General features: G+C 54.7%; 1 protein-coding gene across 2 annotated transcripts; it reads left to right on the top strand.

The window, feature by feature from the left end:
- Positions 1-59,057: 59,057 nt before the first annotated feature.
- On the top strand, positions 59,058-116,250 carry TMEM132E (transmembrane protein 132E). Of its 2 annotated transcripts, XM_045569619.1 has the most exons (10): positions 60,214-60,606; positions 103,318-103,775; positions 104,046-104,248; positions 105,717-105,863; positions 106,175-106,367; positions 107,166-107,309; positions 109,698-109,903; positions 111,785-112,073; positions 113,045-113,236; positions 114,143-116,250. In XM_045569619.1, the coding sequence occupies exons 1-10, from the start codon at positions 60,540-60,542 to the stop codon at positions 115,196-115,198; spliced, it is 2,955 nt and encodes a 984-aa protein (XP_045425575.1). In that variant the 5' UTR covers positions 60,214-60,539; the 3' UTR covers positions 115,199-116,250. The 2 variants fall into 2 exon arrangements, with proteins under 2 accessions (XP_045425574.1, XP_045425575.1); XM_045569618.1 differs by having other exon boundaries at positions 59,058-60,606; positions 103,318-104,248.
- Positions 116,251-141,841: the final 25,591 nt, after the last annotated feature.

The following is a 141,841-nucleotide window of genomic DNA, read 5'->3' on the forward strand; positions in this document are numbered from 1 at the left end:
GAGATGACTCAGGGCACATGACCCCCCTGTCCATCCGGGGCTCCTTCCACAGTCCCCGCCCGAGTCCTCGTGGTCCACGCCTCACAGGCCTGCCCCCCTCCCCTCAGCTTCGTGCTCACTGGGCCGGATAACTCAGGTACAGGCCAGGGTGGAGTTGTCACCAGGGTCCTCCAGAAAGCGTCCCAAGGGCACGCCTCGGCCCCAGCCGCTCCTGCGATGCAGGACCTACTGGGGTGATGAGTCCCGGCGGATAACCTTGACCACCACCCTTGCTCCCAGATGACGGCTCTCCATTGCCCAGCAGGTAAGAGCGAAGCCGCTTTCCAAGGAACCAACCTGCTTGCTAAGCTCACGCCCGTCTCCGGCATCTCCCCTCCACTGTCCCACCCCTCTGTGCTCACGCTGTCCCTGCTCCTCAAAGGCCTTCTCCGCCATCTCGTCCTGTTGAAATCCTCCCATCCTCCCAAGTGCTCTGGCGTCAGGAAGGTCGGGGCCCGAATCCCAGCCCTGGGCTCACTATCAGCGTTCCCTGCACTTGGCCATGGACCTCCCGGGCTTCAGCGTCTGCACCTGTAAAATGGGGACGGATGAAGGTTCGAGGTGAGGCTTCAAACAGCCCTTCTCAAACTCCAGCGTGCCACGTGAGCGATCCCCTGGGGAACTCGCTGTCCAGCAGACTCTGGTTCGTAGGTCTCAGGCGGGCCTGAGTGTCTGCATGTCTCACAACGCCCGTGTGCTGCTGGTGGTGCTGGCGCAGCTGGAGGAACACGAGTTTCAGACCCGTCACCTTACGCTTAGCAAACGTGTCAGCTCCCCGGGGCCGGGGCACTGGCAGGGGGCAGCTAGGGGAGTGTGGGGCCCAGGAGGTCCCTGGGGGCTCCAAGGCTCCAGGGAAATCATGCTGCTTGAGGCTTCTCCCTTCTCCCCAGCCTGGCAGCTTTTTAAAAATGTGATAGTACCTTATTAAGGGGCGCAATCCCACAACCCCAGCCTTTTTATATCATACAAACCAGGTTGCCAAGAACCTCAAAGATGGCTTCAAAGGGACCTCCTCCCTTATAAACGTTAGCTTTGAGAGTAAAGGAGGCAGAACAGAGGGTCCCTAAAGGACAACCCCAGGGAAAGGGGGGAAGGGCAGGGCTCCCCGCTTCGCCTTGGCATTGGGGAAGGTGAGTTGAGGCATCACAGACCTGCTGGTCATCCCTGGGGCTCGGCCCCTGGGCCTCTGCTCACTCTTTGAGACTGGATGCCCCGAACGTGGGCTGAGCCTGTCCCTACCTGCCGTGGGGCCCAAGAGAGGGGTCCCAAAATCCAGGACTGCCTCTGGGTCCCAGCCACTGACCCCCAGTGTGACCTGGGCCCAGGCGCCTCCCCTCTGGGGGCCCAGGAACACCTGAGGGGGATTCGGTGGCTTCTGACCTGCTCTGAGCCGTCACCGAGTCGTAGAGAGGAGGCCGGGGAGGGGCACGTGCACGCAGGGCTGGAGTGAGGGTGTGGGGACAGAGAGCCCAGACATCCGAAAAGGACCACTTGGAAACTTCCAAGTCAAATCGCCTGGTAAGGAAACGGCACACAGCACCATAACAATTAAAGTAACCTACTATGAAATGCCATCCTGTTTTCTTTGTGTTATTCCCAAGCCACCCCCTCCCGCAAGCCAACCTAAGTCACGAACATCAGCAGCGCAGGCAAGAGCACAGGGGAAAGGGGTGCGTGTCCTCTTCTCAGCACCAACACGGGCTAGTGGACCCCACCGGTCTCCACCAAAGCCAGGCGGGCCTGGCGGGACACCAGGTGGCCAGAGAACCAGGGCACTAGCGCCCTCTGTTGGGTGAAGCTGGACACGGCTTAGCCCAGGAGACAGCCCCAGAGATGGGGTCTGGGCCAGGCAGGGGAGGGTGGGGTTCAGCCTCTTAGAAGGTTCTAAACCAAGTCAGCTGCCCATCCCATGCCCTGAAATCACAGGCACCTCCAGAAAGGGACGCAGGTCTCAGGTGCCACCGGCCGAGTAGAGAAGAACCAAAAAGACCCGGTTCCAATTCTGCCCTATCTCTCACCAGCTGGAAAATGGAGCGAGCTGCTGGAACTTTCTGAACCTCAGTTATTTTATTCCATCTGTAAAAGGGGGATAATTCCACTTGACTCATAGGCGTGTTGGGAGGATTAAATGAGGTCATCCGTGTCCGCTATCCTCGGTGCCACCAAGAAGTCCAGGCCCCTGGAACAGAGCCTGGCACTCTGGCAGGAGGCTGCCTGCCCCTGTCACTCTGCCGTACCTCCCTGCACTCACACCCTACCTCCTCCCGCCCGCTCTGCCTGGAGCACGAGGCCCCAACCACAATGACAAGGACAGTAATAAACATTGTCCAACTCTGTAGCCACACTGTCTGATTTAGGCTTCACAGTAGTCCCGATCCACGTGCATCTGGTGAGCAAACAGAGAGGCTGAGACACCACCAGGTCACACAGCAGCGAGCCAGGGCTGGGCCTGCTCTGAAGCTCGTGTTTGCAGCTGTGTCCCTGCACTTCCTCTGCTATTGTGGAAAACCAGGGCTCCTAACGCTCGTCTCAGCTCTGCCACTAGTAACCCATGTGACTTGGGCAAGCTACTCCCCTCCCAGGCCTCACTTTCCCCATCGATCCCGAGGGAGGTGGACAAGATGATGACTAGGGGCCCTTCTGGCTCTGACATTCTCTGATTCTAGTGAGTGGATGGGGAGCAGCAAGGACAGGGTGACACGCAGCAAGGGGCAGTTTGGTTCTCCCCCCAGAAGGTGAGCGGTGGCAGGCAGGCCAGGGGATACCCACCCAGCATCCCAGTGACTGCTCCTAATGGCAGGCTTATGCCTTGGCACTCCTGTCTGTGTGTGCTTGGCCACCACTGCCCGACAGGGACAAGTCCCCACCTAACCCCACATAACTGCAGCGAGACGGGAATCTCTGATCTGGCTTTGGATGTAAATTTCTCAAACGCATGTTCTCTCTCTTTGTCTTCCCACTTGCTGTGGCTCCCTGGGGCTTCTGTGATCAAAGTGCCTTTCAGTGAGTCTCCCAGGGCTGGCAGGGCCTTGTAGGAGGGGAGAAGACGGTGTGACAGACTCCAGCTGCGCAGAGAGGACTCACGGGGAGACCCCCAAGACACTGCCTGCTGGCTCGGCCCGAGGACAACACCTCCCCTGGGGAAGGCCACAGGTGCGGTCTCAGCCGGAGAAGGTGCCAGCAGGAGGCAACGATGCCAGGTGGGGAAAGGGGTGCAGGGTCCCGACCTTTAGAAATGAAGACCATCGTTCCGCCCCTGCCAGCCGGTGTTGACCAGTGTGGTCCCGAAGGAGCATCCCGGGCTGGCCCGGCGTGAGAGGCAGAAGGAGGATGGCTCTACCCTGCCCCTGCGGTTACCAAACCTCTCTGAGCCCCAGTTCTCATTAATGAGATCAAGACAGTCGTCCTGGCTACCTGCCAGGTTTGCTGTGACGATGATAAAGTACACAAAAAGCACTTCACAGTGTCTGGTGCACAGGAAGGGCTCACAGAAGAGCCACCCCCATCCTGGCTTCCCCAGCCTTCGTGTCCCCACAGTGAGGCTCCAGCTCCTAATCTCTAAAAGGCAGTAATGTTGTCCACCTCTTAGGGTTGATATAAAAATTAAATAGTGAGTGTATGCACGTGACCCTCAAAAGGCGGAGCTCCCTTCCTCCCCTCCTGAGTCTCGGCTCCTGCATCTGCAGGGGGTGCCTCCAGCCTGCCCTGCTCTGAATGCTCAGGGCAGGAACTTGTCTGTGCGTTGCTAGAAACAGCACTCAGAACAAGACGTGGCATGTATGCGCGTGCTGAATGAATGAGTGCATGGAGACCCATTGTACAGATGGGAACATCTAGGCATGGGATCTGGAGTTCTGGAGCTCTACGTTTGGTCCATTGCAGGATTTACTGTTGGGAGCGGACAGCACCGCAGGGGCAGCTGATGCTTGGTAATGTCTGGCCACTCAAAGCTGCCACTGCTGGGCCTCCAGCTGACCTCCCGGGAGCTGGGTGGGAGAGAGCTGGCAGCGCGAGCCTTCTGCCTCCGAGCATTATTATTGCACAGGGACCAAGGGGGTCGAGGCCTTGCTCTCGCAGCTAAGTGGTTGTGGGTCAGACGCGCAGGAGGGTAGAGGGCCAAGGGAGAGGGCTGTAGATCTCCCGCCTCGTGCATGGTGGCTGCCACGGTGGTGCTCGGGCTCGTGGGGAGGGCCCATCCCGGCAGATAAGCAGGCCCATATATCCCCGTCAGAGCCTCCCGCTCAAGCCCAGCCCCATAAATCCCAGCACGGAGGGAGCACGCGGACGAGCCAGCCACTCCCCGGCAAGCCTCTTTCCTCCCGGGGCCCAGCCGCTCTGCACTCGGTGCTCTGCAGGCACCGGAGCCCGGGCAGGAAGCGTAATCCGCAGTTCTGCCTCGGATCCATCACCAACCCCAGGGGAGGAGCCTCCCTCCCGCTCCGCTCCACGCAGGCTGAGACAACTGCCTGTTTCTCACCTCCCTCCGAAGCCAGGAGTTTAATTCTCCCTGGGGACCAGGACTCTCTTGCTTCCTGGAATGCTGCTGCGGCTGCCTGCCTGTGTCCACCCGCTGGGTCAACCCTCCTCAGCCCGGCTGCTGCGGAGGAGAGGCAGCAGGTTCTGGCACTGCACAGAGGGAGGGCGGGGGAAGGGGAAGAAAGGGGGGCCCAGCCAGGAAGGGGTGGGCAGGGCTGGGGGCCCAGAGCCCCAGGCTCCTCAGCCAGCAGGCGGCTTGTGCTTGGATTTTCCCATCTGTACAATGGGTCCCCATGCATGCATTCATCCACTCCACGAGTATTTCCGAGTCAGGTCTTGCTCTGGGTGCTGTATCTAGCAGTCCCTGAGCAAGCGTGCACCCTGGTGAAGGACAACAGCAGCGTCAAGGTAAACACATAGAGAAGCTGGATTTTTTCTGGTAATAACATCTATGAAGAAAATTGAAAGGATGTTGGAGGAGAGGGTGGCTGGGGTGAGGACCCCACATAAGCCAGGGCTCCAGGGCAAGTCAGAGGAGGTGGCATTTGAGCTATGGTCGCAGGGCAGAGAGGATCGGCCGAGTCAGGAGGTGAAGGACAAGCGTTCCAGGCAGAGGTGGGAAACAGCTCAGCAGACTCAGGCAGGAAGGGAGCCAGGGTCACCAGAATGTCTAGGAAATTAGGTTATCGAGGGAGGCAGGGACAGATCACGCAGGGCCCCATCGACCCCAGGCTGCGAAAAGGAATGCGGATGCCACTTGCAATGGGAGGCCATTGGAGGGTTCTGAGCCGGGGACACGATCTGATTTAAACCTGACACTGCTCCCCGTGTCTGCTTTGTAGAGAACAATTCGAAGCAGACACAGGGGCAGCCCTAGGTGAGGAAGGAAGCCGCATCGTAGGTATGAATCGTTGACCCAGATGAGCTTAGAAAGGAGCCAGGTAGACTGTAGCGTGAAAAGGGCAGATTCAAGGAAGACAGGCCAAGGAGCCAGTGCCACTCCAACTGTGCCAGGCCAACCTTCTTGTGTTTAGTTTACCATTCAGCAGACATTTATCTAGTATCTTCTGTCTACCAGGCAGTGGGGAATCAGACAAGAGGAAGATGTTATCTCTGTCCTCAAGGAGGTCTCGGGCTCATGGGAGAGACAGACACAGACTGCAAATGGTTGCCCTACCCAGAGAGATCAGGGAGGGCTTCCCAGGGGAGGTGACTTCCAGCATTTACAGGAAGAGAGGAGGTCAGGACAGACTGGACATATAGTTAGATCCAAGGCCTAGACTCCAGCCCACCCTACCAGTTACTTTCAGTCACCAGCCCACGTGGAGAGGAACGGAGGCCTCCCCCACCCCATAGCCGGCACCGACATCCAGATAGATTCCAGTCCCTGGTTCTTGAGTTTTCCAGCTGAGGCCTCAGAAATCGCAGAGCAGAGCAAAGTCCCCCACTCTGTGCCCTGACCCAGCTCCTGAGGCACAAATCTGGGAGCATGAAGCATGGTCCTTTTACACCACTCTGTTGGGGGTAGCGTGCTAACACAGGCAGCGTAACTGGCACAGCCCCCCACTGTCTGCCCCTGTCATGAAGTCCAGGTTCTTCAGACTGACTTACCAGGCACTCCGCGGCCTGGCCCTGCCTGCCACCCGGGTTCCCGTCTTCCCTCTTCTCCTCTCACGGCCTTTGCTTCTGCCAGATCGAAATGCCTCAAAGCATTCCAGAATTCAATCCAGAATTCGTTCAGAATTCAATCTGGAATTCATTCAGAATTTGAATTCTGACACATGCCAGGCTGCACACTTCAGATGGGCTCTCTCTTTTACCCAGCACATGCCTTCCTGCCCAGCAGGCCTGGCCACTCCACCTCCAGTCTTTCCTGTCACTGAGCGCCCTTCTCCTGTGAGCCTAGGACATCCTCTACCCCCAACACAGCCACTGTCACTTACTCCATGGCCATTGCCTGTCCTCATGGCTGTCCCCCTCCCTCAACTAGGAGCTCTGTAAGGGCAACTACATTGTCCCTTTCATTATTTAGCTCCCAGCACTATGCCTGGTATGTAATTATTAGAGAAATGCACAATTGAATGTAAGAATGAGCTCCCCCTCACCGGGAGCAACCAAGCACACACCAGGCACTTCCTGAGCCCCTCCTATGTGCCAGGCACTGCAGAGAGCGCCTTCCCATCTCTCTTTCATAGTAAGGCTGGTGGGCGCTGTCAGTGCGGGAAGAAGCCAGTGCCAGGGCAGTCAAGAGGACAGCTATCATCCAGGGAGACTTCCTGGAGGGGGTGGCCTTGGAGCTGGGCCTTGAAGGATGGGCAGGATTCCAACAGGTGGACACAGAGGGAACAAGTGCAGGCAAGGGAAACAAAGGGAACTGCCTGGATAAAGCCTAAGGCAGCGCCACACAACGTGCCAATCCATGGGCCACACTTGGGGTGCCCCGGTCTCAGTGGAGAAGACTGGGACCTAGAAATGGCTCAGCGCCAGGGCATCTGGATAGAGGAGAAGTTCACTTCACAAGGGAGAAGCCAAGCTGTGTGCCAGCAGGCAGGCCCCGAGAGAACGCAAATGGCAGCTGTTTGGAGCTGGGGGCGGGGAGAAGGGTTAGGGCAGGAGCCAGACAGAGATGCTCTACCCAGAGGCCACAGGCCCCATGCAAGATACGGCTGCCCTCTGTGTGCCCGGCACACAGCACCCAGCTCCTCCGTCTCTCCAGGCTGGGGCAGTGGCTCCTGACCTTTCTGCAGTAACAACCACTTTAAGACTGTCAGCACAGTGGACCCTCTGTTTGAAACCTTTCCATGGGCACATGGGCTGCCACGATGACCTATAATTTCACAAGCCTATAGACCTGTGCTCACCCCAGCCCCCGGTAAAGAGTCCCGGTCTGACGCGCCTTGGACCATGTGTGGGAGTCCCAGTGACTAGAATCAGGTGGGGTGATGACAAGCCACCTAAAGAAAGGCCTGAAGGCATGAGGGGGCTGGGCACACCAAGAGGGAACTGAGTCTAAGGCAGGGCGGAAGCTGGGAGGCAGGGGGAGGGGGTAACTAGCAACCTGTGGGCTGCAGGGTTAAAGCCTTGGGGAGGCCAGGCGGCTGGTGGGCAGAGCCAGGCCCGGGGAGGGCAGGGGGACTCGGTCCTGCCGGGCAAGGGGAGGCCCAGGGAGAGCTCTGGGCACCAGGCAGAGGAGACCCCAGGTGTCTCAGCCTCAGTTTCCAGGTTGCGAAATGAGCAGATGCTCCTCCGGCCCGGCTTCCTCCCCAGGGGATCCCAGTGAGGAGGACTGCGCCAAAGCCCACCGGGCGCCTGGATTAATGCCAGGATTGTGCTCATTCTAAGGCGTCGTCTACACTGACGGAAGCGGCTGGGAGAAGCACCAGCCTTCCGGGGAGAGAGATAACAGACCACTGATAACGCCGGCAGAGGAGCATGGAGGGCGTCTGCAGGGCTGTCACCAGGATGGCAGGGCAGAGAGCAGGCTAACCGGGAGGGGGCATGTGCCAGGCTGCTCCTGGGGCCTCCCGCAGGGCCTCTGAGCTCCTAGTAAGCCTTCCTCCGGAGAGGCCTGGGGCATGGGAAAAGCTAGGGAGAAGCTGAGACCAGGAGATTGTTGGAGCATTTGCATGAGGCCCTGGGGGGGCGGGGGAGACTGCCCACCCCAGCCCCACCCCCAATTCCACGTCTTGCTTGCTCTACGGCCCACCAGGCCCTCACTGGGCACCCACGTGTTGCTCCCAGGGCACGTGGCTCTCTGCCTCCCTCAGACCTGGAGCACAGATCTAAGGTCTCCATGCCGTGGTGCCTGGTCCACAGATGAAGAAACTGAGGCACAGAGAGATCAAAGAATCTATCTCATTCCAGAGCTCAGTTCTTAGCTACTGTGTTATTCTGAGGCCCGGAATGGATGACTGGGGCCAGAAGAGAGAAACTGGAATATTCCGACCTAAGGGGAAGTCCCTCCCGACAGGGAGAGGCGGCCCTCTGGCTAGGCTTGGAATGGGGGCTGCAGCCAGTGTGGGGGTGCAGGGGCATCGCAGGCAGCAGACTGTGCAGCGAAGCTAGGCTGAGGGTAGACGAGAGGCTAGTGACCATTCATAACAGCTGCCATGGATTGACATTGACTTATAGAAAGTGTCCCACTGAATCCACACACAAGTCCCCTCAGCTTCCCGAGTAGCTGGGACTACAGGCACACACCACAACCCTTGGCTAATTTTTCTATCTTCAGTAGAGATGGGATCTCCCTCTTGCTCAGGCTGGTCTTGAACTCCGGAGCTCAAGCGATCCTCCTGCCTCAGCCTCCCAAAGTGCTAGTCATTCCTTTTCTGACAGGCACTCAGAAAGGTTAAGTGACTTGCTTCTGATCACACAGCTGGGACTGAGACGTGGCAAGCCAAGATTTGAACAAAGCTCTACCTCCCCACTCCTGCTTTGCCTCTGTCTACTCTCCCTCTCAAAGCACCTACTCACCTTCCTGCCCAGATCTAGGTGGATGGGATGTAGGTACATGGCAAACCACAGGAGGGTCTGATTCCTGCCCCCATGGGGGAGGACAGCAGGTGGCAGTGCCTCTGAGACCTTAGCGAACAAACCCACACGCCTCAGGAAAGTCCCCTCCAAGCAGGGGCTGGAGAGCAGGGAAGCCCCTGCCTTTGGCCCTGGAACTGCCTGCTCCGACCGCCAGTCAGTCATCAAACATCACCGCGTCTCTGGCCTCTCCGTGCCTGGGAATGCCCGGCAGCATCTGCTTTGGTTCATGTATTAGTTTTTTGATCTGATAAGAGAGGTTTGTCTCCCAGCCACCTACTAGAGAGGGGCACATCCTGCATCCAGAAGCTGGGGGGGGACAAATGCTGCTCAAAAATCAGCATTCTTCAAATGAGGCTCAGGGGCACAGGGCAGAGCTCGTCCCCTGGCTCTGAGCTGGGTGGCAGGTGCGTGAGCTCCGCGTGGGGCGGCTGACGTCACTCAGCTTCCTCTCCACACTCCCTGCTGCCCCATGGGTGAGCAGTCCCCCGGCTCTGCCCCCTCTCACCGGGGCCCACCGCCCCTTCTGGGGACCTTGGCATCTCTGGCGGCACACTGGCCACGCTGCCTCCATCTCACCCCCCCACACCAGCATCCCTCATTCATACACCTGTTACTGGGCCCACAACACCTACTATGTGCCAGGACCTACTATGTGGCAGCACCGGTGCTAGGCCCTGCCTACCGGAGTGAAAGACACAGTTCCTGCCTTCTAGGAGCTCATGGTGTAGCGGAGGGAGGGTGCCGTGAGGCCCCACAGACTTGGGATGAATGTTTCAGAAAGGCGTGGTGACGCTTAGGGGGAGGAAAGCCCGTGCTGTGGGAGGAAAGGGAGGGGCCACCACTGCAGCAGGAGAGATTCAAGTCCAATCTCGAAGGATGAGTAAGAGTGAGCTGCCTGGCCTTTCCCCTACCCAACAAGGCCCAGCTTAAAAAGCCCTCCTTCATCCTCTTGTCCCAAATCAGTCCCAGTTTGCCCTGTGTTTTCTCCATGTCCCCACAGCACGTGCCTCCACTCTTAATAGAACTCAGTAAATGGTGCCTGCAAGGCCCTTGCCCACAGCCATGCAGACCATGCAGTGCACTGCTCAGGGCCTCCGTTCCCAGCATGGTGGGTGAGAATAGCACCCCCTAAAGTTTTATAGTCCACGGCCCGCACAACTGTACATGGCCACCCTATGGCCATAGGTGATTTTTTTTTCTCAGCATCAGCCCCACCAGCTTTCCCCACAGTGGGATATCAGATTAGTTAGTCCTCACCTTTCTCCACTCTGCTGCCCACCCACCACTCTGCTCTTTCCGGACTGCCTCACAGGCCCCTCTACTTCCTTCACACCTGGCCTCAGCTTTCACTGGTTTCTGCCAACATGGCTAACCACGTTTACACTGATGACTGCCATAGTCCTGCTCCATCTGTGTGCTCAGGATCCTCCTTTGAGTATGATTTTAAGAAATACATTGACTCATGAAATTACGGAGTGTCGGCATGTGTGCGTGGACTGTCAATGGAACAGGGAAGTGGCGTCGTTGATCATCCACTGCGTGCCAGCCAGGAGCGCCGTGCGAGCTGCTTCACGTATCTAGACAAAAACTACTTTAAGGAGGAAAAACAAGAAAATTAGTTCAGCTTCCATGTTGAGGATCAAGTGGACGGGAACCGAGCCTGGAGGCGTTTGTTGAATGCACACTTTGAATACATATGTGACAAAATGTTTCATGTTCCACTCCCTCCCTACAACCCCCTCTGTAAGTGTCGTGTCCTTTGGTCTATTATGAGCGTGTATATGCGCGCGGACCGGGGCAGAGAAACCTGGGTTTGAGCCTGTCTTCCCCATAGTGGGACTGGAGCCTGTCATTTGTCCTCTCTGGGCCCCAACATCCTCCTCCATGCTGTAAAGGTAACACTAGTAGGACCTCGAAGGCTCACAGGATTTACTGGGCTTCCCCACGCTGTGTCCAGCAGGGTGCCCGTCCCATATGAAGCGATACGGGTTAGCTGCTCTCACAATTGCCATCACTACTGAGACCCCAGCTTCTTCCCTTGTTGGAGTTTGCACATCAGCTCGACCTACATTGAGGGAGGAAGATGAAGATGCCGGAGCTGCACCAGCCCCATCCCGTGCCCGTCTCCTGGGATCCCAGCAACCTGGCGAGTGGGAGTCGGGGCCGGCCCTGTGTGAGGTGTCCCGGAAGCACTGACTGGGACCCTGGCTCTGCGGAGTCCACTTCCCAGCACCAGGCGGGGGGAAATACACCAGGAGGGTGCACACGGCTCCCAGAAGGGCGCTGAGAGACCGAACGGTTCGAAACCATCAAGTGGAAGTCCCTATGTAAATACAATTCCCTAATGGATTCATGGCAGCAAGGGAGATGTCGTTCAACTGACTATTTAACAAAGCTGTTTAAAGAGGGAGATAGCAGGGATCATGTTTTATGTATTAGCTGTGAAAAATTCTCTTTAAGATTTGTCTCAGTCATCGTAACGCAGGAGTTCCGATAAAGCACCAGGCCTGATGATGTATGTTTTACCAGGACATGCACCTCCTCCGGCCTTCGCTGGCTTCGCCCCACCCCCACCCCCTTCCCCGATCCCGTCCTCAAGAGATACATTTGTCCTCCCCATCCCCAAAATGTTCTAAGGCAAACAGAACATTTGTTTTTCATGCGTGTGTTAATAATTCAAGCTTCACACCAAGTTTTCAAACCAGATTGGCATCCTAGGCCGATGTAGAAACGTCTGGGTCAAATATACTTTAAAGAAAAATTTCTTTAATTAGTTCCTTTTGAACACTACACAAAGGCCTAGCTTGATAGCAAGGCGATTTATTGCCATCTTGACATTGCTTCTGTGTTTATCAGTTAAATGGTTCTGTTGCGTTGGAAATAGGACATCTCACAAGGACCTTGCAGGCCTGTGTGCTTGTTATTCTGCTCCTTGCCTGCTTCCTCGGAGGCTCTGGGCATTGTTCTCTCCGGTTTGAAGGTGGAGGGGGTTGGGGGCCAGAGGTGAGCCTGGCCTGGAGATCAAAGTAGTTTGGCCAAGTTCAAGGAACAAAGGGAAACCAGAGGGAGAGTCAGAACTAAAATCTCCCTTTGCAATCCTGACAAGTCGCCTTATCACCCCAGGCTGAGTTTTCTCATCTCTGAAATGGGCACAATGATGATGTCTCCTTGATGGGGTGGTTGCGAGGATTAAATGAGATAATGAATATCACACGCCCAGCACGCAGTAAGTGCTCAATAAACTGTAGCAATTATGATAATGATAATCATTATTAGTCTCTTCTCAGGATGTTTCCTCTCTCCATTCCTGAGGTCTTGGCATTAAAACCCTCTCCAAAGCCTTCCTCGTGATGCAGAGGAAACCTGACTTCCCTCTTAAAGGAAAAGACAAGGTTCCGACAATTTGTCATCCAGCCCAGCTCAACTATTCATGTGCACACAAATCTCCTGAAGATCTTGCTAAATGCACATTCTGAATCAGTAGGTCTGGGTGGGGCCTGAGATTCTGCATTTCTAACAGACTCCCACGTGATGTGATACGGCTGGGCCAGGGACCACACTCTGAGTAGCAAGGGGCTAGCCACAGGGCAGCCATTTATTCCTAGGTAGGGGGCTGGTGCAGGGGAGAGGAGGGAGGTATTGGTCTTTTTTCTTCCTCCCTTTCTCCCTCCCTCCCTTTCTCTCTCTCTGTCTTCCCCCACTCTGTAGGACGAAATGCTTCACTTTCACAGCATCAGCCCAAAGAATGGAGAGCTGAGAAATGACCTAAGCCAGGACAATTCAGTCATTCAGTCACTCAGTCGGGCCCTCCTTCCTTACACGTCGACAAGCAGGGCCTGCGTTCATGTTCTGCGCCTGACACTGCACCCAGAAAGAAAGCCAAAGAAGCAAGATTCCCTCCGAGAACCAAAACCCAGCAAGAGAGCCTGGGTGCCTGCAGGACTCTGGGGCAGAGCTTTGTGTAGCCATCTTTCGGAAACTTGGGACCAGTAAGGAGATCAAAGCCACTGGAAATGTCAGAGTGGATGTTGTTTCCATAGCCACTGACCAAGAGGTCAGGGGGTGCAGGCTGCTTCCAGGAACCGTGAGAGGCCAGGGCAGGAGAGGGGTCACAGCAACACTGACCCAGACAGCGCTGTCTGGGAGGAGAAGGGCGCACTCGGGACAGGCAGGCCACGGGCCCAATCCCTGCTCCCCACGTCCTCCCCGACCAGATACCGAGAGCACCTCCCTCCCAGGGACGCGGGGAGGGCAGAGCATGATCCTGGCGCGTCCCTCTCCGGGGTCTGTGAGCTCCCTTCCCCATCCATCTGAGGGAGCCGGGGATTTAGTCTGCAAGTGACAGGTTGAGCAGCACTGAATCATGGGGGCTGGCTCTTTTGTTTATTTCCCATGGCAAGCCTGCCTACTCAATAATTCAATTCAACGAGCCCTGCGTAAGCCCTACCTCGTTCTAAGGCCCATGCAGGGCACTGGGTAGGGGGAAGGATAGAAAAATAAAGATTCTGTTCCTGCTCTCAAGGAACTTCCTGTCTCCCCAGCACGGAAGCTAGGTGCCCAGAGAGCCCTGCTCCCCAGAGGGTAACTGTCATGTAACAGCTGTCACAAGGGCATGGAATCAGTGAGGACCAAAACTCAGTTCTGTTTGCTCTGCAACCGGGTTAACACTTCCCAAATGTTTATTAAGGAAGAAAACAAAAAGATGCTGCGTGGTGTCCGATGAAAAGGCTAAGGCATCAGAGACGGCTGAGCACGGCCTCTGAAATACAGCCGTCACCGTTCGCCGAGTCCCCACTGCGTCTGTGCACACACGTAACTCCCATGACAGGTGCATTGAGATCGATGCTGTAATTATGACACCCAAATAGCCCAGATTTTTTGGTGACCATCACAATTTCACATATTTCATCCTGTTGTCTCCTTGGGTACCTGAGCGCCTGCCAGATGAGACGTGCTGACGTGGGGCTGGGAAACTCGGTGGCCACAATGATAAAGGACAGTGACGCACTCCATGGCTGGCTCATTTTGGAGCACCGAGCAGAGCACGGCATAATCAACTGCTTTCCTGTCTCTCCCGACTCTGGGCTGGGTTCTCCAGGAAGGCAGGGCCTGTGTCTTTTATTAGCGGAAATTCTGTGTGTCCAGGGACTGGTAGGTAGATTGATTTTCAAATTAAAAAACAACTAAATAACAAAAGGCTCATTGCATCTTGCATTGGCAAATGGCTGAATAAAAGGAGAAAGGTAAAAAGGAAGGGGAGGAAGAGGGAAGGAAAGAGAATGGAGGAGAAACAGATCCCTCCCACCTGGATAGAACTGCTCTGAGAAGGAGGGCGTGCTGTGTCTATTTACTATGAGGCTAATGAAGCGACTTATTCCGGCAAGTTCACAAGCCTCTGCCTTTCTCCTCTGCCCCAAGGCTCCCTGCAGTTAAAGATGAAAGTGATCATGATAGTGACGCTGTTTCGTATGAGTCCAGAGGCACCTGGGGCTCTCAAGCCCCACTCAAGGGGGGCCGGCCTGAGAGCTAGGGTCCCGGCTGCAAACCCAGCGCTGCACCCTGCACGATGCTAAGCAAGTCATAACCCACTCCTCCTTTCCGAGCCTCAGTTTTCCCATCTGTAAAATGAGCAGTAGAACTGCGATCCGTGGGTTTCCAGCTCTGCTCCCTGCGGTTGTAAAGGAGTCACTGCAGTGGACGGAAAGGGGGAGGCCCAGGCAGGTGGAGGCCCGGCCCCGCCCACCACTATCAGAACAGCTTGGCTTGGTCTATATATAGACGGGGCCTCTGCACAAACCTTTGAAGAAAACGTTTTGAGGTTAAAAATAAATTGAGAATTACTGGATTGGATGCCTTTCAGCTTTGACATTCTACTTCCCATCCTTGAATCTATTTCTCGAATGCCTACTGCAAGGCTGGCACCATGCTGGCCCCGAGGGATGACTGGTGAGCAAGGTCCCGTCCCACCCCTCAAGACTCACAGTCTCTGAGTGGGGACCATGCAGCCATTCAGGGTGCCACCACCCTTCAAAGCAGCAGCCGGTACGTAGTTAGAGACAGGAACCAGCTCCTGAGGGCCCTCACTCGACTCCAGGCAAGATGGTATCCAGACCATTTCTACACTGGAAATGACACACAGGACATGAAGAGGATGAGCTTAGGGATGAGAAGGTGGAAATGCCCTGACCACTGTCCCTGGGGCAGGGGATCCAGCCCCACAGGCATGAGGACATGAGGACCTCAGGTGCTCACCACCACACAGGTGCCTCACCTGAGCTCTTTATTAAGTCTTCATGATCCTGCAACCTGAGCATTCTTATCCCCCTTGTACAGATGAGAAAAATTGAGGCTCAGAAGCGTGAAGTAACTTGCTCTACACCCCTGCTTTCCACCCTCTAAGTCAAAGCTCTCTGCAGCCTGCACTAAAGACCATCTGGTGTCTCTTGCGCCTTGCTGTGGGGTGTAAAGGGAAGGGCCATTTGTCTGGGGTGAGACTAGAGTGTCACCAAAGGGTCAGCATCCCCATAAGGCCCACGGTAGAAATCAGAAAGGGACCCTTTGAGAAGAGGTCCTGGTCAGCTTCCCCCTTGATGCTCTCTCCTTCCTACACCAACTTTGGAAGTATGAAGTCTTGTACCCAGACACATGGCACTTCTTACAGCACAGGGACGGGTGCGGGGGTGTCGCTCCACAGATCACTAGGGTAATCGGGCCGGCGGGCTGAGGCCAACCTCCTTTGTCCATGGCCCAGACAGAATCCCCCCCAAAAAGGGCGATTTTCAAGGGCAGTGCACTGATCCTCTGTCATGCCAGTCCCTAGAAAGGGTTAAACATTAGGAGTGAAACAGACACGAGTTCCAGCTCTGGCTCCTCCACTAATTCCCATTTGATCTTGAGAAAATTATTGATCCCTCTCTGAATCTTGGCTTCTTCCTCTATAAAATAGAAATAGTAATATATTACAGGGTTATGTCTGCTTTTTTAGAATTAGTGCATGATTTCTAATTTAATCTTTGTTTTCTTCTGTCTCATAATGCTCATAGTTTAAGGGTCAAATCATCATTCAAGACTTTTGAGGCTGGATGTGGTGGGTCACAGCATAATCCCAGCACTTTGCCAGGCTGAGGTGGGAGGACTGCTTGAGGCCAGAAGTTTGAGACCAGCCTGGGCAACATAGCAAGACCCCATCTCTACAAAAATAAAAAACTTAGCTAGGCCTGGTGGTGCACACCTGTATTCCCAGCTACTGGGGAGGCTGAGGCAGGAGGCTGGCTTGAGCCCAGGAGTTTGAGGCTGCAGTGAGCTATGATCCTGCCACTGCACTCTATACTGGGTGACAGAGTGAGACCCTGTCTCAAATAAATAAACAATAAAAATAAAAAGACTTGAAAGTCATCTGCCCCATTCCTACCTTCCATCTCTCACCTCTCTAAGACAAACACTTGCAACTTTAACAGCTTCATTGAGATATAATTCACATACCATACAATTCACCCACTTAATGTGTACAATTCAATGGCTTTTAGTATATCTGCAGAGCTGTGCATTCATCACCACCATCAATTTCAGAACATTTTCATTACTGCCCTAAAAACTTCACCCCCGCCTGCAGCCATCCACTCCCAGTGTCTCCGTCCCCTCCCCCACCCCGCCCCTGGCAACCGCTAATCCACTTTCTGTCTCTGTAGACTTGCCTGCTCTGGACTTGCCCATAAATGGAATCATAGCATATGGGGTCTTTTGCAACTGGCTTCTTTCACTTCAAATAATGTTTCCAAGGTTCACACATGTTGTAGCATGGACTGGTACTTCATTTCTTTTCTTGCCACTTTGTAGCTATTCAGCACCACGTTTTATTTGTCCCCTTATCAGTTGATGGATATTTGGGTTACTTCCGCTTTTGGGCTTTTAGGGTTAGGGTTAGGGTTAGGGTTAGGGTTAGGGTTAGGGTCATCACTAACGATGCCGTATGAACAATTGTATACAAGTCTTTGTGTGGACAGACGTCTTCATTTCTCTTGGGTGTATACCTAGGAGAAGACATGCTGGCTCATACAGTAACCCTGTGGTCAACCAGCCGAGGAGCTGTCACACTGTTTTCCAAAGCATCTGCACCGTTTCATGTCCCCACCAGCAGTGAATGAGACACAGGGTTGTTCTGACGAGGTTTCGCTGGGGTGATGTTTATAAAGTACCTAGTATGGTGCTTGGCAAGTATTCAGAAAAAGAGTGGTCCCCTCTCCCTTTGCTTTCTTAATATACCAGTGTCCTTAACACTTCTAACTCTTCCTGACGCTTAACCTAAACCCATCTGCCGATCTTATTCTGAATCCGGGGCAGAGTTCCTCTCTCCAGTTTACCCCGCATTTGCGCAGTGAAGGTTTCTTTAACCAAATTGACCCCATGCACCAAGGGGGCCACTCTAGGAGCCTCAGACAGCACCTCACTTGCTCGTCTTGCCAACGTGGTTGGGAGGCCAACCCTCGACTTCGCTGCACTCTACACCTACCGCTCATACTCCTGGCATCTTGTACACCCGCACTGGCCAGGAGCACTTGGAAGCTCACGTCCAAATCAGGATTACCCTGATTTCCTGGCACTAGGGTTCCAACTCGGAGTCCGGGACCTGTAGACAAGACCCGCTGAACAAAGCTAGAACGGAATTCCAGGCATAGAATTCCAGCCCTGACTATTTAAGGCTCCCTCCAACGCAATAGGAGGCTGTAAAATGCTCTAAGATAAAAAGCACATGAAAGATGCAAGAAATCGATACACACAAGAGAACCGTGGCGTGGGAAATTCACTCTCAGGCAGCCTCTTCTCGACTTTGGACCCCGACACCTTTAGCTGGTTGCCCTCTGTAGCTTACCCCAAGTCTCTCAGAATACCTCCTTTGTAGTAGCTGGGTTTATTACGGTTGAAAGTTATAAAAACCCAACTTGAGAAAGCTGAAGCTAAAAGGGGACCTGTTTGGCTCATTTAATAGAGAAGTCTGGGTGGGGGAGGAGGTGACATCTGCAATGAGATCGCTGTGCAGGCGCCTCTCTCTCACGTCACTGTCTCTGGCCCTTTCCTAGGCTTCTCCATGGGGTCCGGTAGGTACGACAGGAGGGGCAGGGTGTGTGCCATGCCCCAGATATTTCTAGGCTTAAATAAATCCAGCTTAGCAATCTCAGATGACAGGGAGAGCGTTTTCTGCTCAAGTGTCTATACATAAGACCCCAGGGGTAGACTCTTGACAGGTGGAGCTTGGGCCATAAGCCCACCCTGAGTTTCGAGTGGGGTCATAAGCCCTGGGATTGGCAGTTTCACCAATACCATATGGAATGGGGAGGGGAAGTTCTCCAACAATGGGGAGCTGTTTCCCCAACAAGAGGATCTTGAATAAACAGACACAACAGGGCTCCTTAATGTGGCTTTTCAACCTTCCCAGCAAGCACCACAGAGCTCCCAGTGCCCAGCTCATGTGGCCTGTAGGTCTCCTTATAATACCATATCCCATTTATTGAATGCCCAGGACCTGCCAGGCACACCCCACGGGTTTTCCCTAATCGCCACGATAGTGCTCCAAGATGGCTATTCACACTCCATTCTACAGACAAAGAACCTGAGGCTCAGAGAGGCCAAGGCAGCCGCCCAAAATCACAAAGCTAGAAAGTGGCTGAGCTGAGATTCAAACCCTAAATCCAAATCGTATGTTCTCTGTCCTCGTACCCTCCCTCCTTGGTGGAAACTCTGCAGCGAGCCGGCGTCCTGCCAGCTGCCTGCGCAGGTATGTTCGTTTAGCTTTCTGACAGTGATGAAGGCTTTTGAGGGAGGCTCCTCTGCCTCTCTCATCCCCATCATCCCTGGGCAGGCTGTCTCCCACCAGAGGGAGATGGGACATTCATTACAAGGCTAACAAGCTTGTATGTCTGTCATTCAGTCACAGCACCCGAGTAGGCTTTGCAGACTCACGCAGAGGGACTGTCTCCTGCCAAGCGGGGACGGCAGGAGATGTTCCAATATGGCCAGGCATTGCCTGGGTGCCACAGCAGCCCCACTCCAGCAGGGCCATCTCATCCTGGGTGTCTCTGGCAACTATGACCATGTCCTCAGACTTCATGCTGACAAAATGACAGCCTCGGAGGCAAGGGACTTTATTTCCAAGTCTCAACAGACAACAGAGCAAGTGGGTCCTGGAGCCAGACTGCCTGGGTTGGAATCCTAACTCTACCGCTTACTAGCTGCATGACCTGGGGCAAGTTCTTTCACACTCTCTGTGCCTCAGTTTCCTCATCTGTAATATTACCACCAAGTTATTGTCATGACGGAAGAGCAGAGTAATACTTGTAAAGTGCTTTAAACAGCACTCCATAAACGCCAGGCATGACCATTCCAGTGACTCTGTATACCCTTGACCAAAGGGACAAGGAGGAAGGGGAGGGGTGGCAGCTCCCCGTACTCCAGGGGAGAATGACTGGATCTACCTCCTCACAGGGGCAGCTGGGACATCTGAGCCACACCCAGCTCCAGCTCCAAGTTTCTCTATGCCTCTGGATACTTCACTTCACCCCGAAGAGCTTCAGGTCTCTTATGTGCAAATCAAAGGTAATAACACCTGCCCTTCCTCCGGGCTACGGCAGCGATGGCTACATGTGGACTCTGAACGCTGACCACGATCCGTGACCTTGGTAGGATTGCTGGGAGAGCACACGCGTGACGAGGGTGAGCAGCATCTTGGGGGGCCCTAGGGAGGTGGGAAAGTTAAGACCAGGCTCTGGGCATAGGTATCTGTGGGGGTGGCTATCATTATCATCCCTGTCATCACCATCATCATCTTCATCATCATCATCATCATCATCATCATCATCATCACATTGTTACGAAATGCTTGATTGCACACAGTAACTGATGGGGCCGTTTGAAAATCATTATGTGGTCCCTGCCCTTGCCTGCGGGTAATTATCCTCTACATCAGTGGTTCTCAGCTAGGGGTAATTTTGCCCCCCAAGGGACTTTGGCAGTGTCTAGAGACACTTTGGGGTTGTCACAACATGAGGGGGTTGTTACAACTGGTAATAGAAGCCACGGATGCTGTTAAGCACTCCGCAATGCACAGCATAGCCCCATAGCAAAGAATTACCCAGCTCAAAATGCCAGTAGTGCTGAGGTTGGCAAACCTGCCGTGCACTCTTAAAATTTAAAGCGTGACCGAGGTGCAGCATCACCTGTGCGCTTGTTTCTCAGGCCTATCGAATGAGAATCTATATGCATAATACAGCTGGAAAGGCAGGGTCTAAAAGAGACACATGCATAGAAAATACATGGCCACCAAACGGAACTATTAACCATGTAGACCAAATGCAGGGCATTTGGGGATGGGGAGAACAGACGACAGACTACCCATGGGTGATGGAAGGCTGGATGGGTTGGTGGAACACTAACACATGCCAAGCACCATGGTGAGTACTTCACATAGATCATCTCATTTATCTCCAAAACAAGCCCAGGCAATACGTATAACTTCTCAGTCTTACTGATACTTACATGGTAAAGACTATGTCAACCACGGTTTTCCTATCTAGACATACGTAAAACTTTCCAGAATCTACCTACTGCCATGTAACTAGATTACATAAAAAAAATTTCCTAGTATGCTTGCACGTAAAACCTTATTTAGAGTTGTCGTGTGATAATAACTTTTAGTTTCTCACTCAAGTGGAGGCATATTTTTTTATATGTGCAAAGAATGCAATTTTCTCCTTTGTTTTCTCTTAAAAGATCAATAAACATCTTGTTTGCCTTTAACAAAAGTTGTGTAAATTCTCTATAATCAGCATTTAGTTCCTTTTATTAAGAAGCTGTGTCTAAGGTTGACAATAACATTTAGTAACGCTGGGTCTTTATGACCCAAAAACTCAATGGCTGCGGCACAGGGATGTAATAAAAACATTTACTATTTATTAGACACCTGGTGTTTGTGGTCGGCTCTACACCAGCACCTCTAATCCACCACACTTGCCCTGTTCATCATTCCTTATTCCTGAGTTTCAGAAGAAGAAGCTAAGGCATAGACTTGGTCAAGATTGGACGTGGTGGGACCTATCTGGCCCCGAAGCCCAGGCTCTCTGCCTGCCCCCACCCTGCCCCTCAGTTGGAGTGGTCCTCAGCACTTCCTGGAATGCTCAAGGTTGTTGCTCTGCCCAACTACCCCAATTCCACCCCGGAGACCTGTTTGCCCAGGTCTCCTCCCCTCCATCAGCAGGACTCTCTTTCCTTCCACCCCCCAGTTACCCCAGGGCTTGAGAGATGTGGCACAAGGACTTCAGTGCTAAAGGCAGATGATTGTTGACCTGGATCAGGGTCCACTGACTTCTTCTGTAAAGGGTAAGATGGTAGATATTCTAGGCTTTGCAAGATAATACGGTCTCCATCACACTCACTCAACTCTGCGATTGTAGCACCAAAGCAGCCAATAGGTAAACAAATGAGTAGGGCTGTGTGCCAATAAAACTTTATTGACAAAAACAGGTGGCAGGCCAGATTTGGCCCCCAGGCTGTAGTTTCCAACCCCTGACCTATATGATCTCTAGGGTTTCTTCATGCCCTGGTGTTCTGTGCCTTATGTGTGGGAGAAAGTCCCAGACTGGAGATTGAATAACGATAGTCTAAGGCCACATCCAGCCCACCGATAGGTTTTGTTCAGCCCAGAGTGCGGTTTTTTAATGATGTTTTAAAACGTATTTGAAGGCAGAGACTAGGATATTGAACCTGCATGTCACACTCCCCAGCTTCAGTAACTCTCACCGTTTTGTCAATCCCATCTCAGCCATCCCCTGGCACACATCTTTCTGTTTCCGAAATATTTTTAAGCAAATCTAGACATCACATTTTCTCACCCATAAATACTTCAGTATGTCTCTCTAGCAGATAAAGACTTTTTAAAAACATAACCACAAAACCATTATCGCCCTAACAAAATGAAGAATAATTCCTGATTAGCATCTAGTATGTCGTGCATATTTAAATTTCCCTAATTGTCTCAAAAATGTCTTTTTACAGGTAGTTTGTTTGAATTGGTCTCCAAATAAGGTCTACACATTGTATTCACACAGAGCTTTTAAATTTTTGAATTAGTTGTCAACATGTGAAAATCAGGATTTCACATAAACATCGGGTTTTCAGCTTGTCATGAAAAAACACTGGGAGACCTGGCAACTTTGCAACCTCATTCCACGGCAGCAGTAGCACTGGGAAGCCAGCACAGATTTTAGATGGTGGCTTGTGTTTTCCCGTCCCCACCGTGGCCCCCACACTGTCACCCATCCAGCGGTCCCGAAGGCATCAGAGTGCGCCCTTCCTACTTTTGACATGCCCATCTCTCCCTCCCTCCTCGCACACAGTCACTTGGGCCATTCTCTGGCCCACCTTTCCCTCCACCGACCCCAAGGCTGCCCTTTTATCATTCTTTTTCCTCCTTCAGAGCAAACTTCCAGCGTCTACCTGATGCCAGGAGGAATCGTGTAGTGCGGGTGGGCAGAGAAGAAAGATTTGCCCAGAGTGATCAGCCAGCCCTCCAGCCCCTCGGGGTGGCTGCCTACAGGGCACTAGGAAAGCTCTCCAGGGCCCCAGCACCCTCCTGAGCTGGTTCAGTGGGTGCCTGAAGCTCACAGAGCACAGAGCCCTCGCTCCTTGGGTAGAAAGAGAACAAGCCTGCTTCAAATGCACTGTGTGACCTTCAAGAATCACTCTCCCTCTCTGGACCCCAGATGCCCCTTCTATACAATGAGAGAGTTAGTGGGGGGAAAGCTTGGGGAAGAGAATCGTTCAAGTTGAGTTACCAGGTGAGATATGAACAATCCGTAGCTGACCTTGTGATGCCGGGATTCTAGTGGTCATTCATGGCCTCTTCCCCCCTTCACCAGGTTGGCCAGGGGGGAGGGGACCTGGTATAGATCAAGAGCAAAGCCAGGAGAGGTGCCACCTCCAGGGCTGAGCAGGAGGAGGAAACAGCACACACCCCTCTTTCCCTCTCCACCTTCTCAGCCCCCCCTTCTCACTGGGGCGCACATTGGTTCTTGATTCTCTTCCCTTCTGGGTATTGATGGGTGCTGTCTGGCCATGCCTCAACATGGCACATGTAGGACATCCACTAGGGCAGAAGGGAGGCTAAGGCTGGATCCGAGCCTGTGTGGCTGTGTGTGGGTGTGTCTGCGTAGGACAGGGACAGGACGGTGGCGGTGGCGGTAGACTCAGAGTCTGAAAAGCATAACTCAGGTAGCGCCCACCCTGGGGTGTTCAGCCATGCAGAGGAGTCCAGCTGCAGGGAAACCAGGTGGCAGTCCCAGCCCAGTGGGGGAGTCAAGCACATCAACAAACAATTATAAGATAATGTGATAAATGCTAGAATAAAAGCCTGTTTCAGGCACCTTGGGAGCACAGAGGAAATGATCCATTTATTTACCCAGTTATACGTGCCCACCACCTTATTCCAAAAAGGATTTCAAGAGGCCAGCAAAGCCCAGTACAGAAAACCAAGTGAAAATTAAGTAAATGAGGAAAGGGATATGGTGTAGGAAAAAAAAAAAAAATGAAACCAAGGGCAAAGTTAATACCCAAAATATCTGCCAAGAGTTCTTATGCTTTTGCCAGAACTGAGCCACAAATTTGCCTCTGAGCTTCCTAGCAGTTGGCGCAAAAGGAGAAACCCTTGGAGTTGTAAAACTCACAGTGTTCCTGAAAATAAAGCTTGGAAATATCCCTGGAGATGCACAAGCAATCCAGAAGCTGGGACCAAAGAGAGAATTTCCTCTCCAGGGAGTTCTAAACAAGAGCCCCTAAAACTTGGGGAGGAGAATATGGGGACTCTCTGTACTGTATTTGCAACTTTCCTGTAAATCTGAAATTATTCCAAAATTAAATGCTTATGTGAAAAAGAAAACAGGTAGAGCCCAATTGTTGCTCCAAGCATTCCCTCCACACTGCAAGCTGCTCAGACACAGATTGGTGCCATTCACATGTGTGACTCCAGGGGGCGCCATTCACACAGACACGGCACCTGCACACAGTAGGTTCTCTATACGGTAAGCACCAGCTGATAGAACTCTTGGGTGGTCAAAATGGGCATTTGGGGGCATCTAGAAAGGACTGTCTATAATATATAAAGGATGTGGACCCTGAACCGAGGGAGTACCCAACAGGTAATCCCAGATGTTTAGGGGCATCTTAAGCTACCTTGATAGGCATCAACAATTTGACATTTTTGTCTATGTCTGTTGGTGTCTGTAAATGTCGTGTCCTTGGGTAGTGACAAAGTCACAGAATAGAATTTAGAGTAGGATTTGCAGAACCATGACAAAGTTTGGGCGAACCATTTTGAATAAGCAATTAGACTTCAACTGGCTCTTTTTTTCTTTTTCAAAACTATTAACTTTAAAGTGACACAATAATTTTTTTTTTTTCAGTAAGAGGATAGCTGCTCATCACCAGAACATTATCCAGGACATCTGACCTTAATCCCACAGGGAAAACAAGGCAACAGGCAAGAAATGGCAGGCATAGGAAAGATGTTATGCCAAATTCTGAATTTTGTCACATATGGACGTTGTCACATATCTGCCTTCTTTGAGTCAGATTGAAAATCCCTAGTTGATCTCCAGAGCAATACAACAAACCACAGCCTAAATCTGGGCCTGGGCCTCACAATAAATCACAGGACTCTTAACTGAAACATGAGTCTTTATATGAAAATATAATCATTTTGTAAAAATGCTGTGGTGCACTGTTTAGCTATGTCTTTGTAACAGGGATACATCTCCCTGAGATTTCCATTCCCAGCCACTCTCTCCCTCAGAAAAGACCCTGGGTGGTAGGATAAATGAACAATGGTCTCTGTCACTGCCATGCAGTCAATACAACAGTTAGTTTCCCAGGGCAGGAGCAGCCGGCTCTGCCTGCAGAGATCAAGGAAGCCTTCCCAGAGGAGGTGGCTTTGAGCTGAGCCAAGGATAAGTAGGAGGTTTCCAGTCCAATAAGGGAGAAGCTGGGGAAAGGATGGACTTCCAGGTAGTTGGGCAGGCAGGGGTTTGGCGCAGGGGATGCTGAAGATGTTGGTGGTTCCTCTAGCTCAGCCGGCACTGACTTCCTGCTTTAACCTCAAGTGGGGGAACTAGAGGGGGCATCTAAGATGGAGCTAACAGTGGACTTTGGTTGGGAAAGGTGGACATGGGGGTTCCAGGACACACACACCCCTGCTCTCTGTGTGGAAGGGGATGCTGGAAGCCTTTGCCAGGTGAGTGATAAACAAAGAGCCCCAGCTAGCCTGCTCACCAAACCTCCTAATTATGCCAGCCTTGAGCCAAAAATCCCATCACCCATCCTAACCCACCAGGAGGGTGGAGGTCAGAGGTTCGCAGCTGTCTACCTGGGTTTTCCAACCACAGGGCCGAATGGGTCATTTCTTGTATCAGGCATTTCCCCAGAAAGGGCTGGAAGGCCTGTCCAACACAGGAGAGGTCAGAACAGGGCCAGTGACAAAGCCAGAGCCTGTGGTCTCCGAGCAGCTGCTCGGGAACACTGCGGGCTTCCGCCCTCACGTCCTCCTGACCTTGCGCTGGTGGCATCCGTCCCGGCACTGTCAGGGACAGCGGGTCATGGGAAGATTCAAAGGCCAGGAGAGTGGTGCTCAGACTTTTGTGCACGTCAGAACCCAGGGAGTTTGCTGACAACGTGAACACCAGGACGGATTAGGGCATTTGTGTGGTTAGCACGCTCCCCGGGGGGCTCTGAGGGACGCCAGAGTTTGGGTCCATGGACCAGGACATTCTGAGATGGGATAAAAGAGTGGACATCTGTTTGGTGGGTGTTTATTATTGTCATTCTACTATTAATATTGTTGAAGAATTGAATTTTATAGCAAATATTTGTGACAGTCAAGTAATTGAATGATAATAAGTACCAATAATGATAATATCCTATGACTTGCACCTACTGTGTACCAGGTTCATTACATGCATTAAAACATATCCTCTACTTGGTGAGGCTGTAGTGGGAGGTTGAGGAGCTCGAGGTCAGCCTGGACAATATAGTGAGACCCTGCCTCAAAAAAAAATATATATATATATATTTCCTTACATAAGTAAAATGCCATCTATGCAGATAATGGAATATTATTCAGCCGTAAAAATCCAGGAAATTCTAACACATGCTTCAACATGGATGAACCTTGAAGACATTATGCTAAGTGAAATCAGCCAATCATAAAGGACAAACACTGTATGCTTCTACTAAGATGAGGTACCTAGAATAGTCAAATTCATACCAACAGAAAGTACAATGGCGGTTACCAAGGCTGGGGGAGGGGGAGCAAGGAGTTACTGTTTAACGGGGACAGAGTTTCAATTTGGGAAGGTGAAAAAGTTCTGGAGATGGATGGTGGTGATGGTTGCACAACCATGTGAATATACTTAATGCCACTGAACTGCACACTTAAAAATGGTTAAGATGGTAAATTTTATGTTGTGTATATTTAACTATAATTTTTAAAATTCTTTCAATAAAGCTAGGCTAGGAAATGAACCATGAACTTCAGGGTCAGGCAGGTCTGGGCATGAATCCCAGCTGTCTCAGTGATCTTTGGCAAGTACAACTCGACCTCTCTGAACTTCCACTTTCTCTTCTGTGATAAGAGGAGGGGCAAGAACAAATATGTCTTGGAGTGTATGGGATGACAGTCATTTTACAATCATCATCTTAGCTAACTGTCCCCCAGCCACGTGAGGTGGTGGGTAATCATTAGCCTCATTTTGCTAAACAGAAGGTTGAGCCTCAGAGAGGTTGTGTGATGTGTCTAAGGTCACACAGCCCGGAAGTGGAAGTGCCAGGACTCAAAATATAAATATAACTGTGAGTATAAAACCCGCCTCTGTATCCCACACGCTATGATTCTCCAGATACCTACTGAGGCACACGCAGAATCTCACCTTGGATTTGAAGACTTGGAGGGGCACAGACCCAAATGCCCGACGAAGGGACTACTCTTCAGGTTCTGATATAAAATGTATTGTTTTTGAGGCCATTACCTAGCATCTCTCGGTTTATGGGCCTCTTTTATATTTACAAGTCCTATGAATGTGCAACTGAAATAGACCAAAAAATGTGCCTCTAGAATCGTACGTGCTCGGAAATCAAAGCAGGATGCACTGGTGAAGGGGGAAGTTGTTCCAAAAGCTGAAGTCTAAATTATGGGACTCAAGTTGAAATCTCAGTTCTCGGAGTAAAGTTCAAAATACACAGAGAACCAGACAAGATAGCAGGTATCGTTGCCAAAAGAAGGGAATGGAACTTCAGCAGGAGAAAAACAAACCCAGTGGAGTCCTCAGATGCTAAATATCTGGAGTTTCCATGCTGCCTCCCATCAGGGGTACCACGCAGAGCCCCCTGATTCCAGGGGACACCATTGACATGTACTGCCCAATAATACGAACAGCACCCCAGTAAGCCATGCGGTGTGCCAGCCCTCTCTGCCTCTGTGTCAGGAGGATTTCTAAGACCAGACATGGTGGGGAGTCAAGGAGGATGGTGAACAAAGATGTGGGAAATGTCCCAACTTTCTTAGCACTTGGAGCGCAGATTATAAAAGGTGGAAGGAACATAACCACCATGTATGAAGCACCCTCTCTATGCCTCCGCCATGCTAGGACTTCACTTGTTTGGTCTCATTTAAGCCTCAGCATCTCCCATTTTAATGATAAGAAGCCCAGAGAGGTTCAGTAACTTGGCCACAGTCACACAGCCGGTTTTGGTGGTGCCCCAACTGAAACCCAGATTGGTGACTGCACACCTGCCCTTCTTTGTCCAGCTGCAGCAGAGATGACTCTGAACCAATCTGGACATGGATGGACCCAGGCCAAACCAGGCCGAAAGAGCCACTGAGGGCTGCTGGGAAAAGGAGATTAAACCTCAGAAAGGCTTTGGGGCTAAGCAGAGGAAGGCAGAGACCCAGTTCCTCCAAGCCTTGAGCACTGGGAGGACAGAGTTGAGGGGTGACTGTCGATTAGCATTGGTGAAAACTAGCCGCTGCCCACTTCCCTGAGTCTCTGTCCTGCAGGTCTCACTGAGGGACGGCCAGACTGTCCCCTGGGTCCTGCACACCCTGAGATGGCTCTGCTGGGGCACTGGGGGACACTGGGGGTGTGAACTGCAAAGCTGTCCCAGGCACTTGGGTCCAGAGGGAGCCAATGAACTCAGCGCTGGACAGGACGGGAAAGGGACTGAATTCTAGTCTCTCTTGGCCCCTTTGGGCCTGACGTCACCTCCTCTCTCAGAGACTCAGTTTCTTACAGCCATACAGGACAAGGAGGTTGACTTAGATGAAATGTCTAAGCTTTTTCTGTCTCAAATATCCTTCAGTCAGATGAGCTAGCGTGGCACCTCCTCCAGGGTGGTGGCCTTGCTATGCAGGCTGGCTTGGTCGGGGTGGCTCAGATGTGTCCCGTCTCCTCCCCACTCACATGCTCCGGGGCTCAGGCCTCATGGGGAGAAGGACAGCAGGAAGGGAGCAGAATTGGCACCTCCTCCCTTCCCAGCACCTCCCTACCTTGCTGAATTTTTAAAAGTGCCTTTATTCAGAATTCATCAAAGATTCATCAGCCTTGGGATTGGCCCAAGTGTTTGCCTGAGGAGCCAAGTGGGGTGGGGGGGACCAAGGGAGGGAGCCAAGAGGCCACAGGCTGTGAGGCCTCTCGCACTGCACTGTCGCTGCTGCCGGGGGCTCCCCCCAGGCCCGTCTGCCCACCCCTGCACCCCTGGGTGGAGAGGGGCCCGGGGCCAGGGCAGTGGCTTGCCTGGGGAAGCTTGAGCCCACCCCGGAGGCCTCCCATCAGCAGTCTGGGCCTTACCTTCCCCAGAGTGGGAGTCAGAGCCCACCTGTCTGCCCTGCAGGGCGGTCGGGGAGATCAGTGAGGAGCGGGTGGTGCCCCACACTCTCTAAAGTGAGTGTTGAAAGCTATGCAGAGGGGGCTGGGCGGCAGCACAGCTGACTGTAAAGCAGGGCATTCAGGGTGTGGGGACAGTGCAGCAGCTCCAGCCTGGGCAGATGCAGGGGGCAGAGGGAGGTCGCCCGGCCAACAGCTCTGTCCCAGGTTTGCAGCAGTTCCTCCCTCCTCTGCCCTGTGCCCTTAGCTGCTGCAGAAGATTCTGTTTAGGAAAAAAGGGCACTGTTCATTTTTAAGAGTTTGCAAATCATTGAACAGTCCACCCCTCCATTTTGCAGAAGAGGAAACAGGCCCTGCATAGAGAGGCGACTCGCCCTAGGCCATTCGGCCGTCAGTGGCAGAGCTGGGACGGGAGCCAGGGCGTCCAGCTCCCAGGACAGCAGCCTTGCGGACGCCTGGTCCCCCAGACCACAGTCAGCTTGCCTGACCACAGGAGGACACTCTCCAAGTCAGCATGACCAGGTTGGGTGGGTGAGTGGACCTTTGTCGGACGCCCATGATGGAATGTTCTAGATTGTGTATGTATGCCTTGTAGGTGCCTCTGGCTGGAGTTTTTCTGTGAAACAAAGTCCCTCCAGCCCCCGTGCATACTTGGGTTTCAGCCCTCAGAGCACTGGGTCGTCTGGTCCAACTCTCTGGTTTTCAGATGGGGAAATTAAAGCCCAAAGAGTCATGAGTCAGACTGGTGCTAGGCCTCCAGGTGCCGGTTAGCATTCTTTCTGCCACGTCAGGGGTCAGGGCTCCGGGCCCCTCCCCTGGGCCTCTGCCCTGCTTCAGAAGTGCCCTCGGGGCTGGGTGGTGGCTCTAGCACTCTGGGAGGCCAAGGCAGGAGGATCTCCTGAGGTCAGGAGTTCAAGACCAGCCGGAGCAAGGGCAAGACCCTGCCTCTACTAAAAACAGAAAAATTAGCCAGGCATGGTGGCACGCAACTTTAGTCCCTGCTACTCAGGGGGCTGAGGCAGAAGGATCACTTGAGCCCAGGAGTTGGAGACTGCACTGAGCTATGACGATGACACCACTTCACTCCACCCAGGGGGACAGAGCTAGCTTCTGTCTCAAAAAGACGTGCCCTCAGCCCCTCCTCCCCTGGGAGGAGTGACAAGGCTGGGAAGGAGGGTGGACCCTCTCTGGGGGTATCAGAGAGGCTTGGCCCATTCTCAGCACCAGAACACCCACTGAGGACCAAGCCGACACAATAAACCGTGATAATCATGTTTTTAATAATCGCCTGGAGTTTGTTTAACATACAATCATGGCCGGCAATAAATTCAAATTAAAAGCCCAACCGGGAGGCCTAAGTTAAGCTGCCTGGTTGGAAATAGAACAGCCAGAGGATGCAGGAGGGAGAAAAAGAGGAAGAGTGGGGCCAGGAGAAGGGGAACAATCCTCTTTGAGGCGAGGATGCCCTCAAGAGGGGCAGAGAGGTGGCCTCAAGGAAGCAAGCAGGTGCCGGCCCGGCCCCAGCTCCAACCCCAACCCTAGCACAGAGCTTGCTTTCCTAACCCAGAAAGGCTTTCTCAATAGTTTGAGCAGAGAAAATTCCTAAATTCCAAAACCTCAGAGCTGTGAAAGAGACAGTATTTATTCCCTGCCTGTGGGCATGCAAGGCCACAAGGGCGGGGCCCCTCCTGTCACATGCAGTTCTGTTCCCCAGCCCCTGGCCTCTAGCAGGCAATCAGCAAATGTCTACCCAATGGACACATGCGTGAAAGAATGAACACAAATGAATGCTTCCACCCATTCATTTGGGTTTTCCTTTTCCTATCGAATATTTATTGAGCACCTATAGTATTCGGGGAAACAGAGGTGAACAAGAGTCCTGCTATCTCGGAGCTCACTGCCAGGGGACAGATAAAGAGATAGATGATTCCAGCCCCTGCGGTCTGGGCTGCCCAAAGGGGCTTGGCCAGGCCAGGGGTGAAGGTCAGGATGAACAAAGTGTTCCAGGAGCAGTTTTCTTAAAGGGGAATTAAGTGTTAACCAGCCTGGCAGGAGCCTGGACCCCGGGTGCAGTGGGTGATGCTGACCAGAGAACAGTGTTCCAGACAAGAGGAACAGCATGTGCGAGGCGGGAGTGAGAGAGGATGTGGCGGCTGAAGAACTGAGAAGAGTCCAGCGAGGCCAGGGAGCAGAACTGGGGCTGGAAGAGGAGGAGGGAGGGAGGGAGGGAGGTGGACAGCTGGCAGGGCCGGATCACAGAGGGCTGTGTGAGCCATGCTGAAGAGTTTGGACTTTATCCCGAGGGCAAAGGAACTTACGGGAGGATGACATGACCAGAATTACAGTTCAGAGAGATCACTCAGGCTGCGACGTGGAGAACAGATTGGAGGTGAGGGCGCCTGGGGCCAGGCAGGACAGTCAGGAGGCTGCGCGGTGACCCAGGGGGGAAAGCCAGGGACGGCCAGCAGGGGCCAGAGGGTCTGGTGAGTGAGTGTGGGAGTGAGGCAGGGAGGGTGTCCAGTGGCTCCCAGAATCTCAGGCAAGTGGGCCATGGCTGATGGCCGTGCCACCAAGGACAGCAACAGAGATGCTGGGTCGGCCCCAAAGCCTCTCAGGTGGCACTTGCCCCGGTGCCTAATGCCTCCCAGGGAGGACACGGTCCCGCAGGTCCAGCCTAGTGCAGGCATGCTCATGTGCCTCCTCTGCTAGGGTCCGCTGTGAATCCTGCAGCGGCCAAGCTGCACTGGGCCTTAGAGAAACATCGAGATCAACCCTTCGTTTGACAATCTTGGAAACTGAAGCCCGAGAAGGGTGGAGACTCACCCAAAATCACCCAGTGAGTGACTGGCAGAGCTGGTCACAGAGCTCGGGTGTCCTGACCGGGAGCAGAGACATCCCAGAGACTGCGTGTTCCAGATGTCCTGGGGCAGCGCCAAGCCCAGACGTGCCACTGCCTGTTCTCTTTGCCACGCTTGGTCTTGTGGGACCTGTGTCCCCACCGTGGGGTCAGAAAATACCCAAGTGCAGAGCTCTAAGCCCATATCATCCTTTAGACTCTAACCAGGGGGGAAGGAAAGAGACCGGGGCGTCAGGAGATCTGGTTGGAGCCCTGCCCCTCCTGCTTGCCCATGCTGGGCAACTTCTTGACCCTCTCTGAGCCTCAGTTTCCCCATTTGGAACAAGGGAATCAAATGGATTAAATAAGAACGTACACGTGAAAGGCTTTGTGAACTGTGAAGCCCTGTGGATGGAATGATGGTTTCTTATTTTCATTGTTACTCCTTTAACAAATATTTGGCCTGTGCCTGCTGCATACCCGACATGCCTCAAAACACCACCACCGGGGAGGCAGAGATGGCTGAGACAGCGGCTGCCCGTGGGAACTGTCTGGCTGTCCCCTGGAGCTGGGCTCTGGGTGAGCCAGGACAGAGCTGGGTGCTGGCACATGTCAGCAGGTGGTCCTTCCTGCCAGGGTCCCTCCCCCTACTGCCTTGTGTCTCACTCACACTGTCTCCTCCACCCAGAGTTCCCACCAGAAGGGGACTGCTCTCAGGCTACCCAATAGTCATTCAACAAACCTTTCGTGTACGCCAGGTGCTGTGATAAGTGTTGGGGTCCCTGCCCTCTGGGAACTTACACTCTGACAGAACTGGAGGCACACGGGCCCCACCTGTAAACAGCTCCTGGCACAGCCCTGTTCTAAACCCTCCCATCAGACACCGGCCTTTGTCTCAGGGTCCTGTCCACTACAGTGACCTTGTGTCCCAGCGCTGCCCCTCACTCATGCCACTCCAGCCACTTGTTCTTTGAATTTGCCAACAGTGGTCCCACCACAAGGCCTTTGCACTTGCCACACCTGCCTGGAATATTCCTCCCCAAATACCCACACAGTTCACTCCCTTGCTTCATTCAAGTCTGCACAAATGTCCCCTCCTCAGGGGCATCCCTCGCCACCCTCGCTAAAAGAACAACCCCAATCTCTCTCCATCCTCCCGTTCTGCTGTGTATTTCTTCAAAGCACTTACTGTGACCTCTCTTTTAGATTATTTAGATTAGATTACATTTGTGTTTGTTTATTTGTTTACCATCTGTTTCTCTCAATGCAATATAAGCTGCATGAGGTCAGGGATTTGGTTTTGCTCACTGCTCCCACTCAGTAACTACAACAGAGGTCAATAAAGATGGATTGATTGATTGAATGAATGAATGAACACACTAAGTCAGTACTTGTGGCCTTTGTCCCATGAGAGGGGCACCGACTGCATCTCCCTGACTCTAAAATGCGCTTTTCAAAAATGTTTGCCCGTTTCTGAAATGTAGATACATACATCTGAAGCTTGGTTTCTTTTCCCCCAAAAGCTATTATTAAATCGATGGTGCATCTCACAATCGATGGCTTCTTACAATTGAGGAAATGCACAAGGACTCAGAGAGGGCAGAGATTCATCCTCCCCGAGGAGACTTGGGGGAAACTTCCCCAGGCAGACAATATTTCACAGAGCTTTAAGGAATGAGTGAGCATTTTCTGCAACGAGACGGTGGAAAGAGCGTTCCAGGCAGGGGAAGTAGCAGGTGCAAAGGCACAGGGGTCTGGAGCAGTAGCTGTCTGTTGTCCATAGTATGGAAAGGCCGGAGTGGAAGGCGTTGAGGGTAGGGACCAAAGATGACACAAGAGACCATTTAGAAAGGGCCTTTCCTGCTCCTCCGAGGGATGTGGGCTTTTTCTGGAGGCAGATGGAGGCCATGAAGGGGTGTGAGTCCCTCCCCCTCTGCTCTCACATTGACCCCATATCAGACCACACAGAAAAGCATCCTCATAGACTTAGCAGAAGAGGATAAGTCCTAAATCCAAACATCAAAATGGAAAATGGATGTTTTCCTCCTTTCTCTTAATTATTCAGGTTATTTGCCACTAGACCCTGCTGCCACTGGGCTTTCAAAAGCTGAGCCAACAGGGCACAGAACTTCCCCTGGCATCCCCTAGGAAGCCTGGTGAGTGGTAGCAGAGTCCCACTCGGGGTGGATTTCCCTCCTGTTCTGGAAAGGGCAGGCAGAAGAAAGCAGAGGCCCCAGCTCGGTCTTGACAATACCAGGTGCCAGGCACTGTGCCAAGCACATCGCACCCATTATCTTCTCTCCCTGCAAGGTGGGTAATACTATTGTTCCCATTTCACAGGTGAGGAAACTGAGGCTACCATTCCAGCTCCTGCAATTGCCTGGCCCATAATAGATACTTTATAAATATTTGGTTTTTCCACAAACGTGAATTGAGCCCCTCTCGTGTGCAAGGCCTTCCGCCAGGGCCTGCTCCCAAATGCTCGTGCTGGTCCTTCCGCATGGAATCCTCCATCCCCTCCACTGCCTGGAAAACTCCACAGATGCTTCAAGATGCTGCTCAGACGCCAGCTCTCCTGTAAGGCTTTGTCTGACCTCCCTGAGCAGGACCCAATACTCTGTTCTTGGCTTCCCTCTCCCCGCAGTATGGCATGAGGGGTTCACCTCTCAGCCTCCCCTTCTTATAGGGCAGACGCTGAGCCTAGTGTACAACCTGGCACACAGTAGGTCTTCAAAACACATTGGATACATGTGTGAATGAACAGATGAACAACCGAGTGATCAACAAGGATGCTGCCCTACAGGAGAGCAGAGTCAAAAGGGAGGAGGCGAGCCAAGCTGAAGTGGGGGTCTAGGAAGGCCAGCTTCGCTTCAGCCAAGCTCTGGAGTGTTCTGGGCTTCCTCCAAACAGGGGCAAAGGAAGGATGAGGGAGGCTTTGAAATGGGCCACAAAGGACTTCCAAAGGGGGAGACAGGGGGATGGGAATGGCCAGGCCACGTTGCCTGGCCAGCAGCCACCCCTGGGGAGGCACGGGGCAGGGGAGGGGGGCTCATTTTAACAAGTGGAGCCCAACATTCATGCACCAGCAGAACAGAAGTAATCTTTGGGCTTTCAGTTAATTTGTTGTTGTCATGCACCCATCTTGCTGTCAGCAATTGAAGTGGGCTTTGCCCATTGGCTCCTAGCACCCAGGGAGGCAGGCAGTTTCCCAGCCCTCTGCCTTAACAAGAAGGGAGCGGGCAGACACATATGTGTCCAGAATTGGGGGTTGTTAACTTGCCAACACACACTAGCTCAGGGGTATGTGTAGCCCTGTGGACATGCACAGTGAAACTTAAACACAGGATATCTTGAACCCAGAGATTCAAGTCCAAGACATTTAAGTGTGAATCCCACCAACATCTGCACATGTGGTTGGAAAACTCAGTGGTTCCTGTATTCGTAAGAAGGCCAAGCTGAAAAGAGCCTCAGAGACCAATTCGATCCAGGCCCCTCTTTTGACAAAGAAAGGGGAAAGACCAGAGCAGAACATCAACTTTCCTGAGGACACACAGCACCTCGATCCCGGAGCCAGATCTCCCCATGGCCAGTCTTGGGGGCCTCCTCAAATGCAAGCAGGAGTATCAGTGCGGGGCCCGGCACCTCAGAGCCAGAGCTCCCAGAGTTTCCCAGGGTCTGTCTTCTTGTTCATTTTCTGCTCCACCAACCCATCTCCTAAACAGAAACCTAATTATGGCATCACAGCTCAGCTCACAACAGTTATCCTCCCGCCATGCGTGCATCACTTTACAGTTTACAAAGTGCTGTCCCTCATTAACTCTCCATCTCCAAGGTAGGCAGAGCTGGTATTACTTTAATCCCCATTTTCCAGATAAGGAAGCCAAGGTTCAGAGACGGTAAGGGATTTGCCCAAGCTCACAGCTTGAAAAGATAAGGCCAAGATTCAAAGCTAGGCCTCCCAAATCCAAATCCCAGTTTCCCCCAAAGCCACTCTGTGGTTGCTGGGTGCAGAAACCAAGGTTTATTCTCCTAGAATTGCATTTAGAAACACGAACACGAAGAAGCGCACACGTACACCCATGGCCCCAACACATGTGCCTGAACAAACAAGCAAGGAGGGGACGCGTCCGTGGCGGATAGCCTCCCCTACTAACGCACTCCCTCCCCAGCCCAGCCAAGCCGGGCCCCAATCTGCTGACACTCTGGGCACTTAATAAGCAAAAACATCAAGTCACTCAATCAATAAGCTCAGCTGTCAACAACAAGCGAGGGCTGAGCACTCCTAAGAGCTAATAATGCTTTGAGCTATAAACATGGCCATTAGCTGGGCTTCCGCCCTGCCAGGCAGGCTCTGTCACTATGCGCTGGGGCACCTGCAGCCGGGGGCCACAGCACTTCACGGTCGGTTGAACCCACTAGCCTGCCCAGGCTGGGCTCCTGCTGCCACCTCCCCGCCCTGACATCCTCAGGTACACCTGCCCAGGACACAGGAAGAGGCTGCCAGGCTGAGGAGCTCCAAGTGGATCCTTCCAGAATATGTGGAATCCCCAAGGGTTACCCCCTCCAGGACCCCTGACTTTGAAACCTGTCCTGTCTCTACACCCACACAGAGCCAGCCTCAAGAGCTGCCAGTGGCTGATGTTACACACCCAGCCCCGGAGGAGACCCTACTCAGAGAGGATGCCAGACTGTCTGGGCTTGAGTTCAGCTTGGCCACTTACCAGCTGTGGGACCTTGAGCGAGTTACTCAGCTTCTCTGTGCTCCAGCTGCCGTATCTGTAAAATGTGAATAACAACCACTTCCCAAGGTGACCATGAGGCTACTAAAGTAATCGTGTGTCCCTAGCAGAGTGCCCAGCACATAGAGGATGTCTGAGAAATAACACAGAGGAAAGGGACCCACAGAGCCACCTGTGTGGGTGGCAGAAGCCAGCGTGGTTGAAAGGGGGAAGGAACATGAGCCAAGTGAACTCTATCTCCATCCTCCTGACTCCCGTATCTTGATGCCAAACACGGTCAGGCAGCAAGCACAGTCTGCCCATTTCCACTGGTTTCCTCCAGATGATCTCTAACTTTAAAAATTCTGTCCATCCTGGGCAGGTGGGGGAGGGGAGGGATTAGCAGGCCTGGATGGCCCAGGAAGACAGTGGCCGGCCAGGGTGCCAGCCCCGGATTAGGGTGAACACTGCGGCCGCGTCACCGATCCTAAATCCGGGCACTAGATTACACTACTGGCCTCTCCTCTTAAATGAATCCCAGCCCCAGCAGGGAGCTGCAACATCTGAAGGTTGTCCTTAATTAGTTGTTCCAGCATAGAAAATCAGGGCGCATGTACTCCCCCAACTTCCCAGAGGAAAATAATGTGCCTTCCTAGTAAGTAGAATTATTTGAAAGTGGTGTCAAAACAAAAGGCATTTTTTTCCTCTCTGAAATCTCTCAGCATTTCTGACATTCCAGTGGCTTCGTCTATCTGCCTGCCTTCCTGTTTCCATCTCTGTCTCTGTCCCTCTCCTCTGTGTCTCTCTTTATCTCTTTGTGTCCTTGTCTGTCTCTTTCTGATCCTCTTTGTCTCTATCTTTCTGTCTCTCTTTTATCTCTAAGAGGCAGCATGTGTGTGCGTGCACACATGTGCGTGGATCTAATTTCTCCCATGACTATCTCTTTTCACCTAGTTCAGAATTCCTGAAAACTTTCGGATAAGAGTTAGCACCCATGTGCCAAGCAAGGTTAACGGGAAAGTGCCAGCTAGGTATGATGGTTCAGAACCATGGACAGAGTTTGGGGGCTGGGACCTCCGCCAGCTGCTCATGGGGTCACGGAAGAGGGAGGGGGGCAGGAGGAAGAATCTGGGGAGAAGCTCCTGGAACTGCCAGGGTGGGAGGGTAGAAGCCTGGATGGGTGTGAAAGGGCGGAGAGGAGAGCAGAGTGAGGGACCCATGCAAGGAAGCTGGAGTGAGCGTGAAGGGGTGAGGCTGGGCTCAGGCGTACCTGAGTGTAAAAGGGAAGGGAGCGAAATGCGAATGCTCGTGAGTGTGTAAGGGAGCTGAGTGGGTGTGAAGGCGAGTACGAGGGATGTGCAAAGGGGTGCGACCCAGAATAGAGCTGGGTTGACTCCAGGCTGCCCAGCGTCTCCCTCCGCACTGACTCCTGGGAGGCAGAGCAAGTCCCAGGGCAGTGGAGGCTGCCAAGCTAAGCCCCAGGGAGCAGCAGCAGAGCCGAGTGCCCCACTTGGGGCTCTGCCTGTGGAGGGAAGGCAGGGAAAGGAAGCAGGCCATTCCACCAGGCTGGCGGGTAAATATTTAAAGGGCTGTTTCCACGTGTATAAAAACTTAGTGCATCTGCTAGGCAGTGTTTGCAGAGGCTGGGAGGGGAGAGCTGGACCCGGGCCAGCCGAGAAGCCTGTTTAAACCCTCTAGCTCGTGGCTCCCCAGCCCACACTGCGCCGGCCTTCTGGCTCTCAGAGACACGCAGGGCACTCTGCCCACTGGCACACATGCCCGCACACGGCAACACTCTGTAAATGGGGACATAACTACACACACACACACACACACACACACACACACGGGCACAGCTCATTGGTTTCCACATGGATGCACGTGTGAACACGCAGCCACAGCACACACGTACACACGACACACTCACATCCAGACAAATGCAGATAGCACATGCATGCCAGCTCACACACACACACACACACACACGCACACACTGGCACACACCAGCCACACTGTATCACACATCACAGCCAGACCACATAGCTGACATATCATTGCAAATACATCCACAGTGGCCCACATATCTCACATGGTAACTCACACACTCGGCTCACACGGTATCACACCCACAAATGTACATATAACTCAAACACACAGAGACCAATAAACACAGATTAAGAAACATTATAGGGGAGCCAGCACATACACAGAAAGTATACAAAATCTCACACAGGGATCTTGCGTGAGATCAAACACAGTCATGCACCACATAATGATGTTTTGGTCAAAGATGGAACACATATACGATGGTGGCCCCGTAGGATTATAATAGAGCTGAAAAATTCCTATTGCCTAGTGATGTCATAGATGTCCTAATGTCATAGCACAATGCTTACTTGAGTGCGATGCTGGTGTAAACAAACCTACTGCGCTGCCAGGCATACAAAAGTATAGCACATGCAACTGCATACAATACGTGATACTTGATGATGATAATGAATGACAATGTTATGGCTTATGTATTTACTATACTGTACTTTTTAGTGTGTATTCCTGCTGATTTACAAAAAGAAAGCTTTCCTATAAAACAGTATGCAATGTTACGCCTGCGGTAGCCTCATACATCTCGTGTTTATTGTGTCTCTTGATTGCATCACTTTCTCTTGTGCTTGATTTAATCTGGGGTTGTTTTGTTCAGCATGGCCTCTAAGTGTACAAAATCCACAGCTAATATTGCCAGTAAGAGGCCATGTCGAGTGATTGACCTGGAAACAAAATTAGAAGTGATTAAGGACCACGAATGTGGAAAATCAGTGATGGTTATTGCAGACCAGGCAAGCAGGTCCCATTGCACCAGAACTACAGTCCTAAAAAACAGCAGCCCCCAACCTGTTTGGCACCAGGGACCAGTTTCATGGAAGACAATTTTTCCATGGACTGGGGGTTGGGGTGGGGGATGGTTTCGGGATGATTCAAGCTCATCGCATTTATTGTGCAGTCAAACCTCTCTGCTAATGATAATCTGTATTTGCAGCCGCTCCCCAGCGCTAGCATCACCGCCTCAGCTCCACCCCAGATCCTCAGGCATCAGATTCTCATAGGAAGCACAGGACCTAGATCCCTCCCATGCACAGTTTACAGTAGGGTTCGCGCTCCTATGAGAATCTAACGCCCCGGCTGATCTGACGGGAGGCGGAGCTCAGATAGTGATGCGAGCCATGGGGAGTGGCTGTAAGTAGAGATGAAGCTTGGCTTGCCCACTGCTCACCTCCTGCTGTGCGGCCCAGTTCCTAGCAGGCCACAGACCAGTACCCGTGCACGGCCTGGGGGTCAGGGACCGCAGCTGAAGAACAAAACCAAAGTGATGGAAGCTGTTAAGGGATCTGCTTTGTTGAAGGCAACAAGACTAACAAAAATTTGAGAAGGGTCTCTATCAGATATGGAGGAACTTCCAGTGACCTGAATCGGAGACCAGAGGCAGAAGCCACCCCTCTTGGCACCGTGATGATCATGGCCAAACCAAAAAGTTTGTCTGCAATGTTGAAATAAAATGCTGGACCCAAATAAGATGTTGCATTTACTGCTAGCTCTGGGTGGTTGAAACTGTTTGAGACTCGTTATCTCTCATATACTGTGAAAGTGAGAGATGAGTCAGAGTCCTGATGTGAAAGCACCTGAGGAAATTTTTGGAAACTCTAGATAAGCTGAGTGTGGAGGGAAATTACTTGCCAGAGTAAATCTTCAACGTGGATGAAACCTCCCTCTCCTGGAAACAGATGCCTGAAAGGACTTTCATGCGTAAGGAGGCCAAGTCAATACCCAGCTTCAAAGCTTTTAAGGATAAGGTGACAGTCTTGCTTGGGAGCAACGCTGCAGGCTACAAATTGAAACCCTTTGTGATCTGGCACAGTGAGAGCCCCAGGGCCTTCCAGCATACCAATATGCACACACTGCCAGTGTACTACAAGAGCAATAAGCAGCCCTGGATGACACAGCTCCTCTTCCAAGAAGCCCTCCTGAATGGCTATGGCAGCAAAAATGGAGAAGTACCGCGTGGAGAATAACATACCTTTCAAGATTCTGCTTATTGTTGATAATGCTCCTGCACATCTGCCTTTTATTGGCGATCTTCATCCCAATATCAAAGTGGTGTTTCTTTCTCCAAGCACCACCTCTTTGATCTAACCCATGGATCAAGGATTGATAGCTTGTTTGAAGGCCGCCTATCTGAAGAGGACCTTTGCCCAAGCTATTGTGCAACTGAGGAAGACACAGGTGCAATTCTGGATGTATCACAATGTCGTTGACTACATCAAGAACACTGCATGAGCTTGGGGATGATGTCACCAAGGAGTGTAGAGTGTATAAATGGCATCTGGAAGAAGACACTCAAGAGGTTCATCCATGACTTCAAAGGATTTGCCAAGGATAAGGAGATTGCAAAAAATCAACAAGGCTGTGGCTGAGATGGCAAACGACTTTAACCTGGGTGTGGGTGAGGATGACATTGAGGAGCTCCTAGAGGTGGTTCCTGAGGAACTGACTAATGAGGAATTGCTGGAACTGAAACAAGAACACACAGCTGAACAAGAGGCAAGAGAAAAGGAAAGTGCAGGAGGAAAAAAAGAAAAACCTCAAGGAAATTCACAGTGAAGGGTTTAGCAGAAGCTTTTGCAAACCTCAACCAGCTCCTTAAGAAGTGTTAAAGCATGGATCTCAACACCAAAAGGTTTTAATTGACAGAGAGAAATGCTCATGGTGCTTTACCTGCTTACAAGCAAATCTATGATGAAAAACAAACAAACCAAGCAAACCATCATGAACATTCTGGAAACAGTAAGATCTCCTCAAGAATAGCCTCAAGGAGGCGTTCCAGAAGAAGGCACTGTTGTCACGGGAGATGATAGCTCCATGCGTGTTACTGCCCCTGAAGACCTTCCAGTGGGACAAGATGTGGAGGTGGAAGACAGCGATACTGATGATCCTGACCCTGTGTAGGCCTAGGCTAATGTGTGTGTTTGTGTCTTTGTTTTCAACAACAACAAGAAAGAAATGAAAATTTAAAAAATTGAAAAACACTTATAGAACAGGGATATAAAGAAAGAAAATATTTTTGTACAGCTGAACATTATGTTTGTGTTTTAAACTGTGTTATTACAAAAGAGTTCAAAAGTTTAAAAAATTAAAAAGTTTGTAAGATAAAAAAAAGTCACAATGAGCCAAGGTTAATTTATTATTGAAGAAAGAAAAACTTTTTATAAATTTAGTGTAGCCTAAGTGTACAGTGTTTATAAAGTCTACAGCAGTGCACAGTAACGTCCTAGGCCTTCACAGTCGTTCACCACTTACTGACCAATCAGAGCAACTTCCAGTCCTGCAAGTTCCATTCATGGTAAGTGCCCTATACAGCTATACTGTTTTTTATCTTTTGTGCCGTATTTTTTATTGTATCTTTTCTATGGTTAGATACACAAATGCTTACCACTGTGTTCCAGTTGCCCACAGTACTCTGCACAATAACATGCTGTACTAGTTTGTAGCTTAGGAGCAATAGGCTACTCCATACAGCCTAGGTGTATAGTGGTCTATACCATCTAGTTTTGTGTAAGGATACTCCATGTGTGCACAACAATGAAATCACCTAACAATGCATTTCTCAGAACAGATCCCCATCATTCATGAAGCAGCACATGACTGCATACTCTTTAAATAGCATGTCACTCACACACATTCATACATGTGCACACACAGACATTTAACACCCGTGGACCCACATAGCTCACACATCATCACACAGTTTATTCATCAAAGACCTCAGATGCATCTTGCAGCGCTGCACGCTACCTTGCACGTGCAACTCACCACTACCTGGGAGGCTTCAGACTCCCTATGAGATGTATAGGGTAGTGGTTAAGAGACTCACTCTGAAGTCAGCTGGCCCAGCTCTGCTATTTACCAGCTGATCTTGAAGGGGATCATAAGAATTATAATGAACTTAGAACGGTACCAAGCACGTGGTAGGCACTCAATAAACTCTATCTATAATTATCACACAGTTTCAAATGTTTACTGTTCCCATTTCACAGGCAAGGAAATCGAGGCCCAGAAAGTGGAAGTGACTTAACCAGAGTGATAAGAATGATGATAAAGATGGCGGTGGTAGAAATAATGATGACGATGGTTATGATGGTGATGATGGTGGTGATGATGGTTATGATGGTGATGATGGTGGTGATGATGGTTATGGTGATGACAGTGACAGTGGTGATGAGGATGACAGGATGATCATTATGATGGTCATGATGGTGATGGCAATGACATATAACAGCAGATGCCTATTTAGCACTTAGAAGAGCCCAGCATTGTTCTAAGTGGTTTCATACGTATTATCTCATTTAATCCCCATAACCACCATATGAGACAGACATTATGATTATCTCCACTTTATAGTTAAGGAAACCAAGGCACGTAAATGTTAAGTCACTTGCCCCAAGCTGCATAGTGGGTAAGGGCGAAGAAGAGGGTCGGCCTCCAGTGTCATTGCAGGTTACAAGGGCACTGCCCTGCCACCTTGCTCCCCCTTTTCTCCAGCCACCCACACAGGAACTCCAGCACCCTTGAGGGATATTGGGGTTTCTCCCTGTGACTCTCACTCTACCTGTCTGCAGGGGCATTTCTCACTGACTCTGTCAAGCCCTCATCTCTGGTTTGCGTTCTTTTCTAGGAACCCAGGCCTTACCTTTAGTTCAAGGTATGGGGAACTCAAAAGAAATAGATCCAAGAACACTAGATTCCATTCCCAGCCCTGTGAGTCAAAGAACCAGAAGGCCCTGGCCAAGTCCCTTAACTTCTCTGATTTCCACTCTGCCGATCTGTGAAATGGGAATGACTGTGTCTCCCTCAAAGGAGTCGTTTCTAAGACTGGGCATCTTCACGAGCATGAATGCCCTTTGTAAACTGGGAAACTGTCTACAGATATTGACAGCAGTATCAGGGAGCTGGGAAGCTCACAGAAACTCCGGCTCTCAGTTGCTGTGCTCAGAGCAGCACCTGATCTCTGTTTGGCTTTGTTGGAAACTCCACAAACCCTGGGGTCCTTCTGAAGAAAGTGCTCAGGGAGAGATGGTCCTGGGGCCAGCAGGGACAGAGCCTTAAAAGCAAATAGGCCTACATGACTTTTTCTAGCAATGAAGAAAAGTTACATCTCAGGGTGGGCTCTGTTACACTGCAGCAACAAATAAGCCCCCAGATCCCAGGGGCTGAAAAACACATTATTTCTTGCTCACATTAAAATTCCATCACCAGTCAGCAGAGGGCTCTGTTCAAGGTCATCACTGGACCCCAGACTGATGGAGCAGCCAACATCATGCATGTTGCCAGTCACTCTGGAGGGTCTTATTTTGACAATTAAGTGCTTGGCCTGGAAGTGACACATGCACATTCTGCTCACAAAGTGACGAGTCAAAACTAACACAAAACCCCACGCAAGGGGACCAGGTAGAGCAATCCTACCATGTGGGGACAGCTGGAAATTATTGGATAGCAGCACTAATGATGACCACAGGAGGAAAGAGACAGCAGCTATGACCCAACACCAGGCAAGCACAGTTCCCTGCAGCCAGAACTGCTGGGGTGGACCAAGTGTGCCCAGTCCTGTGAAAATTCCCTCCCAAGGCAATATTTTGGGGAGTGCATGGACTATGGAGTCCTACAGGTCTGGATGTGGAAGCTCACTTTGCAACAATGCTGTGTAACTGTGGGACAGTTGTATCCTCTCTGAGCCTCAGTTTCCTCATCTGTAAAACAGGGTAAATTCCCTACCAAAAAGGATGTTGGGGAGATAGCACCTATATCATGCCTACCACCATGCCTGGCACATAAAGGGTACCCCGGAAATGGTGGCCATTATTCTCAAGGGCTCAGGCATAAAAAGACCCACTCTCCACCTGGCCCCAGCCTCGGAGCCTGGCCTCAATCTTTCCCACCCCGATCTGCCCCTTCTGTCATCGGGTTTCTGCAGTCCTGTCAGGCCTTGTAGTGAGGCTGGTACATCCCTTGCTGGGGTTCCCACCCACATAGAAGGAGAGAGGGGATGCTGGCTACCTGGCAGTTGTATGACCCAAAGAAAACCTCAGTGCCTTGTCTGCATGCTCATTATGAGGAAAACAGTCACCCACAGGAACCTTGGGACTGGAGGGCAAGAAAGAGATGATCCAAGTAGCACAGATACCCTCATCCTGAGCGCCTCCCTCCGCCCAAACCTCTGGCTGCCTCTGGCCCCAGAATGACTGGTGGGCAGCCCCCAGCTCAGGTGGGTGGAGAAAAAGTGGGAAGGGGGACCCTGTCCTCCCCAAGCCCATCCTTCCTCAGCCTCCTCATCTTCTCTCTCTATTCTTTCTCCCAAGCATGTGTCTACACCCCCATAGCTCCAACTACCACCCTTAAGTAGGCGGCTCCCAAATCTCTCTCTGGCCCAAACTTCTCTCCCTCTCTCTCCAGGTTCACATGCCCCTTGTGCCCTGGGCACCTCCATGTCCAAGTTCACAGACACCCCAAGTTCAGCCTGTCCAAACCTAACTCACCTTCTCTCCCAGCCCACCCCAACTTGCTCTTCCTCCCACATTCCCTATGTCAATGCATGAATGTTTGAAGACACTCTTTTGTTCAACACAACTTTAATGCCCACTCCACGGCAGGCCCTGTGTCAGGCGCTGGGGATACTGGCAGGAAGGAAGTGGTCTCAGCCCTTGGCAAGGTCTCAGTCTATAGGGAAAGACAGATGAGAACCAAGTGGGTTAATTGCAGGGGCACTTTCGGAAGAAGAGGGAGTGATCTACTCTGCAGATGAGGCAGGGGGCAGTCAGGAAAACTTCCCAGAGGAGGCAACCTGAAGGATGCATGTCCTGGGAACAGGTGGGAGGCAGCATTCCAGGCAAGGGGAACAGCAAGTGCAAAGTAGTTCAAGCTCAACAGCACAGAGCATTTGTAGAGCGCAGTCCTCTGTGCCTCGAGCATCAGTGCAAAACCAGAGGAAAGGAGTGAGCGGGAGAAACTAGGTGTAAAACTAAGCAGGGGCCAAGTGAGTGTCATTTTGCTTGGTCCTAAGAACAGACTCCCTCTACTAAAGGGGGTGTGTTGGCAGGAAGACATGAGCCAGGTTTTCTCACCAGGGAGTGAGGGATCTCTGGGGAATCCCCCAGCACAGTCCAGGTTCAATAAAACCTTCCAGAAGTGGCAGGCCCTTTCTTTTACCCTACAGATTATGCCTCCTCTAAACTGGTGCCGGCCATGACCCGTTAAGTCCCTGACTTCCTCATTTTCCTGGACTCTTCCATGAACTCTATTCCTTCTGGAGTCCTGGCTCACCTGCTCCCGAGTTGAGTCCACCCGAGGTCCGGCCAGCTGCAGATTAGCGGCTGCCCCTGCAGTGGGGGGTGGGCACAGATGAGACCGACGGGGGGTGGTGAGTGGCCTCGCTACCTCCAGGTCTGGTGCTGTGGCACATCCACGGGGCCTTCATTCTGAGGGCAATGGGAGGCCATAGCGGGGCTCTAAAGAAGGAAGTGATAAAGCTAAATTTGTGAATTGAGCAGACGATGGGAAGACGCGCTAAGTGCTTGGCAGTGTGGGCCAGAACGTTCACGGGGCAGGCAGCCCTGGCCCTTCTGCCCATAAATCAGAGGCCCTGGTCACAGAGTGCACTACCGAGGACTGGTCACTAAAGAAAGTCATTTCCCAGACTCGCAGGAGGCGGAGCTCACCGTTCCCACCTCTTCATGTAGATAAGGAGCAGGAGTCTTGCTCAAGGTCATTGTGCGAGTGCCTGAGCTCAGCTTGAGCCCAATCTCCAGCCCAGTGTGGCAGAGCCTCTGTGGCTGAGAGCTGATAAGGGACCCTTACAGGAGGGAAGAAGTTATTTCCGACTCTCTGCAAGGAGTGGGGAGCCCCCTCCACAGCCTCCTTATGAATGCAGCCTCAACCTGTAACCCCACTTCCTCCCCATTCCGTTTCTCCGGATTTTCTATGTCAAGGCCAGAGCAGCCAGATCGGCAGCCTTGCCACTGTGAGGGCCAGGCACAGGGAGGTAGGGTCCCTAACATCCTTCCTAGTGTCCGAACATAAACGTTCTGCAGCCCACAATTCAAACACGCAGATGTGCATGTACACACACACACACACACACACAGAGGAGCTGCCAGTTCAGCCAAAGCCCTTCAGAAACACCTGGAGGCTGCACTGGCTGTCCATGTTTTAGCCAGTTCTCCCTCTAGAACTCCTGCTGGGGGTCCCGAGCAGAGACCACCACACAGATCGGTTGTCCTTTGGTCCTACTCAAAGGCTTCCTTTTCCTCTCTGGGCACTTTGCCTCTTAAATCTCCTGTCTGACATGTCCTCTGTCCCTTTGCTGCCTTCTCTCTCTATTTCCCCCTGTATCTCCCTGGATCTTAATGAGTCTTTCGTCTAGGTCTTCCTAGGTCTCTCTGGGTCTCTGCCTTGCTCTACGTGTGTCTATGTCTCTGTCTCTTGGTCTTTTTATATCTTTTTCTCTGTTTCTATGACTCCTTTTCTGTGGTACCCCATCACAGACCAGCAGGGGAGAAAGGGCCCTTAGACTTCATCAAGGCCCAAACCTGTGCTTCTGGAAATGAGGGAATCGGAGCCCAGCAAGGAGAAGAGACTTGCCGTGAGCATATGACTAGTCTCGTCCTCCTGCAGCTAAAGCCTCTCTTGTTTTACCAAAGCCAGAGTCTTCCTTGCCAGTTTGTGCTGATGCCGAGTAGAAAAAGGAAGGGCAGGATAGGGAGGGCAACGTGATTCTACAGCATCTAGATGCAGCGGGGAGAGCTTTGGACTGGTAGAGGAGAGCTCAGTGCTGATAACAGTTTGTCTGTGAACGTGCTGTTTACCCTCAGGCATGTCACTTGCTTTCTCTGAGCCTCAGTTGCCTCTTCTGTGAAATGAGGATAACTAGAGCCACCCTGCCTGCTTCACAAGCTTATGATTAATTTCCTATTAGAGGAGGGATGTGGACGTGCTTTGGAATAAATTGTAAAGCATCCAACAGGAATGGAGGCCAGGACAAGGATGACGACCGATGACTTGTAATGATGATACTGGTGACGATAACGATGACAGTGATGGTGGTGATGGTGATAGCAGTGATGATGGTGGGATGATGATGATGGTGATGATGGTGATGATGGTGATGATGGTGGTGATGTTGGTGATGTTGGTGATGTTGGTGATGATGGTGATGATGGTGGTGATGGTGGTGATGGTGGTGATGGTGGTGATGATGGTGATGATGTTGGTGATGTTGGTGATGTTGGTGATGTTGGTGATGATGGTGATGATGGTGGTGATGTTGGTGATGTTGGTGATGTTGGTGATGATGGTGATGATGGTGGTGATGGTGATGATGGTGGTAATGTTGGCGATGCTGGTGGTGATGGTAGTGATGACGGTGATGCTGGTGACAATGGTGATGGTGGTGGTGAGAGCTGAGTTGAGGGTGACAGTAGTGTTGATGGGGATCATGTTCACAATAACAAAATGCAGTGCCCTGGATCCAGCTTTCTGTGACTGACGTGTATAACAGTGAGTGTGCTTCAGGGACAGCAACACCCCCCCACCTCATCCCCAGGAACTCCTCCCCACCCCACACCAGCCCAGGCCTCCCGTCCCACCTTCCCCTTCAGGTCAGCCCAAACCTCAGGTCCAGGCTGCAGACCCGTCAGCCTCCCCATCTCTGGAGACTATGAGAAGAGTTTCCTGCCATGCATAGATGGGGGGTCAGTGGTTTCTAAACTCTGCCAGCACCCCGCCAGTCCTCAGCAGGCTGGAGCCAGAGGAAGGAGGGTGTAGGATGGGCAGTGTTCTCTCTGTGCCATGGGGCAACCACGCCCTCTCCCCACAGCCCTCTCCTTAGCACAGGGAAAGGATCAGGACCAGTGAGGCGATCAAAAGGGATTAAGAGCAGCAGGGAAACGGAGCTGTCAGGCAGAACTGAATGCTGGAGCTTGGAGCCCCAGTACCCTCGACCCAGTAATGTCTCCCATCCATAGTGCCTCAGTTTCCCCTTTGTAGGATGCATAGGCTCTGACAGCTGCAGAAGCCTATTGGGCGTCCTCACTGCAGGAGGGGACAGGTGTTGGCAGTGTCCCATGGCCCTGGCCTCCCCAGGGTCACTCCCAGACTCCCCCGCGCCTCCACCCCCTGCAGTGGCTGCATCTTTGACAAGCACCGCTCAGGAATCAATCACTCCTGGCAGAGCCAGGCCCCGGCCCCTGACACTCCAATTAAACACTTCATTCTGACCTTGGTTGCATCATCTCGGCTTGGAATAACGTCATCTATCTTCCCCGGACGGACGGAGCCCATGGGCCAGGCAGGGGGAACGGGCAGCCACCCGTCGCCAGAGCCGGCCTCATCACCACAGGGACACATTTCAATCAAGAGGAACTGCGGCAGCAGCACTCTCAGGGAGGAAAGCCGTCAGCCTTCCCAGGGACAAGCATTCATCTCTGCAGGAGGAGAGAAACAGCCTTGGTCCCCGCCAAGGGGAGCCCCGTGTTTATCCCGCTGCCCTCGCCATGAGTCTGCTGTCTGCAGTCAGCCAGGGGTGGGAAAAGGGACCGAGGGCAGGGCGGATGGCACCTGGTTAGAGGTGGGGGACAGCTCCCAGCAAGGAGCAACCTTGCCTGATGGGGGACACCCAGCCCCCCCTGAGGCCACCCCCACTCAGAGGGGAGAGAGCACCTGCCCTGAAGCTTCTTGCAGACTGATGGGGGACAGCCTTGTCTGGGGGAAGTCCCAGGCTGAGCAGGAGTCCTGCCCTTGGGACCACCCTTTCTGATGGGGAGACACAGCCCTGCCTTGTAGAAAGCCGAGCCTGAGAGACACAAGGGAAGACACAGCCCCTCCCTGACTGCAGAGACACAGCACTCACCTTGGGATGCTCCATCCGACGAGGGGACATCATGACATCCCCCCACACCCCCACCATGGAGGCCTGGGGAAGCTGAGCCCCTCAATATGGGGCTTCCTGGAGGAACATTTGTGGTCTTTGGCATCAAGCAGACCTGACCTGAGTTCCAATTCCAACGCCATGCTCTCCTTCCTGTGGGTCCTTGAACTAGTGACTCAGCCTCTCTGAGCCCCCTTTCTTTACCTGGTAACCGGGACCAGACTTGAGGAGGAAGTGAGGACACGTATGTGGGCCACTGAGAGTATCTGGCACATGGAGGCCCTCCGTGGGGGGCAGCGGACTCTGGGCGAGTCCAACTCACAGGACAGAGAAAAGAAGCAGCCCACGTCCCTCAGGGTAGTGACCAAGTCAGCATCAGGGACCCGGAGTGGGACCCCTACTGGCCACACCCCTCCTTGGGCCACCAGACGATGACACCGGGGCCAGGTGCCCAGAAAGCATATTACAGATGACCTGGGGACCTAGATTGTGGGTGTAGGGAGCAGGACTCATCCCCAAAGCAACTCCAGTTGGAAAATTAGAATTTATCATCCCAGAAGCAACAGAAGAGGTTCCCTGAACGCCCCCACCTCCAAAGAGCCATTTCTGAGCTGGCACTGTTTCCTTCGGGGTTATTTTTAGTCTGTTTTCCCAGTAATGATTCTTTTGGGTGGATTTCTGGGTTGTAGCTGCGTGCTCTCTGGGAGATGGGAGCGGTATCCATACAAAAAAATAAAAGAGGCTTGTTATTCATAGTAATTCAACTGGATTTGTAAAGTTATTATTAAGCATTTGTCACCACAAAAGTCACTTTGATTTGGCTTTCCTCAGAGCTATTCTCCCTGCCTGATTTTGCTTCCTTGTCTTACATGGGAGGCCAGGAGTATTTAGGGGGTCTACCCAGAACACGCAGAGGGAAACAGAGATGACTCTTCGCAGGAAAAGGAGACAAACCCTTTGAGGCTTGCGTCTCAGAGGAAGAACATGATGTGGGTAATAATGATAGCAAACACACACACAGCACTTACCACGAGGCAGTGGCTGCTCCGAATTGCTTTGCAACACTACAAGGCAAATACTACAAATATCCTCATTTTACAGATGACGAACTGGGCACAGAGAGGTTAAGTAAGTTGTCCAAGGTCACACAGCTAGTAGATAGCAGAGTCGGGATTTGAACTCAGGCTCTAGGACTTGGGTTCAGAACCACCCGCTAGGCAGCCCATGGTAACCATCTGAGAGGATCTAAGAGGCTGGTGGTGAGGTTCTGTTCTGTTCTGCAAACCAAGAACTTTGCTCCACTTGGCCTGGGGAGGGAAGGGGGGTCTCCAAGTGAGGAAAACACTACGCGGATGCCCCTGACTCCCTTACCATGTACCCTGCCGAAGGATTTTACGATGGACGTGGGAAGTCCCAGGAAGATCAGCCTCAGAGGGCATTTATAATCAGAGGGGCTCTGGGCAGGTGGACTGAACACAGGCTTTAGGAGCAGACGGGCTTGGGGTCGAACACCAGCTCTGCCACTTTCTAGCTACGTAAACTTGAGCAGGTGACTCTGCCTCTCTGAGCCTCAGCTTCCTCCTTGCCAAATGGAGACAATATTTACATACTACTCAAGTCACAGTGAAGATTCAAAGAGGCGATGGATAGAAAGTACCTGAGACAGCGCAGGACACTGGCATCAAAATTGTTGCCTCATTTGCCATTCATTCATTCCTTCATTAGCTCAGTAAACATTTAGGAACATTTGTTCCGTGTACAGAACTGTGTTCAACGCTGTGAAAGATTTAACGATGAACAAAACGTAATCTTTGTCCTTAAAGAGTTTATAAGTGAACAGGGAAGGCTAAAACAGAAAGCAGGTGAATTCTAACTGTGAGGCAGACAGTGATTGATTCCATCTGGGGTGGCTGAATCAGGCTTCACGGAGGAGCCTCCATGAAGGGGTGGGGACGGAGGGACAGGGATGCCAGCAGAGAACAGCATGGCAAAGGGTACCATGGCATAGTTCACTGGGGACAGTGGCTAAAAGGTGGGGATGGACTGGAAGGTATGCAGTCAGCCCCACATGCAAATGTGGGGAATTTGGGGGTGATCCCGTAGGCTGTGGGAGCCATACATGGTTCTATAGTGAGGAAGATATACGGAAGCTGAGAATCAGATTTGGGAGGTGGAGGGGGACCCCAAAGCAGGATTCTCAACTTAAGGGAGAGGAAAGAGAACTGGTGTTTCGATCTCCACTCTGAAATGGGCTCCCGTGTGACATCAGGTTAGGCACCCCTGGCTCTGGGCCTCATGTTCCCCGCATAACACTTCCGGGTTACCTGGAGGGCCTCTCCTGGCCCATGTGGCCATACAAGTCTTCCCCTCCTCTCAGCGGACCAGGCTTCCTCCCCAGGCCTTGGTGTGCCTGGCTCCCTCCCTCCTCTCTCCATCAGCTGAGACTGGCACTCCCACCCGCAGGGGCCCTGGGCACTGCCAACCCCAGGAGCCAGGCAGCCAGGCAGGAGGCTCTAGGGAGAAACTGGGCCACTGGCTCTTCCCCTTCCACCTGCACCTGGCAACCAAGTTGGCTAACAAAAGAGAGGTTGAGGAAGTTGTCACATTCCTGCCATTTAGCTGCTGGGCTATGGCAAAGACAGTGTGTCTGCTCACTCTCCCTGTATTTCTCTCTCTCTGGCTCTTGCTCTCTCTTTCTCTGGCTCGGGTTTGGCCAGTACTTTGCCCTGGAATTAAGTAAGCTGTATGGGGGGTGGGGAAAAAAGAGGGGGAGAGCAGAGCCCAGCATGCATGGCCCAAGTCCAAATCCTCCCTTGGCTGGGTGCCCAGGGGTGGTCCTAGCTTACTGCCCACGTGGGCCAGAGGGAGGAAGCAGGAGGGACAGCTAGAGTCAGGGCTGGCCGTGGGGTGGGGGTTGGAGGGAGTGTGCTGCCTGAAGACGAACTGAAGGTGCAGATTCTATGGAAATGAGAGTAAAAGGCCCTGTAAGCAGACAGTTCAGAGGGCATCTCATTTTGCAGAGATGTGGGGTGTGGGGCTGTGCACATGCACGTGCTAACGGATGCTTTATAAGCATCCTGGTTTCTTTGGTCCTGAACAGGGGAAGTTGTGCCGCTGAGTGCAGTAACCCTGAGAGTGCACGTCATCACAGGGACAGACCTTTGTGCCCGCCCTGCCTGCCTCTCTGGCCCTTTTCCCAGCTCCACCCCAGCTCTCAAATGAAACACTCACCATTTCCTGATCACACCCTGTCCTCCCTGCCTCCAGGCTTATAAAAGCTGTTCCTTCTTCCTGCCTCCTCTCCTTTCCTTCTTCTCCCCACATCCCCTGGCCTACACCAACTTGTCCTTGTGTCAGCTCCAAAGTCACCTCCTCCAGGAAGCCTAGGAACCTATGACCTAGGCTGAACTAGAGGCCCCTCACTCCAGCCCCAGCCCCTGCTCTTCCGTCTTTGCAGCACTCATTGCCACCGTGCATCGTAATCCCATGTGTCTGCCCACGCGGAGATAAGCTCCTCGAGGGCAAAGACCATTTTATTCATCTAGCAGAGCTCCAGATGCATAGTAGGTCATTCATAATTCGCTTATTCAATAACCACTTAACTAAGTGCCCAACAGATGTCAGGCAAGGGGCAAACCACAGGGTTGACACAGCACCTGCCTTCCCGGGCCTCCTCACTATAGAAGGAGACAGGACAATTGACACAGTCTGATAGATGCTTGGATGGAGGAGACAGGGCCTTCCAGGTGCACAGAACAGGGATAGGGGTGTGGGCAGTGAAAGGGAGGGCTTCAGAGAGGAAGAAATGCCCAAGACGAGGCTGAATGAGTGAATAAGTACATAAATCCAATTACTAGAACTGGAGTCCAAGGTCTGAGCTGAACCAACCTCGACACTGAATCTGGGTTGAACCCCTGAAATAATGACCTAGGGAGCTTCATTCCCTCCAGGGAAGAGAAGACGGGTTCCCAAGCCCAGGGCAGGGCTGAGCCCGCTGGTGAAACTTTGGGGATAGGCACACAGTGGATGGAGCTGGGAGCCAGGCCCATCCTTACACGGGGTTATATTCCTGTCTGTGTCCGTAACTGGCTGTGTGACCTTGGGCCCATCTCTGGACCTTGGGTTTCTTATTTATAAGTATAGGAAGGGGGAGGGGTCTGATCTATCATCCTAAATTGAGAACATGACCCCATTCCATGTTGCATTCCAGTGCAACCTTATTTGGAGATAAGATTTACGGAGTAGTGATGACTGGGTGCTCAAGATGCAGAGAGAAATTGAGCAGAGGGCAATGTGGGCAGGACTTGAACCCTGATGTCAAAGCCTCTGTTTGTTCCTTTTTTCCATGAGGCCATATAACAATTTCACAGTGTGTCTGGGACGACTTCACAAAGAAACCCCCTGAGCTGAGACACGAAGGTGGGCAGGAACAAAGGCGTGGGGAGAGGAATGGGCCTGGCATGAAGAAGAAGCAGTGGCAGGGAGACCGGCCTGGCCTGGCTGGGGCACAGGAGTCACATGGAAGAACACTAGGAGACGCAGGTGGCTCTGTCCTGCAGGACTCAGCAGCAGGAAGCAGCGGGAGGAATCAGCCCTGGGGTGGCAGCCCAAGCCCCACCAGTCAGGGTGAGGCAGCCATGGCAGGTGGAGGAGCTCCAGCTTCAGCAGGGAAGAGGGCATAGTAACAGCTGGGACAATCAAGTGAAGCACCCAGTCACCTGGGCAGTGGACTCCCAGGCTCTGGAAGGTCAGAGGGGTGAGGTGCCAGGCAAGACTCGTACGTGAATGCAGATCCAAGGCCCTATTATCAGGACTGGGTAAAATCAAAGGCCCAGCTACTGCAACAAATGAATGTGGATAAATAATCCCATCAGTCTGTTCTGTTAAGCACATATACCAGGCACTGTTCTGGACACTGGGGATACATTGGTGAACGGTTCATATAGAATCTTGGCCCCGTGGGGAGCTTACGTCCTACCAGGGGAGTGAGATAAATGGATACACTATAAAATAAAATGCCAACTGCTATGAATCAAATTAAAATTGCATAAGAGAACAAAGCAATGGAGGCAGAACCATAGTTGTGTTATTTTATACCAGCTCGCCAGGGAGGGTATCTCTGAGGAAGTGGCAGTTGTACATTGACCTGAAGGAAGTACAGGAGCGAGACAAAATAGGGTTTAGGGGAAAAGCACTCCAGGTAGAGGGAGCAGCAAGTACAAAGGCCCCGAGGCAGGAACGTGCTTGACATATTGCCACAGGGAGGCCTGTGTGGCACCAGTGTAATAAAATAGAAGGGGAAAATGGTAAAAAAATGAGTTTGGAAAAGCAGCTAGGGGTCAAATCCCATAGACCTAATAGACCATAGTGAGCAGTTTGGTGTCAATAATAGTAAAAGTCAACATGCACAGAGCATACCGTTGAGCCCAGTACTGTTGGACAATCAGCAAAATTTGCTAATATTTTTAAAGTGTCTGGGGGAGTTGGTCTATTTCCACTTAACAGATAAAGAAACTGAGGTTCAGAGAGGTGAAGTGGTTTAAAACGAGGTTGCAGAATGAGTGATGGGGCCAGAATGTTAGGGTGACCATATGCTCCAGTTTGTCCTGAATGGTCCACTGAAGGCTGCTCTTCCAAGGTAATTACTAATAGCATCCCTTTTTACTCTCAAAAATATCCTGTTTTGGACGATAAATTATATGGTCGCTGTTAGGAGCTAAATTGTGTCCCTTCAATATTCATATGTTGAAGTCCCAAGCCCAAATAACTCAGAATGCAATCTTATTTAGAGATAAGGTCTTTAAAGAAGCAATTAAGTTGAAATGTGGCCATTATCATGGGGCCCTAATCCAATATGACTAGTGTCCTTACAAGAAGAGGAAGAGACACCAGGGATTCGTGAGTACAGAGAAATGAGCATGTGAGACACAGCAAAAAGGCGTCTATCTGCCAGCCAAGAAAAGAGGTCTCAGGGGAAACCACCCTGCCAGCACCCGGATCTTGGGCTTCCAGGCTCCAGCATTATAAGAAATTTCTGTTGGTTAAGCCTCTGTCTGTGATATTTTGTTATGGCAGCCCAAGCAAACTAATACAGCTGCCTTGCCTTGAAGGACTGAAACCCAGGTTTCTGCTCCAGAAAGCCACGTGCTGGCCATTATGCCACACTGCCGTTAGCTGCTGATTCTGAGCTGTGTACCACTGTTGGTCTTGGAATCTGAGCTGGGAACTCAGCCTGCAGGGGGAGGCAAAGTGGTCCAGCTGCAGGGTAGAGGCTAGGTGACTGTTGTAACAGCCACAATTATGCACAACTGTGTATTGAACAAGGTGTGTATCTACCAGCACATAGGCGTGAATCTGTGTTGAACGGCCTGTTATGCCCTGAGCCCCACTGCCCATAAGCATGTCCATACAGAGATGGTAGCTCTGTCTTCTCTGTGATCCTGGGCCCTTACATGCCACAGTAAAAGTGGCTGGGTGGGTTACATGCCTAAGCTTTGGAATCACATACATCTGGTTTTGAGTTGTGGTTCTGTTACTTTCTAGCTGTGGGACCCTAGGCAAGAAACTTAACTTCTCTGAGCCTCAGTTTTCTCACCTAGAAAAGGGCAATAACAATAGTATCTTCATAACAGGGTTGTAGTGAGGACTCAGATAATGCATGCAAAATGCCCAGCACAGCGACTGGCACATAAAAGGCACTCACTCATTAATGTTAGCAATTAGTAGTACTAGTTTCTCAGTATGGGTTTGTGGAAGTTCTTGAACTTCTGCCATTTTGGTCTTATCTGTCTTGTTCAACCTCTGCATTCTAGTACTGAGCACAATGCTTCACACATAATTAGAGCTCAATAAAAAATTCAAAGTATTTAATAAAATGACTGAATTAACAGGCCTGTTTTTACAGCTGTAAAATGAGAGGGCTAGCTTAGGAAATCTCTGAGCCCTGCTCCAGCTGAGACAGACTAGGATCCAGGATGATCCCAGGAATGCCTCCTCTTAGTGATGCCCCACATTGGCCAGTCCTATCTTCTCCTGTTGACAGGCATCCTGAAAAACAGGAGCATGATAAAGGACAAGTGTCACCTGGTCCACCATGGGGGCTGGTCGGGCAGAGGAGGAAGTAGGCACCAGTTTCTATATGGGTTCTCGATGGGCGTGTATGCAGGGCACTGGGGCCTGAGACAGAGCCCGACTTGCTGCCCAGCTGCGTGGCAGGTTAGGGCTGTTGCAGACATCACCCAGGAGATGGTGACTGAGATAACCCCACCACTGGCAATCCTCTGTCCAGAAAGACACTAGGCCCCAAACAGAATGGGAACAGCAGAAAGAGGATACTATCACCTTGAGTTGGTAAGGTGCACACTGGGGACAGAAGAGTATACATGTGCTAGATCCCCTCTCCAGGGCTGACATTGTATTCGCTAAAGACAGCAGGCTGCTCCTCACCCTTCCAGACCAAGGGCCTCAGTGTTCTCCATAAGATGAGCAAAAGTGCGTGATGCCACGTAACATCACAACAGGGATCAATTACAAGTTTAGTGTCTGCCTTCCCTTCTAGAATGCAAGTTCCATGAGAACAAGGGCTAGTTTTGCTCACTGTTGTACCTACAATGCCTGTGATGTTGGAGATATTCACCATACTGTTGCGAAAGGGAGGGACAGAGACAGAGGGAGGAGAAATGGAGTCAGCCAAAGGAGGCCCATTTTCGCATCCCCTAAGTGGGATGAGGGGCAGAGAGAAAAACCCAGTGTCTGAGTCCCTGCCCTCCCTGACCAGAACACTGTTCTCAGTTCTCAAAGACGGCTGAGAGAGTGGGCTGAAATTGCTGACCCTCCATTGTCAACTGGGAACATGTGTGGAGAAGGGAAGCTTGGTCCCCATCCTGGGGGAAGGTGTGTCCTGGGCTCAGAAAGTACCTTATCTCTTCCCTCTGGCCATCGTCAGGCTCCATGTCCTTCCAGTGGGCGCTGGGCAGGGGCGGAAGCCCCTCCCTGCTTCCTCTGTCCGGTCCCTGGAGCCCTGGGGAGGTGCATCTCCCTGTCTCCCCCACACAGAGCCTGATTGCTGGCTTGCCTCTCAGTGGGATGGTTAATAAGCCCTTGGGTGACATTAATTGCCATCAGGCATTAGGGGCCTAATGAGAATCATCTTCTTTGAAGACTCCAGCATCTTGCAGCCCCAGGGCCTCCAAAAGCCCGGCCAGCTCTCCCCACCCAACCCTACCCCTCCCAGCTCCAGACAGACCTGGGGTGGGGGAAGGGCCGGGGCAGCTCTTCTTGCAGGCCCCAGGACCAAGCAGCCAAAGCCAGCCGCCAGCGGGGAGGAAGGCTTCCAGGAGCAGTTCAAGCCCATTTTCCAAAAAACAAAATGTCACTTTCCTGGATAAAAAGGAAACTCACAGGGTCAAGATGGGTAGAACTCAGGCAGATGGCAGCCGGGTTTGAGCACCCAGCTGGCCTTGTTCTTGACCTACCTTGCTTGCCCCACACTCTCACTCTGGTTGGGTGCAGAGGTTCAGAGGGGAGACCCTCAAGATCCACAGCCTCTGCCATATGGCTATGTCCATGGGATTGAAGACCCTGTCCCTCCAGAGTACGGTGGGACTGAGATGAGATCCGGCCTCTGGGGGTTGGGGTGTGATACTCAGGGATGCTATAAAATCATTGCCATTGATCCAATGCCTGGCTGACGGTTGACTTGTCGGGTCTGATCTAGGTTGCGCTCTAATGGAACGGGCCTGACAATGGGAACTAAGGCCACCCTAGCCACCCATCCCCCTAGTCAGCAGGTGCCTGGGTGAATGTGCAAGGGGGCCAGTACCCCACCTCCACCCCCATGCCTCTTTAAAGGCTTGCAAAACAACCTGTAGGAAGGCACGTCCCCTCTTCTCCGCCTCCCTTCGCCGCAGCCGAGTGGGTCTCCCCCAGCTGCGCCCCAGACCCAGCCCGCACGAAGCTGAGCCCGAGAGCACCCGTGCGGGCCGAGAGGAGGTGGGCGCCGCAGCTAAGCTGATGCCCACCCCGGTCCCCCAGAGAGCCCCACGCAGACTCTGGGGGTGGGGGTAGGGTACCCCCTACCCGCGCCTCTAGCAGAGCGGCTGCAAAACACCTCCGGCGCTCGGTGGGGGAGCGTGCATCCTTTGAAAAGGGACCTCGGTGACTGCGGTGGCGTCTACCCTGGAGAAACGCAGCCGCCTCAGCTGGCTGGCCCCATTTGGGTCTCGGCGCTAGCCTGCATTGGGGGGTGGGGGGACAAAACATAAAACAGGGGCGAGCGAAATCGCGAGGTCTGCCCTTGCTCGAGTCTCATTAAGGAGCCGCGCGCGCCCCCAGGCTGGGAATGCGGAATGGACACGTGGACAGAGGAGGGGGAGCTGGGGGTGGGGGGAGTCTCCGTGGCGCGCGAGCCGTGGGCCGCGCGCTCCGGGGCCACGTGACCACGGGGAATCGGCGAGGGGAGGGGAAGGAAGGGGAGCGAGCGCGCGGAGCTCGGCGCCCGCCACTGCCCGGGTGGGCGCTGAATCCCGGACGGGGGAGGAGGGGGGCGAGCGCGAGTGTGTGTGTCTCTCTCGAGTCATTTACGGCGGAGCAGCCGGCGCGAGCGCCGAGGCGGCGGCGGCGGCGGCGCGGCTGCTTCGTGCAACTGTGGCTCCCCCCACCTCCTCTTCGTTTTTGCTCCTTGATTCTTCTTCTCCCCCCACACACGTCCATGGGGAGCCGGCCCCCCTGCCGGCACCTCCTCTCCTCCCGGCCCCATAGGCACCAGCTGCCGCCTCCCTGGCCGCGGGCTGTGCGGGTGCTGGGAGCCCTGGCCCCTGGCGCCGTGCCCGCGTCTCGCCGCCCGCAGCCCGAACTGGCGCGGCGATCCGCTCGCCCAAACTGACTCCGAACGAGCGAGAGCCGATGCCCGGCTGCACCGAGACAGCGGGCGAGCGGGCGTCCGGGCGCAGGGCGGGGGCGGCGGGGAGAAGGAGGCATCGGAGACTGTGAACCCCGGAAAAGTTCAAGGTTTGTGCAGGTCCCCCCGGGGAGGCGAGGAGCGAGGCGGGGCAGTTGCCCCTCTGCTGAGACAGCGAGACTTGAGAGGAAAGAGGGGTGGCGCGGAGCCGCGGCGGGGTGGCCGGGCCCCGCCATCCTACAGCGTTCATGGTCGGGAGGCTGGAGTCGATGCCCCGGGCTGGCAGGGCTCGGCTCAGGGCGCATTAGCCGGCTTTCCCGCTCCCTCGCTTCTCTGAGCCCCATCTCCATGGGGCAGCCCGTGCCGGCCGCGCCACCCTCGCACCAGCCTCCGAGCCGCTTCCCGGGCAGGCGCTGAGCCCGGACCCTGGTCGAGACCGGAGAAAGCGGGCTGGAGCCGAGAAGCCAGCCCTGCGAGGGGACTAATATCTGGCCGCCCGCCTCGGGCATTCGGTCTGGGCGTCGCCTAGGGTTGTGGCGACCCGTGTCGCCGGTCTCAGCACTACTCGGAAACTTTTCCTTCTCCAGATGGATTAAAGTTGCCTGGATTTTCTGTTTCTTTGCGAAAGAAATCATTCATTTGCACCTGACCTGGGATTTTTATGCTGGGCTGCTGCAGGGCGCTTGGAGGAAGAAAGCGGCGCCTATCCATGTGGGGTTACTACCGAAACCAAGGAAATTGGGGCCTGCGTTGCAAATCTGCACCCCCGAGCGAGTTCGGATTCGAGCTGGGCCGTGGGGCTGGGGGACTCAGCAGTCGGCTGTAGGCAGCCCCCGGGACGCCCGCGGCCACCGGGCCGGACCGCACGTGCGGCTCCCCCCTCGCCTCGCAGATCCTGCAGGGGGCACCAGCCGGGGGACGCGGAGGCTCCTCCCGCCCCGAGCTGCGCCCCCGCCGGCTCCGAGGGTGTAGCCGGTGGCGCCTGGGACGCCCCCTCCCCGCAAAGTGTCCCCGAATTGCACTCCCTGGCCCCTGAAGCCTCAGCAGAGACAGCCAGGCGCCACGGCCGCCCTGAGTTGGATGTGACCAAGCCCAGCCCGGGGCCAAGTCGTCGTGGACTGTTGCCCTCTCGGACCCTCCCGTCCCCGCCTCGGCCATGGCCCCAGGGATGTCGGGCCGCGGCGGCGCCGCCCTGCTCTGCCTCTCGGCGCTGCTCGCCCACGGTAAGTGTCGCCGCGCGGACTCGGGTGAAGATGCGGCGGGCGCCACTGGGGGGGCACAGGGAGGACCAGGGAAACGAGCATCCCCGACTCGCAACCGCCGCTCCCAGCTTGGCGTCTCCGGCGGCAGCTCGAGTTACCGCCGGCCCCTGAGCCCTCCGGCGGGAGCCAAGGCTGCGAGCCCCGCCGAGGGGACCGAGCCCGGCCCAGGAAAAGGGTGGGGGGAGGCGGTCGCTCCAACCCTCTCTGGGTTATAAAGAAGGGTTCAAACCCAAGAGTCTGGGGGCGTGTCCGCCCACGGAAATCTAGAGGGATCCTCTGGATCGCGTCCCGCCCCCACCCCCGGTCTCTCCCCTGCAACCGCCCGGGCTGGGGGCTCTTTGGGATCCGCGGGGCTCGCGTCTTCCCCCGCCCCTGGCGCGCAGGCCGGTGCGGGGCCGCGCCGCCCGCTGCCTCGCTTCCTGCCGCGGTCCTCGGGAAGGGAAGTGGACTGGCAGGAGCCGGGGGAGCCGCGGCGGCCCGCCCGCCCGCCTGCGGTCCTGTGAGCTGCATCTAAATGGCAGGCTCAGCCGAGCCCGGAGGGCGGGGGTCTGGGCACCGGCACAGGCCGGGACCGCGGGCGGCGCGCGGAGGGAGCGGGCTCCGCGCTCTCGCGTTCTGCAATCTGTTGCGTCTGCTCCCCAGGCTCGCCCCGGGCTCCGCGGTAGAGGGGGTGGCAGAGGGAGGGGCTGGGGTTGGCACGCTTTGGCTGTGGGACGGCGGGGATACCGGTAGGGGACAGCGGGTCTCTGAACGGCCCCTCGGAGTGGGAACTCAAGACCAGGCAGGAGGCTGCAGCGGGCCTTCCGCAAGCTGGAGACGCTCCAGGAGGCGAGGGGCGCCGACTGAGCCGGGCGAGAGCGAGTTCCGGGAGAAGAATGGAGAAGCGCTGTCCTCTGCCCACTCCCAACAGGAAGCCCCAAGGCCTGGGGACACATTTCTCCAACCAGCAAAGGCAGGGGGGCGCGGGGGGGCTGCGATGTCCCACGCTGAGGAGTCAGCCTTAGACAGGCTGGGGAGGGGCTTAGATGGAGAGGGCAGTGCGCTCTCCGCGTTCGTGGAAGGACCCTCCATGTGTCAAGCTTAGCTTTTGCCCCGATCTGCCCAGCCTCTAAGAGCCCGCCCCAGCCCACCGCCGTGAGCGTGCCCGAGGCCTCTAACCAGCCGTCTCTCTCACCCTGACCAAGGCACATTCTCAAGGTTGAAAGAATAAGAAAAGGAATGGGCTCAGGGAGTCGTAGGGTCCTGGGGCTAGGAGGGAGAAGGGGGTTGGTGTATGGGTGGATTGGTTCTTCCCTTCTTCCCGGCTGGGGGTGACTCCAGGGGGCCTGTTTTGCCTTCGGTTCAGCAGAGACAGCTAACCTCAGTTCTTTATGGGAGGAACCGGCAGGGCAGCGCGCCAGCAGGGGGGTGGGGGTAAGGTGAGGGAAGTGGGAGCAACGGGAACCAGAAATCTCAGCTCTTGTGCAAGGCTGAGAATGGGGAGGGGTGGGCTGCCTGTGTGCGCCCTGGAGCTGCGTGGGCTGCACTTGTGACCTAGCCCTGGCAAGCAGGGAGTTTGCATGCCCAGCAGAAGGAAGCAGGGAAGCTCAGGCCTGGCTCTAGGTGTGGTTCTTCCCCTCCTCTTGCCTCTTGCTGCCGGAGTTCCCTTCCTGAGACCCAGCATGGCCCCACCTCTGGGCAGCTCAAACGCTGTCCTTAGGTCCCCACTGTCCACCTTCCTGATCCCTGAGCCTGGCATTAAAGATCCTTTCCCCTTACTCGCCTGCCAGAGTCCTGCCTGTTCCTAAGACCCAGCTTCAGGCAGGCCTCAGTGTCCTGGCCGTGCTTCCCTTGGAGTGTTACCTCGGCCTCGTTGTCCTTAAGCCCCAGTGCCCTCTCTGTGCCCTGTAGTCCTGGAGCGGTGGAGGCAGAGCCATGAGCTTATTCTTCTGTCTCTCCTCACAGCCAGTGCTTAGCACAGTGCCAGCACACGCAAGCGCCCAGGGCTTGGCTGCGTGATCCATGGAAAAGAAGATATTTGAGGAGGGGGCCTGGGTCCCCCACTGAGCAGGCATTCCCCCCACCTGACTGTCGGGCTCCCTCACCAAGACCCTTTGCTGAGTCCTGAACTCTCTTCCCCATCCCATGCCTCAGTCTCCTCTTCCTCAGGGAAGGGTGCCAGCAGATGCTTAAAGCGTCTGTCCCCCAGATAGATAAGGCCAGAATAACAGAAATCCGGCCTCCAAAAAAATCCGACCTGCCCTGGGCCTCCCTTCTTTGGGGCTGCCTGACACCCATCCAGCCAGTCCTTCCCTCTGTGAGGAAGAGGGTGCAGCTCTTGCTTGGGGATTCCGGGCTCTTCCAAGATGCTGGGGGATGGAGGAACAGTTGCAGCTTTCTGGGCCTGGCAGGCTACTGAGGCCGCAGGGCTCTGACCACACAGCCAGACTGGGAGCCAAGTAGCCTGGGTCTGTGTCTGACTCTGGCGCCATCGGGCAGGGTGACCTTGGCCTGTCTGCCTCGTGCTCCCCGTCTTCCACAGCAGTGTGGTCTCTGGCCCATCTCCCCTTCCCACTTTCCTGCCGGGCCTGCTGTGCAGGGACCATGTGTGAATGGAGCCCCACTATCTTTTAGGGCCCAGCTCAGCCTGTGGGGTGGCAGAGGGGTATGTTTGACCCCCTACGCTGTACCTAGTTCCTCCAGAAAAGATCTGCGAAGTCCATCTTCTTGTGTTTTGCAGAGACTTTTGGCTCCGTTTGTAGTTTGAATAGGAGTTTAGGGGGGCAGAGTGGTGATAATTCTATTAGAGCTGATTAATTACATCAGTCAGTAACCCTCACTGGCTCCTCACTGCCTATAAGATCAAGGTTACACTCTGCCCTAGCATGCAAGGCCTTTTATGATCTTGTCCCAATCCACATCTTCACTTCCATGGTCCTGCCCTCTCCCCATTCTCCATGTGCCTTATGATAGCTCTCTCTTCTCACACTTCCCTGCCTTTCTGCTTTGGCACCTGCCAGCCCTTCCATGTGGAATACACTGCCTTCAGAAATCCTTACCTAGCCTTCGAAGCCCAGTTCAAATATCACCTCCTCCAGGGAGCCTCCCTAGATTAGCCCCTAGCTTCTCACCAGCAGCCCCCATGCCCCAAAAGAAATAACTGAACTCTTTTGGGGGCTATCTTGGCACTTTCCTCTACTTTCCTAGCACTCCTCACAGGTTGCATATATGTGTGTGATGGGCGTGCACAGGCATGTTTACCCATGTAGGCCTCCTGATCCCCACATCCTTGCATTTGGAGCAGAAGCCATGTCTTCTACAGTTTTGCCTGACACTTCGGGGCTTGGCACATAGCAGGCGCTCAGAAGGAATGGATGGGGTGGGAGGACAACTCTACGTTGAGGGACCCTCTCAGCATCAATTGGAAAGGGAGCTCTGGGGTGTGGGGCAGAAGAGGGGCCAGGGAGAGACAGGCAGAGAGAGACATCAGGGGAGAGCAGGCCTACACCACGCCCCTTGAGTGGCACTTACCAGATCCACGTGTCTCAGGTGCCATGTCATGACATGGTCCCACAGGATATGAATGCAGTATCTCATCGCTCGGAATACATGGCCTCAAATACATGTGTCCTCACCTCCACGGTCCCCAGCCTGGCAACCTTGAGTTCCTCCTGTGGGTTGTGTCCCCGGATCACCCAAGCGCTGGTCCCCGTTGGAGAAGCAGGGGGAACACAGCAGAAGGGCAGGAGGAGCACCAGGCCTTGCGAGCCCCCTCACTGCCGGCCTCCCCTCTCCCACACCCGCCTTCCTTCTGGCCACATGGAGCCGTTCGCCACAACACAGCCTTGTTAATGTTTAAGACCAGTAGGTGGGGATGTGTTATAAACTTGGTGGCAGAAAATGAGCTTTATTGGAATCCATTCTGAGGACAGCTGGGTGCTGCGCTGCAGGAGGCGAGGCCACCGTGGACTCCCCGGGCTGGACCTGGGCGTCTCCCAGGCCCTCGCTGGGGGTCTGTCTGGAATGGATAGACCCTGGGCCTGAGATGACAGCGAGTGCTGGTGCTCCTGCAGCCGCTGAAACCCTGAGGGGCACCAACGCCCACCACCGGGGTCTGGCCCACCTACCGGGGGGGCAGGGGAGTGTGTACTGGGGGCAGGGTGTCGCCTAGTTGCCCTACATAGAATGATGTCCCCAGCACTGAAGGAGATCACAAAACCACCGACCCCAGCCCTCCTGTGGATGAGGAAATGGACACGCAGGGCAGGGGACTGGCCAAGGTCACTCTGCAATTTAGTTCTCGAAATCAGGACTAGCACCGAGCCCAGACGGGGTTCTTGGCTTGGCCGCCTGCCCCGACCCCTCAGCAGATTCCGCCACATTTACCATCCACTGTCTCTGCAGCTTCTTCCAGAGACGCGCTTCCAGCCCCAAGCTAGCCTCTGGTCCGGCCGCCAGGTAATCGGTCACCAGTAGCGTTGCTGAGTTTGTAAACCTCACCAAGCACTACAAAAGAAACAAGGAGGGTTTCGAGATCTGACCCCCAGCTTTCTTTTAGGATCTTGAAGTCCAGCTGGGGTGATGAGACAAAGGCCCAGATTCTTAAAATTCAAAGCAGTTTGGAATCGCAGAGTGCTCAGGATACAGGATGCCTGGGTTCAAACCCTGGCTTTGTCATGGGTTTACTGCGTGGCCACAGGATTTCCACCTCCCTCTCTGAGTCTTGCTTTCCTGGTCTCCCAGTTGAGTGGGGATGGTGCTCTCCACGCCCCCCTCCCGGCTCTTTTGTTCTGTGACGGAGAGGCCCCTTCTTACCTCCGTGGTCCTCCTCTGCCCACGCCCCCTCCGCGGAGCCTGCAGCAGATGCTAACAAGTGGATTCCATCCTTCCTCCCCGTTTCCTCCCCAGGGTCTTCCTTACTTCTTCCTCGCCCATGCTCCACACAGAATTTTAATAAGAGATTAATGAACCAGTTGTGTGTGTTTGTATTTTTGTGAACATAAATAAAATTTCCCTTCTTTGTCTTTTTAAATGAAAAGAAGAGTGGGCCTCCGTATCGCCCATTCAGCTGGCTGTGCCCTACTCCAGCAGTCCCCAGGGATGGATAGGGCGTTCTCTGGAGGACAAATGGACTGCCCAGGGCAAGGGGGCCGGTGGGGTAACGGAGGGGATGAGCCAGCCGTTAGAGTGGTCTCTACACCTACGGGCTGAGTCCAGAAGTCGTTTTCTCCTTTCAGGGATCCTGTTTGCCCCTTTGAGCTCCTCCTCCCTCCCATCACACCCCCTCCCCCACCAGCACACACCTCCGCCCCAGGCCCTCCTGGCCAGCAGACAACCCAGCAGGATGGAGTGGAAAATGAAAGCAATTACCTAGATAATTCAATGCCTGTTGCCCAACGAATGAATGCAAGACTGAATAATCCAGTGCAAAAAAAAAAAAAAAAAAATAAGGGTAGAAAAAGATAATTGAAGAAAATCTCTTTTTGCTTAAATTACCTAGATAATTATCTGCCCTTGGGAAGTTTTGCTTTTTATCAGACTTGAATCCTTCCTGCTGTATTCTCACCCACACCTCTCTGGCCCATGAGGATGGGCCATTGATTACTCTCTTCCGTGGAATGACTTTCTCTGTTCGGTTCAAACTGGGGACAGTGGGCAGGATGTGTGATTGCTGGCAGGATTTCTCAGTTTGTCTCTGTTTCCCTGGGCCTGTCTCTTGTGATCCTTGGAGCTGGCAGAATGAGGTACCCAGGGTCACCAGGATGGTTGAGGTGGCTCTCAGAATGGCCCAGGTTCTCAGAGGTATCTCCGTCCAAGAATTCCAGGAATGAGCATCGGACCCCACAGAGCAGTCCCCTGGCCCTGAGAGAACAGGCAGCCACGATGCCCTGCCCTCAACCTTAATGATTCCCCTGACACCGTCCTGGGGGCGGCCAACCCTTAACAGAGTCAGTCACAGTCACACTGAGTGACAACCTCTCTCTTTTTCTAAAGAAGAAAAAGGAAGAGGAGAAATGGTTCCTGCCCTGGAGGAGCACCCAGTATGACAAGGGGGACACAGTCCCATCCTCAGGCCCCAATCTGATGAGGGAGGCACAGCTGCAGCCCTCAGAGGTGGCCTTTGTGCCTGCCATGGTGAGGGTCTGACAGTGAGGGAGATGACCCCCTTTGCCCGGAAGTTGTAGGACTCCCTCCCTCCTCACCCCTCCAGCCCCAGGGTTGCTGGGGAGCCTGGCTCTCCCAGGGGCATGTGTATTTGAGGCTTGGTACAGATGATGCGGCAGACTTGTCACAGTACGAGAATGGTGTCGGAGGGAGCTGGGCGCACAGGCACATGCTCGTGTGCCCACCCGCTCGGTCATGGTCACACACGGCTATGCCTGAGAATTCTGTCTCTGCAGTGCAAATCCGTGACCTCATGGGCTTCCCAGGGGGCCGCTGTATGAAGACAGCTTCATGATCCCCATTATACGGAGGGCACAACTGAGGCTCAACAGAGTCCTGGCCACACCAGCTGCTGAAGTCCGGTTTTCTGACCCTGCATACGGAGGTCTTGCCGCATGTCACTGCTCCTGCAGACGGGGAACCAGCACAGACAGACCAACCGCCTCATGGGCCCATACACCTGGGCAAGGCCCGGCCGTCTGGGGCTCACTGACCCCCGCCCTCCCCTCCCCCAACTGGGAGCCCTTCTCGTCCCCCTGTCCTCAGACTTCTTCCAGTCCCTTGAATAAGTCTTGCTTCTTTCCATGTCATGGTCTTTGTACATGCTGTCCCCTCTGACCAGAACGCTGTTCCACCCATCTCCTGCTCAGCCTTCAAGCCAGAGCGTATCCACCACCTGGAAGCCCACCCTGATTCTCAGATGAACAAGGACCCACTATCCCCTGCAACTCATTGCAGATTTGCCATGTTTTTGATTGTGCGCTGCCCGCTTCCCTGCTGGCTGAAAGGGAGAGTGTGATCTCTTCCCTGTCGCTGCATCCCCAGAGTCTGTCTAGGAGGAGATGCTGGAATGAAGTAGGCGTTTGATGATTAGTCCAATGAATCGATGAATGAACCATTGTGCACATACCTGTACACACAGACACCTTCCTCGTCACTCAACAGGTATTCAGTAAGTGTTTACTCTGGCCCGGCGCTGTAGTCAGTGAACAAAACAAAAATCCTGGCACCCGTGGAGCCTACATTCTTGTTTGGGGAGGATTGAGGGGAATGCAGACAGTAAATAATATGATGAATACATTAAATAAGTAAATTGTGTACGGGCCCGTCCAGAAAGTATCCAGCCACATGACCGTTCTTGTTACGTTGACAATGGCTGGGTGCTTTCTGCACGGTCCTCCTATGTTAGAAGGCAACAAGTGCTATTAAAAAGCAGGGGAAGGGGGCACGGGGGAAGGGGGACTGGGAATTCTAAGAGGTGTGTGAGCATCGGGTCAGATGCTTGCTCGTTATTCAAATTACCAAACGGCCATTTGATAAAATGTCCTTGAGCAAAGATGGGAGGGAAGTGAGGTAGGGGACTCAGTGAATATGACAGCTTTCTGGGCCGGATAGGAGCCCCAGGGGCAGTGGGCTGGACCATCCAAGGAACAGCAGGGAGGCCCGAGGGGCAAGAGCACAGCCAGGCAGGGGCGGGGAGGGTGGGGAGATGGGGTGAGAACAGTGACTTGTAGGCTGAGGGAAACGATGAAGCCAAATGCCGGCTGTCCTCATCTCCTCAGGGCGTGTGGGACACTAAGCAACCTTCAATTTCTTTCACAGATTCTGACTTTTTACTAATTATCTACCTTTACAAAAACTCAGCTCCCGGAGGTGGCAGGGATTCCATGCACTCCTTTGGCCTGTCTGATTTCACAGCACCGTGATTTGGGGAGTGTGACAGCAGCAGGTCTGGAGGCCCTTGTGTTCAGGAATGGCAACGCCCTGTCTCCCGGAGTCCCCGAGTGCCCCGTAGCAACGCCGGGTTACCTGTTGCTTTGACCTCGATGCCTGTCCCTGCCCTGTGTCTGCAAGTGCCATAGCTGGGGGTCCCTCCTGCCACTTCCCTGCTGCCACGTGACCACTGCAGCCCACGCCTCTTAGCCAAGGAGGTGACCTGACCTGACTCAACCTACATCCTCCCCTGCTCTGCCCCTCCTGGGGAGAGACTGGCTTATAAGGCCTTTGTCCAATAGGAAGAAACTCTTGGATTGGAAATAGGAAAAATGGCCATTTTCTCAGCTGCCAACATAGCAGAGAAATGATGTCAATTTTCTGTGGCTGTTCTCGGCAGGAGAAAAACTGCCAGCAGCCAGCGCCGTGCATAAGAGGTCTGAAATGCTGGGGAGGGGGTGGGGAGAGAGGGAAGAGGACTGGGGTGGTGTGGAGGGCTGGGGTCTCCACTGGGGCACTGCCAGCCCCCCTGCCTGGGAAGTTCTCCCTACCTTCAGCCCCCACTGACCAGAGGGCCTGTGTCTGAGCAGCTATTGAACTATCTAGTTATCTCAGTGGGTCACTTACTAACTGAGCACCTGCTATGTGCCACACCCTGTGCTGGGCGCCAGGAATCATCCTCTGTTCTGTCAGCTTGGTCCTGGCACTCAGGGCTTTCCTCCACCTCGTCTTTCCCTGCACTCGGCTCTAAAACCAAGCTTCCTGGCATCGTCACTTTCATGTCTGCACAGGTTGTAATAAAATGAAGAGTCATGACGCGTTGGAAGGGATACAGAGTGTTGTGGAGGGAGAGGGACAAATCTCCTAACTGTTAGAGGGGTCAGAGGAGGCTTCACGGAGGAGGCATCACCTCAGGAGCCCTCGATCAGGCTCAAGAATTCTACTTCTGAAGACTAATCGATCAGCATCTCCTGTGTGTCTGGTACCCTGGGAAAGACAGAAACACAGGGCAAAAGTGGTCACTGGCCGACTAGGTCTGAGAGTCCTGGTTGGGGAAAGCCATGCTGCCTGTGAAGTAGCAGCAAGATATAGTGCTAAATGCAGGGCACATGGCTGGTAATGCTTTATCTGCATCACCTTTAAACACACCTCATAACTTTGACCCTGTGTTCCATGGAGCACTGGGGAGCTGTTGAGTGTTATGGAGTGAGGGAGTGACATGATCAAAGCAGGGTTCTCCACAATTAATTGGTCGGGGGCAATGGGCAGACTGGAGCGATGCTGAAGGGGAAGCTGTTGCAGCAGCGAGTCTGAGAATGGGGGTCTTGGGATGGGAAATGACCACTGGAAGTCATCCAAGGTACCACCGCATGGCGAAGAGCCCACTGTTGGAGCCAGAGAGATGGAGCTGAGTGTGCTGCTCACTCTGCCGCTGACTGGCAGTGTGACCTAGCTTTCTGCTCCTCGGTCTCCACCGCTGTGAGATGGGGTGGCAAGTGGAAGGTACAGAGCCCACAGCACAAAGTGTCAGTGCTGGAAGTGTCTTTATCATGGTAGCAGCCGAGGCCTGGAGAGCTACAGGGACTTACTGAGGCTCACAGCCCGTTCTGGCCCCTTGGGGGACAGGAGCGTCCTTATGGCCCAGTCAGGAGTCCTGGAGGACGTAGCGAGTAGGGGAACCTAGGGAGAGAGGGGACATCCCTCCCTATTTTTAATGGAGGCCCAGCCTCCCTCCGCATCCTTCACTGAACAGTCAGCCACAGCCCAAGGGGTCAGATCTGTACAGGGGTCACCGTCACCGTTTGGGCCCCACAGGAAGATCTAAGAACCCGTCATGTCAGAGAATTCGTGTCACACAAATACAGGTTTGAATGGCGTGGGCTGCCTGGCCTGGGTGACCCAGGAGCACTTGCCTGACTTGTCTCCCTGGGCCTCAGCTTCCCCATCTGCAGAATGGGAGTAACAGCATCACCTCTCAGGGCTGCCCCATGAATGAGATCCCACAGCGTGTGTGGAAGCTCCCAGAACAAGCGCCGTGTGCCTGCTGGAGGGCTCTATAAACCGGGCTCGCTTCCTCCTTTTCCTTCCTACAGCCCGGCCTGGCTGCGGGGAAGCACGTTTAAGACAGTGCCAAAGACTTCCCGGAGAGCTGTTTTCTGGCGGTTGAGTTTCTTGTTTTGTTTGGGGTCTTTTTTTTTTTTTTACCCTTGATGCCTCCTAGCAACATGCTGCTTGTTTTAAAAACAGCAGTGGCCAGGGCTGATCCCTCTCCCTCCCTCCTTCCTTCCCAGGAAAGCAGCCACAGGCATCACCCTCCATTCCCACTGCCTCTGCAGCCCACCCGGGGTGGAGGAGGCATTCCTGGGTCCAGCAGCGGGCCCCCACCACAATGCCAAAGGTGTCCCCAGCTGCCGAGGCCGCAGCTTCCTGAAATTTGCACCTCCTCCACAACCACGCCACCAGTGCCGGGCAGCCCACACCCTTGCCAGATAGCAGGCCTGGGGTTATAGGGAGTTCCTGACACAGAGCCCAGGCCTTCCTAATCTGCAGCCCCAAAGTGCACGGGGACAGGCACAGGCTCAGACCCTGAGGATCCTGGACCCAGGGCCGCCTCCTCCACTCCTAGCCTGGTGGGTAGCCGGGTAACTGTGGGCGTGTCACTCTTCAGTCTCAGCTTCCTCATCTGCAAACAATAAGAAGAAAACTCTACCCATCTTGCAAGGTTATTGAGGGTGGGGTAACAGGTCATGCATCCGCCTGGTACCGGCAGTGTCAGTAATGGTTACTGTGATCAGTGATTCTTAATTGTATCGTTGGGATCAGGGAACCCTTAGGAGTCCCCTCAAACAAGCCTTATCCACCCAGAGGGTCCCCACTCCCCCACTCTCCTACCGTGTTCATCCTCCACCGCTGGCATTTTCTTCTCCACCACTTGTTCTCTCAGCCAACTGCATACACTGGGACAAACCCCTCCTCCCAGTGGAGTTTAGTTTTCCTGTTTTTGAAATAGGGGCTGCTGAGCTGAATCAGCCATGTCCAGTAGAATTGTAACATGAGCCACGTGTATAAATTTGGCTAGTTATTGCATGATAAAGAGCAAAAAGAAACAGGTGAAATTAATTTTAATAGTCCTGGCACAGTGGTTCTCACGCCTGTAATCCTAGCTGTCTGGGAGGCCAAGGCAGGAGGATTGCTTGAGGCCAGAATTCAAGACTAGCCTGAGCAAGAGTGAGACTCCGTCTCTACTAAAAATAGAAAAAATCCGCTGGACCTGGTGGTGCACACCTGTAGTCCCAGCTACTTGAGAGGCTGAGGCAGGAGAATCACTTGAGCCCAGGAGTTGGAGGCTGCAGTGAGCTATGATGACGCCACTGCACTCTCTTGCTGGGGCAACAGAGCAAGACTCTGTCTCAAAAAGAAAGAAAGAAAGAAAAAGAAATTAATTTTAATAGTATATTTTAACCAATATACCCCCAACATTGACAGTTCAACATGCAATCAATACAAAAGATCATGAATGAAAGATATTTTGCATTCCTTTCTTTTGTATTAAATCTTCAAAACCTCTCATGTGTTTCACACCCGCCAGCAACACATCCCAATTCCAACTGGCCACATTTCAATTGCTCCGTGGCCACATGTGGCCCACGGCGGCTGACCCTGACAGCGCAGGCTGGGTGCTGCCAAGGGATCTACCCAACTCTCCCCCGGGAGGCGTTTTCAGGCCCCTGGAGACAGTGCTCTGCGGACAAGTGAGCTGAGCCCACGCTCCTTTCTGCAGTCCTTCTCGGAAACCCGCCGCCCAACTCAGGAGCCTGCTGGGCCCTTCCCAGCCCTGGTGTGACCTGTGCTGGCCGTGGTGCCGCCCATCCATTCAGAGGCAGCAGCTCCCAGGGCGGGGCAGGAGGCCCCCAGCTGCCTCCCAGAGGCCACTTGCCCTCCCCCTCGGCCAGGAGATGCTGTACACGCAGGCCAGACCCAGTCACCCTCCTGCTCAGAACCTCCTCCTCACTGGGAGTGACAGCCACAGCCCTCGCAGCAGCTCACCAGGCCCACGCTGCCGCTGTGACCCAAGCTTCCCTCCCACCTGCTCAGCCCCAGTCACACCGGCTTCTTTGCTGTCCCCAGCCTGCCAGGCGTGGAGCCTCGGGGATTTGGTCCTTGCCGTCTGCCTGTCCTTCCCCGCCTTCCCCAGTAAGCATGACTCATCCCTCCCACCTCCTTCATGTCTCCCCTCAAACACCTCTCACCACAGTGCCCCCCCCAGCCACCCCGACTCTATCCCCTCCCCGTGCTCCCTTTCCTTCACCTGACACACTACCTGGTTAGGTGTCCCGTCAGAATGGAAGCCCCCAGCAGCAAAAGCCGCCTCTGTTTGGTTCCCTGCTGTCTCCCCAGCACCCAGACTGGTGCCTGGCACAGAGGAGGGGCTCAGTACGTATTTGTGGGATGAATGAATAAACCGTTGAACCTGCTCCTTCCCCGCCTCTCACCCTTTCCACCCAGGGAGCCGCTAGGAAGACAGATTGGGTAGGAAGTGATTGAAGGAACCAGAGAGGGAAGATGTATCCCTTCATTCACTCATGAACACGTTCATCTGCCATATCCTAGCTGTGTGGTCTTGGGAAAATTGCTCAACTTCTCTGTGGCTGAGTTTCCACATTTATAAAGTGGCATACTAAGAGTGCCATCCTCATAGAGTTGTTGTAATGAAGAAATGAGTTAACGCACGTAAAGTGCTTGGAGTGGTGCCTGGCTTGTAGGAAGTGCTCAATGGGTAGTAGCTGTTGTGTCATTCGGCGCATGTTTTTGAACGTCTCTTGGACACCAAGCACCATGGCAAACACCCGGCGTGCAGTGACAAAGACAGTTACTGGCCGATATGGGACGAGGGTGCAGACAGTTTCAGTGCAGTGTGATCAAGGCCAGGGTGGCAAAGGTGTCAGAAGAGCAGGAATTGGCCTCATCTGGATCTAGGGACGGGTGTGGTGTCCTGTCATTTTACAGCAACCGCTGCCAAAATCTATGTGAACTGGCAAGTCGAGCTCTGGCAACACCATGGGGGCATCACTTGGTGCAGAGCTTTGCCTACCCAGCCTCTGCAGGGTGCTGCAAAGGGTGCAGCCGAGAAGTTAGGGAACCTCGGCTCTGACTCCAACCTGCGGGGAGTCACTTTTGTTCCCCAAGCTTTAGTCTCCCTTACCCATCTGTAAGGCAGGCTAATAACAGTGCCTCTGTCTTAGATCATTGGGATTCAATGAGCTACTGCATGTAAACAACCAACAGGTGTCCCTGGCTGCTCGTTAAGCAGGAGATACTATTATTACCCTCGTTACTAGTACAAGCCAATGGGGAGACCTCCTTACAGGGCGCTCTGCCTGCAGCTGGCGCTCCGTTGGTACACGGGGAACTGCACTGACAGCCTGTTTGCACCCTGAAATCCTCTCTGGACTGTGGCACAGAAGGGTGCTCGGTGAGGTGAGATCCTTAAAGTCAAAGAAACGTGGGACAGGGGAGCTAGAAGGGAGCTTCAGGCGCCTCCCAGGTCTCACCCTGTCTTAAAGGTGGGACGACTGAGGTCCCGGGAGGGGCGGCTCCTAGCCCAGCCCACCCAGCAGGCAGGAGCTGTGAGGCCGGGCTGAGACCGCGGCCCCGGGCTGCCAGGCCAGTGGGGTGCTACTGTGCCTGCACTGGTTTCACATGAGGGTGTCGGTGGGGTGGCAGCCAGGCCAACGATGGCTAGAGGAAACCAGCTGGTGTCAGGTGTGGTTGCCCCCGTCCCCAGCTTGCCCAGGGGCCATATCTGGGGGACATGCCTCAGTAGGCACGGCGTTTACACGGAGTAACCAGATTCCATCTCCAATAATCACATCACAAACGGCGTGAGATGTGAAGTGTGGGGAAGGCTTTGCTGAATGTGGGACTGGTTTTCTTATATTCCCTTCCGTTCCTCTGTCTGGGGCCCCCACCCCTCTCCCTGCCTCACCGTGCACACATGTGCACACACATGACCTGCGTTCCCCAGGCAACCAGTTTAGGCCTCTGACCCCAGCCCAGTGAGAGCCAGTTGTGTCTTTGTCCGACCTGAGAAGAGCAATTTCTCCTGTCTGGGCTGTGGGCAAGCAGAGTGGGTATTCGAAGGTCAAGTTCTCACCCCTTGAAGTTCACCACTGTTCCCCACCGTGACCAAGATGTGCAGAGCCCTTGGTGGTTTACAAATGGCTGCACGTGCCCTGTCACATGTAGACGTCACCCGTGACCTGGGTAATGATGCCCCCCGTTACACAGATGGGGAGGCCGAGGCTTAGAGAAGGGATGTCACTGTCTAGGTCCCAGAGACCGGAGGGGGCAGAGCAGACTCTCGTTCAGGACGCTGTGTCTTCCACTCCCCTAGGGCCCTAACCACCTGATTCTGGGGTTCCGGGTCTCAAGGCTCCCCCTCCGGCCCCCAGTGTCATAGAGGGTGTGTCACTCCCATTCAGCTTGGCCCCAGTGCCATCACCTTCACCCACGCAAGCACCCCAGTCACAAAACGGGAAACTGACACACAGAGTGGCTGACTCATCGACTGGAGCCGGCTTCCCTCCCCGTGTGTCCCAGCCCTGTGTAAGTGACATGCTATTTAAAAACTATGCAGTCATGTCCTTGGTCCCTGGCTTCCCCCGCCCCTGCAGGGTCTCCCTGCCCTGATGTGTGGGACACAGCCCTGCGGCTCCGCCTCCCACCCCAAGAATCCAGATTCTCCTCCACGTCCCTGCAAAGCTGATCTGCATAAAACCGTCCCTGGGCCCTGCGTTTTAAAAGTCTTCATCTTTTCTCTTCTCCCTAAACGGCCCCTAAATGATTTCTGTAAATTGCTCTAAGTAGCTCAAAAAAAAAAAAATAAGAAAAAGAAGTAATATATAACTCAGTGACTGGCTGCCTGACCGGAATGTCGATGGCTCTTCTCCTGCCTGGCCGCACGCACCTCCCAGTTCCTCCCCACCAGGCTCAGCCCCGCTGCTCCAAGCCAGGAGGGGAGCTTTGCCTCCGGGCACGAGCCCTGCCTCCTCCCTCAGGCAGGAGGCGGCCAGGCCCACTTTGGGGCAGTAGCCCCCGTATCCAACCGGGAGCTCCTCCCTCAGGGGCTGCAGTATCTTCCCCTTCCCCTCCCCAGCAGAGGACTTTCCCAGGGGGCAGCTGTGCCTCCCTCATCAGACAGGGGGTGCCCTCTGGGCAGGGCTCCAGGAGTGCTCGGGAGCCCCTCTGATCCTAAATGTGCTTGTCTGCACCCACGTCCCTTCAGAGCCTCATTTCTTTCACTCCAGATTAGAAATCTAGGTCCGGATTCCTAGACTTTCTCATTGATTCAGTCAGGCAAGCATGCGTGCATTCATCCATTCTACAGAGCTTTCCTGAACACCCAGTGTGCATCAGACACTGACTAGACGTGTGTCCTTCTGCAGACTGGGCCCCTTTGAGGAGCTCCTATGGCCAGGGCCCCCAGGCATGGCTGTGGTTCTAGGGACAGGGCATCCAGCCAGAGGGTCGGCACTGGGACAGCATCCCCTGGTGGATGTGAACCCAGCCTCAGCCCCTAGCCACCATCATGCCCTTCATGGCTACAGCCTCTTTTCAGTGTGGGCCAGGGCCGGGCCCCCGAAGGGAGAAGAGGCAGAGGGGGAAGGCCCCCCCACCTCTCGGGAGGTGCTTCCTGTGCATCCCTGGCCTGGCCCACCCCTCCATCCCCGATGTCCACCCACACTCCTCTCCACACTTCCTCCCCACGGAGCTCTGCCATCTCCTGACCACTGGGGGCTGACAACCTGCTGGCAGACCCCAATCCTAGCAGCCCAGCCCCTAAAGTGATGGTAGGGCCTTGAGCAAGTCCCTTCCCCCACTGGGCCTCAGTTTCCTGTCTGAGATGTGACAGGATTGGACTAAATCAGTGATTTTCTAAAACTTTTTTAGCCAGTAAAATACATAACATATACCATCTATAATACATTACAATGTATATTATGCATGGATTATAATGCAGATAATATGTGATACAGATATGAAACAAAAGCAGAACTGCCGGTTGACAGGAGAGTGGAGGTGGCCCCTTAGGTCACATCTGTCCCACCTGCCCCTGCCACCCCATAGCAGCCCTTGTGACACCCCCACGGAGCCCAGCCGGCAGGAAAGCCATTAGTCCACCTCTCCCTATGGTGGCTTCCATGTGCCATTGAGGGGTCTGGGTGGCTCTGTTGACGGGGGCAGCCCCATCACCTCTCTGCCCCTGATTCCCTGGGAGCCCACTCTGTTTTCCAGTGGGGGTGAAGCCCCGGAGAAGGACTGGCTGTTGCCTGGACCGTGCAAGGAGTCCAGCCTCTGATGGGAAGAGCAGGTGTGAGAGAAGCTCAGAAGGTGGCAGGCGGGGCCAGCCCAGCCCTGCGCCAGGCCTGCCCCGACACAAGGCTGGATTGTTCCAGATGAGATAAAGCCCCCTTGTCATCCTCCCTGCACTCCCTTTGAAGTGTGGAAGGTGGAAGGAGGAGAACACACACAGACACAGCCCTCTGCCTCCTCTCCGATTTAATTGGAACCCAATTAAGTGAATAATTGTTACAAATGTGAAATCACCTTCCACCAACTTGGGGATGTGGGGCTTGCACTCAGCATGAGCCTGTGAGACCCAGGCTGGGCCGAGGCCCTGGCCTAGCGGTGCAGGGTCTCCCCTGGGGTGGGGAGGTGTCGACCCACAGAACTCTTGGTGCTCCCCCTAGAAGCGATGCCACTAGAAGAGATCGGGTCCAGTGCCCGCTGCAGGTCCTGTCTGCTACAGGAGCGCAGGCTCCGATGCTCACAGCCACCGTTCACTGACCGGACAGGGGCTCTCCTTGCCAGAGCTCGCAGACGCTTGCTCACAGGAGCCGATCTGAGACCAGGCAGGTGAAAATAAGTGGCACAGTTGAGGCACGGACATGGGCCCCAAGGACAAACAGAGAGGGAGGGACCCGATGGGGACATTGCAAGCCTTAGGCAAAAATTTTAAAAATGGAGTGGGAGTGACACTCCAGAGCAGGTCTCTTCGGAAGAAACTGAGAAGGGGGTTTCTGCACAGCAAGAGGGTATGTGGAGGGGAATCAGAGCATGGAAGACGCATTACCCACACTGGGGAACACCCCAGAGACCTGCGTAATTACCCACATGGGGCACCTGGTCACGTTGCTTAGCCACCGCCGTCCAGTGGGAAGTGGAGAGTTGTATCGTCGCGGTGCATCCCGTCCTCACTTTGGAGCAGGTCCAATGGCCTTTGCATTGGGGCTTTTAGGGTGTAAAAACCTCACTGATGACACTTGCAGAGCGAATGGCTGATGTTGCTGCTTCCAGTGGGTGGGCATGAATTTTGGTAATCTGGATTCAGATGTAGCGAGAGGGAACACTTTTGTGAGAAAGAACAACTCAGGCAGCGGTTCTCGGTCTTGGCTGCGCAAGGAGGAGCTTTTTAAAAGTGACCTGGGTCCCAGCCCTAGAGATTCTGAATTTGCTAATCTGGGGTGCATCCTGGGCTCCCAGGTGATCCTAATGGGAAAGCAAGACTGAGGCTCACTGCCGGAGCAAGGCTGCAAATGCGCTGGAGGTGGTGGCGGTGGGAGGCAGAATGGCCTGCTCAGACCCACACCAAACCTCTGTAACGCATCCCAGCACTGGGACAGGCCTGGAGTGGATGCCCCAAGGCTGGGGGCCCTGGTGGGGAGTGGGACTTGGAGGCCCTAGGAAGGAGGAGGAATGTAGACAAGGTGTGGAAGATGGGCCTGTCCTATTTTTAAATGATTTGGAGGGGAGCGTTTTTCCATCTCCTCTCCCCTCTCCCTCTCTCTCACTTAGTCCCCTGTTCCAGGACACATAGTAGGTGCTCAAGAAATATTTACTGAAGGGATTGTGGGTGAAATCTGTTGGTGGGCTAAACTGGGAACATAACCAAGGGAAACTACTGCGACTGCTGAACTGCGCCTGATGACTGCTGATAATCTTGTCTCTATAGGGAAAAGTGTTGAAATGTGTTTCCAAGCTTTAATAGCCAATTTCCACTGAACTTTTGATAAGCAGCCCATTTATAAGTTGGAATATGTATATAGATTGTGTGTGTGTGTGTGTGTGTGTGTGTGTGTGTGTGTGTGTGTGTGTGTGTGTGAGAGAGAGAGAGAGAGAGAGAGAGAAACATTGATTCTGCTCTCAATGAACCTAGCAGGGGCTCCACCCTTGGGGTCTGCCCTGAGGTATCCTGGCAGGGCCACCAGGATTGACACAGGTGAAGCATTTATGGAAATGGCAAAGTAGAACACGGTCAGAGGGAGGAGGGCCCGAGTGGCTGCTTAGGACAGAGCACCTGGGAGAAACCAGAGAAGACTGACAGGTCTGGGGCAGGCAGAGCCTGGCCATGAGTGCCAGGAATTGGAGTGTGGCCCCGGCATAGCTGGGGGCCTAGGCCAGAGCTGTGAAGCACACAGAGCCTCAGGGCGCTTTGCACGTGGCCTTGCCCAGATGTGCGAGAGCAGCCCTGGCACATCAAAGATCCCCAGCAGGAACATGATGGATGCAGCTGGAGAGGGGAACTGTGAGGCAGAGGCCGTGAGGCCATGGAGACCAGGAGGTCACCAGGAGCCCGGAGCTTGGAGTAGGCCCAGGTCAGCTCACAGCAGGTGCTCGCTCAGTGTTTGCTATGGGAGAGAAGAAGGGCAGGTCCCAGCCAGGGAGCAGGCAGAAACCAGGAGGGCACTGGGGCACAGTGCGGACTTCGACAGCAATAGCCAACAGGAATCCTGGGGGGAGAGCATCGCCAGGGCTCTGGCTTGCATCTGCTAAAGCTTTCCGGATGTCCAGACTTGACTCTCACCCCAGCGTCGGTGAGGAAAGCAGTGAGAAGCTGCAAGAGAGAGAAAGAGAGTTGGTCAGGGGGCCTGGGCAGGGCCTGCCTTCTGTGAGCCCCTGGAAAGCCCAGGAGGCTGATGGCATCTCTAGGGAGGTGCTGTGCTCAGTCTGCCCCACTGAGTCCCTTCCTCCCCCAAGGACAGCCATCAAACTCAGAGTGAGGGGCTTGGAGGAGACCCCCGGTCCCTGACTGCTCCGTCCCAGGCCAGGCTGTCAGCTCTGTAGGGAGTACCGGCCTCTGGCTGGAGGCTGTCTTTGTCCCTGAAGTCCCAGCCCTACTTCCTAGTGATGGAAGACTCCAGAGAGGTGGCCATTCACAGGGGAGATGGCCCTGGTGGCCTTGGGGGAAGGGGCTGTCCCTGACCACACAGGGTGACAGTGATTAAATGCACCAGCAGCTGGGCCATCAGGGCCCTCCCTGCTGCTAATTTGGGTCAATTAAACCAATTTGTCTTTGTTGACTTGAAGTCCGTTCTCTGCAATGGCTCCAGCCCCTCTGGGGCCTGGAGGGAAGGAAAGTGGGAGGGGCTGCCTCTCTCACCTCCACCCCAAAGCCCCAGGCTCAGGGACCTTCCTCAACCTTGTGACCCCTCCCATTGCACTGCCAGAGGGCCTCCACAGCTGTCACCCCTCTGGCTGCCCCAGGGTTAATCTTATTCCACAAATGAGCAGTTAGGGCTTCGGCAGAGAGGGTACTGCTCCAAGTCAGGGAGAGAGAGGGGCTGAACCCAGCATTTGGACTCACCGTCCAGTGCTCCTCTCTCTGTAGCTCTCCAGTCTCACAGGGCACTGGGACGGTGGTCCGGCCCATGGGAGCCCTGCTTCCAGGCCCCCTGAGGGCATTCCAAGGAACACAGTTTGAAAACCACTTCCCTGGCCCATCAGGTTCCTCCTTCCACAAACAAAAGAGAAGCAGGGACAAAACTTGATGTCTCCAAAGAGAAGCCAGCTGGCTCTGCTTGGCCTCCCAAGCCCAGGAGAGGACAGCCCTGGGCCCTGGGAGCCCGTGAGCTTCAGTGTCCCAGGGTTGTGGGACTGTCGTGAGACTGCCCGGTCCGCAGAGGGGATTGGGGCAGCAGCATGTTGGGCACAGGCCAGTGGCCGGGCTGCCACAGAGCTCTGTCCAGTCAGAGGTCCCTGCACTTCTCTGGGCCTCACTTTACCCATCTCTAGCACCACAGGGGCCAAAGAGGCAGGTTGGGCAGGGCCCCCGGGAACTCTCACATTTGCAGAGTCGGCCTGGGGGTGGTGGGGTGGAGGAGGAGGAGGCTTTTCTTCCTTCCAGCCTAGGAAATTGAGCACTCCCTTCCTACCTCCACACCAAACAGGTGAGAGCAGATGGGACATGTCACATGGGGAGACTGGCAGGGACAGGAAGATTCAGAACTTCAGCATCCCCTGCAGGAGGCTGCAGCTCAGACTTCATCCCACGGAGCCGATCTGGCAGACCGAGGGCTTCACCCAGGGCAGTGGGGTCAGAGGGGAAGGAGCTGTGGTTGTGGAGGGAGAAGAGAACCGGGATCTGAGTTCGCGGAGCTTCCCTTGCGAACTCCACAGGACGGCTTCCTTCGCCCCTCTGTGCCTGAGGGCAGAAGCTGGGGAAGTGGGATGCAAGCAAGTGGACCGTCACTGCAAAGAGAGACATGAGTCACCTCTGCGGAGATCTTCCTGGAAGTGCTGGTGTTAAACACCGGAGCCAGCTGCAAGGGCCGGGGCCGGGAAGGTCATCGCCTCCAGGAGAGAGCTTCCCGGAAGCTGTGTCCTCCCAGCCTGGGCCTGCCTGACGCAGGACGGGGCACCTGCTGGGGTCACGTCTCTGGCATGAGGTCATCTCTGTGGCTGCATCCAGGCTGACAGGGGTGGGGTGAGCGAGAGTCCGGGTGTGGGATCGTGATGAACGGAGGAGACCCTTCCCTCCCAGTCATCTTCTCCTGGGGGATACGCCAGTGTTTTCTCTCAGACGTGTGTGACCTCAGATTCCCAGACTGGGAGGGTCGTGCCCTAGATGGAAAGCTGGAGGGTGACAGACTCACAGACCACCCGGGGCCCTGGGGTGGAGGCTGTCAGTGCTGGAAGGGACCTGAGGGAGGGGCTGGCTAAGCCCTCTCCTGTTATTACTGATGGGGAAACTGAGGCCCAGATGGCATCCCCCGGCCAGCACGCTGTGCAGATGTGCTCCATGCAGGCCAGCATCTGACCCCCAGGCTCACCCGAACGCTGCTGTCCTGACCGTATTTGGATAAGCCTCCACGCCATGCCAGGTACCCTGGGAAGAGGGGATATGTGCTGTGTCCCCTCCTGCATGGGATCCAGCAGACAGGGGACACAGTGATGTCACACAGCGATGCTGAGTGGACCTGGGCCTGGATCCCGGAAGGGACCCTCAGCGGCTGTTCCTTCCCTGATGTGGTCTGCAGCATGATCCTCCTCTGGCCAGCTCTGTCCCCTGCGTGTCCCGTGCTGGGGACCCTGTCTTCTCAGCCTCATCGCAGCTCCTCTTCACTGCCCACCACCCTCAGGGTTGTGCCCTTGTGGGCCCAGCCCCCCGGCCATCGCAATCACGCTCAGAGGCTAAGCCCCAGCTGGCATCCTCCCTGTCCCCTAGGAGTGTCCCACAGGCCTCACCAGCCAGACACCTCATTCACAATCCCTGCACCTGCCAGGCCCTGTCCCTCCTTTTGTTCCCCCTGCCTCATTCAGTGGCTGAAGCAAGAAACCTGCCCCATCATCCTGCACCCTTCCCTGTCCCACCTGCTCCCTCTACACACCTGGCTGTGAGTCCAGTGGACCGTAGCTGTCACTTACTGAGTGCACACTGAGTGCCGGGCATTGTCCTAAGGGCTCTGCTCGAGTTGACTTGTTTAATCCTCACAACCACCATGCTGGTACTGTCTTCACTTTGCAGAGAGAGGGTGGTCACTTGCCCAAGGTCACACAGCTCATGGAGCCAGGACCACGCTCAGGCAGATGGGCCCTCAAGTCTGTGCTCTTCAGAATGGCTTCTCAGGAAGGGTCTTCTCCTTCTTCACTGCCACTGCCCTGCTCAGGCCACCGCATCCCACCCTGGACCACGGCAGCCGCATCTGGGGTGCTCCCCCTGGTCCCAGTCTCTCCCCTGCATCTGGGGTGCTCCCCCTGGTCCCGGTCTCTCCCCTTCATCTGGGGTGCTCCCCCTGGTCCCGGTCTGTCCCCTGCATCTGGGGTGCTCCCCCTGGTCCCGGTCTGTCCCCTGCACCAGGAGTGCTCCCCCTGGTCCCGGTCTCTCCCCTGCACCCGGAGTGCTCCCCCTGGTCCCGGTCTCTCCCCTGCACCCGGAGTGCTCCCCCTGGTCCCGGTCTGTCCCCTGTACCCGGAGTGCTCCCCCTGGTCCCAGTCTCTCCCCTGCACCCGGGGTGCTCCCCCTGGTCCCAGTCTCTCCCCTGCATCTGGGGTGCTCCCCCTGGTCCCGGTCTGTCCCCTGCACCCGGGGTGCTCCCCCTGGTCCCAATCTGTCCCCTGCACCCGGAGTGCTCCCCCTGGTCCCAGTCTCTCCCCTGCACCCGGAGTGCTCCCCCTGGTCCCAGTCTCTCCCCTGCACCCGGAGTGCTCCCCCTGGTCCCAGTCTCTCCCCTGCATCTGGGGTGCTCCCCCTGGTCCCAGTCTGTCCCCTGCACCCGGAGCACTCCCCTTGGTCCCAGTCTCTCCCCAGCAGGCCACCCCCCAAGAGAGCTCTTTCCAAAATGAAAATCCAGCCACATCACCACCAGCCTTCAGCTTGAATAGCTTCCGTCTCCCACTGCCCGTGCGTAGGACGAGCTCCTCCAGCTCCTCATGCGGGCATCCAAGGCCCCGTGATCTGGCCTTGCCCATCCTCCGTGTCGTCACCCACTTCTCCGCCCTCTCCCCCCAAACACACCCCCTGTGCTCCCCCCACTCAGATGACCATCCGTGCCTGAACTCACTGAGTCCCTCGGGTCCCCTGCGCACCCCTGGCTCTTCCTGGCAAACTCCTACTCACTCTCCCAGCTGAGAGGTCTGCAGAGCTCCGACCCCCTGCTCCCTGAGCATTGCCCTTAGCTGCCTGTGGGTCTGTGCCCCTCGGAGACCAACTGTGACCTCTCTCGGCCCCGCCCGGCACACCCCTCGAAGGACCAAATAAAGGAATGCATGCATTTTAAGGAAGATGAAGGCCAAAGTCTAATGAGAATGATTTATTATTAATAGTAACAGCTAACGTTTACTACTGAGCACTTATTCTGTGCCAGGCACCATGGGAAGCGCTTGCATTTCATCCTCATGGCAACCCCATGAGCTGGACATTACTGTTGTCAGCACTTTAAAGGACAGGTGGCTGAGGCTCAGCGAGGTTAAGCAACTTGCTCAAGGTCACACAGCTGGGAAGGGGCAGTACCAGGATTCGAAGGCGGGTTTATCTGAGTCCAGTACACAAGCTGGAGACCTCTCCTGCCTGTAACCTGGCTGCGCAGAGCTGTGCAGACAACTGGGTGATCCTGGAGGGGCCGGCGGATCCGTGGGCTGCAGGCGCGGGGAGGAACGTGCTTATCCTCTGTGCGGAAACAGCTGCTTGTATTTCCTGATGTAATCAGCTGTGACGTTTTAAGTGAGCGGACTCAGGTCCCTTGTCCCTGACTGTCACACGGGCAGTTGTGGCCCTCAGAGCATGAACCGTGTGATGAGTGAGGCTCAGCCCGGCTTCAGAACCATGAAGTGCTTCTGGGCCCAGAAAAGGTGTTTCCCTTTGGAATAAGGGGGCCAAGTGTACTCAGCACCCTCGGCTCAGTGGCTGGGGCCAGGTAGGAGGGGACAGCCCCGGTTCCGCCAGCTCCTTTGGAAGGTCTTCCCTCGCCATCCGGAGCAGGCCCCACTGAGCCAGGCTCCCCCAAGTGTCCCCAGCATCACAGCAGCCTGACCCGTCCTGCCGTCCTGCCCTGTGGCTCTCCCGAGCTGTGGCCTTGCCTACAGGCAGAGGAAGGGCCGAGATGACCCCTCAAAGGCCCCTAGTCAGCACCAGGATTCTACGCATCTACGAAGGAAGATTTATTAGTCAGCTATTGCCATGAAAATGCCACATAACAAACCACCCCAGCATTCCATGGCCTGAAACAATGAGCGCTTATTTCTTGTGAGTCCGCCAGACGTCCGGGGCTTGGCTGTGCTAGGTGGGCTGGCTGGACTCCCAGCTGCCAGTTAGGCCCCGGTCTGTCTGTGCTTCTCTCCTCCTCTTTCGACCAGGTACTACTTGTTCTTTTTCACGGGGAGAAGACCGAGTTGTGCAGGCACCTTTCCAACCTCTAGGTGTGTCCCATTCACTAAAATCTCACTAGCTAGAGCAAGTCCCGAATCAGGAGGTAGGGAAGTGTATTCCACTGCCGCAGGGCCAGGGCAGGGTGTGGCTGTGTCGCAGTAGTCCAGGGCAGGGAAGAATTGAGACCAGTAGTTCAGCCTACCTCGCAGGAAGAGAGTGGCCCACTGGTCAGAACTGGGCAGGGCTGAGAGGTCCCAGGCATGGCCACTGAGGCCCAGGGAGGGGAGGGGACTTGCCCAAGTCACACAGCAAGGCCTGGGCTGAGCTAGAAAAGCACACATGCTCAGAGTTCTAGATTCATTCTCCCACACGGCTCTGCCTCTCTTTCGCCCTTGGGGACTTCTGGGAAGCCCCGTCCCTGGGAAAGGGTTACCTACCCAGGAGGCCTGAGACCGGTGTCCTACTCACACCTTGGTTCCTGCCGGGCCAGCTGGGGCAGGGGTGGCGGTGTGCCATCCCTGAACCCAAGACCTCCACTGGTGAGCAGAGACATGGCTGTTTGGGTCTCCCCAGCTCCAATCCCATCTGCCCTCCTTGGCTGCACGTCCTCTGCCCGGAAAACAGGACAGGAGCCCTCCTTTCCTGCCTTGCCCCACTTCCTCTCTCCTCCTTTCCTGGCCTCCTTCCTCTCCTCCTCCATCTTCCACGCAGCAGGCAGCAGGTCCTAAGAATGGCAGCCTCACAGACTCTCCCAGTCGGAAGGTCATTCAGGCCAACTAGCTGCCTATGCAGAAACCCCTGCGCAGCATCGCTGATGGAGATCAGTCAGCCTCAGGCGGCTGGGATCCTTCTGGGGACGGGGAGCTCACTACCCTACAAGGCAGCCCCTTCCATTGCTGGGCAGCTCTGACCTTGAGAAATTACTCACTCATTTTTAGTTCTAATTCTTACCTTCCCCCAAATTCCATTCACTGGTCTTAGTTCAGATAGTATTTGTCAGCTAGGCACTGGGATACAGAGATCGGGGTCACTGTGCACCTCCTCAAAGGGGCCACAGACTGTGGGAGGCAGACAAGGACATGGCAACGTGGCACGGGTGACAAGTGCTCAGGCGGGCAAGGATGGGGAGTCGTGGTTGTCTTGGGGAGGACCCCTAGCCTTCCTGGGGTGACAAACAAATTGCTTCCCAAGGAAAGCCCTGTTCTTTGATTCACAACACATTGGACGCCAAATGTGTGGGGTTTTTCCCTCACACCAAGCAATTCTCCAATTCTCTGTGGACGCTAAATGAGTGTCCTGCAATTCAAGTCAATTCTGATACCAACTGCCCAGAGTTAGCGCAGACCCCACAGATTATAAGGGCGTAGGTCCCCAAGACTGACCCCCAGTTCAGATCCAATTGCAAGTATTGTGTGCCCAGGGCGCCACACTTCTGTCCGACTGGGCCGCAGGGTGCCCACAACACCCTCCTCAGGTTCAATAATTTGCCATAATGACTCAAAGAGTCCAAGGAAACATTGCACTTCCTATTACCAGTTTATTACAAAGGATATTATGAGGATATAAATGTAGAGCCAGATGAAGAGGTCCATAGGGTGAGGTCTGGAAGGGCCCCTTGTGCAGGAGCTTCTGTCCCTGGGAAGTTGGGGTGCACCGCCCCCCTGGCCCGTGGATGCATTCTTCCCCGACCGGGAGCTCTCCAAACACTGTAGTGTAGGGGTTTCATGGAGCCCCATTATGTAGGCATGACTGATTAAATCACTGGCCATTGATGATTGACTCAATCTCCAGCCCCTGTCCCCTCCTGGGAGGTCAGGGGGTGGGGCTGAAGGTTCCAACCCTCTAATCACAGGTTGGTTCCCCTGGCAACCAGCCTGCATCCTCCAGGAGTCATCTCATTAGCATAAAACTAGGTATGGTTGAAAGGGGCTTATTATGAATAACAAAAGACATTGCTCTCACCTCTATCACTCAGAAATTCCAAGGGTTTTAGATCTGTGCCAGGAGCAGGGATGAAGACTGAATATATATTTCTTATTATATCATAATATCGCACTTCCCAGAGACACCCTGCAGATGCCTTGGTGCTAGTGAGACCTGGGTTTGAATTCCAGATCTGTCATCTATTAGCTGTGACGGTGGACGTGGCCGAGCTGCCGTCTTTCCGTATAAAGTTGGGATAATGAACACATTCTCTCCTTGGAGAATGGAAGTAGCTACATGAAGCACTTGGCACATGTAAGAGCCCAACGGATGGGATTGTCGTCGTTATTTTTGTTAATTTAGCAGCCCAGGATGGAATGAGCATGAAGCACATCCGCACTCATGAAGTTAAAACTTTGACCTTCCACGTGGGACTGCCACGGCCCCCGCAATGGAGTCCCCAGAGGACTGGTGGGCACGTGACTCTGTTATCTGCCTTCTTGTCTTTTCCTCTCAGAAATGAGGATGGAGGCGCTTGGCAACGAGCCCCAGCCGTGGGCTGTTCAGACCACGTAAGTTATCTCTCTAGCTAGCAGAGACAGGGGAGCAGGTGGCCTTAGCGTCTGAGAGGATAGCATCTTGTGTGGCCTCGTAGGGAACCCCATCTGATACTTGGAGTCAGGAGGGTCACGGCAGTGAAGGTACAACATGGAAGCCCCTGCCTCCCCTCCGTCCCTCCCAGCACACGTCATTAATCAGTTAGGGCTCTCTTCTTCCCGAATCATTCTCAACTCAGACTCCTTGATGAAGAGAACAATCACTTAATCGGCCTGGCTCTACAGCAGTCAGGACAGGCTTCCTGGAGGAGGTGGGATTTCAGCATCTTTTTAAATGGTGGGTAAATGGCATTAAGCAGATGCTAGGAAAGCGTCTAGGTATGGAGTTTGGGGGGTGCCTGCAGGGGTTGGGAGCTCTGCACGTGGCTTGGAGGAGAAGCCCCCCAGCACCCTCACCGTAGGGGCTTGGTGAGGAAAGTGAGAAAGAGGATGAGATGCACTGAAGTGGAGCTAGAGGAGGGGGAGAGGAGGAAGAGGAAGGCAACAGGGAGCAGAAAGACCATCCGAGAAGGGGCGGCACCTGCCAGGGATCTCTGGCCACTTCATCTCAGGATGCCCGGAGTGGAGCCCAGAGCGGGGCAGCTCTTTCCTCCCCAGGACCCGACAGACTGTTGAGACAACGTGAGCTCAGGACATTAATTGCAGCACTTGCTTCTCACCCTGTGCATCAGCCCCTTGCAGTGGCAGCTTCGTCTCTCTGCCCTGTGTCTGAGTGCATGTGCTGTGTGTGGATGGGAGAGAGGCAGCGGGGACACGGGCAAGCACCTCATGGTGTCACTCCCCTGCTCTAGAACCCTGGTGGCTCCCCGCTGCCCATGGCATGAGGCAGACCTCTGAAGGTATAGGATCTATCATTCATGTGACAGCCTTTGTGAAAAATCCATGGCAACAAAAGCTGACCCTGGGGACCTGGGACTCCTATGCAGAGCCCCAGGGCTCCCAGGAATACAGTTTGAGAACCCCGAAATAAAATCCACAGTCCCCTTAGCCTGGAGTTCAAAGCCCTTTGCTCTCTTGGTGCCAACCTGTTGGTCCGATCTCATCTCTCTGTTTTCCCTGTCGCATGCCACTGGGTCCAAACCTGCCTTCAGCCCCTGGCCCCATTTGCCACCCTGTTCTCTCTACCTGGAATGGCCCCTACCCCTACCTAGGTCCCATCACACCCAGTCAGCTGTTGGATTTCCACCCATTCTTCAAGCCTCTGCTACTCAGATGACTCTCCCCCTGAAAGTGCTCCTCGTGTAGGCATCTGGCTCTTCTTAGAACACTCTGGGAGCCCTGCAATTCTCCGAAGCCTAGCAGCACTTCCTACCTTTTAGCGTGGTTATTTATGTACTCGTCTGGTCTCCCTGTTAGCCAGCAAATTCCTTAAGGGCAGAAACTATCTTTATCTCTGTCTCCCTGGCAGTCCCCAGCAGGGTCTTGTGCAGAGAAGGGGCCGAATAAATATTTATTTGTTGAATGTCTTTATTGAGTGTCAGTTACAAGCCCTAGTGTTGTGCGAGGCAGTCAGCCTGGATGGTGAAAGGCCCGATCCCTGCCCTCAGCAAGGCTTCCATCTAAGAGAAAGCAGAACATGCAAACCGACAGTCGCAGTACAGAGAAGGAAGCCTTCATAGAGGAGGTGACACTGGTAGAAGGCAAAAGACAAGCGACACCCACCAGGTGGAATGTGTGGGGAACAGCACAGCAGACAAAGGGAACAGCATGTGCAAAGGCACAGAGGTGGGGGATGCTCAGACCCAGGGGTGTGGTAGGAGGAGTGGGAGGAGAGAACTCAAAAGCAGGGGCAGATAATGCAGAGCACCGTGGGACAAAGAAAGCCCTCGTGGGGACAGTGGTCTGAGAAGTAGGAAGGGCAACATCCCTTGGGGAAGAGGAATGGGCTGTGGTGAGGCAGAATGGTGGGCAGGAGAGGAGGGAGCTGTGAGACCCTGGGCAGGGTTTTTCTCCTCTCGGCCTTAGTCTTCTCATCTGGAAAGTGGGTGGTTTGAACCAGAGGGTCTTGAAGGCCCCTTTCCAGCACTGAGTGAGAAGTGCTGAAGAAGCATCAGCCAGACGACTGTCAACCTATCAATATGGTGCCAGGAAAAGCCAGGCACAGCAGGGCCCAGGCAGGGCGGGGAGGTGAGAGCAGGGCAGAGCCAGCTGGGGAGGGCTCCAGGGGGGAGACCAGGCAGCTGGGGCGTGGGGGTGTCATTTGAGAGCCAGGGTCTGTGAGGAGCACTCTCTGTGTGTTCCCAAATTCATTCTTTACAACAACCATGTATGGGTAGGTTCTGTTAGCCGCTTTTTTAGATGGGAAAGTTGAGGCTCAAAGATTAAGTGACTTCAGTGGATCCTCTGAGTCCTTCCCCACCCTGCGGGGGGCTCCCATCCTTCACCACCCCACCCCCCCATGGGAAACGGGCCCAGGCCTCAGTCACCCTGCACGCTTTGTAGTTCCCGTTTTAGGCCCAGGCACCACCCTGCGAGGCAGAGGGGGAGGAGAGGGTTAGCCCTGTTCTTAGGGTGACCAACTGCCCTGGTTTGCCTGGGACTGAGGGTCATTCACTGTTAAATCTGTAACAGTCCGTGGCAAACTAGGACAAGCTGGTCACCCTGCTCGTTCTACAGGTGGCAAACTGAGGCCCGAGTCAGCCCTTGCAGGTGGCAGTGCCCTAGTCCCCCAGTTTGCCCCTCTCCCAAATGGTGCACACACACCTCCAGCTCAGGAAAGGGGTGGTCCTTCTCGCCACTCAGTTCTCAAGGCTTCATGGGACCTGGCCCTGAGTGGGGGCCGCTGAAGACACTGGGAAAGTAGAGAGCTTGTAGCTGAGTTGGGGACACTGGGCTAAGGCTCGAAGCTCAGAAGGAGACAATCAGGGCCACTGAGGAAGCAAGTTCCTCTCCCAGGGCCAGACGCCCCAATGGCTTAGTGTGTCCCCTGCTGGCTGGGGGGCTGGTTCAGTCTCTTCCCCAGCTGGAAATTCCCCAGCAGGGCCTTGGTTTACGTGACCAAGACATGGAGCCCTGGAAGAGCCCCCACCTAGGGGAGGAGTCTGAGTGCCAACCCTCTGCTGCCACTAAACCTCTGGGACCTCAAATAAAGTCTTCTTCCCTGGAGGCCTCAGTTAACATGGGCATCAGAAGGTAGACGTAGACAGTCCGTCTCTCAGGAATGGGGACAAAACACTGTGCACCAGTGAGAAAGTCCTACCTTCCTCACTGTGCCCACCTCCGGCTCAGGTCTAGGCACGCGGTTCAGGGGATCCATATGCCTGTCCCCACCCCCATGTCCAGGCTCCCCTGCTCCCATGAAGTGAGCCCAGAGCCAGGGAAATCAGGAGGGCCCATGGGGCCTAACCCCGGCTCTGTGTTGTGGGCAAGCTGCCCCTCGTAGCCTGTCTGAGCTTCCGTCCCTTCATTGGCAAAACCAAGGATGCTGTTTCCCTGGGGTTATTGTGAGGACGGGGTGACACACTCAGCCAGTGCCCCCGCACTCCAGAGGCGCCCTGGAAATGTTAGCTGGACCCGACCTCTGCACCCTACACCTCTAGGGCCCTTGCCCCTGCCCTGGCTGACCTGGCTGGGGGAGTGATGTGGTTCCCCAGCTCCCCCCTAGCCTCCTCCCCTCCCAAGGCCCAGCTCCAACCTCCCCCCAACCCACTCACCCACCATGCTCTCTCTCTCTGTCTCTCTCTCTCTCTCTCTCTCACACACACACACACACACACACACACACACACACACACACACACACTTTCTTTTTCCGTTGCTTGCGGCTAATTGTTTATTAGGAGATGCAGGCGGCTGCGCCAGTGGGAAGGCTCAGCTTGCTCCGCTATAATTAGGATAATGCACATTAGTCATTTAGTGTAACTCGAAGAGCGGCCCCCTCCCCCGCACGCCCCTCCCCCGCTGCTCCTGCTCAGCTGGCTCAGCTCCCAGGCGGGGCCGCAGGTCTGCAGATTCCCCAGGCTCCCGGCGGGGCCCCACCCTGACCCCGCCCCGGCCCTTGCTCCCACCCCAGCCAGGATGGGGTTTTCCTGCCTCTGTTCTCTCTGCAGCCTCACCTCCTATTTTCCTCCTCTGCCTCCACCTCCATTTTCCTTTGGACCCCAGCTTTCTCTGGCTCCTGCTTTCAGCCCCTCCCCACAGCCTCCTCATCCTGGCCTTATTTTGGGGGGGGGATCTCTTCCTGCCCCAGCCCTCCCCGGCCTTCATGGTTAGGTAGGTCAGCAGAGCAGGCTGAGCCTGGGCTCCAGGTCCTGGGGGCTGCTGGCAGCTCTAGTCTCTGATGCCACCGTGGGGGTCCCAGACCTGTCCCTGTCCCTGGGGCCTGCTCCACTGAGGCTGCCCTCCCTGTTGCCCCCTCCCCTCTTGCCTGCCCTGACCTCGCCCCTTTTTTTGGCTGAGGACTAGGCTGGCAAAGGCAAGCTACAGGGCTCTAGCAGGCCCATCCTACGAGCACTTGAGCGTGGCTTCGTCACCTAGTCCCCGATTCATTCATGGCCATCCTGAGATCCAAGAAACCGGGAGGCGAGGGTGTTCGGGGTGAGGGTGAGAGCTCCCACAGTGCCGGCTGGAGCGGGGAGCCCTCCGTTTCACGTGGCCTGGCTTGGGCAGGGGCAGTGGGGAGGTGGGGAGTATCCATCAGTCCACCGGGAACAAAAGGCTATTCCAACAGTTGCCTTCTGTCTCTATGAGCTAAACACCCACCAGCTGACCCCAGACCTGGTGACAAATAACGCCTCCCCAGCCCTATTCCTCCATCCCTGCGCTCCCCACCCAGACCTTCCCATCACAAAAGGGACCTCACATCAGAGCCCGTCACAGCTGGGCAGACCGAGGTCTAGGCCCAAGGGTTTGCCCTGAGCTTGTGGCTGGGGGCAGGGTAAGGATGGGGGCCCCTCCAGATTTTCAGAAATAAAAGGCTGTTCTGAGGGTGAGGGATGCTCGATTGGAAATACAAAGCCTCTTGGCTTCACAAGGCTGTTGGAGCCTCTGGTCCCGATCCTGGGATCACAGGTGCAGACAGACTAACAGACAGACATGTGCTCACAACTCAGGGCAGGCTCACAGAGCAGGCACTGGGGAGGGCCCAGGGTCACTGTGCACTTGGAAGGGGCAGGGCTTCTGTCCCCAGTCTAATACCCTCCTCTGTCTGGACTTCTCCCCCCAGTAACTGGGCCTCTGAACTCCAGGATCCTCCTACCTTGGGAGCCCTCCAGCCCAGGGACACGGCTGGGTTGTACATCTTCTGGGCCCTGCCCCCAAGACGTCCACATCACTCATCCTGGGCCATCCCTCCTCTCTGTCATGGGCCCTGAGGCCCTGCCCCTCCGTGCCATGTGGGGCTTACAGGATCCCATGGGAGCAGAGGCTGGAGGAGAAGGGAGGGGCCCGGCTGGTCTCCCAGGACCAGGGGCTTCCCTTGGTCTCCCCTTGGGGTTGCTTCCGCTCAGGTGACAAGGCTCCAGGGCCAGCGGACAGGTGCCCTGGGACTGACGGGGAGCTGGGAAACAAGAACCTTGGTTTTCAGTAGGCGTCATCTACCACCTTGCTCTGTACTTGGAGCAAGTCTTCCCTCCCTGACCCTCGGTTTCCCCAGGAGCAGGACTAGAGAACCAGTTCTAACCTGCAGGGACTGTCCTGGCAGCGGCCTCTTGGGGTCTTGTGGCCGCCTGTCCTCCTGGTACACTGGCCCTTCTTTGGGCTCTTGGGAAGCAGTTCTAGGCCCTGAGTTAGCTGAGCTTGGTTCATTCTCTCCAAGCCAACACTTAGTGCTCCTCCTCCCCCACTCTTCTGCCCAGGTCTCTCTGATTTTCTTCCTTCCTTCCTTGCAGAGATGAGAGCATCCCAGCTGAGCCCGCAGCCTCTGATCTGATGGGGGCCTTCAGGCTGAGGGAGCAAGAGGAATGGCCAGTTTAGGACAGATATCCCAGGATGGGGGTACGGCAGGTCCCTGTACACCAGTACAGACACCAGTACAGACTGTGTGCGTGTGTGTGTGTGTGTGTGTGTGTGTGTGTGTGTGTGTGTGTGTTAGCAGGCACGACCTCCCGGGGCCACCCCAGCCATTCTTTCATTCATCCATCCTGCAACCCTCTATTCAGCACAGACCACCTACAAGACTGTGTCAGGTGCCAGGGATGAAGAAAACAGCAGGGTCCCGCCCTTAGAGGCAGGCAAGGCAGGCCCCAGTCCAACCAAGCACAAGAGGATCCATGTTGGGGTTCAGATGCAGGTGAGAGGGGAGTCAGTCGCTCGGTCTTGGGGGTCTCTGGGCCCTGGCTTAGGAGCCATGTGGGGCTCTGTTTAATGCTGGTGGTAATAACACTGAAGTAACAGCTGCCATTCGCACAGGGCTACCTGTGTGCAGGCACGGCCGAAACCCTTCCCAGGCCGGCCTATAACACAGGTAGGTGTTTCCCTCTCAAAGCGACCCAGTGAGAGAGAGGCTGTTTTCACCCCCCGCCCCCCTGCCCCCGGTTTAGGAAACTAAGGTGTAGGGACGCTCAGCCACTTGCCCACGATCACACAGCTAACAAATGGCAGAGCCAGTCGGACCCAAACCTTCCTCACCTGTGAAATGTTGGGAGGGACCCTGACATCCCGTCGGCTAAGAGATGGGGAGTTCCCAGGCAGACCGCAGGAAACCAGAGCTGCTGGAGTAGGCAGGGGAGGTGACAGCCGGAGGGTGCCCCTCCCCCTGCTGACTTATTCCAACGTTGGGTTCCAGCCAGGCATGGGGGTGGGGCGGCTGACAGCACTGGGAAGCTGTTCCCAGGATTTACAGCCTGCCGGGGAGGTGAGCAAGAGCCATCTGGGGGCTGCTGGCTGCTGGAGGCTGCAGGGGCTCTTCCTCCCCCCAGCCCCTGGGGGAGTAGCCACATGCACGTGGGCTAGTCCATATTCACTGCCCTGGGGCTCTGCTGCCCCAAGCCCAGCCCAGGCTGAGGCCCCCAGGGGCCTTCAGTGTTGGGGACACAGGGGCAGAGGAAAGGAAAGGGGAGCCCCCAGCTTGCATTGGAGGAGCACCCAGGCTGGTCCTAGAGATGGGATCTGCAGCTTCCCAGTGGGGGTGGTTTGAGCTGCTTTGGAAAGGGGCGTGGCAGGTTGGAGGAGGGAGGTGCGACAGGGCTGGGAGTGGGGTGGACGCCTCTCTCAGGCCCCAGGCCTCAGGAGGCCCCCATTCCTCTGCCCCTCGGTGTTGGGCTCCTTCTCTTCTCCCCTTCAGCCCAGTATGGCAGCTCCAGCCTTGGGTGGGGACATGCCTATGTGCACCAGTCTATATGGCCTCTTGTGCAACTTAGAAAAACACAGAAGCAGCCCCAGACTAGGAACCAGGCTCGGTGAGCAGAGCTGGGCTGGATTTTAGCTCTTGCTTGCTCCCTGAGCCAAGCATCTTTGCCCAAGACATAAACTGTTCAACAGCACAGGGAGGCCCCATAGTGCTGGCTACGGAAGGCTGTGTTCAGGGCTCACTGGGCCCGGCTATCACCTCTCCTTTATCCAGTTGACCCTGCCTCGTCCAGAACCCACCAGGACTCCCTGCAGACATAGCCCCCACCCACCTCTAAGTCACCCATGTGCAGGACAGGGACTGTCCTCTTCTCCCAGGTAAAGAAGCTGAGGCCCAAAGAGAGGAGGAGAACTGCCCGAGGACACACAGCAGGGCAGCTGCAGAGGCCTCTGGGCTGCAGTATAGGGCTCTTCAACAGCGAGGCCTCCCTCCAGCCTCGGTGCCTCTTCTGGGGCCCTCAGGCCACTGCTTCATGTGCCTGTCGTCCCTGTGCTTGTCTTATTTGACTTAACAGACATAGACGGAGGATATGCCATGCGCCAAACAGTGCACCCAATGCTGGAAAAAAACAGGTCAGCACTTTCCTCCTCTCAGAGCTAAATACCCGGTAGGTGTTGAATGAATGAATGAATGAATGAATGAACACTGAGCACCAACTCTGTCAGGAACTAACACCATGCAATTTGCTTATTTAATCATGGCAACTCTATGAAATAGGTTCTGTGATCCTCATTTTACAGGTGTGGAAATTCACGCTCAGAGAGATTAAGTAACTTGCCCAAAGTCACATAGATAGGAAGTGTCACAACTGGGATTTGAGTGTGAGTTTGTGACTCCAAAGCCACACAGTTCTTCCTTCCTTTATTTTTATTTTTATTTTTGAAACAGCTTCAAACGCTTTCCTTTATTTATTTTGTTTGTTTGTGTGAGACAGGTCTCTGTCACCCAGGCGAGAGTGCAGTGGCATTGCCATAGCTCACTGCAACCTCAAACTCCTGGGCTCAAGCAATCCCCCTGCCTCAACCTCCCGAGTAGCTGGGACTACAGGTGCACACCACCATGCCCAGCTAATTTTTCTATTTTTTTGTAGAGATGGGGTCTCTCCCTTGTCCAGGCTGGTCTTGAACTCCTGGCCTCTAGCAATCCTCCGGCCTCGGCCTCCCAAAGTGTTAAGATTATAGGTGTGAGCCACTGCGCCCAGCCACTTTCCTTTAGTTGTAAGGACATTTATTGTTTCCTTTCTAATTTTACAAGCAATACATGTTCATTGCAGACAACTGGAAAATATATAAAAACATAAAGTAAAAAATAACAATCACCTATAATCCCCACCCCCCAGAGATAACCACCATTAGCATTTTGATGCATTTCCTCCCAGTGTCTACATCTTTTTATATAAAATCGGTATTATGCCATATAGCCAGTTTGACACCCTGCTTTGTCAGTTCACAATATTTTGTGAGCATTTTCCCATCTGATTACATTTTTTTGAAAATTTGGTCTGTAACAGCTGCATATATCCATTTTTATGCATCTTCATTTGTTTAAGACAACTCTGCCTTCGGACATTGAGGCTGTTTCTAATTTTTTACTAGTAAACATAGCATTGCGGGGAACATCTTTCCGTATAAATCTTCGAGCAGATTTCTGCTTATTAGATTCCCAAAGGGGGATTTCCTGGGTCAAGGAGCACAATCAATTTTGTGGCCTTTAAACATATTTTGCAATTGCTTTCTAGAAAGCTTGCTTGGTTGACCCTCCAACAGTGGAGCAGGTGAATGCCCATTTCTTGAAACCCTCGGTAACACCAGGTATCACTAACTTTGAAAAAAACTAGAAATCTCTCTCAAGACCTAGGTTTTTCCCACTGCAGTACTCTGCTCTAAAGTAAATATTTGGTATCATTGGTTAATAATTCCCTCACTTGCATACGGAGAAATAGGGCCCCTGGGAGCAGAATGACATGCTAGGTAAGACCCACCGATCAACCGAGGAAGAGCAGGACGGGAACCCGGGCATCCCCCTCCCAGTCTAGAGCCTTCTTCCAGGCACCCCTGGCCTCACCTTCCTCCACTGCGGCTCTGCTGGGTCAGGGGTGTCTCCCTAGGGCCAATCCCTCCCACCCTCTTAGGTCACACCACTCCTCGAGGTCTGGGTTGGGGAGGGGTCACTGGGCATAGCCCATCCCCAGCCTCTTGGTCACAGGCCACATGGCCCCTAGGATCCTTGTCACCTGCACTGATCGTGGCTCTCACCCCCTCTCATTCATTCATCCATTCATCCATTCATAGATTTTACAAAAAGACTTATTTGGCATCTATACGGGCCAGGCACTGTTCTAGGCTCTGGATACTTGTCATTAACTGTTAGCATCACCAAAATGACAGTGTGTGAGTCACATAAGTCAGCATGCTCACCAACCCTTCCTTCCTACTTAGCGTTGTATTCGCGCTGTATTCCAAACTTCCATCATGATAACAATGCCTGGGATGCTTGCTAAACACACAGATCACCAGGTCTGTCCCCTGGGAATTCTGATTGTACAAGCCTGAGTCTGTCCCCAGGCCTTGTTTGCTGTTGTTTTGTTTGCTCTGGCTGATTCGTCTATTCAGGCAAGTTCAGGAGCAAGTACTCAAGGATCCCGAACACTGACATCTGGCATGGCTCACATGCATGTGCCCACCTGCCCACACACAGGTGAGCGGGCCAGGCCCTCTCCCAGCACAGCACAGTGGCCTTGAGCCCTGCTGGCACACCCGCTGTGCCCCTCAGCCTCAAACTCACCAGAGCTAATGACAATTTTTTTTTTCCGATTTGCAAGCTATTAGTTTTAATTTGGAGACAATTAAGAGATAGAAGCAGGAGGCATATGATCTTGATTAGAAACAAGGAGATGGCCAGAGGCACCCCTATCCCCAGCCCGCCCGGCCCCCCAGCCTCCACAAAGGAAAATTCACTTATGCATTCAGTGGGAGGGGCCTGGCCTCTGCATCTGGGGAGAAGTTGTCTGTGGGAGGCTAGAGGGCCCCTGCCATGCTCCCAGACACCTAGGGCAAACCTGAGATGAAGAGGGAGAGGGCTGTGTCCAGCCACCGGCCCTGAGCAGGCACCCCCGGACTCATAAAGGGGTGGAATTGGCATTTGTTAAGCACCCACTGTGTGCCACACTTTGTACTATGCAACGTTGGTCCCACCCCAAAGTCCAGCCATACCCCAGTCCCGCTGGAAAGGCAAAGGTGTGAGACAACAAGGATGTGCCTCAGGTGGTGGAGGTGGCCCTAGAGGCCTCTGCACAAGCACAGGAGCACATGAGCCCATGGCCCCAGGGGAACAAGATGTGACTGAGACAGTTCCTTGATCACATGCATCTCGCTGGCACCAGGGCCAGGCTCCTGATCCGTCAGAGCCAGAGCTGCCCGGAGCAAAGCAGTAGCAGAGACGAAGAGGCGCTGTTCACCTGGGGTGGTGTCTGCAAGGCATCAGGGAAGGCTTCAGGGAGGAGGCAATGCCTGGGCAGGGCATGGAAGGACCCATACCCAACCCCATGTGCAAGTCTTCTCTCAAGTCCTAGTGGGCCGATACCCTTCTCTGGGGCTGAAGCCTCCGTTTATTCCTTTGCCTTGTGGTTGTGGGGAGGACGGAGCTGGCCCACCTCACGTGGGAAAGGTCACTTGCTAGGCACGGTCTGGCAGGGGCCGGGCACGCTGGGATCACCTCAGTTGCCATGATTATCCCCACGGACAAAACCTGGATGAGCCAGCCTGTCTTCCTCCCCCAGCATGGTGTCTCCATGTCTTACTGGGGAAACTGAGGCTGTGAGGGGTAGGAATAGCCAATCTCCACGTATTAGTGTGCTAATAGGGCTGCCATAACAAACTAGCACAGGCTGGTTGGTTTCCGGTGGGGACTCGCATCCTGGCTTGTGGACGGCCGTCTTCTCTATGTCTTCACATCATCTTCCCTCTGTGGGTTGTGTCCTAATCTAGTCTTCTTGTAAGGACATGGGTCACATGGGGTTAGGGTCCACCCTCACAGCTTCATCTTGACTTAACTACCTCTTTAACAATCCTATGTCCACACACCGGCACGTTCTGAGATACTAGGGGTTAGGACTTCAATGTATGAATGGGAGGGGCACAGTTTGGCCCATGACACCCCATCCTGCGCCAGAGAAGACACGGGGAAGCCCCTTCTATCAGGGGATGGCCGCGAGGGAGAGGTCCCGGGGCCAGACCCAAATGCCTCTGGAGGCAGAGCCCGGCCACCAGCGGGGAGGCAGTACTATGTCCCGTCGGCAAGGTGAGCTGGGGACAACACGGAAGTGCAGGAGGCGGGGCCTGCAGCCTGGGGAGCAGAGTGAGCAGCCACCATGGGGTGCAGGGGCAGGCATGTGCCTGCTCCGTGTGCGTCTGTGTGTGTACACTCCCAGGTCGGTCTGCAGCGCGTGGGCACCCCTCACCTCTGAAGCGCCTCTCCCCAGCCCCTGGACCTGTCCTGACCTTGGTCTCTGTGTTGGTCACCCGACACGCACACCCGTACCCCACGTCTGTCTTCCTTCAGGGAACCTTCTAGCAGCATTTCCTCCCCCAGCCCGCACCACACTACGTGATGTCTGGAGGTCAGAGCTCTGTGCCAAGATGCAGGCCGCTGTGCGTGTGTTAGTGCACACACATGCGCGCACACACTCAGCCACACGTTGGTGTTCAGACACTTGACTCAGGGACCTGCCGACCCGGCAGTCTGGCCCCCCCACTCCCCAGCCACGTCAGAAGGCTCCTGGGGCCCCCCTCACCTCCCAGGGGAAGCTGAGGCCCAGAGAGTCACGCCGAGTCCTTTAGGCTCCAGCATAAGTGAATGTGAGAGCAGAGGTCAGTGCTGGGGTCTCGGGGACCCCACGCTGCTCTGCCACAGAGGAGACAGAGTCACTCGTGGTGGCGATGGGTGGGAGGTGCTGTGGGTCACAGTGACTTAAAGCTGAAAGTTGCGATGCCCTGAGGTCACCCTTCTAGCTCCCCTTCCTCAAAGTCAACTGTTTCCTTATCTGCAAAATTTCCTTATCTGGAAACTTCAGAAGTGTCCGGAGCCCCAAGCCCAGGGCCAAGACTCTCCCCCTGAGGGGCTGCCCAGTCTCCTCTTGGATGCCTCCCTGATGAGGAACTCACTACCTCCATGACATCGCAGTCAGTGTCGGGCAGCTCATTCAGAGATTTTCATTCTTTCCACAAAAACGTGTAGAGTGCTCATCGTGCGCCGGGCCACGTTCTGAGCACTGGAATGGAGCAGGGAGCAAAGCGATGTCTGTGTCCCCATAGAGCTTAATTTCTAGTGGGCAGAAACCACAGGTGCGTGCATAGAAAGTGCAGCTCGGTGGTGAGGAGTGTGATGAAGAAAATAAACCAGGAAAAGGGACGGAGAGAGATTGGGTAGGGGCCAGTGCTGCTTTAGACAGAATGACCAGGGCGGATGTTCCTGAATAAGGAATGGCTGGGGTGGGTTAGAGGGGGGAGAGTGATCAAGCAGAGAAATGGGGAGAGAAACATGTGAGTATCAAGGGGAGAAAATCCCGGGCAGAAGGAACAGCAAATGCAAAGGCCCTGAGGCAGAAACCTTCTCTCAGCGTGTGCAAAGAACAGCAAGGGTGGTTTGGATGGTCCAGGGTCTTGGTTTTGCCAGACCGGCTCCTTAGCGCAGGGGCGGGGGCATGCAATTATGCCTCCCTCCCCCCTCCTTCACACCCTCTGGGTCTGGTGCCCATCTGGTGGCCTCTGCCCCCACTGTGCCTCCAAGGGGTCCAGATGGTCAGCAGTGAAGTTGGAACAGCGAGAGGGGCGAAGGGGACTAAGTGCCACTTAGCAGCTCTGGGGTCTCCTGGGGATGGATAACGAGAGCCGGGTCAGTGTGCTGACCTTCCATGTCCCCCACCCTGTCCCCCCAGCCAGCATAGTGAGCGCTTATGGCTCACTGACCACAGCTGCCCTTCTCTGAGCCCAGAGGGACAAGCGCGGGGCCCCTCCCCATCTCAGACCCGGCTCTCACAGGCCCCGGAATCCCCACCCCTGCCCTGGGCTGCTCTATGGCTCACAGAGCATGTCCTCCTCTCAGTGTCCCCATGAGGTGCGTGGGGCTGATGTCACCACCACAAGTTTGGAGGTGGCAACAGGCTCAAAGTGGGAAGCAACTTGCCCATTGAGTCTGTGGCTGGGAGAGGCCTTGCCCTTGAGTCCCAAAGCCTCTGTCTGCCAGCTTCCTGCTGCTTCTAAGGCAGTTGGTTCACTGCAGTACCTGGCTCGGGCCATTAACCTGGGTTCCCACATGCAAGCCTTGGGGCCAGCGTCCCCCCAGGCTGCCAGGGACACATTCTCAGAGACCCCAGGGGTACCTGTTGGGCAGGGATCCAGGCACTAGCCAGGAAGGCTCTCCCTGTCACTGCAAACATCCTCTGTCCTCATCCGGGACTCTCCTGTGCACCTCCACCCACCATCAGCCCCGGCGTCTCTGGCCAGCGGTTTCCACGGCCGCTCCTAAGGGCTGCTCAGCAGGCACCATGCCTCTTAAAGCAGCTGACCCCAAGGGCCTCTGTCGGGCCTCAAGCCAGTCGCCTCATTTTTTTTTTAAAATTAAACTGCAGACTTAAAAAAAAAAAAGTATATAGACACCAGAGCCTCAAGAGCCGGTAATTTTTAGTTTGCTGCTTTTGTGGGGAATTGGGTGTGAAAGTTTGTGAAACTGTCAAGTTTAATTGACAGTAGCAAAATGATAAATACGCATAAACTTCAAATAATGTCTGGTACTGAGTAGGAGTCTCTTCTTTGGGACAGAGGCCTGTGCAAATCACTCAGTATGGACTGGCTGGGATTTGTGGATGGCTTTCTGGATGCAAGTCCCCACAGATAACTAACTCTCACACTAACTAGGCAGGATGGGCGGTGCCCTAAGAGAAGGACAGAGCTCTGAGGACATTCTCAGGAGTTGAGGGCACATCTTGGAGGGCTTCATGGAAGAGGTGATGTGGGAGCTAGATGGTGGAGGAAGAGTCAGACTTGGATGTGCGCAGATAGGAAAGGAGAGATTTCCACGCAGAGGGTGCAGTGTGAGTGAAGGAGGGGAGATAGGGCAGCATGAGCACGGTGACAGTGAACTGTCCATTGACATTGTCAGCAAGGGACTGGGAGTATTAGGGGGAAAAAAACCTGGCCCTGAGGGCCACACTCAGGTGCAAAGTGAATTTGGATTTTAGGGAGAGGGTCTTTAGTCACACTTACACACACCCGCATGGTGTTGAACAACTCAGAATGCTTTCCTATTTGATTCTCCAAAACAAAACAAAGCACAGCCGAGCATCTTGCAAGATTAGCATTAGTATTATTATCATCCTGATTTTCAAGTTGAGGAGTGTGACTCAGGGACGTTCGTGGGAAGATCCAGAATAGGATCTTAAACCTCAAACCAACACTGGGGTTGGGCCCTTCCTGTTCCTTGATAGTGTCTAACAAGTTTTAAGCTGGAGGTGAGGGGGCAACAAGGTCTGATTTTGGTCCAGGAGAAAGACCATTCTAGCTGCAATGTGGGGGAGGGGAGACCCAGGTGGCCCGTGTTAAGTTGTCACAGTGACAGGAGTGAGGCCAGAACTGGGTGGCGGGGCACGGTGGCTCATGCCTGTAATCTTAGCACTCTGGGAAGCCGAGGAGGAAGGATTGCTTAAGGTCAGGAGTTTGAGAGCAGCCTGAGCAAGAGCAAGATCCCATCTCTGCTAAAAATAGAAAAATTAGCCTGGAACTACTAAATATAGAAAAAATTAGCTGCACGTGGTGGTGCACACCTGTAGTCCCAGCTACTCGGGAGGCTGAGGCAGGAGGATCCCTTGAGCCCAGGAGTTTGGGTTGCTGTGAGCTAGGCTGACACCAGAGTCGGCAACCTGGGCAACAGAGTAAGACTCTGTCTCAAAAACAACAACAACAGAAAGAACTGGGGGCAGGGGCCTGGGGATGGTGGACAGGGGACACCCAGAGATGGAGTTGCTAGAACTGGGCAGCTTCCTGGGTGGGTGGGGGGAGCCCAGAGGAAGGAGGAGGCCAATATTTAGGTTTGGCAAACTGAGGATAAATTTCCTGTTTACACAGTGCGTGGTGACAGGGAGCAGGGGGAGAGACAGCTGGTGCAGTAGTAAAGGGCTTGGGTTGAGAGCCAGGTGGCCCCGGGTTTGCATCCAGGTGCTGGCCCCCTTTGCCCATGTGACTTGGGTAAGTTACTCAAGTGTCCTGCACCTCAGTTCCTCTATCTGTAAGATGTGACACTAGGCACTCAGAAAGGAAGTTATTGATAGAAACCTGGCCGAGTCGATGGAGATCATAGCATAGGATTGATCTGAGGATCAAAGCAGCTGACGCTTGTCCAGCACTGAGCGCCGTGCAGGGGTGGGGGGATCAGAGTGAGAGCTAACTCTTCCCGGCGCCGGAGCCCACTCTCAGCCCTTTGTGCACACGCTTTGAAAGTCCGCACAATGCCCCTTTGAGGCACAAACCATTTTTATACTCATTTTACAGGTGAGGACTCCGGGGGATAAAACCTCTCTAAAGCTTCCCAAGGCTTTGCAATGGGATTAGCTTTACCCCTATGTCACAAAGAAATGAAGCTGTGGGGAGAGGGGACTTAACACACCAGCAAAGGTGGTGCGAGGCTTGGAGCCCGGACAGCCCCCCCAAGGACAGAGAGCCACACTAAGCCTGTCCAGCTTGCCGAGGGGACAGGCCTCTTTGGGGGTGGGAGGAGTGGAGGCTGGGGCGCCCTGGGGACCAGCCGCCCCTCACCACTGTGGGCCTCCTCTTTCCTCTGTCTGTCCCCAGCCTCCGGCCGCTCCCACCCGGCCAGCCCCAGCCCACCCGGGCTGCAGGCCAGCCCAGTGCTGCCGGTCAGCTACCGCCTGTCGCACACCAGGCTGGCCTTCTTCCTGCGGGAAGCGCGGCCCCCGTCACCCGCGGTCACCAACGGCTCCCTGCAGCGCTCCGAGCCCTTCGTGGTGTTCCAGACCAAGGAGCTGCCGGTCCTCAACGTCTCCCTGGGGCCCTTCAGCACCAGCCAGGTGGTGGCGCGGGAGCTCCTGCAGCCGTCCAGCACCCTGGACATCCCCGAGCGCCTGACGGTCAACTGGAAGGTGCGGGCCTTCATCGTCCGCGCCCGCGTGCCCGCCTCGCAGCCCGTGGCCCAGGTGCTGTTCTACGTGGCCGGCCGGGACTGGGACGACTTCGGCGTCACCGAGCGGCTGCCCTGCGTCCGCCTGCACGCCTTCCGCGATGCCCGGGAGGTCAAGAGCTCCTGCCGCCTCGGCGGGGGCCTGGCCACGTGTCTCGTGCGCGCCGAGCTGCCCCTGGCCTGGTTTGGGCCCCCGGCGCCGGCCGCCCCGCCCACGGCCCGCCGCAAGTCGCCGGACGGGCTGGAGCCCGAGGCGGCGGGGGAGAGCCAGCAGGCGGAGCTCTACTACACCCTCCACGCCCCGGATGCGTCGGGGGGCTGCGGGGGCTCCCGTCGGGGGGCCGGGCCCGGCGCGGGGGCCCGGGCGGAGAGCCCCACGCAGCACCCGCTCCTGCGCATCGGGAGCATCAGTCTGTTCCGCCCGCCCCCCAGGAGGACCCTGCAGGAGCACAGGCTGGACAGCAACCTGATGATCCGCCTGCCCGACCGGCCCCTCAAGCCCGGGGAAGTGCTCAGCATCCTCCTGTACCTGGCCCCCAACTCCTCCTCGCCCTCCAGCGCCAGCCTGGAGCATTTCACACTCAGGTAGGGGGGTTACTGGTGGGGGCTGGCTTCCCTTCCCAGATCAAGTACATGCCTGACCCGTGGGCGGCCCTCCCCACCGGATCCCTGCCGGGCATCCTAACCCCGGCTCTTCCATTTTCACTTGAGCACGCTCAGGAAGACACCCCGCTTATCTGAGCTTAGGTATTCTTACCTGTCTAATGGCAACAAGCATTCCTGCCCTTACTTCCGGGTCCCATTGAAATGGCACCATGGTAAAGAGGAAATATCACTTGTTGCAAGCGTGGGCGGCCAGGGCTGGAAGGGCCCTGAGACATAAGCTGGTGCAACTCCCATTTTATAGATGAGACTAAGGCCAAATGGAGATCAGAGATTGGCCTCTTAGCTGGGAGCCGAAAGATGAAGAGGAGTGTGTGTGTGTTTGTGTGTGTGTGTGTGTGTGTGTGTGTGTGTGTGTGTTAGGACATTTTCCCCAATCCTAGAGTTCGGAGAAAAATTTTCAGGGGTCCCAGCTCTTTCTATACCTTGAGAAAGACCCAGTTCATGAATTCAAAGATGCCTTAAACTGTATCACATCCCCACAAAACATAATGATACTTTACAGCAGGAATCCATGGTTTGAGTCATGTTGGATGATTCTGAGGACGTAATAAAGGCTCCACCAAAATGCACCCCTAAGCACTATGCATAGGACCTGAAATGTCACCAGTAGCGTCCAGCTTCTCTAAGTATCGCCCTCTCTCCTGAGTGTACTACCTTAAAGTTCAAATATTCTTGGACAGGGTCATACCTGATTTAGTGCTTTGTACCTATATATGTATATGAATTAAATCAGTCATCAGAGATCTTGGGCTGCATTAATAGGAGTAGAGCACGCAGAATTAGGGAGGTGATAATCACCTGCGTTAGTCAGTGTTCGTTATAATTGAGTGCAGCTGACGTGTTGTCTTTAGTGTAGGACACTACACCTTGTGTGTTCGTAGTTTTCCAGAGGAGGGTGGTTAGGCTCTGAAGTGATCTGAAACCATGGCAAAAACAATTGGAGAACTAGAGAAAAGAAGAGTCAGAGAACAGCCGCACGCCTCTCTGGTTTTCTGAAGAACTATAACAGCTAAGATGGAGAAGAGTTGTTCTCTCTCACCCCAGCAGCGCCCATGGCTGTCATATTTCAACTACGTACAGAGTCCTTATGAAAAAGGACTCTGATGTGTGCAGAAGTAATGAGTCCCCTGTCGCTGAGGTATGCAAGCAGAGATCAGGCAAAGTCTTGGCAGGGATAGGGTAGAAGGGTTGCAGCTTCCACTGTGGGCCGGAGGTTTCAGCCACAATGCCAGATTTCCCCAATCAGTCTCAAACACCGAGTCCAGGACTCAGGGGAACTTAGCTCATCTGCTCCCCCCACAACCCCAGGCTAGGGGTGGTGGCCCGGCCGGCAGCCTTTGGGCCTTCGTCTGATCCTCTGCCTCTTCTTCCTCCCACTTTGTCTCAGGGTGAAGGCCAAGAAGGGCGTGACCCTTCTAGGCACCAAGTCACGGAGTGGCCAGTGGCATGTGACCTCGGAGCTGCTGACTGGGGCAAAGCACTCGACAGCCACTGTGGATGTGGCCTGGGCTCAGGGCACGCCCCTGCCCCCCTGGTGAGCCTGGGGTGGTGACTCTACCACCTCTTTTCAGGGCAATCACCTGTTGGGGCAGCGGGAGACAGGGGTATCCTTGATGCAGGAGGCTGGACTTACAGAGGGCTGGGACTCGGTTGATGGGGACTCTGGGGGCTGGGTCCCTCAGCAGGATCCCGGAGCTGGGGCACCTCAGGTGGGCTGGAGGAGGCTCAGAGGGTCCCAGTGGGCAGTGGCCGGGGAGGGGTGGCATCCCCACTGAGGGCTTCTGAGCTTTCGGGCTGCTCCCAGCCCTTCCTCCACTGCTTTCCTTCCTTCCCCAACCCTGGCAGGGAGGGCCAGGGCCCCTTGGAGATCCTGCAGCTGGACTTCGAGATGGAGAACTTCACCAGCCAGTCAGTCAAGCGGAGGATCATGTGGCACATCGACTACCGCGGCCATGGCGCCCTGCCCGACCTGGAGCGAGCGGTCACCGAGCTGACAGTCATTCAGCGAGACGTGCAGGCCATCCTGCCCCTGGCCATGGTGAGTGGGCAGGTGACTGGGCCAGCGGATGCCTATGCGTGCATGCGTGTGGCAGGAATGTGCACGACTGAGAGTATGTACAGATGGCGTGTGTGTGTGCGTGTGTGTGTGTGTGCATGTGTGTGTGAGAGAGGCTGCACCCAGGGTGCATGTGCGCAGTCACTGGAGGCAGGCGGTGCCCTGTGCCTGGTGCCAGGAGGACAGCGGATGCTGAGGGGGGCAGAGGTGGGAGAAGTAACCATGGACAGCCACATGGGAAGTTTGCAGGGGGAGGTGGCCATGCAGTTGAGTCTTGAAGGTCAGGTGGGAGGAAGGGCTCTCAGAGACGAGGAGAGCACCCTGGGCAGGGGGTCACGTGCACAAAGGTGCGGTGGGGGGACTGTGAGTAGTCTGTTCAAAGGGGCAATGGATTTAGAAAGAGTGTAGTGGGGTGGTGAGGCTGGGATGATCGTCTGGGACCAGCCAGGGGGACATGGAACCAGACCAGGGCACCTTGAACGGCCAGGTGGCTGTGTGGAACGTTCCTGTGTGAGTCCCAGGGAGCATGCGAGCTGTTCGATAGGAGATGGCAGGGCCTGGGTGAGGGCTGTGTCCTGGCAGCAGAGTGAGGTAGACCCGAGGCTCCCGCCGAAGGCCAGGTGAGCAGACCACCTGAGAAGGCCGGACGTGTGCGAGCGTCCCCAGGGGAAGGCCGTGCATCTGAGGAGTTGGAGCAGCTGGGAGCCAGGGCCTTGGCTAGCGTGCCCCAAGAGAGAAGGGGACCACAGGCAGAGCCCCCTCTCCCTTTCCTCCCTATAGGACACAGAGATCATCAACACGGCCATCCTGACTGGCCGGACAGTGGCCATCCCCGTCAAGGTCATTGCCATTGAGGTGACTGGCCTGGTCCTAGATGTCTCCACCCTCGTGGAATGCGAGTCTGACAATGAGGACATCATTAAGGTAGGCTTCCTGGAGGTGGGGGCCCCAGGGGAAGAAGGCCTCAGGCCTTCAGGGAAGTGAAACCTCACATCAGAGTCCAGGGGCTCACTCTTACTTGTCCTTTGGTCCTTAGAGATGGGCTCGCACCTCCCCTGCCGGGCTGCCCCTCCGTTTCCTCCCACAGCATGGGCTTTCCTCCTCCTAAGCTTCACCACACCTCTCTGACATGTTCATTCCCAAGTCTCTGGACCCCCACGACTCCCACGGTGCTCCCGCTCCCTGCCCCTGGTCCTGCTTCTGTCCTGGAGGCTTCCTGCAGGAATAGGGAACAGACCTCTGCCAGGCCAGAGAGGAGAAGGCAGTGTCGGCAACTTGAACTTGACCCAGCAAGTCGCTATTGAGCCCTGGTGTGTGACAGACACAGGGCAAGGCAACAGGGGGCAGGTGGGGGGAGTGAACCCCTCAAAGACCTGCCCTGACCCCGGGTGCTAGAGGTCAGGTGAAGGAGATGGGGCCAGGGAGGGAGCCCCAAAAAGTACGTGAGTCAGGCCCAGAGTACAGGTTGTACACTGGCGGCCCCACTCCTCGCACACACGCCCCAGCCCCTCCCAGCCACCAACTCCCCACCCCTGAGCTCCTGCCCAGGAGCTGCTCTGGTCCCAGGGTCCTCCACAGCCCAGCACACACGACATTTGTGTGACTCAGATGGCCACTTTGCCACCTCCCCAGGAGGCCTGCAGGTTTGTTCTTTCCCTGGCTTTGGACGGTGGTCAGAGGCAACTGGGGAGAGGAGGCAGTGGAGTGGGCAGTGACAGAAGATGTCCTGGTACCTGTGGGGTGGGCAAACCAGCTGCTGTGCCAGCCTCCAGCAGGTGCCACAATCAGCCGATGTGACAGCGGGATTTGTTTCCTGTTCGTGTCAATAACGCAGCTTGAAGGAGAGCGGGGACAGGGGGATGCGGTAGCCTCCTGCTCACTCGGGCTCCCACACTCACTGCTCTCCATGCCCTGCCTCTGGGTCCCTTTGGGTCTGGGGTGACTGGGCGCCTCCTCACCCATCCCTGATCCAGGAGGGAGACCCTCTAAGGAGCCAGAGCAGATGGCCCGGTGCACCCTGTCACCTCCTTCAGAGAAGCCGCACCAAGGCCCGCAGGGCTCGCCACTGCTGGTGCCAGGGATGGGAAGAAGTGGGCCTGCTCCCAAGGGTGTCACTCAGCACCTTCTCTCCCCAACCCCAGCCCCAGGGCAGACCAGAACGAAGTCACGATGGCTCAGATAGCAAAGGGAATGACTGAAGATTCTAAATGGTTACAAATCTCAGTGAAATACAGTCAGGTTCTTTATGGAGTTTGCCACATTCTAAATGGAATTTGTGGGCCTGCAGATGGAATTCTCTGCTTTCGAAGTGGGAACTGAGCATTTCTGGCAGGGTTGCTGTCCCCGCTTCCCTCCATCCACTACTCTGCGGTGATGAAGGGAGCTGGCAGGGGTTGGGATGGTCCAAGGGCTCATCTCCAGGGACAAACCAAGGTCCCAGCACCCCCACCCCCACAGAAGCTTCAGGGCATCACCAGCCCACTTCTGCATGCCAGACTCGAGCTATGCACCCATGGGCGTGCACCGGCAGGAGCATCTAGAGGCATGTGCACATTGGACTCCCCCAGGTGTGCCAGGTGTGTGCGTGGGCACATGTAACACACACACCCACCTGCATTTGTCCTCAAGTACTGGCAGTGCCACCTCTGTGAATCGGCACAGGTGTCCCCAAGGAATTTTCAGCAGGCATGTGATTTCCACCCAGGGAACATCTAGGAATGCAAGTCGGTATCCAGGTGGGCATGCATTTACAAAAGCCACATCCATTGGTGGCAGCCATCCACCCATCTGTGCTTGGGGTTCTCTGGTCCTGAGTTTTCCTCTCCTATCCCCTCCCCTCTACACCTGCCTAGAGCAGCCCCCTCACCTGAAATTAACCAGGTGCCCATTCTCTTGGGGCAGCCGAGCCAGAGGGCCGTGGGGGAGGCATGGGCCTGCCCCCACCTCCACCCCCTCCACCACGACTTCCTCCCAGCCCAGTCCGGCTCTCCGTGTCCTCCTCTGTACTATGGAGGACTCCACCTGCCAGACACCTGGTTCCAGTCATGGAACAAGGCTCCATGTTCCAAGGTGTGGCTCTGACAGTCAGAAACAGCCCTTACAAAAATATTTGTACTTTGGCTCCTTACCAAGGAGCAGAACCTCCCCCAGTAGGCACCAAGGGGTGATCTCTGGAGAAAGAGCAGAAGCCAGGATGGGGGCTGGCGCCTCGTCCCACCTGGCCTGTCCCCTTCAGCCCCCTGGGACTCCTCTGCACCGCCCACGGGAAGACCTGGAGGGCCAGACATGCCAACTGTCCCTCCATTTCTCCAGGTATCCAGCAGCTGCGACTACGTGTTTGTGAGCGGAAAGGAGTCTCGAGGGTCCATGAACGCCAGGGTCACCTTCCGCTACGACGTCCTCAATGCCCCCCTGGAAATGACGGTCTGGGTCCCCAAGCTGCCCTTGCGCATTGAGCTCTCGGATGCCCGCCTCAGCCAAGTGAAGGGCTGGAGGGTACCTATCCTTCCCGACCGGAGGTACAGCCCCTCCCACACGGCACATGCTTGGGATGCTCACGGGTGGACACGGTCTCAGCACACAGTCTGATCTGCATATGTGTATAAGGCCCTAGGGATATACAGTTTGTAGGTTGGTCATGCAGTCAACAAACTTTCACTGAGCAGCTACTGTATGCCAGGCACTGGTGGATATTTAAGAGGTTGGGTAAGTGCAGCCAGTGCCCGAGTCCAGCAGGGGAGAGAGCCATGTACACGACCCAGAGTGTCAGTATGTGGGAAGCCCTGTGTGCAGGGAATCAAGTGGCACAAGGAGAGAACTCCCTCTTCCTCCAGAAGAAGTCAAGGCAGGCTTCCTGGGAGAAGCAACTCTGAAGCCAAGTCTTAAAGGACAAGTGGAAAGGAGTTGGTTGGGGAGACAGAGTGAGAGAGCAGTCAGGCAGACAGAATGGAGCAGACACACCAACACAGGAGCATGCACACCTGTATACCTGTGCCCCAGCCTGGGCACACCAAGGGCACGCTGGGCACGCAGTGACTCATGCCTAGACTCCCTTGCGGGGGTGCAGGCTCACACACCTGAGTCCCCATGTATGGGGCACATGCATGTGCACTCACTGCGCTCCACTCACCCACTCGGAGCTGCTGGAGAGAAAGCCCAGCGGGGAGGAGCAGAGAGGGACAGTGGCAGGCAGCTCAGAGCGGGAGGGGGCGGGGTTGGAGAGAGAAGCAGGTGGTGAGAGAAACAGGCGGCCAAGGGAGACTTGGGCTGAGTTCAATTCAGCAGAGATTTGGAAGAGCAAGGTAGTGGGGACAAAAGATGCTCCAACTGTGTAATGTGCACATGAGTCACCTAGGGCCCCGGTTACAATGCAAACTCTGATGGAGGGGGCCTCGGGTAAGTCCTGCCACTCTACATTTCCGAGCAACTCCAGGGAGATGGTGACACCGCTTTGAGTAGTGAGGATGTAGTCAGCTCTGAAGCCAGACAGCCTGGTTTGAATCCTGACTCTGCTATTTACTAGCTGTGTAAACTTGGACTACTCACATAACCTTTCTGTGCCTCTGTTTCCTCATCTGTAAAATGGGCACAATAATGCCTATCTCATAGGATTGTTGTGAGGATTAAATTAATGGACACAGGTAACAGAGCCCTCTGTGTGAGTGAATATTCTGGTTGTTCGATCCTTCCAAAACACTAACAAAGTGCTAACCACAGAGAAATTTGGACTTTCTCTCCAGAGCATACCTTCCTGGCAGTGCATCTCCTGATTTTAGCATCTTTTGCAATTTGCATAAGCTAAGAATCTCCCACATCATCAAGTCCAGGCTCCCTTTTGCTTAACAGTTTATTAATTTATCTCTCTCCTCTCACATTTTGCTAAAAGCAGCGGGAGGAAACCAGGCTGCACTTTCCACACCTTGCTTGGAAATCTCCTCCGCTAAATATCCGAGTTCGTCCCTTACAGGTCCTGCTTTCCACACAACTGCAGGACACAATTCAGCTGAGCTTTGTGGCAGTCTTGGCCGCAGCTCCTTCGCTTCCGTTTAGAGCTTAGAACGTGCCAGGCGTGTGCTCAGTGCTGAAGAGCAGCAGCAGTTGCTGCTAGCATCTGATCCCAGCTATTCCCAGGCACGGTTACGCCCAGCAGAGGCAGGGAGGGACAAGGGAGGGTCAGGGAGGCACCTTTCCAGAAGAGGACAGGCTGGGACTGCTGGCTCCGAACTCAGAGATGGAAGGCCTGAGCCAGAGGAGAGGCCTGCTGTTTGCAGAGGTTCCACCCACGGGGAGCAGGGAGGAGCCAACAGGGCGAGGGTGAGGGGACACGGCTTGTGCAGGTCGGAGCCAGGGTGAGGAGCCACAGTGTGGCCAGCCCTGACTCCGGCGCATCCCCACCCCAGGTCAGCCCGGGAGAGCGAGGACGAGGAGGAGGAGGAGGAGGAGCGGCGGCAGAGTGCGAGCCGCGGCTGCACCCTGCAGTACCAGCACGCCACCCTGCAGGTCTTCACCCAGTTCCACACCACCTCGTCCGAGGGCACCGACCAGGTGGTCACCATGCTGGGCCCCGACTGGCTGGTGGAGGTCACTGACCTAGTCAGTGACTTCATGCGGGTGGGCGACCCCCGAGTGGCACACATGGTGGACAGCAGCACGCTGGCGGGCCTGGAGCCGGGCACCACCCCCTTTAAGGTAGGCACGGGCTCCGTCCGTCTCAGCTTAGAGGGGCAACATCAGGAGCCCTGTTTACCTGTGGGTGGAGAACGCAACGTGCCCAGAGCCTCGGCCTGTGGGTGCAGCCCCGGCGGGCCCCCAGAACACGCTTGCCCCCCGCCCCTCTGTCTGCAATTGCACCATCAAAGGTCAAGCCCTTTTAGCTTCATGGTGGCAAAGGTTCTGGCTCCCAGCCTTGGCAACCTTTATCAGTCAGCCTCCCTCGGTGTGGGAGCTCAGGCAGACCTCGCTGACAGCAGGGGGGGACGGCGGAAGTCAGCAAGCCCTAGAGGCCAGGAAGGCAAGTTTGGGGATCTAGGAACTCAACTGTGACCTTCCCTGACTTAGTTCTACCCTGACAACTGGGTGTCTGGGTAGGAATCTTCACCTAAGAAATTTTCAGTGCTGACCCATGGGCTGGAATCGGCCTGTAGACATATTTGGCTTACATTAATAAGACAATTGATCAAACATTTAAAAATTGGGAAGTTTCTCATTTTTTAAAAAAAAAATCTAGATTTGTGGTTTTACAAAAACTGAACCTGGCAACACCGGGCCTGCACTCCCACCTGGCAACTATCAGCTAGAGCCCGTCCTGATGCCCCCTTCACATGAGCATGAGTTCCCCTGTTTGCCACAGTCCCCACCACTCCCTTTTGTCTGCCTGACATTGAGGTTGCACTTGCTGTTTTTCCCGACGTGGGGGGGGGGTTTTCCTTACAGTCAGCCCACCTCCCTCCTCTGTGTTCCTGCCTGACCCTCTCATGACCTCTGGACCCTGGTTCCTGGCTGCAGAGCTAAGGGAGGGCTGAGGGGTCCTGCCTCCCAGCCCACCCCACCCCGCTGGGCCCCTCTCCCAGCAGTGCTGGGATTGCTCCCTGGCTGGGGATCTTGCAGGGGAGGCTGCTGCTTTCCTGGCTCTCTCCCACCCCTGCCCCACTCTGTCTCAGGTGGTGTCCCCACTGACCGAGGACGTGCTCGGGGAGACGCTGCTGACGGTGACAGAGGAGAAGGTCAGCATCACACAACTGCAGGCCCAGGTGGTGGCCAGCCTGGCCCTCTCCCTGCGGCCCAGCCCTGGGAGCAGCCACACCATCCTGGCCACCACGGCCGCCCAGCAGACCCTCAGCTTCCTCAAGCAGGTGACTGGCTGCCCCGTCCACCAGCCAGGGAGTCTGGGGTGTGGAAGGGGAACGTGGGGACTCTGCCTTTCCCTTGCACCACAAGTCCCCAAATTAGGGTTTTAGGTAATGGAGGATCTGTCCACTCTCTGTGCCTTGTAAACCTGCCCCTCCCCAGAGCCCCACCCTCTGCACAGGGGGTCTGGGCAAGGTCATGCTCGCTGCACTTGCCACCCGAGACGCTCCTGCTGGGGGTCCCCATCCTGGGTTCACAGAGGGCTGTCACCTCTGCCCCACCCCCAGGAAGTACCCTCACCCATCTCCGGAGCTCCAACCACACACCACGGGCACTGGCCACAGGACGAAGGTGGAAAGGTGACAGGTGGAGTCACAGAAGTAAGGAAGTGGGCATCGAGCACCAAGCCAGGAGTCAGGACATGGGGGTCCTCTGTCCCTAACTTACTCCACGACCCCAGGCAATCGCTTCTCTCTCTCATCTGCAGGGAAGACAATTCTCGGAAGGTTTTGGCTACAGAGGAGGCTGGGGGTGGGTGTATAAATCAATTGCCAGTTTTCTGATGGGGGTGATCATGGAGATATGGGGCTATTCCTGCAGCATAAAGGACGTGAGGTAGACCCAAGGCAGAACTTACCTTCCGTTCATCAAGGGGAGAGGGGGGAAGTGGGCGAGGAAATTCTCAGAACAGTACGAGGCCTGGATGCCTGCTGTTTACCCTTCCCGCAACCTGCGACTCTCACTCAAACAGCAGTTCCTGAGTGCCTGCCGCAGGCCGGCCCAGTTCCAGTGCTGTGGATACAGCAGGGAGCCGGAGATGCTTGGTCCCTGCCCTCACAGAGCTCAGGATCTAGCAGGGAGGCCAGCTGAACCCGTCTTCTGATTCCTGTCCCCTTTTCCTCCTCCTCCAGGAAGCCCTCCTGAGCCTCTGGCTCTCCTATAGTGATGGCACCACGGCCCCACTCTCCCTCTACAGCCCCCGGGACTACGGGCTGCTGGTGAGCAGCTTGGACGAGCACGTGGCCACTGTGACACAGGACCGGGCCTTCCCGCTGGTGGTGGCGGAGGCGGAGGGGGCGGGGGAGCTGCTCCGGGCGGAGCTAACCATCGCCGAGAGCTGCCAGAAAACCAAGCGCAAGAGTGTGCTGGCCACGACGCCCGTGGGCCTGCGGGTGCGCTTTGGAAGGGACGAGGAGGACCCCACCTACGACTACCCGGGCCCCAGCCAGCCAGGGCCCGGCGGGGGCGAGGACGAGGCCCGGGGCGCCGGCCTGCCCGGCTCTGCGGCCCCCGCCCCGGAGGCCCCGGGCCCGGGCACCGCCAGCCCGGCCGCGCCGCCCACGGAAGACTTCCTGCCGCTGCCCACCGGCTTCCTTCAGATGCCGCGGGGGCTGACCGACCTGGAGATCGGCATGTACGCGCTGCTGGGCGTCTTCTGCCTCGCCATCCTCGTCTTCCTCATCAACTGCATCGTCTTCGTGCTGCGCTACCGGCACAAGCGCATCCCGCCCGAGGGCCAGACCAGCATGGACCACTCCCACCACTGGGTGTTCCTGGGCAACGGGCAGCCGCTGCGGGTGCAAGGCGAGCTCTCGCCGCCCGCCGGCAACCCGCTGGAGGCCGTGCCCGCCTGCTGCCACGGCGACCACCACAGCAGCGGCAGCTCCCAGACCAGCGTGCAGAGCCAGGTGCACGGCCGGGGCGACGGCTCCTCGGGCGGCTCGGCCCGGGACCAGGCCGAGGACCCCGCCAGCTCGCCCACCTCCAAGCGCAAGCGGGTCAAGTTCACCACCTTCACCACGCTGCCCTCCGAGGAGCTGGCGTATGACTCGGTGCCCGCCGGCGAAGAGGAGGAGGAGGAGGAAGAGGACCTGGGTTGGGGCTGCCCGGATGTGGCGGGCACCACGCGGCCCACTGCACCCCCGGACCTGCACAATTACATGCGCAGAATCAAAGAGATTGCCTAGAGGCGCCATCCGGGGTGGCAGGGATGCCCCCACGGGTCTGCTCTGGGGGGGTGCAGCCGGGACCCCTAGCTCACACTGACTTGGGGCAGCTGACTGATTTTGTACTCCCTGCCCCTACCGCTTTGCTCAGTGCCCGGCGGGGGCCTCTGCGTCTGGTCCTCCTGCCACCCCACACCGCCACCCTGTTCTGCCCCCTGCGGGTGGAGGGCTCTTCTTCCAGTGGCTTGCGGGGAGGAAAGCGATCCCAGCCTTTGTTCTACCCTTTCCAAACCTCCTCTCGTCTTAGGCAACCCCTGCCCCAAGGGTGAGGCAAGGAGGCCAAGCTTGGGGGGCGGGTGGGCCCACACTGTGCTCCGGCCCCCACCTCCCGTGTCCCCTGCCATCGCCCTGTGCAGGGGATTCTGGGGGCTCTTGTGTCACAGGCTGCACAAAGACTTTTCTCAAACCAATATTCAGGGATTTCTGTCCTGCAGGGTGGGGAGGCGGCAGCTGCCTGCCCTGCCAAGGATCTTGCTGTGGACAAAATATCTGGAGGTCGGGGGACAGTTGTAGCACCTCTTGGCTTCCAGGTGCCTCCCAGGATCTGGGAGCTGACTCTACAGAGGGGTCTGGTGCCAAGCCAGGCACCTTCCTGAGTTCTCAGGACTCCCTCCTCTGCCCCAGGGGCTTTGGGCAGGGACCTACGGGGAAGGAGTCCTGGATCCATCTGTAGCCAACCACACCCCAGAGCGTGAGACCTGGGAGCCTCTGTCTCCCCCTCCCCGACAGCGGGGGCCACACTGCTGCGCCTTAGCCGCCCCTTGCTCTGCGACCACTCCTCCCCTCTCTGTAGCAGGGCAGGCAGCCACCCACGCCCCACACGACAGAATCTGGGGGGCAGGGGGCACCAGGGAGTGCTGTGAGGGACTGGAGGGTGGACAAAGTGTCTCCCCTGCCCCGGCCCACAGCCACTCTTCTCTGGGGTTCTACCCACCACTGTGTCGGATTTTTCTTAAATAAATGGAGGCGGTCAGACTGGAGGTGGGGGCAGCAGCTCCCGTGCACAGACAGTACGTGGTGGCTGGCTCTGGCTCTTCCTTGCGTGCAGACACGTGCACACACACACACACTCTGCAGGCACACCACGGGACGTGAGACGGAAACGGCTGGACCGACGAGGCTGGGGTCCTGCCTTCTTTCCTCCCCCCACCATTCAGGTCCCTTAAGACCCTCTGGTGCTGTGGGAAGCCCACATCCAGGGCTGGAGGAGTCGCTGGCCCAGAAATGTGTCCCCACAAAGAGCCACCTCTAAGACTCTGCCATGACTGGCTCAGAGGAGGGAAGGCCAAGCTGGTATAGAGAAATGACGTGGGAGGTGGGGGGACACAGAAGAATAAGGAGAGAGGTGGGAGGGCTGTGTGCCCACCTGAGTTACTCCCGTTTCCTGCAGCCCACCTCTCAGAGGGGGTCCCTCCCTAGTGCTGTGTCTCAGGGCTGCCTCCCTTCTCTTGGTGCTGATGGGGGAGGCCCGGGGGCTGCCATGTCAGACAGCCAGGCAGGAGAGAGCACAGGTGTACTGGGGTGCACCCCTGCACCAGTGGGTTGTGGGCTGGTACCCCACGGCACACTTGGCCTGTGAGCGCACACACGGTCTCCCGTGGCCCTGGGGAACCACTCCCCAGCATGGGCAGCAACCCAGGGGGTACAGGAGCTCCAGGTCTGAGGAGGGCAGGAGCCTGAGCAAGGCTGCCTGGCCAGCCCCAGTGCCCAGAGACAGGTGGCTGTAGCAACCTCCTGGGAGAGAGAAAGCAACAGCCACCTGCATCTGTCCCAGGCACAACCAGCAGCAGGACTGGGGTTGTAGGGCAGCTGCCAGCACATGCTGCTGCCCACCAAGGAATGAAACCCGGCCTTCCATGGTATCTGCTCACTTTGTCATGCAGCCCCTGGGGTGGTTGTAGGACTAAATGAGACCATGTATGGAAAGCGCTCTGCACGGCTCCTGGCTAGCACAGACAGCAGCACATAGAATGGACTTTGCTACAACCAGGTCTCAGTGTTCAGGCAAGACACGGTCTGAAAGGAAGCTAGCGACTGACAGCTCTGCCCAAGATGTGTCTGGCAACAAAGAACAGGTGTAGCTTCAGTGGCAAGGGGCAAGGGGGGACCTGCCGGAATGCCATGCCCAGGGCAGAACCAAAGAGGTTTTGGCAGAAAGGCTCTTAAGTTTCCAGAACACCAGACACCTGCCATTGAAAAACACACTGACTACGTGCTCCTAGAGGGGAATGGGGGTCTCAGTCATCTTTCTTAACCTCCTTGTGCCTAACATGATGCCTGGAATTGGCAAGTGCTCAACAAATGTTTGCCTAGCAAATTAAAATCCAAATGCAAACTGTAAATGGCCTTCGAATTAGCCCATGTTTGGGGACTTTTGTATATTCTACCACCTTACACCTTATCAGTGTGGAAAATCATGTGATCCAAGTCACCCCTTGGGGTTCTTATAAGAGGAGGGCATAGACGTAAGTCAAGGAAGAATATCCCGGCGTGGGGGCGTGTGCAGGGTGGGGTGTGTTGCTGGTGTTAAACTTGGGACATAGAGCTGTTTGTTTATTCAACACATTAAGCTCCTACTACACACTGGGCCCTGCTGGGAAGTCTGGGAGGCAAGACTGTGGGCCTGCCCTCAAGAAGCACCAGGTCAGCTGCCATCTGTCATCTGTTCTGATAATGGAGCTTGGCCCTGGGTTGAAGGGCCACACAGGAGGAGGGGAGAAGACCTACTTAAGCTGAGTTTGCTGAGGACAAGGACAAGGACCTTCCAGGCAGCAAGTAGCCAGTGCAAAGGGCCAGGGGCTACACGTTCTACACCCTGCACTTTCCTTTGCTGTCATGACTTTGCACCTGCTTTCCATGTGCCTGGAATATCAGTCCCTTGTGATAGAAGAGACACACCAAAAAAATAGATGCAAAGGTATGGAGGCCAGCGAGGGTGTGGTAGGTTCAACATGGACTTGGGAATCAGGCTTAGACTTGAGGCTCAGCTATTTCCCTCTCGCTGGGTGAAGGGAGGAGGATGGCGGGGCTCGAGGACCAGTTAGGAGGGCGCTGCAGCAGAAAGGATGAGGCGTTGACTGGGCAGTAGGGATAGACAGCTGGGTGCAAACAGTGTTCAGAGGCAGGATCCACCCACTGCTTTATCCCGGTGGGGACGATGGGGAAGAGACAGGAGCTGCAGAGACCACTTTCCAAATGAACTTGGGAGACCGGGTGGCCTCAGGAGGAAAGGGGCTACTACTGTGGTGGTGTTGGCCAGCATCCAGGCTTTCACAGCTGAGAAACGGGGACCCGGAGGGGAGGAGCAATTGGCCAAAAGTCACACAGCAAACCTCGGGACAGAGCCGGAGCCGTGCCTGCTGCCCTGTCCTGTAATTTGTGTCTCTCTCTCTTCATCCCTCACCCCCTGTCCAAGTGCGAGAACTCAGAAGCAATTGCTAGAAGCGTCAACTCCTGACCCTCGTGGAGTTCAAGCGGGAGCGGGCTTGGCGGGAGTGAGGCGGGACATTAAGTTAACAGCCCCTCTGGAATGGCCCTGGCACCACACTCCTCTTTAAAAATTTGTCTTCAACCCCGAAAACGAATCGAGGGACCTTGTAAGGAACAGTTATTGACAGAGAGCTGCTCAGGGAGCACCAGGGAGGCAGGCCCATGAATCAGCTCGCTAGCAAATCGAGGTTGCCCGGACAGCCGGGCACAGAAGGCAGAGCGGGAGTCGTGGAGAAACTGCCTGGAGCAGTCCCTGCCCCAGTGATCACGACTGCCCAGCCTGCACCCCACCTGCACCCGCTCCGGACGCTCCACCGTGCCTTCACCCAGTATTGACCGAGCACCCACCCGCGCCAGGCACTGTGCTCCCCCGAGGGAAGGCTTCGGGGAGGTGGGGGAGAGAGGCTTGGAGGCAAATTGATAAAATTGAAAATACAGTAAAGGGGCCAGAAAAGAAAATTCTCATTTGAAGGGACAAAACTTTCTAAGATAGGTTGACAGGGACTGCTGGGGTCTGACAGTGCGTTTGCTAGGTGGTCTTCAGCCAGCACGTCACTAGTTCTGAGCCCTTGTCTCCCGATCTGTAAAAACCAATCAGCACGTCTAGGAAGTATCCCCCGGCCTCCCTAAGAGGCCCTGCTGCTTCCATGCTCGTATTTCTAGCAAGTCTCGGAAGGCAGGAATTACTGCTGTTTTATAGATGAGGATATGAGTGCACAGAGAGGGCAAGTCATCGCCCGAGGTCTCCAGCTTAGAAGTGAGCTGGTGGCAGCTCCAGACCCACAAGCTTTCTGCTATGTCCTGAGGCGACTGATGACGTTGGCAGGTGAAAGGGAAGGAGATTGAGGAGATTTGCAGGTGGGAGGGGAAGTGGGAAGGGTCCCTAAGGACATGATGTGCTCAGTGGTGGGGGCAAGGCTGTGGGACGCCCACTTAAGGCACAGATGGTGGCTAGCCTTGGAAGACCATAGGTGCTCGGCCTCTCTGCCACTGCTAGACAGACCACCCTCCCCCCAGTCCCCACACTGGGACCGTCACGGTAGACAGGCATCCAACCTCTCAGAGCAGAGCAGCAGCAGGCCCTCCTGGGCAAGGCACTGGGCTGGGCTTATTTGGAGAACTGGTGGCACAAGCAGAGATGCCTGGCCCTTTCCCTTGGGAACCTGGCTGTCCCTTCAGCTGCTGGGGCTGAACAAGAGACACTGGGAAGCTGAGGCCATCCCTTATGGCCCTCACCCCTGCCACGTTGGCTCAGTGGACGTTTATTAAATTCTTGCCGTAGATCTGACAGAGTGCCAAGCACAGAGGAAGCAGGGCTATTGAATAAATAATCGTTAACATTTACAATTATCCATCATTTTATTGACTCTTCACAATAACCAAGTAAGGTAGGTACCATTACTATACCCATTTTACAGAGGACAAAACTGAGCCTCAGTGAAGTTATACAACTTACCTCTTGCCACCCAGCAAATAAGTCACAGAACCAGGATTCAAACCCAGGTTACATTGGCTCCAAGTTCCACAGTCTTCCCGCTGCCCCACACCACCCTCCTCAGTGGGGACTGGGAGTTCAGAGAATCATTCTGTTGCAGTGGCAGGAGCACCAGGCTGGGAGTCCAGGGGCTTGGGGACAGTTCTCACTCTGGCATGGCTGGTGGTGTGGCCATGAGCCTGGCACTGCCCACATCTGGAGCAAGCCAAGACCCTCAACTGGAATCCCAGGCCAGGTGTCCTCCCAGTGCCTGCAGTCTGGGTGGTGCTTGGGCCTCCAGGTGGGAATCTGTGGACATACCCAGGCCTGCCAGTTCACTCCTCCCTCCCTCCCCACTGTTAGCTGGACAGCTGCTGTGGGGAGGGAGGTGGGGAGGTGACAGGTTCCAAGCTTTGCCAGCTCTGCCATCCTCTATTCCGTGTTGCCATTGGTAGCTGCTCCTGGGGCTTTGGGTTTTGCTATTTTTGTTGGGGGGCACGGTGAAGAAGCAAAGGGGGTGGGAATGGCTAACTACCCCTCACTGTGTGTGCCAGAGAGGCAGTGAGTCCCAGGGCTGAGACAGAGCTTGGAAGTTCAGGTTGTCTATCGTCTGCTCACTGGGAGTGCCCAGTCTGACGCAAGAGGCCCAGATCCTGTTCTAGGGGAGCCCCGAGTCTGGCGGAAGAGGAATAGGCCCTGTACTACAGTGGCTCCCAGGCTGGGGGTGGAAACAAAGTACCTGCCCATAAGGAATACCCAGTCTGATGAGGGGGACTGACCACACCTGAAGAAATGACAGCACGCATTCAGAGAAACACACAAATAGGGGCAAAGTGACCTGTGCATGCACTCTGAGCACAGCCAACAGAGCAATGCAGGAGCCAGGCAGTGCCTCCCAGAGGTGGCCTGGAGGAGGGTGGAGCTGGTGTGGAGCAGGCACTGGGAGGGCCCACCAGATGGCTGGGGTGTCGGACACAGCCAAGGATTAGGAGCGGCCATGGATTTAGCCTGGTTGGATGGACGGGGCCTGGCTGAACGGAGGAGTGGGTGTGGGAGTGGGAGGGGGAGGGGGTGAGCCTCCCTCAAGTCTCAGAGGACTGGCCAGGGGGCCCTGGAGCAGCCCTGGCCTGCTGAGCAGGGAGCTGCCACCACCCAGCTTTGGAAGAGGCCTGGGAGAGGGTCCCACCCCTTCATCTTCAGGGAGAAAGGGGAGCCTGGTGCACAGGGAGGCCTGGGCTGGGCAGGGGGCTTGGCTTCCTATGCCCTGGGTGCCCCAAATCTCAGCGCGACCTTTCCTGAGTCTCTGGCCCTCTTCTGTGAGACAGGGTTCTGGGTTGTTCTCTGAGGGCCCTTCCTGGGCTGGCCCTCAGTGCCCCAGTCAGGAGCCTGGCCATGGCCCCATCTGCAGAGTGGGTTCAAGCACTGTAGTCACAGGTGTCTGACCACCCCTCCCTGGGCACAGCGTGGGCCTCAGCACACCCCGTACCCCCTGCAGCTCCCAGCTAGAGGGTGAGGCAGGCAGCTGCAGGGCCCCTAAGGCTGGGCCAGCAGGCCGGAGCCTCAGATTGCCACTGCCATCCTGGGTGACCTCGGGCAGCTGCTCCAGCCCTCTTTGGGCCCCACCATGGGGCTGGAGGGGCCCTTTTCCTCCTGACCTTCTGCAATTTCAAAATGACTTTCTCCCTCCTCCATTACAAATGTTTCCAGCAGGCCTCTTGCAGTTCTCTTGGGGTAGGGGCATTGCGGCTGGTCCTATAGCTTCTCCCGCAAAGACAAGGGGGCCGGCAGCCAGGAGAGTTGTCGGGGAGCACAGGGAAGCTGAGCAGGTCCTGGGGGCAACCTCCACGCCCCATCTGTAGCAGAGCTGTGCAGCCCAATCCCTGCTCTGAGAGCCAACTCCACCAGACAGACCCCACCCAGACACAGAAGCGGGGGAGCTTAGAAGGCTGAATGGTGGGAGGTGCCAAGGGAAGGGTCCCCCTTTCCTGCCCACTCTCTCCCCTCATAATTTGTCCGCCACCTCCATCTGACGCACACTCCACCCCTCCAAGAGGCAGAGAGAGCCGAGCCCACCCCTCCCTTGGTGGGATGCAATTCATCAACACTGATGGAAGCCTGGAACACGGGAGAATCCCTGTGCCCGGTCCCCTTCCTGTGCCCAACCTCCCCCACACACACTTGTACACCCAGTCCTCCTTCCAGAGTCCCCTCCCCTCCAGGCTCAGTTCCAGACTCATCGCTTGCAGGACAGCACTCTACCAAGGAAGGGGCGGGGGAGCTGGACTTTTGTTAGCCCCCTGGGCGGGGACCACATCCCCAGGGATTGGGGAGATAAGGGAACAGGGGGAGGAAAGAATATTCCAGCAGCTTCAGTGATGCCAGAGCCGCAGAAGGACCCTCCTTCCCAGGAAGACACAACAAAGCACCAAGCACGTCTGGCGATGAAAGTGCAGCCTTTGTCAGAAAGCAGGAAACAGGCTCTGTGGGTGCTGGGCACACAGGGCACACGCTCGCAGGGCACCTGCTCACAGGGCACACTCTCTGAGCACCCTGCTCACACCTGCCCCACTTGCAGGGTACACGCGAGAGCACATGCCCCTTGCACACACATGCATGTACACGTGTGCACACACACACACATACACACATGCATCATGGCTGTTGGAGCCACACAGCTTCAGTGCAGTATAACCAGGGGCAGCGAAGGCTTAGCCCCTCCACCCACCACCTGCTGTGGGAAGGCTGAGGTCCCAGGGGTGGCAGCCAGACCCAGGGGTGGGCCCAGGGGAGAGTGGCTGGAGTGAAGACAGGCGGCCCTCCAGGCTCTAGTGTAGCCATGAGGGTCTCTGCAGAGGGGAATTCCTCGTATAGAAGCTTGTTGGAGGGAGGGGCGGCTACCCCATACTTAAAACAATAAATAAATAGTCTCACTGAGCCTAGAATAGCCATTTGCATGCAAGCCAACACCGAGTTAATGACAAAGATTCTTATCTGTTCATTAAAGCAGACGAGAAGGGCCTCTATTTGGAAACGCTTTGCAGTTACAGGGGATGACGTTATTAACTCTAATGAAATGATTTATTTTGGGCTGGTGCCTGGTGAGGTGTAACCTGGGGACAGAAGCCCTCATTCAAGGGGTGCCGCATTTCTCAGGGCAGCCAAGGAAACCTCTGGGAGGAAAGGGGCAGAGATCCTGGACAGAGTCTTGCAACCCCTGCTGTGGGTGGGGAGAGCCTGTCTGAGGCCGGCTGGGAGGAAAGGGCACCTTGGGTGACTCAGGTTCCGTGTGGCCCAGCCGGGGAGGGCAGCAGGACCGATTGCCCCTGAGCTTCGGTTCCCTGTCTATGAAGTGGGGATGAAATACCACCTACCTCATGGGGTTCTTGTGAGGAATAAATGAGTTATTGCATGTGAATAACAGGCAGTGTCTGGCGCATGGCTCACCTCAGTAAACGCAAGCGGTTATTTTAGCGTTTTCTGAAGAAAGATGAATTTCTAAAGCGATGCAACAGGGAGATCTGACCATCCCCCATCTGATCCTCCAATTTTTTTTTTTAATTTTTCATTTTTGGGCTGGGTGTTTAGAGGCAGGACTTCCTTCTTGGACTGAGTCACCTCTCAGGGGTACTTCAAAATTTTTGTGGAGCTGTTGGAAGCCGCGGAAAGAAAGATATTGATGTTTTGCTACTTTGGGCAGGAGGAGTTGAGGCCATCAGTCTCACAACTGGAAAGAGAGCTGCCTCCAAGCTGGGGCCAGGGAGAGCTACACTGAAAGCATTCCGCAAGACAGGCTCTTTCCTGGAATTATTCTAAAATGAGGAGGCCTGAACTGAATCTTCTGTGTGTGGCGGGGGGAGCAGGGGTGAATACATTGCTCTTCTCGGCCCAGGTGACACTGTTCAGACAGGAATGCTTGCAGAGGGCAGGCTCTGGACACTGGGCTTGCAGAACCAGGCCATCGGGTAAGCCAGCCCCACACAGCCCCTCCCACTCTGAGGACCACCGTGGGCCTCAGCAGCCAGCCCAGCAGAGATGTCCATCTGCGGGCAGGGGGACAGGACCCCGACCTGCCAGCGGGGGCTCATCTCAGCCGGCCTTTCTCTGGGCTGTGTTCGCAGCTGGCTGTCTGCCACCTCTGCCCACTCCATCCTTCCATTCCTCTCCTCTTCCGAGGCCTGCACTGGGTCCCCCTGCCGGGCCATGCAGTGGGACAGGGAGTAGCAGACACACCAGTTGGGGCCCCTTCTGGAGAAAGGAGTTTCTGTAGGTGGGGTGGCCAGGCCGAGAGAAGAGAGAGGAGCGGATTGTGAGAACCAGGACTGTCCAGGAACCGCAGAGTGTCTCTGAAGTGGGGGCTCCCTTTCCACGGCAGGACACCGCCCGGGAGCAACGCGCCTCATCCCCAAATGCTCACTCCCAGATGAGCCTCCTGGGTGGGCTGCAGCCCCTGGTCTGGGGGGTGTCCACCCATATGTCCCAGGAGATGCACAGACTGGTCCGGGCTCCCCTAGGCAGGCCGGGGAAGCTGTCTTCTGTGTGTCGCCTCCCAGACCCAACCTACGCTGATGGCCCCAAAGTCGGTTTTGTAGAAACTCACATCCTGAAGAGTTGATCCCAGACCTGAGGACCAGTTGGGAAAGTCAGCCATCCGATCTCTGCTCAGCTGTCCCGCCTTCTCCCACCCCTCCAACCAAAAAAGCAGCCCTGGGTCACTTTCCATTCCTCCATCTCAAGCCTGTGTCCTGCACGCACCTACCCCCACCTGACATCACATTCGCTAATGTGCTGTGTCTGCTCCCACTAGGATGAAGGGGCTCCATGAGGACAGGGACCTTGTTTAATTCAACACTGTACCCTCCACAGCTGGCTCAGAGTGTGGCACATAGGACGGACGTCATACATGCACTACATGAATGAGATCCACTCTGAGTCAGCCGGAGTGTGAGGAGGGAGGTGGGGCAGAGGCCCTGCATCCTCCCACTGCGGGGTGGGTGCTGAGCCCCTCCCGGATGATGTGCAATATCAGGGAGCATCTCCCCCTCAAGGTGGAAGGGAGCCCAGCATGGCAAGCTCCTGGGGTCCCCAGCCTCCCACCCAGCACCCAGCTCCACCCTGGGGGGCCCTGGGTCTATGAGGTAGCTGAGGGCACCCCTAGGCTGAGGAAGGCCCCACACCCCACTGCCTACAAGGGCCCAAGATCTTGATGGCAGTCAGCCAAGGAAGGGGCTAGGAGGTGGGGGGGGACTCATGGGCAGGGACTGGGAGGCAGGACATGGCTGGGGGAGAGGACTGGTATGATGTCTGAATTCAAGCCTGAGAGCAGGGCTTCTTTTTTTTTTTTAATTTTTATTTCAAAATATTGAAGAAGTACAAGTGCTTTTGTTACATGGATGAATTGTACAATGCTGAAGTCAGGGCTTTTAGTGTGTCCCTCACTAGAGTAGTGTACATTGTACCCAACAGGTACATTTTTATCCCTCACTCCCTCATCCTCCCCCTTCTTAGTTTCCAATGTCCTTGACACCAATGTATGACAGCATACACACACCGTTTAGCTCCCACTTACTACTGAGAATACGTGGTGTTTGTTTTTCTATTCCTGAGATACTTCACTTAGAATAATGGTCCGCAGTTCCATCCAAGTTGCTGCAAATGACATTATTTCATTCCTTTTTATGACTGAGTAGTACTCTGTGGTATATATCCACTCCCCAGCTGATGGACACTTAGGTTGATTCCATATTTTGCAATTGTGAATTATACTACAATAAACATTCAGGTGCAGGTGTCTTTTTTATAAAATGATTCCTTTTCCTTTGGGTAGATACCTAGTACTGGGATTGCTGGATCGAACGGTAGAACTACTTTTAGTTCTTTGAGAAATCTCGCTACTGTTTTCCATAGAGGTTGTACTAATTTGCAGTCCCACCAACAGTGTATAAGCATTCCTTTTTCACTCCATTCATGCCAAAAATCTATTGATTTTTGATTTCTTTTTAATTTTTTTTTGTGCAACAATGTCATTTGCCAATGTTTTTTTATTTTTTAATAATGGCCATTTTGATGGAGTGAGGTGGTATCTCATTGTGGTTTTAATTTACATTTCCCTGATGATTAGTGATGGTCAATATTTTTTTCCTGTTTGTTAGCCATTTGTCTATCTTCTTTTGAAAACACTCTGTCCATGTCTTTTGCCCACTTTTTAATGGGGTTCTTTGTTTTTTCTTGCTGATCTGTTTAAGTTCTTTGTAGATTCTGGATATTAGCCCTTTGTCACATGTATACTTTGTGAATATTTTCTCCAATTTCATAGATTATCTATTTATGCTGTTGATTATTTCCCTTGTTGTGCAGAAACCTTTTAATTAAGTCCTATTTATTTATTTTTATTGTTGCTGTATTTGCCATTTGGGTCTTAGTCATAAGTTCTTTGCCTAGGCCGAAGTCTAGAAGAATTTTTTGTATGTTTTCTTCTATAATTTTTATGGTTTCAGGACTTACATTTAAGTCTTTAATCCATCTTGAGTTAATTTTTGTATATGGCAAAAGATAGGGATCCTGTTTCATTTTTCTGCATGTACCTATCCAACTTTCCCAGCACTATTTATTAAATGGGATGTCCTTTCCCCAGTGTGTGTTTTTGTCTGCTTTGTCAAAAATCAGTTGGTCATAGCCATATAGTTTTATTTCTGGGTTCTGTATTCTGTTCCATTGGTCTATGTCTCTATCTCAGATTATAGGCATGAGCCACCACACCCAGCAGGACTTCCAACTGGAGGTTTGTGAAGGGGCTTCAGGGAGTCCACAGCCTCCTGGAATGGTGTATAAAGGGAACGTGGGTGTGTGCACTTGCACACTGGCTTTTCTGGATTTGATGTGATTCTCAAAGTGGCCTTGACTCTAAAAAGATTGAGAACTTAAGGTAAGGTACGGAAAAGGGCTCAAGTCCAGCCCAAGCCCTCCTCACCTCTCCTCCACCCTCCAGGGTCCCAGTCAGAGCCCTCACCAGGTCACACCTGAAATGGGCTCCTTTGAACAGTAAACAAGGCCAATCACTCATCTCAGGAGGGAGTAGAAGTCACGATCAAAATAAAATAAAATAAGATCTCTAACCCCAACTAGCCCATAGTGCATTCCCAGACAAAATGGATGTGAATTGGAACCTGATGATTCTATTTGGGAGACTTTGTACTCCCAGTCCTTCTGCTAGAAGAGAATGAATGAGCAACAGCTTTATTTCTTCTCCACCAGGAGTCCACTGAGGCTGAGAGCATGTCCAGCCTCCCCGATAGATGGCCCCTGCACTTCCCAGTGCACCCACAGCCCGCAGTCACCGGGCAGGGGCAGGAGCTGAGCTCAGAGCCCAGCCCAGGAGAAGCTTGCCCTTGACTGCTCGGGCTCCGCCAGTCTGTGCCTCAGTCACCCATGCAAAGAGGCTCAACCTTGTCATCTGGCCAGCTATCGGGGGGGGGGGGGGCGTGGGTGGGGGAGGAACAAAGTCCAATGGCCAAACAGACAGGAAAGGCATTAGTAAGTCCCCAAACTTCCTTCTGGACGACATATGAATCTCTCATGCTGGCAAGGGGGGAAGCCGAGACCCCAGAAAGGACCCAGAGGCAAGAGAGGGTCTGGAGGATTTTGGAAACTCTCAAGGGTTCTCCCACTGAGCTCAGTGAGCAAGCTGGGAAAGGCAGGTTGGCAGGGTGGTACTAAGAGTCTGGACTTCATCCTGACCCAGTGTGCACCAGTAGAGATGTTTCCACGGAGAGCGGCTTGAGACCATTAGACTGGCAGGTTTTAGAAATATGGCTATGATGCAGGCGGAGGAGGAAAGACAGGTACTGGGTGGGAGGCGAAGCTATGCTAGGCGTTAACTGCGAGCAGGAATGGAAATGCTTTGCCAAAAAGCTCTCAGGGTTCCCAAATCCCTCATTCAATTATTCATTCCTCTAGAAGATCCCCTAAGATCCAGGCTCCCAAGAGTCTCTGTGCCCTGGGATAGTCACATCCTCTAGAAGGAAGAGAGGACTTTGAGTTCCACAGGTTTGAATCTTGGTTCTGCATCTTACTTCCCTGTTTTTTTTTTTTTTTTTTTGGACAGAGTCTTACTCTGTCTGCCTGGGCTAGAGTGCCGTGACATCATCATAGCTCATACCAAACTCAAACTCCTGGACTCAAGCAATCCCCCTGCCTCAGCCTCCCTAGTAGCTAGGACTACAGGCACGCACCACCACACCCGGCTAATTTTTCTATTTTTAGTAGAGATGGGGTCTCACTCTTGCTCAGGCTGGTCTTAAACTCCTGAGCTCAAGCAATCCTCTCTCCTCGGCCTCCCAAAGTGCTAGGATTACAGGCGTGAGCCACCGTACCTGGCTTTGCATCTTACTTCTTGCATGTTACTCCAAATCAGTATCTCAGTTACATAACCCATCAAATGGAGCTGAAGTTGGCTTTTTCTCAAGGTTGTTGTGGAGATCAATGATCTTTCCCACACAGTGTAAGGCACATAGTAAGTGCTCAGTAAATGGCAAGCATGAGTATCATGTCTTTAAATTCCCGCACATGCTTAGTAGTCTGGAATCACCAATCCTTAGCACTGGAAGGAATCCCTTCCAATCTGGGAGGAAAGAAGCCCAGATCAGTAGAGAGGTTTTCCCAAAGTCCCAGAGTTTCATTGATAAAGGAGTTGGGATTCAAATCCAGGTCTTCTGACCACTATTCCATCTTCCATCTTCCCAGCGGCCTCACTCCCGGGCAGATCTGGCCTCCAGGCGTTTCATGAAATGACCGCCCTTCCTCATGCCGTAAGACGGTGAGGTTATCGGGTCTGTCTCCAACGCCTTCTCTTAGCCTCTCCCCCAGATCACAGCCTCATCATCTCACTGTCTTGGAGCATCGGTTTCGAAATGCCGCACGGGGCTGCCGGGTGGAGCGGGCGGATCAGGGGCGGGAAGAGGCTTTGCTGAGGAAGGGAGAGATGCTAAATGTTCCTCTTGTCACCAGTCTCTCCCCTGGGCCCCGGCTCAGAGCTGAGGGATGGGCCTGTGCTTTGTCAGCAGCCCCAGTGCACGATGGATGTGGAACCTGGGAGGATGGAGTCGGCAACACTTGGCGAGATTCATTTTCCCGCTGCTCCGGGAGAAAAATGTGGCCTTCGTGTCATCCATCTGCTCCGCAGCCAAGTGGTAAACAGGCGAGCCTCGCAGAGAGCAGCCAGAGCCGGCTCCCAGGCTCCCGGCAGGCCTGGGGGGCTGGGAGAAGCACCCAGATCCATTTCCTTGGGTGCCCACGATGGCAGGACTTTTCAGGGCAGACCTGCCGGCGGGGACCCTTGGTGCAGTGCCTTGCGCCTTCAAGAACCAAAAGTTAGAAAGCCCGATGGACCACGATTCTGTATCCTAATGGTCCTCACCTCTGAGATGCGGCCCCTGAGGCTCCTAAAGCCCTGCCTTTGCCCATGCTGTGTCCTCCACTAGGACTGTTCTTTGCGGCCACGGCACTCTTGGAATCACACCCACGGCCAGCACACACGTCACTTCCTCCAAGGAGCCTTCCCAGATCCTCCCAGCCTTATCGCTCAGTGCCCTTAGTAGTTATCTTACCATCCATTCCTTGAGGTAGCTGAATAGCTTTTATCTCACCTCCGCCCCTACAGCCATATAATTTCTGAACCTCCTTCCCCTTCACCTTCCCCTCAGTGAGCTGTCTGCATTCCGGTGCAATCAAGGACTGGGCTGGGATGTGGAAAAACAAAGTTCACCATTTGCCTCCCAAATCAGAAGCCACCTCCTACAAGCCTCTGTCAAACACATTGTGCTTCCAGGGAAGCAACTGGGCACTCCCAGTGAGTGTGACTCACCTTCTCCTGCTCTCCCCCACCGTTTCCTCCCGTAGAGTCCTTGTCAACAGGCCCTCTTGCTCTCCACAGCATCAAAGTGCTTTCATGCCAGCCCCTCTCTTGTCTTCAGGCCTCAGTGGCTAAGGAGGGTTGATACTATGATGATTTCCCACCTAACAGATGGGGAAACTGAGGCCAACACAGAGACAAGTCTCGCCCAGAGTGATAAGAAGGCAAAGCAGGGACTAGGGCTGGATTCATCCCAACACTTCAGAAGCAATCCCTTTGCACTTTCTTAAAGTTCCTAGCACCGGCCTGAGGGCCCTGCTGGCTCCTTCAGCCCACTTCAGTGCTGTTTCCCTCTGTCCCCTGGGGACTACTATGACACCCTCCTCCCCAGCCTCCCTGCCCGGCTTCCCTAAGACAGACTTTGGCTTCAGAAACACCTTTCTGATCTGTCTCTGACCCTTGGGGAGGCTCCCTCCCCTCCCTTACCCCACACAGGTGTCCTTCGGGGGAGTGCAGAGGTGAGGTCTATGCCACCCAGGGGAGCGGGCCTCTCAGTCTGCCCCCGGAACACCAGAGCCTCCCCACTGCCAGGACTCTCCGGGGAACTGAGAAGGGTGGTTTGTCCACAGCAGACTTTGCAGAAGCCCTGGTCTTGCCCCCACCCCTCATCCCCAGCCCTCCTGCCCCACGGCTCACGATCAGGAGACCTGGGCCCAAGCTCCCCTCCTCCAAGGCCCCCTGTAGCCAGAGGCTGCAGAGACCATGGGCTGAGGAAGAGGAAGAGGACCACAGCCCAGCCCAGCCCAGCCCCCAGGATCCAGCCCCAGCCCACATGACGGTGGACAAGCCCTTCCCCTTCCCAGTCTGCAAAAACCCAGGAGATCTTCGCTTGGGTGGGGTCATGCACCCTTCAGAGAAGCTGATAGAAACCACGAACCTCCCCCAACTCACACACACCATCTTTCTTTAAAAATTCCGGCTTACACAAAATTTTATATGCTATTTAGTGGGAGTAGTCGACCCAGTGAGAACCCCCTGACCGTGGACTCCCCTTGAAGTTCCACGGAGGCCACTTTCAGAAGCCCTTGGTCCCAGATCCCAGGACAGACCACGTGGAGAGCAGTCCTTCCCTGTCCCCTGGCGCCAGCCCCCCAGAACAGGCGAGGGGAGGGGGCGCTTCTCCTCTCATCCCTCACCTGGGGTGTTAGTGGAGCCAGCAGGGCCATCACTCAGGGAGCCAATCTCTTGCTCCAGCGCCCGCCCACCCCAGCCCCTCCTCTGGAGAACAAAATTAAAAGAGATTTGTCCTCCAGCAGGGCCAGCTCACCTCTCTCATCCGAGCAGTGACAACTTGGCCGGGTGGTGGCCCCCACTCTCAGCAGGGATTGCTGGGTGAGAGCCGGGGCAGGAGCCGGGACAGCCCCCGCTTGGCACCCTGCCGCCATCCTCCTGCCGTCAGCAGCCCTCCCCGCTCAGCCCCTCCCTCCAGCCCTCTCCTCCCACCCCAGTTTCAGCCCAGGAGCATCTTAAATGAATTCAATTTAAAACTTCAGAAGCAATCCCTTCCCACATCTTTAAAGTTCACGGCCCCGGCAACAGACTCATTTGTTCACGCTCTCATTCAACAAGTAGCTCAGTTTGTCACCTCTTTGCTGAAGCCTCCAGATAGATGTCTCCAAGCGGAACTGCGGAACTGCGGCGCCCTGCTTGGAAGTCGTCTCAGAGTGAGCGCTTCCTGGAGGCGTCGTCCTCAGGGGGAGGGCCAAGCTGCTGGCCACTCTGTCCTTCCCGCTGGCTGACTGCACCTGCTGACTGGGGTCCACCGGGTGGCAATCACCGTGTAGACCCAAAGGGGCTGACCAAGAGTGATGCACCTGGTGGAGGAGGCAGATGGGGCTGTGGCCATCCCTGCCACAGGGCGAGCAGGCCCCGCCCCACCCTGCTCTGTATCCACTTACTCCACCTCTCTGGCCACACGGGCCACGCTCTCTGGAGCTGGATGAGGCTCCGCAGGCAGACAGGGGACCCAGCTCTCCTAGATGCCACCACTACCCAGGACATTGGGACCAGAAGAGAGAGCTTAGTGCTAGTTCTGCGCCTTCAGAGGAGAGTGGAGGATTGTGGGAAATTCCCTCCTGGCTGTTCTCATAAAAGATGGGGAGGGCCGGGCAAAAAGGGAGAGGCAAAGAGAACCACCCTCTTGGTTTGTTCCTGGCTCCTTGCTTACTTTGGTGAGAGAATATTACCCCAAATGCCATGAGGTCAGCAAACTTATTGCGGAAAACAACTGAAGCCCTCAGAATGAATTTGAGGGCCTGCTTTGGGAGACGTTCCCAGCCCCCTGGATCTCTGCCCTTAGGGGACTTGCAACTACAGAAGCTGGGACAGAATCCCCACTGTACATGGGGTCTCAGTTCAAGGAGCCCCAAGAAGGAGAACCACTCAGACCCAGACAAAAGGGGCCCCTATCCAAGGGTTGACAAATTTTCTTAAAGGACCAGATAATAAAATATTTCAGACTCACAGACCAGATAGTCTCTGTTTAAGCTACTTTGCCCGTGTAGCTCCAAAGCAGCCATGGACAATGTCTGAACAAAGGGGTGTGGATGTGGTTCAATACGACTTTATAAAAACAGGCAACCGTCTGTTGGAACTCACACGCGCACACACACACACCCTCCTACACGCCCCTTAAAGAACACAGGAGCACCTCTTGTCACTCAGGACTATTATGCATGGCATTGTCAAGGTGAAGCCTATAATCCTAAACATCCGCTCTCGTGATTAACACTGTCCAGGCCCCAGGGAAGTGCTTTTCCACATCTTTTGTTCTAGCTTCTCCAAATAAAAAACAACAGAGTCAGAATGCCGTGAAGGTTTCTGGGATCTGCTGCTACTGACATCAGCCTCCACTTCAGAGTATGAAGAGGGTACGAGCTGCAGAACCCCGCAGGTAAGAAAGAAGATGAATTAATTAGCTTTTCAAATCCTTGCTCTTTGATGGCATGAAGGCAATAGATTCTTGAAAAGGTAGCGTTTCCGAGTAATACCAAGTGTCCATTCTCTGGCTGTCTCCGTGTTCCAATTAATGGTTCTGAATGTACTCACGAGTTATCAAATTATTATTTGTAGCATTTGCTACAGTTGACATTTTGCGACATTAGCAATTCATATTAATCATATGGTATAGATGTAGGTCTAGATGCAAAAAGTACCATGCTGATTCAACACATTAACAAAAGATTGGACATTTAATGCTAGAGCAGTGAACAGTTTTATCTTTATTTAAAAAAATTCAATAGTATTAAATATCTTTTCAGAAAATTAAATAAAATTTCAGCTATATGGAAAGGGTTTTTGTTTAAAATTTTGATGTTCATTAATCATAATTGAATGATACCTTTTAATTTTAATAGATCATTTTTAATACTTTGTTGAAAAAGTATATGAGGTCAGGCTGATGTTTCAATTTTTTACTATTATTTGAACTTAAATATTTCAGGAAAATATCTTCAAATTTTGGACACAATAAAATTACATTTTATTTTCTAATCCTTTATCTGAGCTGTCCAATATGGTAACTGCTATCTACATGTGGCAATTAAGCACTTGAAGTGTGGTTAGTCCGTACTGAGATGTGCTATAAGTATAAAATACACACTGAATTCCCGAGACCTAGTATAAAAAAAGGAACATGAAATATCTCATTCACAATTTTTTATATTGAGTACCTGTTGAAATAATAACATTTTGAGCATATTGGATTGAATAAAATGTTATTAAAACTAATTTCACCTGTTTCTTTTTACTTTTTTAAAATGCGACAACTAGCCACATTTGTGATCCTCCTATTTCTGTTGGAGGGCTACTTCAGATGATTATTGTCAGCACAGCGCAACTTACATGGAAGTCCTAATTTTATTAATCACAACAAAAATGGTGATTTTGTTGACATAATAGCAAAAATAAATAAATTTTATGGATTAAGTATGTGATAACTGAAGCATTCTGCACATCTATTTTTGTGTGAGTTTTAACACTGATCTGTTCTACATTTCTCATGATTGTCATTAAAGTTTTTGTTGTAGTTGAGGTCTAATTTACATACAGTGAAACACCCTCGTTTAAAGTATACAGTTGGATGAGTCTGGATCAGTGTATAGAGCCATCCTACCAACACCCCAGTCTAGAACTAAGACAGCTCCATCATCCCAGAAAGTACCTTCATACTCCTTGTCAGTTACACCCAATTCCCAGAAATAACCACTTTTCTGATTTCTAACACCACAGATTCATTTTGTCTGTTCTTGAACTTCACCTAAACAGAGTCACGCATTATCGTCTTTTGGATCTGGCTCCTTTTACATGTCTTTATGTTATTACTCATCTAGACAGCAGCAGCCCACCAGCAGGACACCAGGCCACGTACAGGAAAAACTCAATTCAGTTGGCTTTGATATTTGCCACCAGAGCTTTATACGTATTTTTTGATTTTGTCATGATGAAGGTATACTTGCCAAGGGAGAAGCAGGAAACACTCTGTTTACCAGTCTGTTTGCCGAATGACTGACTTTGCAGTATTTAGACATGTGGTAGGTGGGCCTCCCCTTTGCACCATGCCCGGGGCCCCCCAGGTGGCAGGTAGGCAGGAGCCAGCCAAGGACGGGGAGAGAACAGGGGCCGGGGCTGCAGAAGAGCCTCCCCCTTCCAGCCCCGGAGCCTGGCTCAGGATCCTCAGCTGACTGAGAGGCCAGGAGCAGAGATCAAGCAGGGGCAGATATTAGCGACAGGAGGGGCAGAGGAGGGGCCCCAGGTGCTGAGCTGAAGCAGGCACTCACTACCCATCCCATCGACAAATCCTTACGGAACACCTAGTATCTGCTCATGATGTGCTAAGTTTTACGATTATAATCAGGAAAAAATAAATAAAACCACATCCCCTCTGGCTTCATGGAGCTTACAAATTAGTAGAAGAGAAAGATATTCATCAAACAGTCACATTCGCAAGGGATAAAACTTACGGACCCAGCCCAGATGTTCTTGATCAATATTCAAGACTTTATTTCTCCTGCTGTCTGGGCTGGACGTGCCCTTCTCGCTCTTTCTTCTACCTGCAGAAGTCCCTACTTGCTCAGCAAGGCCTGGCTCCAAACACGTCACCCCTGAGAAGCCTTCCCTGGTGTCCCCCATCTGCGTTCCCACGGCACCGTGCTCTCACTTCCGTTATCCAAGCATCACGTTGTGTGGCACCTTTGCCCCTGCGTGTGCACCTCCCGCCACTGAGGGGGTCTCTGCTGGGGGAGCAGTGAACAAAGAGGGGATATGCCTGCAGGCCTGGCCCCACCACCTAAATGCTCTGTGACCTTGCCAGGTGAATTACCCTCTCTGAATCTCAGCTTCCTGGGCTGTTACTTCGCAGAGCTTTTGTGAGGATTAACTATGTCTACAAGCACGTACAGACGCGGAGTGAGGGCTGGTCCTTACACACACCCATCGCCCCCTCCTTTGTTGGGGAGACCCAGGCCCCTGTTGAATGAGGAGCTGACCCCCCTCACCTGGCCCCCTAGCCTTGGCATCCGGGGCTGTCAGGGGGCTTCAGAGCAGATAGGCAGTGAGAATGGGGAGGGAGCGGGACAGAGACAAGCTGGGGGCTCAGGGCCCCTGGGTTCCCTGGCTGGCAGAGCAACTGAGTGAATTCGTTCCCATCTGTAAACGTGCCAGGGGTGGGGAGGAGGTGGCTGCTCCGAGCAGCATCCAGGCTTGGAGCCAGCTGCCAGTGTGGTCGCAGAATGAGCCCGGAGCAGCTGGCATCCAGGTGGGCACTGTCAGGAACAGACACTGCCAGGAACAGGCCCGGGATGCTGGACCATCGCCCAAAGCCGCTTTCCCAATGCCGTCTTCTCCCCGTGCCCGGAGTGTGGCCACCACACTGCCAACAAGCCTGGTGGCCCCTGGCCCCTCCACTTCCAGAGCAGCCAGCGACATTGCCAAGCCAGCCACCAGTGGGCTGAGCCACCCCTGCCTGAGAGTAAAGCCCCTCGTCCATGTCATCCCCGAGCTCTGGGCCCTGAAACACAATTACAGGATGTCCTGGACAGAAGTCCTCACCCCCAGACAGAGGGGGCAGGGTGAAGTCCAACCTTGAACTCGCTGCTTCCTTGCTGGCCCGTCCTTTAACCCAGCTGGGGTGTCCCGTCTCTGAGTGTCCGTTTTCTCATCTTTGAAATGGAATTAGTAATCTCTGTCCTCCTCTCTCCCCACAGCTGTGGTTGCAAAATATGATCACGCAAGAGGATGCGTTTTACAGACGGGCCAACTCACGGTGGGACCTTGGCCAACCTGTTGCCCCCTCTGCGAGCCTCGGTCCGCACGAGGCAGCGCTAGGACAGGAGCTGATACAGTGCCCACCCCCTCCCCATCTCAGAGGAAGGAGACAGCATCTCTTAGCAGCAGCTGCCTGGGATGAACATCAAGGTTTCTTTTTTCTCATTAGAGAAACCCAAACTTGGTTCCCATCCCCCATCTCCGTCCATCTTCAGGGATGTCCAGGGAGAGCTCCCGTGTCCTGGAGGAAGTCCAGAGGGCTCCTGTCCTGAAAGATAAGTCTCTACCAGATGCCAGCTCTCCTCTCCAGCAGCCAGGCTCAGCTGGGTGCCTTCCCTGCCACCCCACGCCAATTATCACTGGCCCTGGCAGCTCCTCTTGGCATCACCTACATACCTTGCCCTGCCGGGTCTCCCCTTCTCCTACCACTCCTTCCCTGTTCCTCCGCCTCTGTCTTCTTTTCTCCAAGATCATTTCATCTTGGAGGGGTGAGGGCCTGCTAAGAAGGCCCAGGCATGGGACTAGGCACGGGGACACACAAGTGAATGAGACACAGCCCTGCTCCGTGGGGCACATGGTCAGAACTGACCCCAGCGGGCCCTGGATGGGGCACTACCTTATAGGTGTATCAGCACAGCCAACGTTTACTGAGTGCCTACCAGGCTCTCGGGACAGGGCTGAGGGATTTATAAGCATCTCCTAGAACCATCATAGCGCTGTGCAACTTGGGCTGCATTGCTAGAATAAACTGGCTCCATTACCACTTCAGAGATATGAACTGAGGCCCAGAGAGGCTCAGGGCAGTGTGTCTAATAGGCGGCAGTGCCAGAGCTAAGCTCTTGCTCTTCACCTACTGCCTTACACCACGACCACAGCTGCAGGATGAGGGGCTATCAAGTGTGCCTGGGAAGGTCAGCAATACTAGAGGGCAGGTGACTTTCAGACAAGGAAGGACCTTGGTAGGCGCATGGACTTTGGCAGGCAGGCAAGGATGGAAAGGCATTCTAAGCAAAGGGAACAGCATGGGCGAAGGCACGGAGGCATGGGTGTGCATGGCAGGCTCGGGGAACGCCAGGCTCTCAAGCATGGGCAGACCCACAGAGAAGGCAGAATTCATGGGGGCCATACAAATGCCCTCATCTCACCCCCTCTTTACAAGTGAGAGGCTGAGGCCCGGGAGGGCTCCACCCACCAAGGCCAGGCAGCCAGAGCTCCGTTTGGGACCCCAGCCCCAGGTGTCCCAGGCTGGGACCTCTGCTCTGTTATCAAGCGCCTTTCTGTTTCTCTCCTCTCCTCGCTCTTCCTCGCATCTTCTCCCTGTTCTCCTTCCCTCCTTCCTCTCCACCTGCTGCTAGAACCGCCCAAGGAGGCCCCCAAGCCCCTGCCACCACCAGGGCTCCTCCCACTTCTCTGTCCTCCTTCTCCAAGAGCTGACCTTCCATTTGCCCGCCTCCCCTGCCTCCAATGGGCCTTGTCCGCAGTGCAGAGGGTGCCCTCCTGGGCTGGGGTGAGGGCACAGGATCCATTTTACTGCTCTGTGTACAGTGCTCAAGCCACAAACTGCTCCCAGCAGGTAACATACAGGTCCCAGAGCGGCCGCGCGATTCAACCTGCTTCAAGATCGCATGCACACGCGGCACACAGCACATGCGGGCTGTGCCCTGGCGAGCCAAGCCCGGGTTGGTGCTGTCCAGTGCAAAAGCGAGAAGGCAGGGGCCCTTCTGGTCCCCCTCCCGTTCCCCGGCCCTTGCCCTGCTGCCATTGTCTTGTGGATGCAAACTAGATCTGTCGCCAGGCTGTGCGCCTGTCTCTAAATTCATTTGGGCATGTCCTGTCTGACTGCACAGGTGAGGTGCCTTGAATTGTCTGAATAGGTTGTAACATCTCCTGGGATCCCTCACTAATTAATGAGTTAAATACAATCTTTGACACGTGTTCATTTTATTTCTGTGTGAGAGTCATGATTGTACATTTTAAAAGCCAATTATCCTTTAAGCCCCCAGGATGGTGGCCAGCTCTCAGCGGGAAGCTGAGGCAGTGGGGTCAGGGGTCAGGGGCAGGTGCTCCTGGGTTCAGGACCATGTGCCCCAGCGTCTGGCTGGCCCAGCACTGCTGCTCCTGGTCAGTTGTTCCCTTGCCATTGTCCCTCCCAACCTTCGCTCCGCTAAGTTTATTTTAGCAGAGGCATGGAAAGACTCGAGCCTTCCCTCCTGGGGGAGGCCCCACTCCACACTCTGAGAAGCGGCAGCCTTCCTCTTCCCAGCTATGCGCAGTCCGGGGGTCTCACAGAGGAGGGCTCCAGAGGCCAGAATGTGGGGAGCTCAGGATCTTCTGCTGGGGTCCTCAGTCCCGTTCATTCAAGCAGCACTAACTGAGCACCTACTATGTGCCGGGTGCTCTGACAATAGGGGTGAACCGGGAGGGCTCCTGCTTCTGGTCTCTCTCACCTTCCCATGTCCTTCACCCCACTGTCACTCCTGGCCCAGCTGGCCCTGCCTTCAGGTGGGGCCTTAAGGAATCAACCCCGCCCCTCCCAGCAACCTGGCCAAAAGTCCTCCTACGGAAGCAGGGCTCCCATGGCCGACCCGCCTCACCTGCCTCTCCCTGCTCTGGGGGCTCCTCACAGTGCGGCCTCCTTCTCCAGGGGAAAATCATCACCTCCCCAGTAAAGCTCCTGGGACTTCAGCCCCCGTCATGACTCAGTGGAAAGAGCACTGGGCAGTGAGTCAGACCCAGCGAAGTTGGAACCCCGGCTCTTCCACCAGTTACCTGCGTGACCTCGTGCCGGGGCCTCCCCTCTCCATTTCCCGTGTGGAGGACGGGGCCACAGCAGCCCCTACCTCGTGAGGCTGTGAGCCTTCCCCAGGACCACGCCAGAAGTCTTAGCTCGGAGCCCAGAGCACAGTGAGCTCTGACTAAACGCTGGCCGGTGTTCCAGTGGTTATTAATTAGTAAGCCCCCCTCCACCAAAGGCTAAGCGAGGTCAGGGCTGTTAATTTCATCCTATAAACCAGAAAATTGATAAGGGGATTTAAAACATCTTTAAATGTAAGGTCAAATACAAAGCCAGAAGACAAGAACCTGGAGATAGCCCCCTACCACCACCACCACCGCTGGTTTGGATTCCCCCCACCAATTCCTGGGGAAGGGAAAGGACAGGACCATTTACTGAGCAGATGGGGCAGGAGGATGCGGTGGGGCACCCCAGATCCCAGGAGTCCTGTGCCCGGTGTGCTGTGCCCACCTGGGCGTAGTTAAGGGGTCACGGAGGCAACACAGGGTGCCAGGGAAGCAGGGTGGTGAGAGCCCCTCCGCCCGAGGCTCCCCGCTCAGGATGCTCGACTGCACCCCCACGCCACCCTCTCTGGGCTGCACTACCAGCAGGGAGCTGCAGATCATCTGAAAGACTCAGGGGACGCTCATTCAAGAGCCATCAGAGGCTCCACACCAGGCCACCCTGCAGATGGACGGGTGAACAGGAGAGTGGAGAGAGACCTCCCCCTTCCCAGGAGACCACAGCCCCACCCCTGCCATGATCCAGAGTCGACCCTCACTTTCTCCAGGTAGTCCTGGAAGAGAGGAGAGGAAGGCATGTCTGATTGTAACTGAGATACTCTCTCCCTTCAGGCCGGGTGGCCTAGACAGGGGTCAAGGAAGGTGAAGGATCCCAAAGAAGAGGAGCAGGGGGTCAGAGTCCATGGGGGGCGGGGCTCAGAGGGAGCACATCCTATTCTGGGCCAGGCATTGTACTAATAATAGATGATCCTCATTTGATACTTACTCTGCACCAGGCACTGGCCGAGATCCTTTCCGTTTAGTCCTTGCAACCACCATGGGAGGGGAATACTATTATCATTTCCACTTTACAGATGCAGAAACTGAGGCACAGAGAGGTTAAGGCACCTGTCCAAGCAAAGCACGGCGCGTACAAGACCTCACTGAACTATTCTCACAACTCCATAGCGTGGGGAACTATTTTTATCACCATTTTATAGAGAAAGAAACTGTGGCTCAGAGAGGTTAAGTAACAGGCAGAAGGCCACACAGCTAGAAAGGAAGATAGTATGAATTAGAACACAGGGGTTTTTCAGCTGCCCCCAACTCAAGTTTGGCTCACGATCACCATATCACATTGCCGTCGACCCTGAAATGAAGACGTGTTATCACAAGTCCTGTTTTCCAGAGGAAGAAACGAAGACCCCAAGGGGTGAAGTAACTACGCAGGGCACATGGCTCATAATCGGACTGCCTTAATCAGGACTGGAGCCCAGCCTGTCTGCCTCCACGCTCTGGGATACCACGTGGAGGCTACACCTTCCCCATCAGACCAGGCCCTCCAGGAATGAGGGGCTATTTCCAGAAATTCTGCAGCATCTCCAGCTGGGAGTCTGCTCAGTGCGGAAAGGTTGTGTCCCCAGGCACAGCTGTCTACGGACTGATTCTGCGCTCACAGTTAGCGAGTTTCCTATCCTGGAAGGTCTGCATGAGAGACGAGAGGGCCGGGGACACTCTGTGAGCTTGCTGTAGGTGGGGCCTGTTTGGGGACGGGGCGGGGGGGGGGCCTTGGTGGACCCGATCTCAAAGAAACTCCAAATGCCGCCGCCCTGTTCCCAAGAGCTCCCCTTGGAATCCTTGACGCTTGGGAGCCCTGCTCCCCCCTTGGGACCTCACCTCCCCACGGTGTTTGTCCCCTGAAAGTGCACAGGACACACAGAACAGGGAGGAAGTCAGAGAGAGAGGGGACAGAAATGACAGAGAGACGGAGCACAGGGAGACTCACCAAGACAGAACCAGAGAAGGAGAGAGAGCCGGAGAGAGTTCCAAAGACGGAGAACAGCGCAGGGAGGCAAACCCCAGATCCACACACAGGCCTTGAGGTAGCGAGAAGCGAGGGAACAGGGAAACACACAGACGCAGGAAAAGGGAGGGAGGAGGGCAGGGGTGTGGCAGGAGACAGAGAGAAAGCTAAATTCCAAAAAAAGAAAGGATGAGCAGGGGTGTGAGGAAGAGAGGAGAGAGGAAGAGGAGGGAGGAGCAGGAGCAGCTGGGGGCCTGGGGGGAGCAGGGAGGGCACAGCAGCCCAGACCCCCGCCCCTCACCATGCTGCAGCACGTGGCTCCTGATGTCCTAGAGGCACGGGACGATAACCATTAATCTCTATAAATAATTTTACCCACCCAGGCTCCTAAATGGGTTCTCTGTGTCTGAGAAAGCTTTTAAAATCCATTTGCTTGGTAAACATGCAGGCAGCAAACAAAGGCCTCTTCCTAACAGCAGGAAAGGAGGCTGGAAGACCAATTAGGCTGAGGGGTAATTAGAAAGGAGAGGAGCACAGGCCAGCCCTGCGCCTGCTTCCCTCCTGGGGCCCTTCACCCCACTTCCCACCCACCGTATTCCCCCTGGAGAGACCCCCTGTGGGCATCTCAGTCATTGCCCTGCTCTGCTCCCACGGAGGGGGATCTCATTCTTA

The sequence above is a fragment of the Lemur catta genome, chromosome 15, assembly GCF_020740605.2.
Source record: "Lemur catta isolate mLemCat1 chromosome 15, mLemCat1.pri, whole genome shotgun sequence".
NCBI lineage: Eukaryota > Metazoa > Chordata > Mammalia > Primates > Lemuridae > Lemur > Lemur catta.

Coding starts and splice junctions, on each gene's coding strand:
- TMEM132E (XM_045569618.1), top strand. CDS start 60,540: ATGGCCCCAGGGATGTCGGGCCGCGGCGGCGCCGCCCTGCTCTGCCTC. Junction 104,249..105,716: donor CTGGAGCATTTCACACTCAG/GTAGGGGGGTTA, acceptor ACTTTGTCTCAG/GGTGAAGGCCAAGAAGGGCG. Junction 105,864..106,174: donor GGCACGCCCCTGCCCCCCTG/GTGAGCCTGGGG, acceptor CAACCCTGGCAG/GGAGGGCCAGGGCCCCTTGG.